This window comes from Mercurialis annua, linkage group LG7, assembly GCF_937616625.2.
Source record: "Mercurialis annua linkage group LG7, ddMerAnnu1.2, whole genome shotgun sequence".
Classification (NCBI taxonomy): domain Eukaryota; kingdom Viridiplantae; phylum Streptophyta; class Magnoliopsida; order Malpighiales; family Euphorbiaceae; genus Mercurialis; species Mercurialis annua.
The window spans coordinates 6,816,966-6,938,861 of record NC_065576.1 but is presented as its reverse complement, the minus strand read 5'-3'; the positions used below and the strand labels follow the sequence as shown (position 1 = coordinate 6,938,861).

At 32.3% G+C, this 121,896-nt stretch overlaps 11 protein-coding genes, 2 long non-coding RNA genes and 1 other non-coding gene across 22 annotated transcripts; 7 read left to right on the top strand and 7 right to left on the bottom strand.

Annotated features, from left to right (window-relative positions):
• Nucleotides 1-1,146: 1,146 nt before the first annotated feature.
• On the top strand, nt 1,147-13,289 carry LOC126655903 (MADS-box transcription factor 23). Of its 4 annotated transcripts, none has more exons than XM_050350269.2 (9): nt 1,147-1,223; nt 1,311-1,535; nt 9,319-9,397; nt 9,690-9,751; nt 10,160-10,259; nt 10,348-10,389; nt 10,475-10,516; nt 10,693-10,850; nt 12,841-13,289. In XM_050350269.2, exons 2-8 carry the CDS (start codon nt 1,351-1,353, stop codon nt 10,846-10,848), a joined length of 666 nt encoding a protein of 221 aa, XP_050206226.1. In that variant the 5' UTR covers nt 1,147-1,223; nt 1,311-1,350; the 3' UTR covers nt 10,849-10,850; nt 12,841-13,289. The 4 variants fall into 4 exon arrangements, with proteins under 4 accessions (XP_050206226.1, XP_050206227.1, XP_050206228.1 ...); XM_050350270.2 differs by lacking the exon at nt 12,841-13,289 and adding an exon at nt 11,532-12,014; XM_050350271.2 differs by lacking the exon at nt 12,841-13,289 and having other exon boundaries at nt 9,349-9,397; nt 10,693-11,026.
• LOC126655905 (uncharacterized) lies at nt 7,649-9,783 on the bottom strand. 2 transcript variants are annotated; one of them, XR_007633117.2, is made up of 2 exons: nt 9,669-9,783; nt 7,649-8,052 (listed from the first exon to the last, which is right to left on the bottom strand). It is a non-coding gene; the product is annotated as an uncharacterized LOC126655905 (long non-coding RNA). The 2 variants fall into 2 exon arrangements; XR_007633116.2 differs by lacking the exon at nt 7,649-8,052 and adding an exon at nt 8,205-8,827 and having other exon boundaries at nt 9,669-9,761.
• A 2,319-nt stretch (nt 13,290-15,608) lies between the features above and the next one.
• Nucleotides 15,609-22,670, bottom strand: LOC126656175 (uncharacterized). Of its 3 annotated transcripts, none has more exons than XM_050350681.2 (10): nt 22,012-22,103; nt 21,034-21,905; nt 20,158-20,895; nt 18,674-19,168; nt 18,302-18,393; nt 18,093-18,180; nt 17,870-17,984; nt 17,659-17,785; nt 17,394-17,568; nt 15,609-16,428 (listed from the first exon to the last, which is right to left on the bottom strand). In XM_050350681.2, the coding sequence occupies exons 2-10, from the start codon at nt 21,760-21,762 to the stop codon at nt 15,784-15,786; spliced, it is 3,204 nt and encodes a 1,067-aa protein (XP_050206638.1). In that variant the 5' UTR covers nt 21,763-21,905; nt 22,012-22,103; the 3' UTR covers nt 15,609-15,783. The 3 variants fall into 3 exon arrangements, with proteins under 3 accessions (XP_050206638.1, XP_050206637.1, XP_050206636.1); XM_050350680.2 differs by having other exon boundaries at nt 22,007-22,097; XM_050350679.2 differs by having other exon boundaries at nt 21,034-22,670.
• Nucleotides 22,671-23,521: 851 nt separating this feature from the next.
• Nucleotides 23,522-24,155, bottom strand: LOC126656228 (uncharacterized). The gene has a single exon (XM_050350743.2). The coding sequence runs from the start codon at nt 24,041-24,043 to the stop codon at nt 23,759-23,761; it is 285 nt and encodes a 94-aa protein (XP_050206700.1). The 5' UTR covers nt 24,044-24,155; the 3' UTR covers nt 23,522-23,758.
• Nucleotides 24,156-28,104: 3,949 nt separating this feature from the next.
• TRNAN-GUU (transfer RNA asparagine (anticodon GUU)) lies at nt 28,105-28,178 on the top strand. The gene has a single exon. It is a non-coding gene; the product is annotated as a tRNA-Asn (tRNA).
• A 2,002-nt stretch (nt 28,179-30,180) lies between these two features.
• On the top strand, nt 30,181-35,056 carry LOC126656315 (serine hydroxymethyltransferase, mitochondrial). The gene is made up of 16 exons (XM_050350853.1): nt 30,181-30,413; nt 30,509-30,556; nt 30,645-30,731; nt 31,209-31,330; nt 31,626-31,702; nt 32,140-32,264; nt 32,359-32,451; nt 32,543-32,635; nt 32,760-32,957; nt 33,082-33,186; nt 33,484-33,549; nt 33,702-33,779; nt 33,974-34,085; nt 34,168-34,278; nt 34,576-34,738; nt 34,823-35,056. The coding sequence occupies exons 1-15, from the start codon at nt 30,324-30,326 to the stop codon at nt 34,713-34,715; spliced, it is 1,545 nt and encodes a 514-aa protein (XP_050206810.1). The 5' UTR covers nt 30,181-30,323; the 3' UTR covers nt 34,716-34,738; nt 34,823-35,056.
• A 934-nt stretch (nt 35,057-35,990) lies between these two features.
• LOC126656314 (probable cytosolic oligopeptidase A) lies at nt 35,991-44,349 on the top strand. The gene is made up of 17 exons (XM_050350852.2): nt 35,991-36,402; nt 36,644-36,811; nt 37,121-37,244; nt 38,319-38,395; nt 38,623-38,766; nt 38,861-39,091; nt 39,163-39,253; nt 39,627-39,748; nt 40,637-40,744; nt 40,846-41,091; nt 41,552-41,697; nt 42,339-42,456; nt 42,781-42,940; nt 43,051-43,082; nt 43,302-43,367; nt 43,853-43,924; nt 44,131-44,349. The coding sequence occupies exons 1-17, from the start codon at nt 36,040-36,042 to the stop codon at nt 44,206-44,208; spliced, it is 2,346 nt and encodes a 781-aa protein (XP_050206809.2). The 5' UTR covers nt 35,991-36,039; the 3' UTR covers nt 44,209-44,349.
• A 1,111-nt stretch (nt 44,350-45,460) lies between these two features.
• Nucleotides 45,461-46,036, top strand: LOC126655554 (protein BRICK 1). The gene is made up of 2 exons (XM_050349782.2): nt 45,461-45,691; nt 45,792-46,036. The coding sequence occupies exons 1-2, from the start codon at nt 45,559-45,561 to the stop codon at nt 45,914-45,916; spliced, it is 258 nt and encodes an 85-aa protein (XP_050205739.1). The 5' UTR covers nt 45,461-45,558; the 3' UTR covers nt 45,917-46,036.
• A 2,264-nt stretch (nt 46,037-48,300) lies between these two features.
• LOC126655552 (nodulation receptor kinase-like) lies at nt 48,301-55,631 on the bottom strand. 2 transcript variants are annotated; one of them, XM_050349779.2, is made up of 15 exons: nt 55,138-55,631; nt 54,446-54,953; nt 53,406-53,884; nt 53,142-53,292; nt 52,934-53,002; nt 52,649-52,720; nt 52,349-52,420; nt 52,161-52,235; nt 51,890-52,077; nt 51,125-51,351; nt 50,650-50,776; nt 50,505-50,573; nt 50,223-50,412; nt 49,118-49,250; nt 48,301-48,975 (listed from the first exon to the last, which is right to left on the bottom strand). In XM_050349779.2, the coding sequence occupies exons 1-15, from the start codon at nt 55,229-55,231 to the stop codon at nt 48,613-48,615; spliced, it is 2,817 nt and encodes a 938-aa protein (XP_050205736.1). In that variant the 5' UTR covers nt 55,232-55,631; the 3' UTR covers nt 48,301-48,612. The 2 variants fall into 2 exon arrangements, with proteins under 2 accessions (XP_050205736.1, XP_050205737.1); XM_050349780.2 differs by having other exon boundaries at nt 51,890-52,062.
• A 6,236-nt stretch (nt 55,632-61,867) lies between these two features.
• LOC126655553 (ABC transporter G family member STR2-like) lies at nt 61,868-64,974 on the bottom strand. The gene is made up of 3 exons (XM_050349781.2): nt 64,479-64,974; nt 63,027-63,754; nt 61,868-62,936 (listed from the first exon to the last, which is right to left on the bottom strand). The coding sequence occupies exons 1-3, from the start codon at nt 64,959-64,961 to the stop codon at nt 61,958-61,960; spliced, it is 2,190 nt and encodes a 729-aa protein (XP_050205738.1). The 5' UTR covers nt 64,962-64,974; the 3' UTR covers nt 61,868-61,957.
• Nucleotides 64,975-69,107: 4,133 nt separating this feature from the next.
• On the top strand, nt 69,108-72,780 carry LOC126657651 (uncharacterized protein At4g37920). Of its 2 annotated transcripts, XM_056103716.1 has the most exons (7): nt 69,108-69,299; nt 69,404-69,687; nt 70,434-70,599; nt 71,148-71,392; nt 71,977-72,164; nt 72,261-72,478; nt 72,673-72,780. In XM_056103716.1, exons 1-6 carry the CDS (start codon nt 69,146-69,148, stop codon nt 72,475-72,477), a joined length of 1,254 nt encoding a protein of 417 aa, XP_055959691.1. In that variant the 5' UTR covers nt 69,108-69,145; the 3' UTR covers nt 72,478; nt 72,673-72,780. The 2 variants fall into 2 exon arrangements, with proteins under 2 accessions (XP_055959691.1, XP_050208321.1); XM_050352364.2 differs by lacking the exon at nt 72,673-72,780 and having other exon boundaries at nt 72,261-72,651.
• Nucleotides 72,781-76,337: 3,557 nt separating this feature from the next.
• LOC126654750 (glycine-rich domain-containing protein 1) lies at nt 76,338-81,897 on the top strand. The gene is made up of 9 exons (XM_050348716.2): nt 76,338-76,444; nt 76,675-76,853; nt 77,071-77,188; nt 77,298-77,552; nt 77,915-78,370; nt 78,601-79,133; nt 79,517-79,712; nt 80,089-80,244; nt 80,351-81,897. The coding sequence occupies exons 2-9, from the start codon at nt 76,696-76,698 to the stop codon at nt 81,497-81,499; spliced, it is 3,021 nt and encodes a 1,006-aa protein (XP_050204673.1). The 5' UTR covers nt 76,338-76,444; nt 76,675-76,695; the 3' UTR covers nt 81,500-81,897.
• A 641-nt stretch (nt 81,898-82,538) lies between these two features.
• On the bottom strand, nt 82,539-83,982 carry LOC126656211 (uncharacterized). The gene is made up of 3 exons (XR_007633176.2): nt 83,712-83,982; nt 83,441-83,531; nt 82,539-82,711 (listed from the first exon to the last, which is right to left on the bottom strand). It is a non-coding gene; the product is annotated as an uncharacterized LOC126656211 (long non-coding RNA).
• A 2,119-nt stretch (nt 83,983-86,101) lies between these two features.
• LOC126655706 (probable beta-D-xylosidase 6) lies at nt 86,102-94,836 on the bottom strand. Its single transcript, XM_050349963.2, has 6 exons — nt 94,149-94,836; nt 88,775-88,941; nt 88,595-88,692; nt 87,961-88,311; nt 87,151-87,567; nt 86,102-86,730 (listed from the first exon to the last, which is right to left on the bottom strand). Exons 1-6 carry the CDS (start codon nt 94,806-94,808, stop codon nt 86,132-86,134), a joined length of 2,292 nt encoding a protein of 763 aa, XP_050205920.1. The 5' UTR covers nt 94,809-94,836; the 3' UTR covers nt 86,102-86,131.
• Between the last annotated feature and the right edge of the window lie 27,060 nt (nt 94,837-121,896).

Sequence of the window (121,896 nt, the reverse complement as noted above, 5' to 3'; positions counted from 1 at the left end):
AGAGTCATCTGACAAACTCAACAAACATTAAATCTAATAATATATCTAGCTAAATATGATTATAAAATTACAGATATAAATGATTACAGCAAAAAATCATAGATCTAGTAATTTAAAAACTTAAAATTAAATATAAACATTTAAATCTGTAAATGTAATCTTTCAAACTCGCCGGAATATACCGGAGATGTCGAGGAAGACGGAGACGCTGGAGGAGACGCCGGAACGACGCTGGAAACGCCGGAGACAGTTACATAAATTCCACATTCGAAGAAGATAAACCTGTAGAGGATAGATAAAACCCATAAAAGAACAGGGAAAAAACTAATAATATATAAAAAAAATCATTTATCAAGAATAAAAAGAGAAAAATTGGAGAAATTTGAAATTAAGGGAGATGATTTTGGCCAAAGCCACATACCTAGATGATGCGGCACAACAACTTTGAAAAAAGAGTGAGTCTGAGTTAGGGTTTTATATGCAGAGATTTGAAACCACCATATTGGTGCAAACAAATTTTCAGAAAATACTAAACTTTTTCTCACTAGCTCTATTTAGTAATTTTAAAGCACAAAAATGTTATCCAGAATTTTATATTAGAATCTGAATTGGCTGAGTACTTTTATATTAAACTGCTTTTTTTTGTTTCTTTTTTAGTCATTTCAAAATAACTTTTATTAAAAAATTCACTATCATTAATAGAAGCAAAACATAAAAAAACAAAAGATAATAAATATTTTTTTAATCATGTAAAAAGAAAGAATTTTTAAAATGAGATGGAAAAAAGTATTGTTTCTTAACCTATATGCAAGCTCAGCTTTACTTATCTTGGTGAGACAGATTTAGTATTAAAAAATTATTATATTATATTTAATGCTTAATACTTGAAGACTAATGTTATGCTCCAATTATACATAAGGACTTAATTTCACTTTCACATCACAAAAGAAAGGATTGGGATTCCCTCAAGTTCATTTTCAACTTGAGGGGGTCATGTTCAGATCTACACCGTTCATTATAAAATAAACGGTATAGATCAAAAAGATACAATTCTAATTAAATTAATCTACGCCGTTCATTTTATAATGAACGGTGTAGATCTGAACATGACCCCCTCAAGTTGAAAATGAACTTGAGGGAATCTCAATCCCAAAAGAAATGCTTTAATACCTTCCCAAACTACTTTCTAATTAGAGCTTAAAGTCTTCCATTGGCCTAATCTAGTAAGATTTTCTTTCTTGAAAGCTTATTTTATCATTTCTTGTTAATTATATTCTCTAATTACTAATTATTTGGCATTTTATTTGCAGAAACCCTAGAATTATTTTAGAGAGAGAAAGAATAAGTTAGATGGGAAGAGGGAAGATTGTGATTAGAAGAATTGATAATTCAACAAGCAGACAAATTACTTTCTCTAAAAGAAGAAATGGTTTGATTAAGAAAGCTAAGGAATTAGCAATTCTTTGTGATGCTCAACTTGGATTGATTATATTTTCTAGCACTGGCAAGCTCTATGAATTTGCAAACACTTGCAGGTTTGTCTTAGCTTTTTTTTTTAATTTATTACAATGTCTAGATATATGTAGTTTGTTTTTATATATTTTTAGAAATTATAAAACTGCTTTTTTTTCTGTTTTTAGGATATTTGACAAAAAATTTGATATTTATGTGTTTGAAGAATATGAGTTTAGCTTATTATAGGGTTTGCATGCATCAGTGAAATCCTGATTATTATTTACAGTAAGTCTAGCATAGTTTTAAGATTAGACAGTCAAATTTTTATTTATTATTCTTAGCTAGTTAAGCAGAAGCTGTACTGATTTATTAGGCTGATAGCTCAATCTTAGGAGCGTTTTCTTAATCCCTCACATTCTCCCAAAAAAATGGACTAAAAAATTAACCTGGTCGCTAGAATTTGTAATTCAAGGTCAAATAACTCACTTTCGGGCATTTTGGTTAATTTAGAAACAATACTCTCTAATTTTAGTTCAATTAAGGATAGAATTGTTGGTTTTTCCATGCGTTCTGTTAAGATTATGGGATGCCATTTGACTGTCTAATCTTCTCATTTCAAGTTTTTATGCATACATATTCTTGAAAATAGAGCTTCAAGCACAACTGCAAAATTTGGAGTTTATGTCTAAGAGAATTGATAGGATTTCTTGAGAATATAAAATATTTAATCTAGTCTGCTAGAATTGGGAAAATATAAGAGATTCCATGAAGAAAAAGAGTTTGGATGTTCTTTGTAGTGATTAGTCTCAAAGATTGGGAGGGATCAAGAAGAAAGTATTAGGTTTTTGTAAGAAATGATGAGATAAATTAGGAGAGAATTGCTTCCATGGATTAGGAGACCAAATTAAATGTATTTATTCAGGCCATTAAAACTAAATTATGTGCAGTTTTAAATAAGAAGAATGATCCGAGGAACCATGAATTTTTTTTCCAGCCCGAATTAAATGACATATGAACTATTTAATTCATTTTTTACTTCTCGGTAGCTAAGATTTAACCTCCTTCTAACCCTGACTTCAAACCCTACTTCCTTTTTCAAATAAATTTTTTTGCCGATAGTTCAGGCTTCTCCTTCCTTTAGCCCGACTACGATACAAACTCTGCCCTTTTTGATAGGAAATTGACGGCGGTTCGGGCCAGAGCCTACCCTAGACGATGGCTGGTTCCGCCACTTAGGATATTGTATCACAGTTTAATCAATTTATCTATGGGTTCAATCTATCATGCAAGTTGAACTTTAAGTGTAAATATATAGAAACTCCATGCAAGTTGAAAAAAAATGGAATAGTTATAGAAGATAATCTTAATCTAGTTTTCTAATTCTCGAAAATTAAATTTCAACATTTAATTTGTAAATATAATTGGATGACATATTTGATGGCTAAAAAAGCTTTCATCGATGATTACTTTATAGTACTCATTATTATCTTATGAAATGATTCACTCAAAGTTATTGAAGAGTCATTCATCTATGTATTCTCGCGTTTCTTTCAATTGAATGTTAGCTTTTGACAAAATAAATGGATGAAAATCAATGTTAATATGTATCACATAGCTAAAAATATTTTTCTGGTACATTATCATGATTCATGTTAAAGAAACAAAGTAACTTTAATAAAAGTAATTTATGTTTCCATTTCATGTCAAAATGATTTTTTTTTGCACGTAATTAAGATTCTTTAGAGCATTCCTGCTTATCAAGACATATAAAGTTTTCTTCCTAATATAATAACTATACTAAATTTTAGGCAAATTTTGTTTTTCCACCAAAAATTATAAACCATTTGTCATATTTACCAATCTGATCTAATATTTATGTAAATGATCATACCAAACCACTAACGGAGTTTAAAATGGGTTTAATATATAAACGTGTCCCTGCACTTTGAACTTTTTACACATAAGGTCCTTGCACTTTATTACCTCTATTATAAAATCTTACACTTTGAATATCTATTAACTCGATGTCCTTCTGTTAACTTCTGTTAACGCGTGTAATTCACGTTTTATTAATGAGAATAACAAAAGTAGGCTTCAGTCCACGTCATTATTTTTTGCCAAATAAAAAAACCACCTCATCTTTTTCTTCTCCACTTATCTTCTTCTGCAACTGCTTCAAATGTGATATTGTATCATGCAACTCAACCCTATTTGTCATTTTCAAAGCTTCCTTCAAAGCTTTCTTTGCTTTCTCAGTTTCAATAGCCCCCAACAATCAGACAGCCTTGAGCTATGCGCGCCAGTGATTTTGCCACACAGCTGACACCCTAGCATACATCTCTGAAGCGCTTGAAAACCTACTCAGGGCCATAGAACCAGAAATCACATACCCATCAATTAATTCCTCTAGCTTTGGTTAAAGCTCTTTGTCCCGCAGTTCCTCGATCATTTTTTATATGGAATCAATTTTGTGAATTATAACTCTAATTTCATTATAAATGCAGAAAATTGACACAGAAGCAAAAAAAAAAAAGATTCAAAACTTTGATTAGTTTTTGATGTTACATAATTCACAGTTTTGTTGTCCTAATCAAACTCTTTTTCACCACTTCTACACTCTTTCCGGTAAGCATGGATTCTACTACCCATACAAAAATAATAACTGGACTACTGTCAACTCTACATGATCCATGTTACCGCTGCTGAATCAGAAAAAGAACAACAAAAAAATTTAAAATGTACAATTGTTTCACAATCTACACAACTTAACTTCAACTGTCTAAAGAGCCGCAGCATCGACATTCAGTCAGAATTTGACAGTTGAGACATTCGACATCAAGCTATGTAAGAGCAAAATGGAACTTTATTTGGATGAAGACGCGTTAATAGAGTTATCATAGTCATAATAAAATATTAGAGGTCTATTGAACTCATGTATGTTCTTCATATGCAAAAAGAGTCTTTAGCCTTTTATGTGGTTTAGTTGAACGACCAACTGTCTGATTGTTTTAATCCTCAAATTTACAATGTTCATGAATACCATAGAAATTCACTTCCATGACGAATCTGAAACTTGACAACGCCCAGGAAAATAAACAGTATCACAACAAACTAAAACCATGTCTACGAAACCAGTTAGGCACGGCCACAACAGTACAGGCAGAAAAGAAATAAACTTGCAGTCTTTTACTTGCCTATAGCATGCAATAGTAAATTTTCACGTCTCCTAGAAGTGCATGATACCATCTGTCTAAAGTTTAGAATACAAAAGATGTTATACTATAGAACCAATTTAGGTGATAGAACATTGAATAAAAAACAACTTGCCATATCCATCAAAGGTTGACCGTTGTCAAATTTTCATTGGCTTCAATAACATAAGGATGTGTATAGACATTGCCTCCTTTCTCATATGGCTCTTACTCCTTCATGACAATATACCCAAAACAATTCATATAGAGTTTAAAAAATAAATTAATTATGATCTTTCTTGTTGTAATGAGCGAAGAAGAGTTGGTCAATTTGATGAGAACAAAAATGTTACAGAAGCAGCAAAGGTTATTGGTGAAGAATGAAAGCACATAATGATAAGAAGAAGAAGAGGTTCAAGTTAAATTCAAAATTCAAATTTACATGATAATTACTTTATTTTGATACCTGCCAAGTCATATGCCACATTGGAGATGTATTGATGTATAAATAGATTGGATGGAATCTCTAACACCGTCAACACTCGCTTGGAATGAGGGACCACGGGCTACTGATTTAAGATGTGTAAGGCTTTATAATAGAGGTAATGAAGTGCAAGGACCTTATGTGCAAAAAGTTCAAAGTGCAAGGACACAACTATGTATTAAGCCTTTAAAATGAGGTAACAAATCGTTTGAAAGTGAATACTAAACACTACAACAAAAATGGGATTATGTGACGACGTGATCAAACGTCACAAAAACGCAAAAAACATCCCAAAATATTAAAAGTGACGAAAAAAAATATGTCCCTACGTGCGTCTCCAAAGCGACGTTGTTGATAGTTATTAAAGACAAATTTCTGAAAACGTCCTTAAAAGTTAAGATTTTGGGACGAAACAAAACGTCTCATATAGGCTTTATCAAATACTACAATTTTATTCGTCTCATAAAATATATTTTTAGGGACATTTTTAATTCGTCTCATGCAACAGTTAGTTTTGAGACGCTTTCAATTCATCACATTCAAATAACATTTTTAGAGACGTTTTAACATTGTCTCTTAAAACTATTTTCAGTTACATAATAAATTTTAATTGTCTCTAATTTAAATCTTTCTATTGTTATTAATCTGTCTCAATAAGATTACAATTGCATTCAATAGTACAATTCTTTGAATTACATATAATAAAAATTAGAACATCTTTGATACATTTGATATATAATTTTTTGCATTAATTCTCTTAATGGCACTTATTGAAAGCATTCGTGGATGAGTTGCTAAAAGACCCGTATTATGCGGGAGGTCCAGGCGGATGGGATGCCGAAATTAACTTTTCCGACGTTTTACCTGGGTAGTCGGACTCCGCCCTTAACTCATCACAAAAAAAATAGACCTTTTAATTGACAAATGAATATATTTGACACAATTTGCATAAATATTGGACCAAATCGATGATCATTTATAAACTTAAGAATGATAAGCTTCCCCATAATAACTTTCTTTAATCTAGCTTTAGCTTTTCCATTATGGCCCTAGTTCATAAACTAGTTTACAATTATTATTTTTGGATAAATGATGGTAAGCTCTACCACAAAAGTGATACAATTAATCTTAATTTTTCTTTCTTTTCATTCACTCAATGCGGCAAGCAGATGGCTAGTTTTTAATCTTATGCTCTTTTTCTTTTTTATGCCTACTTGATGGCATATCTTATTTTCAAATTAGCTGGAATGCTGGCTTTTGCAATTGTAGAAACATATCCTGTTAATCACAGTATTGCCCTTTTTTTGGATAAATTTGTGCACATTGTTCCATATATATTGTTTTAAATTGCTTTCATCTAGATAAGCATTTAGCTGCATATTTTATTAAATTAACTAACAAAATATCATTCATCAAAAAAAAAAAACTAACAAAATATCATATAACCAAATGTTAGGTAATATAGCAAATCAATTTTTTGATCAAGTTGATATTTTGAATAATAATCCAGTTGCTACTCATGATATATCTAAAATGTATGTACTAATACTTGAAATGATATTCCCTACACAGCAATGAGTGAGCTAATTAAATAATACAAATGACCTATTAATTTTTATCTCGCAAATTAGTTTAAATAAAACATACAAGCAAAAAAAATCACTAAAAAAAGTCTGAGCTAGCTTAACCTCCCTCTATCCCTGAATCCGCTACTGGAGATGGAATGAGACTATTAACAGAGAAAATAATTTTATAAGACGTAGGATAATTTAACGGTTACCTAGTTCCGCCCCCGGTCGTCAGCTATGACCTAATATATGGTGTCTAGTACTTAACCAAAAAAAACACTCCTAGTTATAAACCTTTGTAAAGTCTGCAACAAAGAAGTTGAAAAATAAACGATATTCTTGCTAGGATTCTCAATATCCTTGTATATTGAGATCAGTGTTGCCGAGATGAAGGTGTTGAGATTAGTATTGTCTGGATGAGAATGTTAAAATAGACGCGCATAGTATGAAAATGGATAAATTCTGTAATTTATAATGACTTCAATAGAATGAAGGGTTAATGTCAAAAAAATCACAAACTTTACACGTTTTTTCATTTTAATCACGCAGTTTAAATTTTCTCATTTTCATGCACGAACTACCACTTTTTCTCAAATTCATGCACGGTGATGAGTTGGCACTCATACATTGGTGTAAAATGACCTCCACCTCAGCGAATTACACCAATGGAGCCGTGACACCTCAGCGTCGTGCATGAATTTGAGAAAAAGTGGTAGTTCGTGCATGAAAATGAGAAAATTTAAACTGTGATTAAAATGAAAAAACGTGTAAAGTTGGTGAATTTTTATAACATTAACCCTAGAATGAAATCATGGATAAATTCTCAATGCAAGAATATTGAAGGATTTAAGTTTTATTTTAGCTGGTGAGTCTAAAATCCCATTGATGCGTCCATTTAGAAAAGTTGAATATGTTAAGGCAAACACATATATACCAAAAATCATTGCGAGTGAGAGAATCTATACAGCTGATTTCAAATAATGGAGGTTAAAAATACAGTTGGGTTTGCATTGAATTACAAAAACATTTGTACAAACCCTACCAAATTAAACTTGTATTATAAACTTGTGTTTAATTTAAAACACAAACCGTAAAATCATCATGTATTAAACTTAATATAGTTTTCACCGCATTGCTATGTCCGAAGACAATCAAGAGGCCCTTTTGCACCCCATTTGGGACAGGAAGAACACTCTCATCTTTCCGAGCGGAGAGTTTATAAGAGTTGAGTTTGATCGGCTAGTGGCTCCTCTTTTAAAAAGGGTCAAAATCCTTTCTTTTAAACTTTGCTTTTGCATTAGGTCAAAGCTTTCCCATTCCAGCTATCATCTTAGTCGAGTCGGTCCAATTCATTCTTATATAACACAAGAGATAAATTATTGTTTGGCTTAATTATTTAATTTCATGAAAGAAACATATGTCCAATATAGCATAATAAATCACACAAAATTTAGCTAGTCGATATATATCATGAGAGATGAAGAAAATAAGTCGATAACACAGAAATTTTCACTGTAATGATCAACTTAGCGTATGTAAAATATGAAGATAAGAAAGAAATTCAAGAATAGAATAAAGAATAAAATCATACCTAGGGTTTCCATAAGGTTGTATATATAGGAAACCCTATAACTAGTATAATGTAGGGAATTTATGTTTTAAGAATTTGAGTTTTGATGTCCACTCTCTAAATATTCTCACATTATTTTTGACATAAAAAAATCCCATAGTTATTAAAGAAGCAAGACAGTAATGATCAGATGTTATAATTTGCATAAAAAATGCATATAAAATAAATAGAGGGTACAAATATAGCATAGGTTTGAGATTTAAATTGATATATGATAGTATATTCGTAGCTAAAATTAAGTTTAGCGAAACAATGCTCTCCATTCTGTCGGCTGTCGAGTAATCAGAATATGAAAATCATTTGAAGAAAATAACAGAGATGCAGGGCATGTATTTCGATCGAAAGAATGTCAGGCAGAAAAAGGATTTTTAAGACAGATTTTGTAACAGTAATTTTGTTCTCAACTCTGGTTCTTATAGCTTTAAGACACAGTTTTGGAGGTGACTAGTAGAAGTCTCTCTAGTCAGAAAGGCCCTTCAGTCATCCATGCAATACAGCTCTGAATTGTAGAGATATTTTGTAGTAGTTGGTGGTAGGATGTAATCGAGCCGAATGGAAAAAATGTCAATTTCAAGTTCAACTCGTCTCTAGAAATTCGAAGCTCAATTAGGCTCACGAACCGCAAGCCTGCCGAGCCGAGTATTTAATGTGTGAACTCGACTCGGAAATTGACCCGAGGAGTTCGACCTCATGCTCGACTCGATTATCATCGAGCTGATTTCGAATCAATCCCGAGTTAGACTCGAGTCGAATACATCCTTTTTAATTTCATTGGTAGGATTCTAAGACAATGTTAGCTTACACGCACAAGGCAACTCAACTAAACCTGCTAAACAGACTATGCTTAATGCTTAAATGGGCAATAATCATCAGTAATGACAAATGCTAGTATCTAATTTTTGAGATTTATTAGGACACACGGATGACAAAGCAAGGGCAGTAAGTAATGTTTTTCTTTATGATGCCACGATCTTGACTATTTTTGAGCAGCATGAAATCAATTATTGAACGATACAACAGGACAAAAGAGGAGCATCAGCAATTGTTGAATCCAATATCAGAAGTCAAGGTATACTCTATCACTTACTTACTCTTCATTTCTTGCATGATGCACCACTCATTAGGCAAAATGTAAACCTTTAATTTGCAAGGTCCAGACATCAATTATGGCTGCATTTTTATGTTCGACAAATTCCAATCATTTTCTAATTATTCAAGCTTTCTTCAAAAAATCTGGAAGCTTATCTCGCAACCAATATTTTATTCTTTTAGTTGTTAAAAACATTTCATTAGCACGCGCACCTGCAGCCATAAAATATATTCATTTGCTCAATACTTACATTGGATATTTGATGTTGTAGTTTTGGCAAAGGGAGGCAGCAAGCCTGAGGCAACAACTGCACAGCTTGCAAGAAAGCCACCGGTATGATCCTTCTCCTTGATAATTATGTATGACTCTAAAAATTATCAAAATGAATTAATCAATTAGAAACCTTCATATGCTGTCATAATTAAATCAGGTAATAACAAACTCTTGTCATGTTATCTGGTCTCAGACCAGGTTGTTTAATGAGAGACAGCAAAAAGAGTCTGGTAGTAATGGAACTGGAAACGGACAAATATATATCCTAAGAACATTTCCAAACAAGCTTCAAAAAACATTTATCATTTAAGCTGAGCCCTGCTATGGGTAAACAAAAGAATTGCACTCAAACCTTAAAGATGGCTGCATCTATTTAACCAAGATATAATAATAATAGTTATCAGATACTGAAAAACATTTCGCAATGAAAACCTTCTCATTAAAAACATAAAAAATTATATATCACAGGCAATTGATGGGAGAACAACTCGATGGTTTGAGTATCAAAGACCTTCAGAATTTAGAGAATCAATTGGAAATGAGTTTGAGGGGCATACGCATTAGAAAGGTCAGGAAATTTGCTAATTATAAATGTCATTTAATATTCTCTTAGTATCCCCTTTTGATGCACATGCGTAATTTTTCAATTTATGCAGGAACAAATTTTAACTGATGAGATACAAGAACTCAGACGAAAGGTCCTTTGAAAGCCTCCTCTGTACTTCTACCATAAGTAATTGCTATGAACATTGAGCTTACCAATTTTCTTCATTTTAATTACAGGGAAACTTAATTCACCAGGAAAATTTACAACTGTATAAGAAGGTAAAAATCCCACGTCAAGAAAATATAAAGCTTTGCAAGAAGGTACCATGGTTTGATCAACCGGATGCTTCAGAGTTCAGACATCTCTAGGAAGTTAATCAAGCACCATTCAAGAAAAGATGAACGTACCGTGAATTTTTAAAATCTTAAGCTTAACCTTAATTTTATTCTTTCAGGTTCATGGCACAAGGGATGATCATGGAACAACTGGAAGTTCCTTAATGCAGTATGGTGGTTTTGACAGTGAAGAAAACTCCAGCATCCCCACACATCTTCAACTAAGCCAACCAGAACAGACAATTTATGAGGCACCACCTAGCGAAACAAAGTAAAGGTAAGACGAAAAAGAAGTTTATTGTTAGAATATGGATCAGCACTCGGCGCCTTCAATCCATACAAAACGTTCATATAAAATATTTTATGTGAAACTGCATTTAAGTGTCAAAGAAAGTGAGGTAAATAATACAACAATAGAATAACATGTTTTTCAGAGTGAGCTGATTTCTTAGATTTGACCTTGTATGGGGTGTCCGGACGATCTGGACTAAGAATCATAAAGGAAGCCCGTTTTGCATACTAAGAAAACAATGAAATATTTTGTTCCTATTGTTATGACCACCTACACAAAATATTAGTCTTTAGAGCCAACTAATAATATTTGACACTGTAAATGTTCTTGTATGTTTGGGAACCATTAAACACTAGCAAAGACAAATAGAAATTCACTAGCAAATACTAAGAATCAAATTATAATAGTGGCCTCCATAAAAACTGAGATTGCTAAGAAGTAACTGTGACATCTTCATCAAAACAAAGGAACTAATACAAATCAGGACATCTATAGTGAACAATGTACTTTGCAGTAGGGAAAAGAAAAAATAACAGGTGTTGAATCATTTCTTCTGATACATTCATGACATCAAACAATTGAACGGGTGCAATATTTTTTATTGTAAGAGGCAAGCACCTTTTCAGTTATGCTAATAAAAGTATTGGCCTTTTGTCCCATTTTCAGTTATGCCAACAAAAGTACTGGCCATTTTCCACAGAATGGATTTAAGGCATACTATAAGGCATGCAAAAACTTATAGCTAAAAAAGATAGGGCCTTCCTTCATTACGGAGCTCCTATAATGAACCACTCATTGATGATAGGCATATGATCTCCTTAAAAAAATATCAAAGTTCACTGCAGCTGGAAAGACAAATTTTGCAGAAATAGATGACTTGATTCCCTATTGTCGCAGATTGATAATGCTGCAGGAATAATAATATCTATAACCGAAACATTAAAATATTGTATAAGATATAATCTTAGAATAATTCAAACATGATTTTGAGAGACAAATTTTAAGCACTATCTGCAATCATAAGACATGCTTATTTTCCTGATATAATTTTGGTTGTTTTCTCTAATTTTAAATTTCTTCTTTTGTTAGAAACTTGCAAGTCGTGTAAGGAAAATCTGTCAAGAATATCAGTTTCACCGTTCGACACAATTTAAAGACATCCATCAGCTGAAGCCAGCTTTATAATTTCTTAACAGCCACAGTTGACACACCTTTTGTTTTCCTATTATTATACTTCTTGAAGAGAAATAATTCATCCTCTGCAATAGCAACCTTTGTCCGTAAAAGTTGCCCAAAAATCTTCTACCGATTTAACTCATATAAAACAAGATTTTCCTGCAGCCAACTCCTCAAAAATACAAAGAATTGAACATGAATTATTATTATTATCTTGCAGATTGTCTATGTTAGGATCCTCATTCAACCTATGCATGAAGAACAGAATTGTTTTCCCTCACTCAAACAATACAATATTATTTTAACTGGAAACGCCACACTACATACATACCACAGCTTTAAAAATTCTCTACATATAAATCCAGACCAAACATATTAACCAAATGTTTAAATATCAAACACTATATCTGTCATAGTTAAAGAAACTGGATAAAATATCAACGCTTACTTATGTGGCATTCATCCTTCACCCTTAATCCCAACCTGAAGAAAAGAAAAGGATATTGAAATAATAAATGCAGACATAAAAATATCCAGTGAGTGTGTATCTATTGACAAATATTCAAGTCAAAATAAACCATTACCGCGATAAGAACAGGTGCCATATTTTGTCCAAACAAACATGAGTTACCAAAATAATTTTCCAGCCATTAGTGTATGCACGACCAACGAAATAATCAGTGTGATAAAAAAATCTCCCTCTCTTAATGGATCATCTTAAACAACCTATACAATAACTTAGTTTTTAAATGCTTCATAATTATATTATTATACTAATATTTAATACCCTGGTTTGCAGATCAAAGCATAAACACGCTCATCATAACTTTGTGCTTCTCAAACTTATCACAAGGTGGATGACACAGAGCACCACAGAACTAAAGTGGAGAAAATATGTCAGTTCTGATTGTATTCAAGATTCACATGCTACATTATATTGCTCTGACAAAAACCTGAAAGGATGCAAGTTACGGGGATACACAAATGCTACCTAGAGGAATTGCAAAAACGTGAATCATAACTAGCAGCCATTCATGAATATTTTGTTATATAAATGATTATAACAAAATGTTCTTTTCTTTAATTTTGAAAAAGTTTGGGATAGTAAATTTGTTGTACTTCAACAATGGATATCTGAATTAAACTTTTTGGTTCAAGAAATTGTATATATTGTACATGTAAATATCTGGGAAACATTAAACAAAAGTACTTATACATTTTATCCAAGTAAATGTCACATTTTGAGAATAGGAACTAATATATTAGCACTCTTTCCCATGGTTCAGACTGAAAACACATAAATTGAATCACGAGAGAACATTTAAAAGCAACCTATATCAAATTGCTGTAAGAACCTCTCCCACATCCAACTAGAAGCGTAATTCTTTTCAAACCAATAAGAATTTATAAATAACTTAAGGAAACAGGAAGCAAATTCTGTTAAAAACTCACTCTACAATTGTTAAAATAATGCTATTGTTAGAGCCTCGCCCAACAGCTTGAGCTATTGGTTGGATTGCTTATTTGACATGGTATTAGAGCCTCTATAATCTAAAGGTCTAGAGTTCAATCTTTCTCAACCTCCATTTGAGTATTTAAAATATTTGATTACAGGATAAGGTTTGTGTGTTTGTTTGCAAAATCTAAAATTGGAGGAAGGCCAATCCGAGCAAATTGGCAAAGACAGCAATAGTGGAGAATTGGCAAGAAGGGAGAGGTCACTACCAAAACAACTATGATCAAGTTGAAGACAATTCTAATTGCCGTAAAAACAATCAATGTTTTATTTGCGGAAATAGAGGCCACTATTCTAGAGATTGTCGATATAAAAGAGTAGAATAGAATGTTATGATGTCCACTCACTCACAAGCAGAAAGCGAAGAAGAGTGGGAACGGAGATAACCACAAAGGAGCATAATGAAATTGAGTATAAGGATGAGCAAGAACTTGTCAAGATGTGTGATAAATCCATATAACGATGATTGGATTGTTGATTCTAAATGCGCTAACCACATGACTGGAGATAAAGAAAAAATCTCAAGCATGTTGAGTATAAAGGAGCGTCGTTGCAAACAATTCAAAACTGCATCACTCACATTGGCTAGACGGTAGTGCCTTGATACAAATCAAGACAAGTTCCGCAACTCACAACTGTGAAAAACTATAGGGTTTTCGGACCAAAATATGTAAAGGTGTTCACCACCCTATGAGAAGCTAAAAATATAAAGTCTGTTATAAGTAATTTTCGAGTTTCTTTAGCGCGTTTAATATGCATTCTTGCGATCTGATAACTATCATTAGAGCATATGTAAGAGATACCTACATCCAACTACACTACAAGCAAATGCTCTCCCACAACACAAGCTTTTTTCAATCAAATTCATAGGTAAATGTATGTATATAAATTCCAAACAAAAATCTAAATAATAAAAACATCCATTCTCAATCATGCAAACAATATTTGCCGAACAGCCAGAACTGAACTCACAGAAAAACAAATGCAAAAGTCAGCTGAAACTGAAGCAATCAAATTACACATAATCATGCAGAACGCAAACAGAGGAATTAGAGAAGTTTTACAATACAAATTATTAGAGAAAATGGAATGCGTTACCTGAAGGTTGTTCGTCAAACTGCCAAATACCTGACGAGAACAAGATAATTAATTATACATAAATTTGTTGTTCACTCAATTAAATATCTAATTGCTTACTTTTCCTTTCCGGTTTTACCCGACCCGATCTATCATTTTTGTAGTTTCAGGCTAAATGCCTTTGTAGATACCTCAACAGACTGAATTTATGTTTTTGCCCCTTGATCAATTCAATTTATTAAATATCCAAAAATATTTTGACAACGAATTTGCAAGTAGTTTCATTGTGCTATTAAATTTGAAATAAATAGTTGAAGTCCTCAATTTTTTCTTAAAATTTAAGAATTAAAAGTTTACATAGACAATTATATATAATGCAATATATTTATATTTAGCCCAAATGTTGTAAAAAGGCCAAACCTTTTATAAAAGTTTCACAAAAGTCCTGACCTTTCAATTTTATCGATTTTGGCCAAAAACAAATTATTTGGTTTCAATTGTGGCCAACTCTCAATTTGATTTCAATTTGCCTATGTGACGCCTATGTGGCGTCTATGTGGCATGTCAAATATTGAAAGGTCAGGACATTTGTGAAACCAAATAATCCATTTTTGGCCAAAATCGACAAAATTAAAAGGTCGGGACTTTTGTGAAACCAAATAATCAGTTTTTGGCCAAAATCGACAAAATTGAAAGGTCAGGACTTTTATGAAACTTTTGTAAAAGGTTTGGCCTTTTTACAACATTTGGCCTTATATTTATTATAAGTTAATTAAACCTAAAATTCCTTTTATGATTTAAGGACGAATTTATCATATCATAAAAAAAAATCAGCAATTATATATAAAAACAATTACCTTGTGTCCATATCTAATACTACCATTAGTAAAAGTGGATATTATGGAATCGATAAACCACCATTCATTTTAAATCAAATTAAAAAAAATGGTACAACCGTCGTGGAGAGGAAGGTATAAACAGTTAAGAATTTTATTAACAGAATTATATTTACAAAATAAATTACAGTGACGAGGGGTAGGGATGGTTCAGGGCCGGTTCCATTTCTCTTGCAACCCCACAGGTTTAGAATCAGAACCGGAACTGCCACCGTGGCCACCCGACATGTAGGAAAATGAGCTTATATCAACATCAGCTTTCATCGTCAGAATTGAAACACTGTCTCCTTCTCAAAGATTCCAACACATCCATTGGTCGATCAATTCGACTACCACCAGCAACCTGACCCGACTTGAGTTTCGGCGCACTAATGGCACTAAGCGGAGGTGTTGGGTTACCTCGGTTCATATCTTTGAGAACAGACCGCACTTTGGCTGCAGCAGCAGCATCGGCCATTGCTGAAGCAACTCTCGAGTCCTTATGCAATGTACGTGTTCTGTTTCCAGTCTTAGGAGACAGAAAAGTGCTAGCTTCAGCTGCTGCAAATTTGGCTTTGGTTGATTCATATTTTTGCATATCATAAATCAGCTCTTTCTGGAGTTGCTTGTCGGCAACTAAAATGTCGTCGATCTCGTTCTTGTAGTCTTTGAGAAGTATTCTGAGACAGTCCATGAGGGAGCCAATGAGGGGACTGTTTTTACTTTCGAGTAGTCGCTTAAGTTCTATAAAGATGGGAATTGTGTTTTGTATAAGGCTTTTCTTGATTGCTTGTGTTACAGCTTTTCCTTTGGCAGAGGCGCTATCTCCGCCTTCTTCCTCTATGTCTCCAGCATCAGCTTGGGATCCGCGTCCTGTTGGAATCCGGATTTCTTTACAGGCAAGAATTTGAAAAGCATCCTGCTTCCATGGTAATTAGAAAGGTTATTAAACAATAAAAAATTAAGACAAGACAAAAAGATGCACTGAACTGAAGTATCTTCATTACTAAATTAATCCAATGAAAGCTTGATAAGTAGCACATTCAGTGATCACTACTGCACGGAAATGAAAATGCTGAAACAAAAAATGTTTATGCGGTTATATAAAACGTTTTGAATTTTCAGTGGTATTTCCAAAAACAAAATACTAAAATACATGATTCGGCAAGTTTTTATGCAGCCTAGACAATAACCTTAAATAAGATGTGATATTTTTTTACCAGCAAATTACTATGAAGTCCTACATATTTGTCATAATTCAAACTTAAGTCGTCCTTGTTTGAAAATTAAACGATATAGTCCTCACTTTTGTTTCCGTCAAAGTTTAGTCCCTCCGTCCATTTTTGGTGTTAGCCAACGGAATCAAAAGACTCAGGGGTAAATTGATTTTCAAACATGAGGGACGAAATCGTTGACAAAAACAAAAGTGAGGGACATAATCATTGAAAGAAACAAAAGTGGGGGACCATATAGTTTCGTTGACTCAGTTGACTAACACCAAAAATGGACAAAATGACTAAATCGTTGACAAAAATAAAAATTAGGGACCATATCATTTAATTTTCAAACAAGAGGGACTAAAGTGTAATTATGACAAATGTGAGGAATCTCATTGTAATTTGCTCTTTTTTTAATCGATGCAGCCACTTTAATTACTAAGGATTGCAGTTCAACAGTTGCCTAAATATTTCAGACTCAACCGAACCAGTCTGTATGATCAGTTGTTTTCGTTCAAATTGTACCAAAACTGAACTGGAAATTTTAAATTCCAAAACCGAACTGAACAAAAAAATTGAATTTTTCTCATGTCAAATTGGGTTTGTATATGCAATTTGGTTCAGTTTTTGCCATCCCTAGGTCTAGGATAAATGTAAAATTCTATACCTGCAAGACAGCTTGTCCTGTGATATCTTCTATGTTAAGAATGCCATCTGATGCAGCTGCAAGAATCTCAGCACACAGCTTGGCAAATGTTGCCAATAGGTGTTCCGGGGCCATTTGTTTCAATAAAGAAACATAGATGTGCATTCGTTTAGCTCTTGCGCTTTCATCATTACCCCTGGAAATAACAATTATAAAACTAATGATTCTTTGTGACAGTCAAATAAGATTATTCATCCAGTAACAGAATAATTTTAAATGCACCAACCTGATGGAGAAAAGCCGGTTCTCAGCCCGCGAAGTCTTAGATCCATTATGTCCATTATGGGCCACGCAGTCATTCAGAACATAAATGGATTCCACGAAACTATTGTAAGCTAGCAGGGGTGCTTTCACTGCGAACAAGTTCTGAACTTAAAATTCACAAATACTTCACAAACTTATCATGCGAAATAATGAGACGTGAAGAGTCTATTTACCTTTCAGAATATTTCCAAAGAGAAAATCAGAAAGCTGCTTAATCTTTTCTGACTCGTCCACAAGAGATAAAAGGAATCTGAGGAAGAGAACTCCTCTCCACTTCACATAATCCATCTGAAATATGAGAATACAATTCAAAGTGAAAACCATTTTTCACTGAGCATTCCTTGCACTGGAAATGTATAATAGAACAGCAAATTGTAGAACTAAGGAAACTGAAACCTGCAACAGTCTTGACAGCAATATAAACGTCTGCCTTCTCACAAGTTCGCATGGATCTCGAAGACACTTTGTGATTTTTGGTATATAGCTGCACACATAAAATAATGATAATTAAAATAGTAAGTGGCAGCTGTTATAACTCAGCAGTACATAATTATTGAAAAGACTATACATAGTATGTCTTAATCATTTTAATTACAAGCTCTTACCAATCAACTAGAGCTGTATAGCGAACACAGAAATCAGCCATTGTAACGATAAGATTGTTGCGAAGGGATGCGCAGTCACTCTTTTCAAGCTCCTGTACAAAAGCAGGTCCATGGGCCATTAAGAAAAAAAGTCATCAAGAGGAATTGCTAAAGGGTAATATCATTCCGTTGCAAGAAGAGGTTAGAGTATCGGACGACTTGCATTACAGGGAGAAGAAAGAAACAAAGTGATTGTTTAACTGCTCTAACAATTTTGCAATCATGCAAACATTGTAGAAAACTTCCACAACTTTGATCCCTTGTATAAAGCACACATTGGTACTGAGAAAACTAACATATTTGACTGAAAAGAATTTGTTGAAATGAACAAACCTGCACAAACAACGGAATATAACGCTTTGCAAGCTTCCCATCCGCTAAGCAGATCTTCCCCATTGCCAACCATGCCTGGATGTACAAAGATGGCGCTGTCTGTTTCAAAGAGACAGTAGGACCTGGCAATTTACTCAATTTTGGATCAGCATTTCCAGAAGTAATGATGGTATGCAGTACAGGGACAATCGTGCTGATATCAGCTGAAGGACAAACAGTAACTAATGACCCAATGGTGTAAGTAGCCGTTACTACTGCAGCTCCTCTTTTGCGCTCTGATCTTTCACTTTTTTTTCCTGAGCTTTGACTTCTAGGAGGCGTAAAGAAACTGTTTCTATTATTTGCTTTCAGATCCCCTGAAACGTACTTTTCTAACATTTCGGAGGCTTTAGAGAGAACTTGTTTTGCCCATTTCATGACAAGTGCATCAGCCTCCTCGGGATTCTGAGCCTTCCTTTTACATAATGTTCTGAGTGCCTTTACATGAGCATTAACCTACAATCAATACACCAAATGAACAAAATGAATAAAGACACCATTCTAAGTAGAAGCTGCATGTGCCAACAGCCAGTAGGTCGTTTTTGTCAATGGGCACTGTTTAGCATCATGTTTTCAGCCAAGGCCTTTGCAGCCTTGCAGGTAATGGAGCTAAGGCATGTAAATTATGACATACAAAAAAAAAATGGCTAAACCTATTTTGAGGTCCCTAAACTATACATTTTTGGTTCATTAGGTCCCTTAACTTCTATTTGACTTTTTCGGGTCCTTAAACTTTCATTTTCATTTTTTGGTTCATCAGGTCCTTCAACTTTTATTTGTCTTTCTCAAGTCCCTAATTGTTTACTTCTTGGTTCATTGGGTCCTTAAATGGATCTTCGTTTAAGGACCTAATGAACCAAAAAACAAAAATTTAAGGACCTAAGAAAGTCAAATAGAAGTTGAGGAACCTAATGAACCAAAAAATGAAAGTTTAAGGATTTGAGAAATCCAAATAAAAGTTGAAGGACTTGATAAACCAAAAAATGAAAGTTAAAGGACCTTAAAATGGGTTTAGCCAAAAAAAAAAATCAAGTTCACACATCTCAATAAATTAAACAGATCAGGTCACAGAACATATTCAAGTTAGTAAAAATGGACGAAGAGTAGTTTATCACATAAATATATTAACTCGTGAGTAATATGTGCAACTACAGATTTAGTTTCTTCATTTCAAAATTGCACTTGATATTCAGGTCAACAACAAAAGGGCATTGTAATATGATAAAGGACAATATAAAGCAGGTGCAGTTTGGGTCTCTAAAGAATTGAGAACTAAATAAAGTAGACATCAATTGAACTCATCCAAAGCAAGTAGTAAATGACTTTTGCCCTTACATTTACATACATGCTAATTAGTAATTACCGCGCATGTCCATGCAATTTGGAGAAGATAACAAAACATATATTGCTTCGAATTAAGATGTAGGCTAACACATTATCAGTACCTCAGTTGAGTGCATGTTGAATTCTTCAATTCTTTTGAGCAAGTTATGAGCTAAATCTGCTGCAGCTTCAGGCGGCAGCTCTACTGAAACATTAGAGATTGTTTGCAGGAGGAAAACACGATCCCCAGCCCATGCAACAGAGTTTGCTTCTGAGCCCTCTTCATCTTCATGCAAAATTTCTTTTCCAAGCGAACCCCTAGATGCTGCTCCAAACTTGTCAAGGAGCTTCCAATGATGATAAAGAAACTCCCAGTCAATTGCTTTTGCAAGGTAAACTGACACCTCTGATAGAAGAAACCAAGCACCAAAAGGGGCATTCCACTTTTCTATAGGTTTGGAATGACTTAACCAAAGAGACTCAGAAGTCTTTATGACACTCTGCAATGCAGTAGCTAATTTGGGCTTCAGTTTTTTCTTTTTACCCAAGTTTGCACAAATTTTTCTCACCCAAGGAGCCACCTCTCCATTGCAGATCTCCTTCAAAAGAACCAGTACTCCTTTTGGGAATAACAGTTCAATTTCCCTTTCTATATCTTTTTTTTTCATACTTGAATGATTGAAACTGAATTCACTGTCTGTTTTACCAGGAGATCCTGCTTTAGAAATGCGATCCAGAACTAACTCAAGGAACAAGTTCTCACATTCCTCTTGAACGCTGGTTTCATTATCAGCTATTAGTCGTGGAATAGAGTGCAGCCACTCAATTACCACAATTTCATCAGGTAACATTCTTAACGCCTGCAATTAAATATCAAATTCAACACAAGAAAGATAGATACTAAAACATCAAACATTGGAACATCAGTTCAGTTACGCAGCATTTATCATGACAAAAATACACTCACGACATAATAGGTGAAGCACAGTGAAGCTAACCTCTGAAAGAGCTGAAATTGCTGCTTTACGTATACTTACGAGTGGATCAGAGCAAGCCATTCCCATAGTTTTAAGTAGAATTCCATCAAAATTACCGTTCATGAGAGAAATCAACTTGCTAACCAAAGCAAGTGCAGCTCTCCGAACATTAGCCTTCTCATCCATACACCTTTTCCTCAAAATATCATTAATCCTACCTTCAATTACTTCACCACCCTCTTCCAAACCCAATACTTTCTTCAAAACATCACAATTCTTATCATAACTCAACAAAAACCCAACCAACTGAGCCAAATTAGACAACGCCCGAGCTCGAATTCCAGCACCGGAATCCGAGCAACGCTGAATCAACGCCTCTAAGCACTCAAACCCCCAAGAATCCTTAACTTCACACTCTAAATCCTCTCCAAACGGATCCTTTAACGACATCATCAAATTTAAAATCAAATCAACACCCAAAATCCTAAGATTTGCTTTCCCTCGTGTCATATTCACAACATATTTAACAAACCCAATTTGATCTTCCAACTCCATCGATTTCACAATTTCCATTACAGCCTCCACAGCCAATGCTCTCCCCTCCGCCTTCTCCGGCGCCTTCTGTATCAAAAATCTCGGCAAATTAACAACAGCTGCTTTAACTCCGTCGTTCTGTTTACTCAAACGCATCATTGAATCCTTAACAAACCCCAATGCAAAAACCCTCGCCTGAGATTTAACGGCCAGCATTAACGGCGTCAACGACTTCAAAACCTCAGCTGCAGTTTCCTTCTCCTCCCCATGCTCAGATTTAAGAACTTCCCGCAAAATAACCGAACACAAATCTTTCAATCTGTTGAAACCTCCCAGTTCCGTCAGTAAAACCGGAATTTCTGCGACAGTTTGAATCAAAGATTTTAAACTGTCAGGAAACCTATTTAAATGAATTAAATCCAAAACTAACCCTAATTTTTCCAAAACACTAAAAAATAACCTCACATCAAAAGCCCCCTCGTCACTGCTTCCTTCTACTTCCTCACTACAATTCGCCTTCCGTCCCTTCCGCTTCTTGACTCGGGACCGGCTGGAGTCCGCCGGAGCGACGGCGGAGGGTTTGAGAGAGCGGCGAATGGAGCGGAGAAGGGAGAGGAACGATATCGGAGTGAAGAGAGTGAAAACGGGGGAATTAGGTGATAATAAGAGAGATAAGTAACATTTTGAGGAGATTAAAGAGAGGTTGATCGGACCGGAGTCCATTGTTGAGGTCAATGGAGTGAGAAGGGACGAGATTGAGATTGATTTTGAGGAGAGTTCGAGGAAGAATTGTTCGAGTAATTCGTGATTGTTTCTGGAGTCTAGTAAAGATTGGAGATTTTGGAGAGTTGTGAGTGAGAGATATCGGGGGTTTGTGGGGTTTGTTTGGGTTAATTCTTCTAAGTCTGAGATTGTTGTTGATATTATTTCTTCCATTTTAGGGTTTTGATGGTGGCGGTGGCGGTGGCGGTGGCGGTGGCGGTGGCAGGAAGTGGAAATGCAGTTGCTTACAGGCGGAGGATGGAGAGTCGCGTCAGTGTGTTCATGTGTTCTTTCTTTTTGAATTTCGGATTTCCCGCTCTAATTGGACGATGAAATAGTCAAAACTAGAGAGAAAACTAAAGTTAAAATAAAAAAATTAATAGGTAAAAATAACATCCTCAAACTTGTCACTGTGGCTTGTTTTACCTTTTCAGATTCAAATTGTCCAATATGCCATCTCCTAAAAGTGAAAAAAATGAACTAAAATATCAAATTTCAGAAAAAAAAATTCAAAACTGCAAACTTATCTTTATTTGATTTTTATTTAATTTTTCACAGCAAGTTTAAGGGTCAAAGTGAACATTTGTTGCTTTTTTAAAATAACTATTCACGGCGTTTCAATAAAATTATCTATTTTCCTTTTTTTCTCATTTTAATAATTTTTAAAATTAATTTCTTCATACAATCATTAATCTGATACATAAAGAAAATTAAACATAATTTGGATGGCAAAACAACAAATTAGCAGAGGTAATTAAGGTAGCTGCAGAATTTATGAACAAAAGGTATAACAAGTGGATGGCTCCACTGTCTCACTGTAAAACAGAACAATCAATCAACAATGTTTTTGTTGGCTAATGCAAGTTGCACTGTACTGACACCTCCTTTGTACTGCTATTTTCTTTTATTAAATTTTCTGTTAATTAACCATAAGAGAAAAAAAGATCAACTAACAAAAAAAGAGGCTAACTAATCAAGTTTTAGAGCATAATTTAGATCATTTAAAACATTTAGGTCAAGTAAATATTTGCTCATACATTTCGGCTATTCGCCGAGAAGATGAAATAAATATCTCAGTTTTCTGACGGATTTATGGCAAAATATCCGATTAATTTACGGGAATGGCGACCTATGAAATTTATTATCTACTAATGAGTTATAATTCAGATGGTATAGCCTTCTCTATATAGATATAACACCAAAACAAACCATATTAACTAAATAACCGAATAATAATTTTGATTCAGTTCGATTTTACTGTCCGGTTTGATTTTTTCACACCCCTAGTATAGCATTATACACTGCACTTAAGAGGAAATCAAACTCCGAGTATATCGCCAGATCCAGGTTGTTTAAAGAGAGATTTATAGTATACTCAAAAAATCAAAAAAACAATAGATCTCAGTACAAGAAGAATAATAATAATAACACATACAAAAATGTATAGAACTCAATACTCTTCAAAACGGCAGCCTTCATCAAAATTTTGTGAATAACTAATAGCATCGTAATGAAACGACAACGGCTTCGACGACGACGACAATGATCCAATAACTAGCCTTCTTATTAAATGCCTCCATCTTCTACTACTTCTCTTGCTGCTGCTGTGAATTCGCGTGTACTCCATTTCTTCGTGCACCGGAAAACACGACGGAGATGAGACTATGCAGCCGGAGAGACAGGAAGATCGCCGGTGAGGGAGCGGAGGAGGAAGACGAAGATTATCTCTCTCCATTATCTTTCAATCAAATAGTAAAAAAAATGATTGAAGAAAAGATTGATGAATTAGGTTTGTTTTCTTCTGTATAATTGTGTGTGCATGTTAGTTTGCAAGCTGTGCTGTGTCCTTTTATAGGTAACAATTAAATTATCTAATTCAGTCAAATTATATTATTATATTATTATTATTTCATTTTTTTGTGGGTAGATACTGAAGGGCTACTAGGAACTAGAAAACGGTCGGTTAGGATAAAATAGATAATTAATAAAATATGAAAAAGATCAACTAGTTCAGTTAATCGATTAACTAAAATTTTAAAGCATTAAATTGTAATCAAATTTATTTATTTCATTTGCCGAAATGAATTAATTGAAGTAATCAAATTAAGTAAACATTTATTTTAACCAAATTTACTCGGTTAATTAGAATCCTAAAATTCTCATAATCGAATCGAAATATTTGTTTGTTGAACTGAATTAAATTTACTATCAAATTAACTAATAGGATGTTCAACAAAATTTAACTAAAATTGATCAATTCATTCGGTTTAAGCGATCTAATAATCACCCCTACAATGGGCAGGATGCATGATTGCTCCTTGATTAACAATCACCAAATAATTTCACTTTTTAACTTTTTAATGTTTTAATTTTTTAATTTTTTAATTTTTTTTATATCTCCCTCCTTATCTAGTCATTAGTTATTATTCTTTTTCACTTTTTTCTCCTCTTTCTCTCATTTTCTGATTATGCAATGTGTGTTAATTATAACCTATGTTTTCTACCTTATGGTATCATCAATCATGTCATATATTGCGTATGCATATTGTCACAACTCATATCGTTAGTCGTCTAGGCCATAAATTAGATACTGCTAACGAATTAGGCAAAACAAATAATTAATACTAGATTTGTGTTGAGTTCCCTACTAATTAAGTTGATGGGTTGCATTATTTTCTTTAATTAGCTTGATGATCATGAGTATTTTATAGACTTCAAAAGTAAAAAAGTTCAAGTGCAATAACAAGCATTTGCGTTTAAATTAAGATTTAAAATCACAATGTATGTTAATTAAGAATACTAATTATTTTTTCCTTTTTTAAGTTCATTAATTTTCTAAGAGTATTAAAATGAAAAGAACAACCAAAAGATAAAAAGGACATGACTTGACAAAATTTGGTAGTGGTGGGATTTGGTAAATAGAAATTAGTTTTGATGATAATCAAAGTGTTTCTTGTAATGCAATTTATTTTATTCTCTTAGTTAATTACCAAGGCTCTCTGATTTATAGTTGGATGTGTCAATACATCACTGATTATTAGATAATTGTTTTTGTTGAAAAACAAAACCACCACTTCCAATTAATTAAATTCGCATATGAGGACTTGGCCTACTGGCCAGATCCTTATACTTGCATGAGGTAAAGAGTCCGAACTTCCGAGTCTTCTCGGACCGTAATTTACCTGATTTAATTTTAAAAAATATATATTAATTTTCGCTAACCTTCGCTAATAACTAATTTTAAAGTAGGTCTATTTCTGATAAAAAAAATTAATTAAATTCATCGATAAAAAAAATAGTTTTACATAAAATGAATGAAATAAATTTTTTATTATTATTGATAAAAAAGCGTTTATAGAAAAAACTAAATCTACAATCTTAATAGAAGGATATCTAACATATATACAATTTTAACTGTAGCTAACCGGTTATCATAAAACATAATTACTATTATTTTTATAAATTTATGTCCGAAATACTATTTTCTCTATGAGTTTTATAAAAATTCTATTTTCTTTTCACATTTATAATTTGTATAATTGAAACCTCCTTATAAATGGAGGTTTTAGTTTTAAAAAATAAATAAATAGAAGAGAGAAACAATAATTTTTAAAATTTATAGGAGAAATAATGATTTCGATCTAAACTCATGGAGATAATAATTAATTTTGGACATAAAGATATGGAATTATAAAAATGAAACAAAATATATTGGCTTTCTAATGAGAAAATGTCTTATCACAAGTATATATGGATCCTTTCAAAAACAAAGTATATAAATGAGACATAATATAATAGCAAAGTTTGACTAAGATAAAATAAAAATATATGTTGGAAGAGGGGTCTTTCCAGTACAATAATTTATTTCTAGCAAAAAAAATAAGTACATATAAAATATTATATGTATAAAAGAAATTAATTTTGTAGAACAAATGTTTCACTACTTTTAAATTGTGACATTTGTTCATTTATTAGTAGCTATTATAAACTGGCCGATGTATTATTAGTTTGTTACATGAATGATATGTCGCAAGAGTGTATGTAATAATTTTTCAATATTGGTGGAAGCAAAACCCTGCAAAAGCCATGTGTACTAAAACTGAAGGTGGGGACTGAAAATTGTTTATGATAATGTGTGAAGAGATAAGAGCATATGCAGTAGATTTCATAACCCACATTTCCAATTCTCTGCATAAGATTCGGTCCATCCATTTTTTATCATCTTTTCCTTGGATTCCTTCATCAATTTTCCCTCTAATTTTGTTACCTTGTACTATTCTTACAACTATTTATTGTTTTATTATTATATTCCCATCTCAATTTTAAATAGTACAATATTTTTGTATCATTGAATTAAACTTTAATTGGTAGTTTATCGAATCAATAACTGAATCAATAATTTTGCACGCAATTGATAAACAACTAAAGACAATTAAATAAAATGACTTAAAAATCTTTGTGGCGGATAATCATAATTAATACTATCAATAATAATTACTTTATTTATAACGTTTAAGTTTATTTTTTATATATATATAGTTAAGTTGATAAAAAACCATGCGATTTTTACGACTCAATTAATTTAATTGTTTATACTAAGTACTAGTAACATTTTTTGTTGAGAGCAATAGGCAAATATTTTTTGTCCATACAACATACCTCTCACAGTTATAAATATATAAATTATGTTTATCAAATGTTCATGGAATTTATTAATAGAAAAAATATATATTATATATTCACGTGATACACATATTATATGAAATAATTGATCATAAATCTAAACTTGCCAACCTTATATTTGCACTGTCGTGTAAATATTAAAAGTTATTGGTACTTCAATTTAAAAAGAAATATTATGTAACACAGTAACAGTAGTGGAAAAAAGAGCTGCAAATAATAATAATAGTAATAATCAATAAATAGAAGAAGGAATAAAATAATAATAAAAAATAGATTACTGGTGATAATAATTGATTCAGCACTGATTCGTAATTGGACTTTTGAATTCTGTGGGTAGAAACCCATGTGGCTATGAGTATGTCTGGAGTCTGTACAAAACCAAACCAATTAAATTAAATATTTTGGTAAAACAGTGACTCAGTGAGTTCAATTTCATTGGTGCTGATACGAACTTGGCGAGTTCACATGGCCAAAAATAAGCATAAGATAACAACCATTTGTATTGTAGTGTATTGTATCGCTTTGCTTAAATCTGCGGGTATTAGTGTGACGTCAATTTATTTATTTTTTAATTAGAATTGATTCGAATTCGATTTATGTAGCTAATCGTATCATTTTTTTTAATAAAACAACATAAATTATAATCGGATAATATAGTATATTACGATCAATACTTTAAGATAAACATATAACACAACTAACACCTTTGCTATAATGATACGACTAACACGACACTTTTACGTTTTAAAATATAAATATATTTATTTTTAGTATAATTTATAAACGGATTAAATGAAGTTGGAGTTAATCCGCGATACAATAAGTTATTTCGTGCTATAAATGAATTGACATTTTTTCGACACAAATCCGCTAAAATTCTATCTGATTTTACCAATTTTAAGTGTTTTACAAGTCGAATTACTTTATCATAATTCATTTAACAGCACTAAATATGTCAAAATTTAACGATATATATTACTTAGTTATAATTTATACTAATTCATATATTTTCAGGTTGGATTACAAGTATTATGCCTAATATAGAGAGATAAAAATTGGGTACCTTGATGCACTATAAACAAAATTAAATAGTGTTAAATACATGAACAATTAGCTGGAATAGCTCAGTTGGTTAGAGCGTGTGGCTGTTAACCACAAGGTCGGAGGTTCAACCCCTCCTTCTAGCGAATTGATAATTTTTTTTTTAATTCTAGCTAAATACAAATACGTCTTAGTTTTAAGATAATTTTTTCTCCTTCTAGCAATTTGATTTTTTTTATTATTTTCCTTTTTCAATTCTAAGTAAATAGAAACATGTCTTATTCTTAAAATAACTTTTTTCCTTCTCGCAATTTAATATTTTTATCGTATTTTAGGTATAAATTCTTGCTGATAAAAAAACATGTCTTAATTTTAAAATTAAAATTAATAACTGTTTTGTAATGAATTTAAAATAATTTGTAGCAAGATTAGGAAAACGACAAAATTCTAATCATATATAATCATCCATATTAAAGCTCGGGCATCTGAGATTCCAACATTCAAGACATGGCATAATCATCACGAATATAAACGCTTTTCATTTATAAATCATTACTCGGGTCATCTCGAGGTTCCAACCTTGAGATATCATTCATAACAATCGCTCAATCAACTCGAGTTTCCAAAAAATAATCAACATGGCATAACAATCCTTCATAAGTACTAACATCATACAAATAGAGAGCCAATTTTCACTCTTTATTTCATATTTCATCAATTATATTTAATTTTAAATTAAATTAATTATATATTACTTTTAATATATATAATTTTTACTAATTTATTATAGAAATGAAAATAATAAAAATTTATTGAAAAAAGATAAAATAAAGAGTTAAATTAGAGAGTCTATTGAAATAAAATTTAAAAAACTAATCTTTAAACTTAAAATACTATTTATTTAAGAGAAGATGCTTTTTATTATAAAGAACACCATTTGAGATGCTCTTAAAAGACACTTGCAACGATCCATCCATTAAGGGGCATTTTATTCGGAAAAAAAATAATGTATGAGGACCAAGTAAGGCAAAATTGAAAACAAGGGACTTTCAAAACAAAAGTTGTAAAGTGAAGGGATATCGAGATAGATATTGCCTTAATTTTTAAATTTCAAACAACTGATATTAAAGTTACTTTTAAAAATTGATTGTTGATTTAATTTTATTAAATATCTAGTTAAAATTATGCATGTTACAAATTATCATTATTTTATTTTATTTTAATTATTGTTAAACAATCTAATTATTTGTAAGTTATATAAAATTAAAAATTATTGTGTTATAGTAGCGATAATTATTTAATAAACTTTTCACGTTAAGTACCTTTTTAGTCCGACTTTATATATAACATAATTTTTTATTTTAAAACAATAAATTATAAATCATTTTTGTGAAAATTTTGATTTATATTATTCTTCCAGTTAATATAATTCAACTTATTCATATATATAACATAGTTAACATATCAATATGGATAATTAAACAAATCTCGCTAAACTTATTTATATCGGTTATCAATAGACTTATTCATATGCCGAATTCGGCAGACTTCACTAATTTTTATGGAAACTCAAGCCATGCTCGAGCGCGGTCCAAACTTCATATTGTTATCAAAGCCCGATCCTTACACTTTATATATGCAGGATCAGATCGGGTTTACATGAGAAATTGTAAATAAATAAATAAATAAATAAAAGGTCGGATCCGCTCATATGATAGAGAGTTTTTTTAGGATTGGACTTGAAAAAAAAGATAGTTTCAAATCCAGCCTAAAAAGACGGGATAGACTGGATAACCAAGCCCATGAATATGTCTAATTATCAATTACCAACTAATATTACCAACCAAATTAGATTACCACAAACATCAAAATCTCCCTCTTCAAATGATGCAAAATCAACTAAATCAAAAATTATAATAAATTATATAGAGAGTTGTTTTAAATTTATCAATTTTGTAGACATTTGGAAATAATCAATAAATCTAGGTGTATGAGTTGGACAAATATGGACCAACCATAGATCATAGACAAACACCATTTCCTTCCCAATCTAAGCAAGTGCAAACATTATCAGCCACCATTTTCGGACGACATAAACATATATATACTCCACCACATAAAACAAATCTTATTTTTTTTCTTTTTTTAAATTTTCCTAGAAAAAAAATTTTAACCACCAAAAACTCATCTTCCATCACAGTGCACCAAATGAAAATAAAATCCAAAGTATTCAGATATAGCTAACAGATTAACCAAACAAAAAAAAAAGAACAGAAAAACAAGAAAAAAAAATGGCAATGGCCATGGCACTTCGCAGACTCTCTTCTTCCATTGACAAGCCTATCCGTCCTCTTTACAATGCTACCTCTCTCAAATACATGGTTCCTTAATTTTGTCTGAATTTTAAGTCCCTGAATTTTTCTTGTTTTTTCTATTACTGTATTCATAGTGCTTTTCATCTTTTTACTCCTTGCAGACTTCTTTGCCTGATGCTGTATATGAGAAGGAGAAACCTGGTGTCACTGTTAGTTCAATTTCTTTAGTTTATCTTCCTTGATATTTGTTACATAATTGTGTTTGGAAATTTGTAACTGGAGATTATGTTCTTGCAGTGGCCGAAGCAGCTTAATGCTCCGCTGGAGGTTGTCGATCCTGAAATCGCTGACATTATCGACCTCGAAAAATCTCGCCAATGGAAGGTTTATACTTTATACGCACTCTTATCTTTTTCATACTTCTGTAACTTTTCAGCATATGAATTTTTTATTTGTAGTGTTCTGTTCAATTTTTTTAGGATTCTGATATGTTAATGACACCTGAATCTATCTTTAGAATCAGGACGTATGCGGATTTTGCAAATTTGAACTTCATGTTTATATAATTATATGTGGCACAAAAAAGAATACACAGAAAACGGCCAATTGTTTTTTTTTCCCCCACCAGAATAGTAAGTTATATTGAAAGTTTTGGAGTTTCAGAAAAGTTTTCGGAAATATAAACAAAGTTATCGAAACATAGGACTTGATCAATTTTCGGATTATTTTTTTCTTCTTGTCCCCTTATTTGTCTTGCTTGCCAGTTTCTGACCCAACTACAGTATATAGGATGCTGTAGGAATATACTGTTTACTTAGCTCCAAATTTTATTTCTAATTGGAAAGTATTTGGTGAATATAGGGGCTCGAACTCATACCTTCAGAAAACTTCACTTCTGTATCAGTGATGCAAGCTGTTGGATCTGTTATGACCAACAAGTACAGTGAAGGATATCCTGGTGCTAGATACTATGGAGGAAATGAGTACGTCTTCTACTTGCTATATATGCTGACTAATTATTCTACGTAACTGTTGTGCCACATCATCTGTACAACAAATCAGATATGTGAAATTTTGGATCTTTTTGTATTATAATCATACAAGTATTTAAATTTCTGACATTTCACACAGCTTATTGGTTTGTTGTACAAATAATGTAACACAACGATTGCAGGTAACAATTATTCATGTATGCTAAACAAGCATATCCCTGTAATTTCCCTCTGCGTGTGTTTTCTTTGAACTTCCTGATTAATGAAAGGTTCTGAACTTTTTCAGGTATATTGACATGGCAGAATCCTTATGTCAGAAGCGCGCATTGGAAGCATTTCGACTGGATCCTGCAAAATGGGGAGGTACGGAGTACATACACCTTCAGTTTACCTGCCTAATCATAGCTACTTGTTAAAGTTGATATTTTCTTGAACTTTGGATTTTATTGACGCACAAATTGTGCTGTCAGGATATGAACTCCCGACTGCCTGTATTCTGAGGCAGGCACTAAAAGTTGGAAACAGAAATGCTAAACCAGAAAATGTCTGAAACAGGACATGGAAAAACAACAATTTTTACATGAATAAGTTATAAATATAGATTTTCAGAAGCCTTTTCGATCCGAAAAATAGGACTCAAAAAGTTTTCGTGCAATATAACACTCCACCACTAGATGGCAATATCGATGGCGAATTAATTGTTGTTTGATGATTATGAAAGAAGTTTCAAAACTAAGTGATGTACCTTTAGAACGCCTTGCCAGCAAATTGTAAATTCATTCTTCTACTTTGCATTGCAGTGAATGTGCAGTCTCTGTCAGGATCTCCAGCCAATTTTCAGGTTTACACTGCATTGTTAAAACCTCATGAAAGAATCATGGCCCTTGATCTTCCTCATGGTGGACATCTTTCTCACGGATATCAGGTGCTTACGACTTCCCTGATATCTTTTCTTTCTTTGCTCATCTCGTACCTGACATCATAAATTATGATTCACATTCTATCTACCTATTGCGCAGACAGACACAAAAAAGATATCTGCAGTGTCAATATTTTTTGAGACAATGCCTTACAGATTGAATGAGAGCACTGGCTTAATTGACTATGATCAGGTAGGTGGTTCTACCATCCAGACCTTAAACATCACAACTTTGCATTCCTTTCCCTAAGCAAGTAAAATAATTGTATTGATTCTGATTGCAGATGGAGAAAAGTGCAGTCCTTTTCAGACCAAAGTTAATAGTTGCTGGTGCGAGCGCTTATGCACGTCTGTATGATTACGAACGCATTCGCAAGGTAGCCTCCTTCGCGTAAATATATAGCAGTGTAATTTCCAATTTCGAGATACTCACACTTCAAAACTCGCGATTTATCATTTCATTATGTTAGTTAATAGGGTCTAAATTGTATCTCTCAACAGGTTTGCGACAAACACAAAGCTGTCATGTTGGCAGATATGGCACATATTAGTGGATTGGTTGCAGCTGGTGTCATTCCATCACCCTTTGACTATGCAGATGTAGTGACAACCACAACCCACAAGTCCCTTCGCGGGCCTCGCGGAGCCATGATTTTCTTCAGAAAAGGAGTGAAAGAGGTCAACAAACAAGGCAAAGAGGTTAGTGTACCTTATGTGTCATAGTGCCATCTCTTCTGGTTAATTTTCTGCTCCATTCAATTCTGCTGAATTTTGAGAGTCTTGAAGTGAAGTAACATTTGTGTCTTCTGAGTTCACATTGAAGGTTCTGTATGACTATGAAGATAAAATCAATCAATCTGTTTTTCCTGGACTTCAAGGGGGGCCTCACAACCACACGATTGCTGGGTTGGCAGTTGCATTGAAACAGGTCAGTCTGCTTACTAGATAGTTAGCTCCTATGTTGCATGGAAATGGAAACGTTGAAACAGAAAACACTGAAATGAGAAACGGTGTAATGATATTTATAAGAATAGGTTTTAAATATAAAGTTTTGAAGTTTCTGAAGCGTTTCCGGAAATGAAAATGAAATGCCAAAATATAGGATCATAAGTTTCCGTACAATATTGGTTAGCTCTGACTTTGTATTTCGTCGTGGTGAAATACTTACTTTCAGTATGTTGCATGAATAACTTTAAGTTATAGCCCCTACTACTTTACTGTGCAGGCTACAACTCCAGAATACAAAGCTTACCAAGAGCAAGTTCTCAGCAACTGCGCAAAATTTGCAGAGGTAGCACATTATCACATACAGCAGCATTTGTTACTGAAATGAGATTACGTTACCTTAAAATTATCATATACTCTGATAATTTTCAAACCTGAAGTAGCTTTTAGAAAGTTTTTCCATTATCTTGATAGCTTTAACATTTGATGTCTCTGCAGGCTTTAGCTGAGAAGGGATATGAACTTGTTTCTGGAGGAACTGAGAACCACTTAGTTTTGGTGAATATGAAGAACAAGGTTGGATGGTTTTCATTTTTCTTACTTAACCACCCGAACCCGATATAACCTATGTTGCATGAGAACTCCTATGTTTCGGAAATTAGTTTCCATTTTCGAAAATGCTTTAAAAACATGTCATTTTATCGTTTTCCATTTCAATTATGAACTTATGGATGGTTTTCTTTCTCACCTCTAATATTTGAATGGTTCAGGGTATTGATGGCTCCAGAGTTGAAAAGGTGCTGGAAGCTGTTCACATTGCTGCAAATAAAAACACAGTTCCTGGAGATGTATCTGCCATGGTTCCTGGTGGCATAAGAATGGGTAAAGACCTTTCAACAAAAAATATGTTTTGATTCGCTCAATTTAAACTTCTATTATAATAAATAGCCCATCTGTATTTTAGGCACCCCTGCTCTTACATCTAGGGGATTTGTCGAGGAGGACTTCGTTAAGGTAGCAGAATTCTTTGATGCTGCTGTTAAGTTGGCAGTCAAAATCAAGGGTGAAGCCAAAGGTTAGCAACTCTCCCATACATCATTGCGCAATTAGTGTATTTACTTATAATTTATATAGCACAGAAACTTCTCCAAGCCTATATTTCGGCGTTTCTGTAACACCAACATAAACACTTTTGAAACGTTTAAACTTTATATTTTATAACTAGCCTATGTTGTAAGAACTATCATCTTGCTGTTTCGCGTTTCCACGTTTTTGTTTCCCTGCTACACATCTAATAACATGTATTGATATTTAAATCTGAATGTAAATCTGCTTATTTTGACTGCTTTCTTGTTAACTTTCTACAAACCAGGGACAAAATTGAAGGACTTCGTGGCTGCAATTCCCCAGTTCCAATCTGAGTTATCAAAACTCCGGCTCAACGTTGAAGAGTTTGCCAAGCAATTCCCAACTATTGGTTTTGAGAAAGAAACCATGAAGTACAAGAACTGAACACAAAAGCTCAACTGCTTCAGGTTATAACCATCTAGCTAAGCTGCTATAATTTCAATGCTTAATAGTTTCACAGTTTTGCTGATTGTTTTTCAATGTGGAAACAGGATAACGGATTTTCAAAGAGGTTTTCTACGTAGTGGAAGGTGTATGAGGACTGGTTTTTAGATATGGATCTTGTCAAGGATGCGAATTTGGAGCTTTTCATCCATCTAAAACTTGCAAAACCTTGATCTCTATCTCTGGTTTACATGTATATACTTTACATATGAAGTGAAAGCCAAATAACTATATCAGAAAACTTGCTTTCCTCAATCTAAATTTTACCATCTTAATCTTAATGCTATTCTCCTCATCAACCAAATGCTAATTTCTGATCTCCATATGCTCATTAGTTGCCAAATTTGGAAACTGGAACAATAAATGATATCTCCGCTCTAGAGTTGCCATATGTTTTCTGCGACAATATTGCAGAAAACGAGGCTAGTTTTCATGAAACTGCTCACCTATTAGCAAAAGCCGCTCTACCAAGTCATCTTGATTGATTAAATGGCCCGTAAAGGCGAATTCATTAACTACTAAGACGGTAACACCTAGATTGCATTGCAGCATTATCTTTGAATTAAATAGTTTCTCTCGAAGAATCCCGACGTAAAGATATAGATATGGGAGAAACAATCATTTTCCTAAGGATCGAGGCCTTACCTCTACTTGGCATCATTGATAGATACCGTTATTGTGTAAATCATGTAAATTATTAAAGATATGGATAAACCTCATATCGAAAATTAATTAAGGAAAAGTTATGTGATTTATAAACAGAAGTTAATACTATTTAGCACAAGTCAATTCGTTCTGTGCAATATGAATAGAGTTTCTACATCGATAATCGTGCGCCCTAATGATCGTAAACTAATTAACCAAGCTCTCCAGAGAGAAAATGATAACAAATTCTGACAGAAATTCAAACTGTGCATGTGCATTGCATCAACTAAATTGAGTATGTTCAGTGGCCCTGTTTATATTTTATATCTATGCAGAACAAGCAGCAGATTGAAAGTAAAACAAAAGCAAATGATCCTATTATGATGCACAAATTTCTGATTGCAATACACAAAACGAAACTAAAACGACAATACAATGAAAATAAACGTAATACCTTGCCTGAGCTGCGTGGTTCAGCGATGCTCAAGTTCCGAATAATCCATTTTTGATATAGAATTACCTCTCCATGCTTTTAAAACGACAAAAAGTGAAAAAATAAATGAAGATGACGACACTTCACAGAACAAATAGAGTCCAAATAAAACTGATTCTACTAATAATGAACATTGTAATGGCGTCGCGTATTTCTCTGTCCCGCTCAATTCACCCAATCTTAAAACGCTCTTCATTTTCCCGTATTACCCCTAAACATTACCCGAAATCCCATCCTTGCCCTCTCTGGTCCGCTTCTTTCTCCTTTTGCCTTCATAACTCTCCCACTTCTCCTCTTATCTCCTCCTCCTCCTATTCTTCATTCTCCGCTTCTTCTTCTTCAATGGCTGCTGCTGCTAATACAGCTACTGATAATATCAGCCTCGATACCAATAATAATCCTCTGTTACAGGACTTTGAATTTCCCCCGTTTGATGTTGTTCAGGCTGATCATGTTCGACCTGGGATTCGTGCTCTTTTAACCAAACTTGTATGTGGGTTTGCGTTTAATTGCGGTTTTAATTACTGGGGTTGTTTAATTTTGTGTTTTTATTAATTGGGGTTTATGGGTTCTGATTTCTTCTTCTGTTTAGATATGTGGGTTTATATTTGATTGTGTTAATTTGGGTTAAATTTGAATATTTGCTGGCTTTTTTTGATCATTGAAGTTTGTTTAATTAGAGTTGACTTTTTGATGTAGATGAGGCTTTGATATGTGTTGTGATTTACAGGAGAGTGATTTGGAGGAATTGGAGAGAACGGTGGAGCCATCGTGGCCGAAATTGGTGGAGCCGTTGGAAAAGATTGTTGATCGTTTAACAGTTGTTTGGGGGATGATTAACCATCTTAAGGCTGTAAAGGATACAGCTGAACTTCGTGCTGCAATTGAAGAAGTTCAGGTAAATTGTCTCTATTCCACTATGCATGAACTGAAACTAATACATGTACAACTGCAATATCGGTGTATTCTTGTCTGTGTTAAAAACCTATTTTGTTGCATGTGAACAAGAATATCACTCGGAAGTAATCAAAACAGAAACTTTTGGGGGCGTTATTACGTCTCGCTGCATGTTGAGTTGTTGCTGAGCTCTCATTAGCATTTAGATTATTCAGCGTGATCATTTAATATTGAAGTTATATTGGGTGCATTACTTTCTGTAAAATTCTCCCTGTTTCTTGGGCTTATGTCTTTTTGTTTATTTGTGCAGCCAGAAAAGGTCAAATTTGGCCTTAGATTAGGGCAAAGTAAGCCGATATACAATGCATTTAAGGCTATTAAAGAATCTTCTCAATGGCACTCACTAACTGAGGCGCAGAAACGTATAGTGGAATGTAAGAATCATAAACTTCTGTTATAATCTAAAATGGTTATGGTCTTTTTTATACTTGTATATTTTATTTCTTGTGCTTGTAATGTCTCCATTAGTTGACTTGAGCTGGAACTAAGACTTAGTTACTGGTTTCAGAATGAGTTCTATTGTCATGTTCTTTTTTTTCTTCAATAAGAGCAAGTTGGGTGCGTTGATGCCACCACTGGCTTTAGTATTTTATGGGTGGCTATGTTATTGTCTATCATGTTATATGTAGGAATAAAAAAGAAAGTCTTTTGCAGAGATTATATGCATCTTTGGGCTGAGACGCTTCTTGTTTGATTTTCTTACAGATGTAATCATTTGTTTACTGCATATTGATAGATTTACCTTTTGACATGTTGAAAGAAGAAAGATTAAGTTATTTGTTTCTTCTTTAAACTGCATCCATCAAGTCAGGGTTCTTTATTAAGTTTTTAGTGCCCAATTGTATTTTAATGGATGAAGGACATTATTTCTGGTGGTGTATTTCGTATATCAACATAATTTGGTAACATTTTGCTTACTTTTTCTGTCGATTGTCTTGGCTCTTTCTAGCTATGAAAAACTGCAAGGATATAAAAGAATAGAATTCGGCTTTCCCTTTAGGCTGAACATAGTTTCAAGGGAGACACTAAATATGTCTGTATTCTTGGTCAATTAACTATACTTTCTTATAACTGTGGTTGAGCCATCATTTTGCATATATGGTAAGATTACCTTAATCATAGGGTTGGGAAGTGGAAAGGGCAAATATGGTGAAATCTAAGACTTGCGTGGATTGGAAAATGTGTTTAGTAGTTAGTACCTTAATTGCATATCGGTGAACTCGTGCCGAAATGTTGGTCAATATTCATTTGCTCAATTAGTGATATTATGTCTTCATGCATTGAATTTGAATTATAAGTTGCAATCATGCATGTGCTTGCACTCTTAATTTATATGTTGCATCGAGATTTCCTTGTTATATCACCCTTTTTGAATAGCTTGTCATATCACCTTTATTACTCTTATTTTTCTAACATGCTTAAGAACTTTTATACGTGTGCCTGCACAGCCCAAATAAAGGAGGCGGTTCTTAATGGTGTTGCTCTCGAAGATGATAAAAGGGAAGAATTTAATAAAATTGAACAGGTATGTTCCTGATATAGAAGGACTCTTTGTCTGCGATGTGCTAGATGGTTAGGCACAACCTCTCATTTTCATAGCCTTGGGTTATCTTTCATTTTCTGGTTTTATGCTTTCCTGTTTGCATATTTCTGACAGCCAGCATCAACAGTTACTAGCATTTTGTACTAAATATGGTCCGTAATATGTTTTGTTTTCCTATTTTTTGCTCTTAATCGTGGGTAAATTTGCAGGAATTGGAAAAACTGTCTCAAAAATTTGGGGAGAATGTTTTAGATGCCACAAAGAAATTTGAAAAATTCATTACAGACAAGAAAGAAATTGATGGACTGCCTGCTACAGCTCTTGCATTGGCTGCACAGACAGCAGTATCTAAGGTATTGCTAGTGTGTGTCTGTTCATTTCCTTGATCTTTATTTCAGTTCTCATTTTGTTAGCTCTAAGGATTATATCTTTAATTTTTTTTATCAGGGGCATAAAGACGCAACAGCTGAGAGTGGACCATGGATAATTACTTTAGATGCCCCTAGTTATATGGCTGTCATGCAACATGCTCGAAACCGTGATTTGCGTGAGGAAATTTACCGTGCATATTTGGCACGTGCTTCAAGTGGTGACCTTGATAACACAGCAATTATTGATCAAATATTAAAGCTCAGACTGGAGAAGGCTAAACTCCTGAATTACAACAACTATGCTGAGGTATGATTTTATTAAGTTTGCTTTATAACACCCTTAATATTGCTGCTGCTGCTAACCATTATTACACACAGGTAAGCATGGCTACAAAAATGGCAACCGTTGAGAAGGCGGAAGAGCTCTTAGAAAAGCTGCGCAATGCCTCCTGGGATGCTGCTGTTCAAGGTAATAAATTAGCATGTGTAGGGAGGTGTGCTGGTTCCAATGATTTTGAGCTAATGGTGAAACCTCCCCCCCCCCCCCCCCAAGAAAGAATTGTTGTATTAACTACATGCATCTTCAAGCACTCAGAGCCACATATCCCTAGAGATTTGTGAGTGCTGTATGTATGAAATTACTGCTTAGCTTCTGTGCAGTATATACTAAATTAAAATGGAAGGTTGATTTGAACTGACGAAGTATAATATTTTCCTCTTTGGTCTGTAGGTCAATAGACAGTTGATAGTTGCCTTGCTTTCTCTAACATCCCATCATTTGGCAAGTTATCTCCCAGTTGAAATGCAAATTTTATAACCAAATCATTCATTTATTATTGCAGATATGGAAGACCTTCAAGCTTTTTCCAAATCTCAGGGTGCTAGTGAAGCAAATGATTTGACTCACTGGGACACTGGATTTTGGGCTGAGAGGCTTCGTGAGTCGAGATATGATATTAATGAGGTTATATTACTTATTAATTTGTCATTTATCTACCTAACATTGTGTTGTTGTTGGCTCCGTTTTGTATGTCAGTTTGCATCTGTTTCGCATAACTAATAATACTCCCTCAGTCTCAAATTGATAGGCAATTTAGTTTAGGACAAACACGAGTATTAAGAAATTTAGGTTCTCTAGATAAATGAGTTAATTTATAAAAAAAATACCACACTTGCCCTTATTTATTGTTGCAGTAACTTTTGTCTTTTTGTGTTTTTTTTGTTTCTCTCCAAGACACTCCATTAATGGGGGTATATTTGAGTATTACTTAGTAAAATAATAGTTGAGTGCCTATAATTTTAGACATAGAAACTTGATTGCCTGTCAATTTGGGACCAAAGGAGTGTTTGATTTGTATCATTCACCAAGTATGGTACAAATGAGGGAGTTCTAAGTCATTGATTTAGCACGCAAGTATGTGTTGCGAGGGATGTAGAATACAGCTCAGTATTTATCACCCAAATATGTCTAAAAGGAAAATTTTCCTGTCTCTTTCTTGGACTTTTCCCTTATAAGTGAGGTTTTACTTAATAAGTTAATATGCTATTTAGCGAAGTGGAGTATTTTTCTCTGACTGTGGGTATCATTGTTTTTGCTGGCTGGGAATGCATTCTTCTATCTCGTTAACTTCTTGGTAGTAAAGAATGGACATGATGTGCATTGTTTTAATGTACAAGTACAAAAGTACCATTATACATGTTGGCCATGCGCATATAAGTAATCTTTTGCAAATCATTGTTTCATTACTGTCTCGGCTCCTCTCTATGTCTGGCATGGTTTACTTTTTACTTTTTGTTGAACTTCTATTTCTCGTGTAATAAAGTTTACTTATTTCTCATTTTTATTTTACAGGAAGAACTACGGCCATACTTCTCATTACCAAAAGTGATGGATGGCCTTTTCAAGCTTGCCAAGACACTTTTTGGAATTGATATTGAATCAGCTGATGGTTTAGCTCCAGTAATATTTCTCTGTTTGCTTCAGCTTTTTTATCTGGTTTTCTTCATCAGGCATTGGTTATATGTCTTGCATGCTATTAATGCATGCTTCTGGTGTTATAGGTTTGGAACAATGATGTCAGATTTTACTGTGTCAAAGATCTGTCCGGTAGTCCAGTTGCGTACTTCTATTTTGATCCATATTCTCGTCCATCAGAGAAGAGAGGAGGTGCATGGATGGATGAGGTAGTTAGTCGAAGTCATGTTCTGTCACGCAATGGTACTGCTCCAAGGTTGCCTGTTGCCCACATGGTTTGCAATCAAACACCACCTGTTGGGGACAAACCAAGCCTTATGACATTTCGAGAGGTAAGTTTATTTATATTTGTGCTGGCTATTGCTATACTTTCTATTCAAGGAGGTTAGACTTTCCTTAGATGGATGCAATACCGCCTTAAGACATAAGCACAAGAGAAACCCATTTTTATGTGCATTTACTAAGAATATTTTATTTACCTGTTAAATAGATCTAGAACAAAATGGCTGTTAGAAGAGAGTGAGACTGACTTGATTTTTGTGCATAGCATCCTTACGACTCTACTTTGTTGAGTTAATGTGTATACTCATATAGCTATTCTTCTATGGACCACAAGGAGTAAAGTTACAAGACCGTCTCATTCTTAGTTTTTGCAAACTGAAGATCATTGATAGTTCTAAATCATGTAACAAAGACATGATATATGGGTATTCTGAATGTGTTGAATGCGTGCTGTGGTTTGATATTTTGTTGTATTCCTAGATATGATGATGATTGATGGCATTATTGCAGGTTGAGACTGTCTTCCATGAATTTGGTCATGCCCTTCAGCATATGCTAACCAAGCAGGACGAGGGTCTTGTTGCTGGAATTCGGGGAATAGAGTGGGATGCTGTTGAATTACCCTCACAGTTCATGGAAAATTGGTGTTATCACAGGTAATGTAGAACAAATTTCAGTGATTATATTCTTTAAGATGTTTAGCACTACAGTGCTTTTAGAACAAATCTTGTACACAAATAGACTGACAAAGGATGCATGGATGGATGTGCTTAAAAGTACTATAATATCATACATTTGTATTTTTTTATTATTATTTTTTCTTTCGGATGTACAAGGTATTGCGTGTCATTCCTGTAGGGCTGACATGGGTTATGCAACAGTCATCTGTATTATTTATACAAGCTTTAGTTTTTGTGCTTACCTTAATTGTTAGTTCAATTTATTTACTAAAGATAGAGGAGCGTTAAAATTTTGGGATGGTCTTAGCTCTGGGAACTCCAAAAAGGAACATAAAGAGAAAAAAGGACGTAGAGACAGTTGTAACTCTGTCGGGTTTCCCCTTGCTCGATCAAAGCTTAAAACTTTAGGTTATAGCCAAAAGCTATCTGATGTTCCATTGCTTTCATTAATTTTTTTTCTTTTCATTAATACTGGAACCCTGTATATTTTAATGATAAGTGACATGCTGTGGCTTGTATTTTACCGTGCTCAGCTTGGATGTTTGTAAATTCTCAAACATATCTTAAATAAATAGTAACACTTTTTGAACCTGTCAAATGTGCGCTTTATCGTGCAGGGAAACTTTGATGGGTATTGCAAGGCACTATGAAACTGGGGAGACTCTTCCGGAAGATGTGTATTTGAAGCTCCTTGCTGCTAGGACCTTCCGTGCTGGTTCACTTAGTCTTCGACAGGTTCATTCATCAAGAAATTTTTTTCTTTTCTTTTCTTTTATTTTTGCATTTGTATTTTATTTTAGTACAGCTGGCGTTGTTCTGACTACATCTGATCGTGTATTAATCTCATTATATAAGGTTTTCTTTTTCCATGTTACTAGATATTTTCCTTTTTGGTGATATGTATGTTTTTTCATTCTTGCAAATCACATATATTTTAACTGTTCTAATTTGTAATGTAATGAATTCATTTGTATTTTTTGGACAATATTGTTGCTTTCTGAAGACCCAAAGCTCATGACATGTATTCAGATTGTTTATGTGTTCATTTTTTTGTTTCAGTTAAGATTTTCAAGTTTAGATTTGGAATTGCATTCGAAGTATACACCCGGTGGGACAGAGTCCATCTATGATGTTGATCAAAGGGTTTCTAAAAGGACCCAAGTGATCCCTCCGCTACCTGAAGATAGATTCCTTTGTAGTTTCAGCCATATCTTTGCAGGTTTCCTTTCCTGTGCAATTATATCAATCTCTCAGCTTTTAGTTTTTTTTTTCCTTATTTTCAGCCTTTACTTCTAAACTTGCTAATTTAACCGCTTTTATGATTATTAGGTGGATATGCAGCCGGATACTATAGTTATAAGGTACATACAGTCTTTGATTTCCAAGCATTTGTAGTACTTCAGAAATATTTGTACTTTCGTTCTGCTACTGGCTTGGGAAGCACTGACCTTGTCAGTGATCTTCCTTATTCATTTTCTGATATAAAAAAAAAGTTTTGTGCACCATTTCTACCGTAAGTTTATTTTTCTCCTTTATGGCTACCATTTGTTGCATCTGAATGAAAAGTATCTCCATTGCAGTGGGCAGAGGTACTTTCGGCAGATGCTTTTTCAGCATTTGAGGATGCTGGACTGGACAACAAGAAGGTATGCTCATGGAAACACTTTACAGGACCGACTTTAACAGCATTCAGGCTAATGATTTTAAGTTCTTGTCCTCTGATTTTTTTTGTGAATTTTGTCCGATTAATTGGTTGTCTTTGCGCTTGCATGTGATGCCCATTATGGATCTATGGTATCTAAACAGAAATACTCGATCACATTGCTTTTTGATTGCAACTTTTTCCAACTTAAAAGTGAATCACAATCATGATTTTCTATGATGCTGTGAAATCTTCTTGGATGAATAGCATTTATTACTTCTTAGGTTATGCAGTGATGCATATCGGTAGGCGATAACATTACGAATTGGCAGTGCATTTTTCATTCATTTTATCACTTGCCTAACATTCTGTCCATATCTTACTTACTTTTTAGTGCAAAACCTTTTATTTCCATAACTTTAATGGAATAGCTCTTTAGTTTGCATAGCAAAATGAGTATATACTAATCGAATTCTATTGCTACTAAAGGCTGTCGAGGAAACAGGACGTAAGTTCAGGGAGACTATTCTTGCACTTGGAGGGGGAAAAGCGCCACTTGATGTGAGTGATGGAAGTTATAAATTTATCTTTATATTACATATTACTGCTATAGTAAATTTACGATGATGCATGTTTTTCATTTGCCTCTTTGTACATTTTCCTTGAATGTCTTAAAATTTGATTAGACACAATAGCCTATCAATTGCAGATTATTTCCCCTTTTTTATTTTATGTACTTTACATTTTACAATATTCCGTCTGTCCAGGTTTTTGTGCAATTCCGTGGGCGCGAACCTTCCCCGGAGCCATTGCTCCGACATAATGGTTTATTGGCAGCTGCATGAAGTGGCTGATTGATATGCAGGCTATATCTGCTGTATGCAATGGTTGCAGCTTTGATTCTATGATCTGCTGATAAATGTTTTATTTATAGACTCACTGTAAAAGGAACATCTTTGTAGTTTAATGACATACTTTTTTGGTTAGTTTTATTGGCTTTGTTTTTTGATATGTCAGCATCATTATATTCAGTTTTTGGCTTTTTGATCCATAAATTAAAATACATATAAATAAATAATTAAAAATAATTTATAATTATATAAAAAATAAATTAATATAATATGTGTTACGTTAATATGTAATAAATCTCTAAGAGTTAGAAAGATGCAGGTGGTTGGATATTTGTTGATTGTTTAAAAGAGGAGAATGGATGTTGAAGCAATTTATTTTTTGCACGAGATAAATACTCTTATTGAAAAAGATAATTGTAAAACAAATTATAAATTATAAAATACAAATTTTAATTTATATTATAATTTTAATGTTATTTTTATTTTGACACTTTAAAATATAAATTAATAAATTTTGCCATTTGTAATACCGAACAATTTTTCAATAAAAAAATATTGATATAGATACTAGGACAATGATCATTTCAGAATGATCCACATCGGTAAATTTTATAGAAAAATTGGTTGATATTTTAAATTATAAATAATTGATATTCCGTGTTTATAATTATAAAATTAAAAATTTGTGTCAAAATTATTAAATATACTAAGATTAATAATTAATTTTATTAAAATGGACGAGCTCTAACTCAAATACTATGTGCTCTAGGTAACAATTTATTAAGACTGTGAGATTAAATCTTCTAACAAATGTTAAAAAAAACTCCCTCTTTAAATGATCAATTTTTTATAAAAAGATAAAGACTATTTATCAAAAGACCATTAAAATTATTTATTAATAAATTAATTTTTTTGACTAAATTAATAATTTTTTTGGATTATGAGGTGTCATGAATTCAATTATAAGACGGTTGTTTTAAGTCTGTCACATCCAAGTAATTTTCATTCGAATCGCGTAATTTTTTTGCGCGAGGTAAAACTCTAACTATAAATTTTAAACAGTTGCATGCGAGTACAGTTTGAACACACGACCTTATTTAAATAAGGAGAATGCTTTAGTAACTCAATTGTTATTGACAATATCATAAAGTTTAAAAAAATTAATACATATTTTTTTTCCTTAAATTGTAATTTAAATTCTATTAATGAATGTAATATGTAGGAAAAATTATGACAAAAAATGGCTTACCTTCAACGAAAAGGAAGAAATAAGAAAAATATTTGTAGAAGTCAATTTAAGTTCCCACCAACACCAACTGAAAAGTAAGCAGAAGAAGAACAAAAATGGCGAGAGCAGGAGGCATAACGAACGCAGTGAACGTAGGAATTGCAGTTCAAGCCGATTGGGAAAATCGCGAATTCATTTCTCACATTTCTCTCAACGTCCGTCGCCTTTTCGATTTCCTTCTCCAATTCGGTACCTTCCTCTAATTTTCAATTCCATTTCTACTTCAATTGATTAATTTTTGTACTTGAAATTTTCAATTCATACGGATTTGTCCTTGCTGTTAATGTAGAATCAACGACGAAGAGTAAACTGGCGTCGCTAAACGAGAAGCTGGACACGCTGGAGCGACGTTTAGAGCTGCTTGAAGTTCAAGTTGGTACTGCTACTGCTAACCCTAATCTTTTCACTGCCTGATTTCTTCTCATTTATTGCATTCTATTTCTACTGAGTTTGATATATTGTAAGCTTGTGATTGAATTGTTATACTTAATTCAACCATACTTTATCCCATGTATTACTCTTTTTTTTTGCCAACCATGTATTACTCTTTTACTACTTCTTTTGTGTCTCTTCTGTTTTTTTTTTTTTTGTGTATCAGCATTTTTTTGCTAGGTTGAGCGTCGCAAATAAAGAGTAAAAATAATAAAATGCAAGACTTAATTATTAATGCTTTTTTTGTGACTAATTTTCATGCCTTAAATCTATATTAACTGGGTTCACGATTTAATCATTTTTGAGTAATATAACTTAACAACAAAGAATTGATATCATGCTTGTTGAGATATTTATAATTGAATTGAAATGTTAAGCAACCACATTCACTCTAGACCCCTTCAGATTTCTTTTTAATAGAATAGAATTATACAAAAACCCTTTAAATTCAGATTCAATATTCAGCATTGATGATCTTCCTCCAATTCTTGCAACTTGAGTACTCTTCCGGATGGCACAAAGAGGCCAATTTGTCGAATTAGTCTTCTGCGAAATGGAGCATGGCATGCTTGGCTAGAATATTGTATAATAAACCACCTTATTTTCAATAGAGCATGCAAGGCATGCTGTTGGGAACTTGGGATAGTTCTTTATTGGTGGAAATTCTACTTTAAATTGTCAGTGCTTAGAAGTTTGGGATTAAAACAATGCATTTGGCCTTTGTGGTGCAAAAGTTGCAATATCTTCTGTAATAATTGGTCAGGCATTAAGCTTCGACTGCTGGCTGTTTTCATGCATGGCATGTGAGGAAGTGATGCAAAAAATGTTACTATCACTGGAAAATAGTAGTTTGATTATCTAGGGAGAAGTGATATTCGGACATTCATACTTGAACCAGATAAAACTATAGGTCATCATATGAATTGTAACCTTAATTTTTTTTTCTAACTTTAGTCCTCTTTAGTTAAATTCGTCTGTTGGTCCGCATCTCTCACATACCTTAAAGGGTAAGTTTTTTTTAATGTTAAAAGCTTTCTGTGCTTAGGTAGAATTTGGCTAGGTTAAATATGGTAGTATTAGTGACTGATGGGCAATGAAATACTATGTCCTTAAAAAAATGTAGCCAAGGTGAGGGTGCTGTAAAAAACTTGTGACAAATTAATAAAAGAGGGAATGCTTAAGATATGGGTAGTAATTTCATTATGAAGTGTGTATCTGGAGGGTAAAATTAAGCGATGGCTGTCTACTATGGTTTTGGCAAGCCTAATATGCACATTTTGTATGCAACAATAAAAACAGATAAATTTATATAAGTAGTCAGGACTCAGAATTGATCAGAAGGGAGGCGCTATAAACATTGTGTGAACTGAAGCAAAAAAAAGATGTGTTTGATCATTGCTCTTCTAGTAATTTCATTCCCTTAGCTCTCTAACAACCATGGGAACTCTTGATACTCTCCTAGATCCTCCAGTTATCAAAGCTATTCGGGATATCATTGTGTTAAAATTGCATTTTTCTTAGTAGTTGAACTTGGGCTCTTTTTGCTCAATTATGAGAAGACCAAAGTCATCATTGCCAATGCAAACACTCACAGAAGAGTAAACCACAACTATTTAGGGTTCAGTTTAAATACATTTAAACTAAAAGAAAAAGGTTTACTTGGTTTAGACTTCATCAGAAGGGGTTATGGTGTTCAATAATGCACTGATATTGGAGGTCTCATGTGTATGGATCATTTGTGGAAATTGGTTGCTACCTGCTAGATACCTTTAAATTGTAACCTCCCAAGAAAAGGAATTACTAAGGGTCTGTCCACTTCTGGAAAACTTTTTTTCCATTGTCAGTTTTTGTTGGCAACTCCAGGTTCCAGAAGGGTAAGAATAGAAAACTATTTAGCAATTTAAAAACCATGTTCTCAGCCGTCCTAATTTCTTTTTCTGAGTATAGTTGCAGAGAAATACTTTCATTCTAAAATTATTTTGCGTAACTAATTTGAGAAGAAGTGAAAAAAGTGAAAACAAATGTGGCTTTTGTGTCATGACAGTTTTTATAGCTGATTTTGTTACATAAATTTTTTCTATCCGCAATTTACTATAAGTTGAGAGACTATAACAAAAGCCACTATATGTTAAAAGGTGTGGTAGTGAATAAAACTGAGAAGAAACTGCGATGTCATGTAAAAGATGTCTTTATCTAATCTAGGTTTTTCTAGCACATCATTTTTTTCTTCAAGTAAATGATCCTAAACTGAAGAATCAAAAGTAAGACTATTAATTAAGTAAAAGTTATCTGGGTTTTGCCTTGTACAAATTGTTGCTGAAGATTTGATTGGTGGTTTGTGATAATAGAAATCTTGATATACCCAGTAACTCGAATTAGCAGGTCATCCTAATTATCAACTAAGATGCTTAAGCTACAAATAATATTTTTCACTGTCCGGCCTGAAACTTATTCCACTGCCTCAGCATTTTTCTCTAGTCTCTATTGTTGTAATGGAAGTTTAACCAAAGCATGTACATATGTTCATGTCTTGTCACAAAAAGCAGATTCCCTAACTTGAATAGTCAGGAAAAAAATGCCAAGTGTACGAAATAGAGTATTCAGGACTTTTGCTCGTTTAAATCTGGCATGTGATTCAACTATACTGATAGATGGGTAACACCTTATGAACTCATCTTCTACCTTGGCTCTAGAGGAGCCAGCGCTTGTGTATTAATTGGTGATGGTTCCGTTGGGGTTGGTGTGGGCGGTAGTAAAACATTCTTTTTGTCTGTGATTATGGAGAAGCGATTGGACCCTCCCAAGCTGTACCCACCTATGCTGTCAATGGACTTCATGTATTCAGATGCATTGTTTTCTATTATCAAAGCATCCTCCAACTCTCTGACAATGTCAACCATGGACGGTCGATATGCAGAGAAAGGCTCAATGCACGCCAAGGCAGCCTCAACCACTCTCCACATTGCCTCTGCATGATACCCTCCTTTTATGCTAGGATCCACAATTTCATCAATCTTTGATTCCCTTATGTAAAGTTTTGCCTGCATCAGGCAGCAATCATAGGCTTCATAAAAGAGGTAATATGTGATAAAATAAGTATCCTAAGCTTAAAGATAATATCTATAATAGAAATATTACAAACATCATTTATTTAAGAGTAAGCTTGACTTCGGCCATACATACCCATTCAACCAAGCTCCACTCGTTTCTTGGTCTCTTGATGTTAAGAGGTTCCCGGCCACTGACTATTTCAAGTAGAACCACCCCAAAGCTAAAGACGTCGCTTTTTGCTGATAGATGATGCGTTGAGTAATACCTGAATGGTACATATATATCTTACATTAAATTCAGCATATATCTTAAATAAAATCCAGCACTATGGAGTTTTTAAGGTTTTATTTATTTATTATATTTTCGAGCAGCATGCACTGATATTGAGGTCTTCAGTGCCTTAGACTTTCTTAGCTGCTGATGTTAGTCACCTCTGTAAACTGGACATCCAACTGTCATTTGTTTGTGAATAAGGTTACATGAGACAATTGTATGCTAAAGCAGTATATATCTCGCTCATGTTAAATGAGTAATGAAACAAACCTAAAGTTCATGAAAATGCGCATTGCCAACTTGGGAATTATAGAATTATGGTCAGAAGTACATTGTGTAGGATTATTTGTTGACATAATTGAGTATTTACTATAGGTCTTTCTATGAGGCCCTTATTGTAAATCATATGCCTGTCTGGTATTTCATACATTTAGGGTTCATGGGGATTTGGTGTTCTCATTTTTGCTCGTCTATTTGGGGTTGCGAATATTAGGTTTGTTTTGGAGCACCAATCTCTAGTCAGAAATACATCAAGCAACTCCCATAAAGCACCAGGAAATTTCCCTACATGTAGATAAAGAGAGGTTTATATCATTCCTAAAACAAGTTGAAACTTGGACTGGAAAAAGAAACTTAAAAAATGAAGAGCTTAATCCTATACACATGAATTTTACTTGCAGTCCAAGTTTCAACTTGTTTCAGGAATGATATAAACCTTTATTTACATGAAGGGAAATTTCCTGGTGCTTTACGGGAGTTGCTTGATGTATTTCTGACTGGGAACTGGTACTGATAAGTTCTTGAGCATGCCATTAGGAATTTTAGTTTTGCGATTTGGAATCCTCTATTTTCTTTTTCAAATTTCTCAAGCTCTTAAGCTCTCTTCCAAATCGAGCTGGCCTACATCTGTAATCATTTCTTGGAATATCAAAATGCAACTTGAGTCTTGAAAATGTGTACTTACTCTGGATCCATATATCCAGCAGTGCCTCTTACTTCCAGAGACGCACCACTATCCCCCTCCTGAGGAGCATACTTTGAGAAACCGAAATCCGCCACTTTGGCATTCATGCTTTGATCTAGAAGTATGTTACTTGACTTTACATCCCTATGTATAATGCAACGTCCAGCAAATGTATGAAGATGTGTCAAACCTGAACAAGAAAAATATCCTTTAAACATACTTGTATGATTTTTGAATAAAAGTAGAGGGGATGGTGATAAGCTAAACATATTAGTCACTTGCCTCGAGCCGCACCAAGGGCAATGGAAAGTCTGGTTGGCCAATCTAGAGTTTTCCTTTTTGATGCTTCCCCTGTTGCACAATGATCGTTAGAAAGAGATGATGCATTTAAAAACAAAATAGTGAGAGGGCTGTAAATTAGCGGTACCATATAGGCGATCTTGCAGAGAGCCGTTAGACATAAATGGATAAACAAGGATTTGTTGGTCTTTTTCACAACAATAACCAAGAAGGGGCACCAGATTCTCGTGACGGATAGTGGAAAGAAGATTTAGCTGTAACATGCATTGACAACAGTTGTCAGCAATCTCTGAGATAGAAAGTCATTGTCACGAAGTAATATAAAATATAGATGCTCTGCTCTAGTTATCTTTATGTTCTATTGGAAAAATAAACTTTAAATGATTAGTTATGAGTAACAAAGAAACAATAAGAAGGAATGTTATCTTATGGAATCGGGATAGAGGTCAAGATATGGGAACTTTGTATCAGTAATTAGAAAAACAACTAGAATGAACTGCTATGAGATAACATCATTCTTGGCAGGTTATGAATGAGTCAAGGAGAATTGTTCACTGACATTTTTGGGTAATATCTTTTGTAATAGACAGAAAGTAAATTACCTCATTCTCAAATTCCCGAGTTCCTTGAGTGGAAGTGGATGACCGAACCTTAACTGCTACTTCTTGACCATCAAGAAGTGTGCCACGATATACTGGTCCAAAACCTCCTTCACCTATCAAGGTTCTAGACTTGTGCGTGGCATTTTCTATAGATTCTAGAGTAAACACTTGAATATTTATAGACTTGAAAGCAACATCGTTTGAACTGGGAAGAGAGTAAATGGCATCTGCATTTCATAGTATGCTTTTGTTAAGAATGCATAGTTTTCTATAAAAATATATTGGAAGAAGATTAAATTGAGCAGAACACCTCAGTGATAGTTTATATCATACATTTGAGCGAATATTCTATGCACTACAGATGTCGATATATGTGAATATATGCATGCGCTATTATAAATTATGTTTAATATATATTTTTTTCTTAATCATTTCTATGAATTCTAGACCGGATGAGTTATTTTCATTGCGCATTTTGTTTAGTAGATAATGTTTAGATTGCATTTGTGCTATATGTACATCTCTTTTTGAGTTTTCTCTGTTTGATATTTAGTTTCTGTGAAGTGGAAGTATACATTAATGTCTTAAATATGATATCTTTTCAAATGCATAACATTTGTTATAACATACATGAAAACAAGAAAACTCCAATAAGATTAGTAAGCTTGAGATAAATAGATATTGACATAATATCCCTAAGAATGCATTGATCATAATACTTGAGACTCTCAACTAACACATTGTAAGGATGATTCTATCACTTACTCTTTGTCATCTGGTGTTGTTTCCAATCAAACCTTCCTAGAGTGAGAAATTTTCTTCTGTAGATGAAAGCAAAAGCAAGTCCAAGTGCTATGAGGAAGGATCCAACTACTATGGTGCCTATGACAATTCCCTGTATTTCGTTTTTTTGTCTTTGTGTAAGACATGCCCCGTAGCTGAAATTTTTAAAACTAAGCATATGATTTGATTCATTCTTAAATAGTGTATTGTTAATTGCATTTTAGAGGAGAGGCATAGGCTATCAGTTACGTACTCTGTTGTAGCAATTCCCGAGCTGTTAAAACCGGAAGGAACCTTGTTGCTTAAACCAGGATTGCACCCAAAGTATCTAGGAGACAGGAACATAAGTAAAGGAACATAATGAATATCGTAGATGGATATCCATCTTTTATATTTTCTGTTTCAGAATATGAAAGGAAAAAAATATCTATTTTCCCTTACAATGTTGTCAAATGTGGCAGTGAGGTTAATGAAATTGGAAGAGATCCAATTAGATCATTGTGTCTCAGATCCCTGATAATTGTATTTGCATCAGACATTGGAATGAGTAAATGAAATGCAAATCACTAAATTTACTACTAGAAAATTTTCAACCATGAAACCCATATCGTAATATAAGAAGATTAATATTTGTTTTCTCTAGACTAAATGCTTAAAATCTTTGATTCCTCTAATTTGCATGTGATATGATGTAAACAGAAAGTTATTAGACTAATTGAAGACATGAGAAATGGAAATTACACTGATGTTAACGTGGTGGATGATGATTGGAATGATGGTATGCGGCCAGTGAAATGGTTGTTGCTGCCATTTCTACATACAAAAAAAAGATGAGAAATTATGGTGCTATCAAGAAAAGCATCAATATGCTGAAGCTGATAAAAAAAAAGCACATGCATATGATCTTACAACCATTGATGAAAATATTTGCTCTCATCAGATGGTTATGAGCTCGTATGTGTGATGTGCATAAGCTAATAGCATCATTTTCTATATAACAATGCTAGTAAATAACATAAATCATACAGCTCTGTTAGGTAGTTCAGCCCAGTTATAGCAGGAAATGGTCCGTGAAGACTACTCGAGGAAATGTCCCTGGATATCATTATAAAATATTAGAAAATCTTGCTACATAATATTGAGGAATAGAAGCTAGCCTGTTAGTGTGAGTGCACAGAATCTCATGTGTCTTAGAACAATGATTCTTTCTTTAAAGGAAATTGAAAGAACATACAGCCTGGTGATTACTTGGGACCCATTCATTAATTCGCATGTCAGACCTTCCCAAGAAAGAGGAAGACACGGGTCTCCTGACCATCTCTGCAGCACATCGTTTTCTTTGTTATGATGAAGCAGCTCAGCTCTTATCTGCTTTATGCCATCCTCTGAAAAGAGAACGCAGTTATATAAAAATAGGCATAACAGACTACCTGAAGTACTAGTCAAGTGTGAATGAAGTAAAACTTGTGATGTAATAGGTTGCATTTGTTGAACTTACGATCTTGCTGGTTGGTTCCTTGAACCCATGGCTTCACCTGTAGGATCTCATATGCGTTTAATAGGGGTCCAAAGTGAGACTCATTTGTGACCTTTACTAGAGTCAAATTTAGAGACGCGGTTGCTGTGACAGTCAGCACAACTTCATTATAATTTGACCCATCAACTGATATGTGAAAATTCTCATGCTTCATTTCATTGTTGATAAAGATGCTAAACACCCTTTGTCCAGTTGCATTAGAATCGAGCTCTAAAAAGTAGAGGAACAATGTATAATTGTGCTCTTCTGCATCAATATTTTTGTGTAGAAACTCTAATCTGTCTGTATGTGTTAGAGCACTTTGGAGAACTTCAACAGGCACTGTTGTGCTAGCATTGTCAATAGTAGTGTTGGCTTGGACTGGCACTGCATCCGGTGATACGGAAACTAGTCTGGGATCAGGACTTTTCCAAATTCTATCGAGTTTGTCAACTGGGTACCTGAAATTGGAAAGCATATAGGTAATATGTTTTAGTAATTGAAAATTCTCTATACTTACAAATCCTACACTGTTTCTTAAATAGAATACAAAATCATGATGTATTTCATAAAGTAAAATTCTACTACTATCTTATATCGACTGAAGTAAATGCATAAATTTTGTTTTTAAGGAATTTCCGGGATAGAAAATGGTTATTTTTGTTGTTGCTGACTCGACTAAAGTCTAAGAAGAAGGGGTGATGAGGTTAGTGGCCTAGAAGGTTGTGTATGTGGAAAAACTTGCATATTCTCATTCTAAAGTATTGCCGTGTTTTTGTTCATTTTTGTTATTGGCTAATGTTCTTGGAATAACTTTGCTAATGTTCATTTTGTTCTTCCAGGCTCTTAATGACTCAAATGCCTAATGCTGTCTCTTAGCTTTTAATTTTTTTAGATAGTGCAGTCTCAGGAGACTAGCATTGGCCTTTTATACAATTTTTCTACTTTGAATACTTCCGGTATTATCCATTTATGTTCAGTACTTAAATTTCTTTCCATAAGTAGAACTTTGAAAGATATACCTGATAGCAACTCCTACATTTCCTACGTCATTTCTGCCGATCAACTTTAAAACATTTGACGCATTTTCCTGTAAATACTTGGAATCGGCCAGAGGTCTGAGTTCAAGCTCTGAAATATGTGGATCTGCCTTGCTGTGTTGTGAGCAAAAGTCTGTATACTTGCCATTAGCTTTGAAAATGCCCTCGACCTGTGAATCCTCGGACGATTTGGTTGTGCTAACTTTTGAGATATCAATCAAAACATCGAGGGCAGAGCCCACCAGATCTCCATAAAGGAAATTAGCTCGTATCAGATAATCTTGGTTCTTAATGGTTGGTAAGCCGTAACATCTCTTTCCTGAATTACTATAGAAAACCCCAACTTTATCATAACCTGTAAAGTTGGCTTCTGCTCTTGTTATTTTCTCACAAGTTGCATTATCTGGGTACAATCCATAATCTGATATGCAGTTTATGAAACTTTTATCTCTAGAATTTGGTGCGGCACAGCATTTGATGCTTACGATTCCTGCAAACAGATTTTTAGGTCATTAAGACGCTGTCTTTTCGGTGAAAGGTTTTGTATGCAAGTTTATGCTTAAGCTGAATTAACTACAAGTTTTAGCATAAGACTATTAAGAAATTAAATTGTTCCTTCCATTTTTCTGCATTTAACAATTTATGATCTTCAATTTATATGTACGAATACTAACCGTCTTTAGCAAGAGTCGAACTGATGAGAATGAACAGGCAACAAAAGAAACACTCAAGACCTTTGATGATCCAGTTCTGCTGTTCTGCCATCATCTTCTCATCTTAAATCGAGGTTGCTCCATTGGATCATCAACCTCATTATCAGACCAGCTACTTCTGCAACTTGTAAGTTTTCCTGTGCTTCACTAGCTTAACCATGCCTTTTCTTCTGTTTCATGTTTAAATCAGCATCTATAGCTATACTTGTTTATTCTCTGCTACTTAATTTGAAATCGAATCGAGAACCAAAACTTGCCCTTTCAGCTGAAAAATTCAATATTAGAAAAAATTCTAAGAGATCATAATTAACCGAAGAAATTATCTTTAAGACGCAGCGACGAAAAAGTATGTCGGAAGCGAAAAATCTGAGGAAGAAAGGGTTGGTTGATAAGAAAGATTTGACTTCAAACGGGGAAGTTAGATGAGGGGCATAGGAGGGAAGGCGGTGAAAGGAAATTTAAATTAGAATAATCCAAATTGATTATTTATACATTAGTGTTAAATTAGTACTAAAACAACATTATTGGTGGTGTGGGGCTAATTATCTATATCTTAATTAATTTAGGTTCAATATTACATGGGCGGAGGAACCCTTCATTTTTGTCTCTCTTCTTGTCTGTTACTATGGATGCAACTTCATGAAAATGGAGTTTATTGTCTGTACTGTAAAACTCCATTAATTATGGTTAATTAACAAATTTTGTTGTTGAATATTTAGCTAAATTGCAATCATTTTGAAACAAAATGACATTGTTATTCAAAGTTTCAAACTATCATATGCTTCTTCTGTAACATTTTGTGAATAGTATATGACTACTACTGTTTAAGAACTTGGATGATAAATGTTGATTATATGTGTAAAAATATTGCATTCTTTAAATATTTATGAACTGAATTGTTGCTTTAGGTTAACCACTTTTTGGAAGAAAATAGAATAATATAAATATTTATTAATATTATAAAAAGAGAGAAGACTTGAGCCTGAGATGACCATATCTACTATATATATATAAAGCAGGACGTTTTCTCCCTTTGATTGACATGTGGCATTATTACAATGACTCTTATATATTCCATATTCATAATATCTCTTTATACCTTTAATAATTTTGAATTATTAATTCCCTTAATATTGAATCATTTTTAATAATGGTAAGTGTCTTAGTGGAAAAATCATCTAATTACTGTCAATTATATTTCCTACCTATATAATTAATTCTATAATTTTTGAAAGGAAATAACAAATGCATAGGTGATGAAGTTTTATAAAATATAATATAATTTACCATTAAAAATGAAAAAGTGAATGGAAAACTTTAAAATACGAATAAATTTACAACAGTTTTTTTAAATATTGTCGAAATAAATAATTTATTTATTTGAATCAAAAATATTAAGTAATTTGCATGTACATGTAATTTTATAAAATGATTCGGTTATAACTTATACAACTGATATTAGCTAAATTATATATAGCAAAAAAAATATTGTTGTATTTTAAAAGTGTCATGCTTATTCTTTTTTTTAGAATTGGTATAAATAAACATTATAAAATTATTAATATAAACACTATCAAACATAAATTAGTAACCTCTAATTTAGAGCTATGAATGCTAAAAACAATTATTACTATCACAAATGATAACATCACACATAATCACTCCCACAATATTTCTTTTAATTACTATAAACGTTAACAATTAATTGCCAATTCTTACCTTATTTATTGATTTGTTTTCAATGCAATCAAATAAAAATTAATACTATAGAATTGTAGAATATTAAAAATATAAAATGACATATACAATTATATGAAAATAAAAAACTATAAAATATTAAAATTATAGAATGAAACATGGAATTATATGAAAATAAAAAGCTGTAGAATATTAAAAATATAGAATGACATATAGAACTATATGAAAAAAATTATATAAATTTAAAATATTTAAAATTTAAAATTAATATTATATTTTTTATGAATAATTAACATTACATTAATTGATTTGTTAACTACATTTGTAAGTTAATAACCTAATATGGAAACAATTAACTCACATTTATGTTATTTTTTAATCAACCTAGCTATAAATGCTAATTATTAAAAATATACCTTATTAGGATTTTAGCTTTTCATATGCCATAGTAAAATCGTTGAATTTTTTCTTTGAAAACTATTGATTGCTTTTTTTAAAAATCTAGAAGCCTAAACAATTTCATATGTATTAATGATAAAAGATTGATTTACCCTTAAATCACCACTATATATATCCATAGCTTTTATCTTTTTTTTCTTAGGTAAATTTTCTATTTCTTCTCTTATTCACTATAAAAAAATTATTTTAAAATTATTTAATTGTTTTAGTTTTTTGCCTTTTGTTCTATTGTTATAAAATTACATGCTTAGTTTTAACTTTCTTGTTTAATGATTGCAGGTTTGTGTTTAACGATTAAAATTAAGTAGAATTATATAAATTCAAATTGAACAAGAACTACAAAGAAGTAGGATTCAAATAAGTTCTTAGTTTTTTTTTCTGTTAGGTTATGTACATAAAAATATCTCTTAAAAAACATATTTTATGCATGATAAGAGCCTCTTCCTCGGTGCTGGAGAAGATTTTGTAGGTGGAGGCCGAAGTTTTCTTATAGGTATTAGCAATATTGAATTTGTTTATATAAATAATATATCAATAATTTTAATTTATTTGGTAAATAGTTTTCTCTTTGCCAAAAGTTTTTATTAGACAATGAATTTGATTATGATATGATAATAACAATTTGATTATTTTTATCTCATTTATGGTTTTTACTTAAAGCAATTACTTTAAGATAAATTAAATATTAAGAAAAAGAAAATTAAACTTACGTTTCAAATATACATAATGTTTTTTATAATCATCAATATAAGACTTCATGTGACATTATCTTTTAATTACTAACATTTATATATATATTTAATAATTCTAATAATTCAATGTTAATTAGATTATAATTTATATTTTTATCTTAATTAAGTAGCTCATACTAATTTGAAGTAATGATTTTTTAATTAAGTAATATTTTATTTATTGGGTTATCCAAACAAATATATATTTTTCTTTTGAATTGTTATATGTTCCTTTTATTTTGGTATGGTAAGATTGGTTTGTTAATCTAACTTGGTAAAATTATTAATACTATTTTATTTGATTTTAGTAACATAATTAATATTATCTTAATTAAGTGATAAGATTGGAAAGAAAAAAAAAATTTAATCTAAAATATATGTTCAGTAAATTAAATTGATTGACACTTCCTAATCTATATTGGTAATATCTTTTTAATTAGTACATCATTTGTTTTCATTTAGTAAGAAAAAATTGTCAAATTTAATGAATAAATTATTACCTAATTTTATAAAATTACTAAGACAATCTTATTGAATTTTTTATGATTACTTTACAATTGAAAAAAAATTGAAAAGATAATATTAATAAAAAAATTAACATCTTAAATTTTAGTAACAAATAATGAATTAAATCTATTGAATTTCCGTTGTAATTAATATTAATTATAAGAGATTTATTAAATTATCTAATTGTAGTACATACAACCTTCTCTTTTATTTGTATACCAACAAATGAAATAAAATGCAATTATTATGATTTTTTTTTTTTTAAATTTGATAACATTCTTTTTTTTTATTTGCATTGGTAAGATTTGAGAATTTAATATATCAATTGATGATTTGCTAATTTGAACTTTTTTTAAATTACTTATATTTTTTTTTATTTTTTTATAAAAATTTGAAACAATTCTTTTTAATTGGTTTGGTAAATTTGATAATTTAAACCTATTTTTTGGTTTTATAATCTAAAATGGTAATTTTGTTTCTTCTAAAATTTTGTATCATTTATTTTAATTCGGTATAATAAACTTAGCCTTATTTAATGTATTAATATATTTATTAGTCTAATTTAGTAAAATTACTGATATTATTTTATTTTTATTTTTGCTAACATATTAATATTAATTGGATGCTATGATATGATTGAAAAAAAAATTAATATTTAATGTATTTTATATGATACATTAAATCAGTTAAACTATTATATTAATTAATTTACACATTCTAATCTTATGGTGTTTACGAATTGCGTCATCTGAAATATATGCTTCTTGAAGGTTGTTGAAAATATAAAAATATAATATTTAAATTATCAATAAATTTATATTTTTTTGGCTTGAAACAGTAGATAATTATTCTGCAAAAAGATATATTTTATCAATTTGCCTAGTGACAATCTCTTTTATATTTTATACTTGCCTTTAGTTATCACATTTCACTCTCAATTTACCACAATTATTTTGATTTGATTTGATTATCTTCAAAAAAAGTTAAATTACATTCAATAATTTAATAACAGAATATATAAAAATAATATAATCTCAATTTATATAATAAATTGCCACCTGCCTATTCAATAATAAATATTATTCCCTACTAAAAAGTTATTTATTACAAATTTAATAGAAGATATTAGTAAAAGAATCAAATAAATACCATGCAGCGCATGGGCCTAACGCTAGTTAATATATAAACATCTCTGATAGACTCTTTAAAAGAGCTTGACTCTTTAATTTAAAGCGTTTGAGAATTAAATAAAAAGTCCAGTTGACTTTTTAATTTATAAATTTAGATTAAAGAGTGAGTTAACTCCATCGTGTGGAGAGTCAAAATTCACTCTCCATTTCATTATCTCATTTAAAATTTAAAATTGAATTTTTTTAGCTTTTTTTCTTGATAAGAAAAAAAGAAAATAAATTTATACTAATTATTATATATAGAAATAATAAAGTAAACAATTATAAATTAGAGTCTGTTGGATTAAAATTTAAAAATTATTGTTTATATTTGAGATGCTTCCTAATCTATAAAAGATGCCCCTTATCATAAAAAATGCAATTGGAATAGCATTGTCTGATGAAACAATTTTATTAGCTTCTACATGTTATGATTTGGTCCAGAAATATGCTATGACAACTTTCATTTATAATTGGGAAGGCGAGTGCTTGTAGGAGAAATTGAATTCACGACGTATATGACAACTTAATATTATGTATTTAAATAGACTATGGCTCATTCAACAAACATCCAACCATTACGTGTAAAAGAAATTACATCATAATTTATAGTAATATTCAGTCCAATCCAAATACTTTGATGTGCATTTAACATACATAAATATTAGCTAAACTAAAATTATTTGAAGTTAATTTGAATAGTTCAATTATAATCTTATTTATATTATTATTTTTACAGAAATTTGATCATCTTGAGCAGATTGTAGTTAGAATAAAATATTTAATAAAAGAGTGAATTTTAGAAAATCAACAGTTTAAATCTCTATATATTTAACGATAATTCTGATATTTTTATATATTTGGAACGAGGAAACTATCTCCATAAGAATTAAATACGATATTTAATATTTTCAACGGATAAAGAATTACCTCATTTATTTATTTGTTGTTTTTTTTAATATAGAGTCAAATCCTATTAAAAGTTAGTATAAAACAAGTATTTTTATACTCACATATGGCTTTTAGCTTGGAAAAATGAAATTTATTGTAGAAGAGAAGTTAAGGTTGAAGAATTGTTCGGAAGACTAGGAAATCTCGATCATTTAATCAAAATACAAGATTTTTTTTAAAATCTCTTTTAGTTGTATTTTCAGTATTCATTAAAAGTGGATTTATTTCATTCAATTATGTTTATAATTATATTATTATCAACTGTTTAATAAAAAATTAATTAATGAGTATGAAAATAAACTTTATCACTTAGAACTTGAAACAAAATAATTTATTTGAACGGGAGTAAATCACACTATTTTTTGAATATTTAATCACTCTTCACAATTTTATTATTTTATTATAATTTTATGCAATTTGCCCGTCAATTATCAAACATAGAAGCTAGGAAAGATATTTATGCAATAGGACCCTGTAGTAAATTTAGTAATATAAATCAATCAAGTAAAGACAATTTCATTGAGTTGCAACCTCACAGACATTTATCAGAGGAACTCATTTTTTTTTATCAAAGATGAAAATTGACTCTTTCGAGTCTCATTTGTTAGTTGTTAGTTATCAAGACGTGGTTCGAACCCATAACCTCTTGATGCACTTAGAGGTGTCTCAGCCATTCAAATTAGGCCCACATTGGCAGAGGAACTCATTGGAAAGGCTCTGTTTGACAGATTGGAAAAAAACACTTATTATTATAATTCCTATTATTATTATTATTGTTGTTGTTCAACTTGGTCAAGTTTACATTGCAACATCCAGTTATTTGCTGCTGTAGGCTTAAATCACTTTTTTATTTATTTTTGTCTGATTATGAAGCTTCATGAAAAGCTTCTTAATTGTTTTTACAAGGTTGGATGAGGAAGACTGTGTTTCAGCTAAAAAGTTAGTTAACTTCAATATTCTAGTAATTGTCAACTTTTTAAAATTATTTGACTATTACTTGAGATTTAAAATTCTTACTTGAAATTAATGATTACAGACTTATTATTAGTATCTAATTTATCTAAACTAGTTAAATTTCAAATTTATTTAATTATAAAGTTTTATTTTGATTATTTTTAAAAAAAATTATGTACTAACTTAAGGATACATTATTTAAATATGAGAATCTCTAATAGAATCCATTGTCAAACAAGAAATTCAACAAAAAAAAAATCCAACATAGACTAATAATATACCCCGAATTCCCTTCGATGCGATCATTCCCTTCTACGACCTCTGGTTCTTAGAGAAGAATCGAAGAATAATATAAAAAAGTATCCTGTAAAAAACTGCCCATCCCAACAATACAATCACCTTCTCCCATTTCTTGAATTCATCCGTACTAATGTTGAGCGATTTCAAGATCGTGTTGCCACTTATTGGTTGATCGCCATTAAACCCGAAAACATCTGAAGTTTGATACTGATTCATCAAAAGCCCTTCATAAGGATACGACATTGTAGAAATCGTGTTCATCCATTTCCAATATATGGGCATTTCATGAGTGTTCAAAAAATATCCACAAAACAAGAAAAACAATGCCGTAAATGCGATAACTGCTGCATAACCCAAAATGTAATTCGGAACAATCGCGCTAACGAACACGACGAACGAGTTTGTAGAAATAAGTGAAACGTAGAGAACAAGTAGGAAATAATAGAACGGTCCGCGGAGTTCTAGGGCTTTCCAAACAATGGCTGCATAGACGGTAGCTTGTAGTGCAAGAAAAGGAAGATAAGTGATTACACCAGAAATAGTGTAAGAAGAAGCTCGATAAGCGTTATGCGAAGTTTCGCGGATGAAAATTAGGCGTTCTTGAATAAAAGCCGGAACGGCGTCATTGGACGAGAAGAAAAAGAGACAAACTGTGAAAATGAAGAAAGAGATTCGATTAGTGATTCCTTGAGAATTGTCTTTAGGGTTCATGAACATTGTAGCCATCATGAGTCCCATAATTGTGAGGACCATAAGCCTAGAAAGGAAAAGTTCAGGGGTTCTTCGGATATTTTTGAAATTTCTGCGGATTAGAATCAATGTTTCGGAGAAGAATGAATTGGAGAATTTGGGATTAAGATGATAAGACATGTTGTTTGGAGGAAGATTAGGGGTTAAATAGTCATTTTCGTTCACTGTGTAGTCACTGCTGTGAGGTGTTGGCGTGCTTGGTAGAATATCACTTGAATATGTGTAGTAGCCTGGAGAGAAACTGCACAAAATCATCATAAAATACATTAGAAAAGTATAATTTCATAATTGAATTCCTCACTAAATTACAAGTGGAGAAAATTAAGTTTACCTCATTGAATTTTTCATTGGCTGGTCAGGCCTTTGGCTAGAAGGTGTATATCTGAGAGTTTGCACCACACCACCACCACCACTCCAATACGAAGGAGGGCTTCTCAAACTAGGGTTTAACTCATTAGCTTCATGTGTACTTGTTTGCAAAGAAAGTCGGCTCCGACCGTCTCTCCTAATCCCCGAACCTTCCCTCTGTCTCCTGCCCCGACGCGATGGTGGTGGCGTCGGTGCAATTGTCGATATCGCGGACAATTCCTGATCGTCACTTAACTTTGGAGGTTTCATTCCGGTTAGGGCAAATTCGGCCAATGCCTCAACTCCATGTTCAGATTGATCATACCCTTGAATCACATCGATTAGATACTCTATCGAATTTTCGCCTTTCGGAAGTTTCCGCCCCATTCGACTAAGATGGAGAGTCACATCTTTCGGCGAGCCTTGAAACATGAGCTGGCCTCGAGCTAGGATGATGAGATGGTCAAGAAGTAACAAGATTCTTGATGATGGTTGATGAATTGTGAGTATGACTGTACTTCCTGATCTTGCAATGTTGTGCACCTTTTCAATCACACTATGAGCATTAGTTGAGTCGAGACCTGAAGTTGGCTCGTCGAGAAAGAGTAAAGACGGTCCGTGAATTATATCTACACCGATCGAAACTCTACGACGCTCACCGCCTGATACCCCTCGCATACCTTCATCTCCTATGTAGGTATTTCGCGAAGACTATAAAAGAAAATAATTATAGTGATTATTATTGTAATGACTAAAAAAATCAATTATTCTAATTTTATATGTCCGAATGATATATAAATTCTATAGTATTATTTAAAATTAATACTGAAACTTCAATTTATTTCTTTTTATATCATATTTGTACATTTTTCTATCAAATAAACTGGTTGAAGAATATGTTGGCATAATAGTAGTTGCTTGTAGCATGACAACTGATGTGGCAGAATATTTCAACTGGCTTGTTATATCAGATTAATTTGATCGGACAATAATGATATAATTCCGTCTGAAATAAAAATTAAAGATAAATTTAGTATTGAAAAGATACAAATTGAGATTTATGTAGCAATTTGAAATATGTGGTAAAATTTAAGTAGCACTCAAATATTTAATCCTATATTACTTGAGTAAGTTCATTCTATGACTGATTATAATAACACTATTGATCATTACTTAAACCTTCATTCAGTAAATAAATAGCGCAACCGGGGCCTTGTTTGAGTCGAGTCGTCGCGAGCAAAGCCGTTTATTTTCACTGCCATAGTACGACAATACTAAAGGCAAACGGAAGAAATAATTATTGTCATCACCTTGAAATTAGGTCGAAAATGTAATTTTGTTAATTTTAAAATTGTTTTCTCCTTGATATTTTAGTTTTAATCAAGGTAATTTTTAGAAATATTCTAAAATTAATACGTTTTGATCGAGAACTTACCGATAAGCCGAGTTGGTCGATGAGCTTCTCGACTCGCTGTTTTTTATCATCTCTAGAAATAGGACCTAACCGAAAATCAGCAGCAAACATCAAGGTTTCATAAACCGTAAGCATAGGAAAAAGCCGATCATCTTGCATAATATAAGCAGAAGTTCTCTTAATCAAACTCGGACTAATTTCCGTTCCATCAAATGATACTCTACCCTTAAGGCTTCCACTAGCAATACGACCTGCTAACCCATCTAGCATAGTCGATTTTCCCGCACCACTCGGACCCATAACCGCGGTGATGCAACCTTTCGGTGCATACCCCGTAATTTCATGCAACAAATCAACATCTTGGCTCAGCCATTTTCCATCAGTTTTCTTCTTCTTAGTCACCGTATAAGTTAGACCGGAGAATTCGAGTCCTCCTGTAAAGCTTATAGGTTTTCCAATGTCGATAACAGTTTCGTGACGATGATAACCGTTTGTTTTTGACATTTTAGAGAATGAAACTCAAGTTTATTTTTTCTCTTGGAGAAATTTTAAAGCATAGAAATTAATATCAACGTTAGAATTTGTAAATAAATTAATTTGTTGGGGATTTCTAGTTAGATCCTAAGTTAAACAGCTAAGAGGAGGTAAATCCAAAGTTTTTATGAGTCTGTCTTCATTGAAAATAATTAAATTTGATCTCGTTTTCTTCATCGACTTGATTTAACTTTATCATATGCAATAGCGATGTACGTATACTTATTTGGAGTGATTTGTGATTGTTACTAAATAATTAGGTGAAATTAATGGGATTAGTAAACAAATTGTTTTTAGATTTTTTACTTACAATAAGTTGGAGTCTTCTTAAAAATGAAGAAAATTTTAAGTTCATGAAAAAAAAATCAAAATCTGAATTATGTTTTATATATTTTTTTTTGATGAATAAGAATTATGTTTTATATTCCCAAAAAAGAATGGCAGTTCTCATAAATATGATAATTCTAGGAGAAGATCATATTTTATGGGCTATTAAATAGGATAAATTAATATAATCTATTTTAAATTTTAATTTTAACCATTTTATTAAATATATCTTTAAAATAGATTAGACAATTTGGTCTGTGTCTAGTCCGTTGAGACGAATATATCTAGAACGTATTTAGTCCAACGTTGATTATTTACGTGGATTATTTTGATTGATTCAGTTAGGAAGAAGAAATTTCATAAGTTGAATTACGATTTAAATATAATTGTTTCAATTTTTTAAATTGATGGACCAAACTATTTAATTTTTTTAAAAAAATATATTTGATAAATTATCACAGTTATATATAAAAAAATTATTTTACCTATATAAAATTATAATAAACATAATTAATATATGTGTCAGTTTGATCCAATAATTTTTATATTTTTGTTGTTATGTATAGACTTATTTGTCATCAATATAACTTAAGATACTAAATTCCATTGATTAGATAATTCATCTTTTATGTTTATCGTTTAAATATTATAAATGTAAACTATAAAGGACCAAACTAACATAATCTTCTATTCCATATATATTCGATAACTTTACGGTGAATATATTAATGTATTTTACATTTTAATTATTGTCGAATATTTAAAATTTATGTGTTGATTCCTAAGAAGCACGGAAACTTCGATAAAGTTGCGTTTCCCGTTTCGAAAACGTTTCGGAAACTGGAAACTCTTGGACACCCGTACGAAACGTTTCGGGCCGTTTCTGTAAATAATAAAAATTAAAATTTGTAAAAAATTTAAAATTATTACCCACAAATAAAAAAATCTAACTAGTTACCCATAAATTTTACATTCGCATTGCCCACAATACAATAAATATACTTATTTGTGTTGAATTGTATTATATTTTTTATATATTTATAAAATTTTAACTATTTAGTACATTAAATTGAATTATTTTGTTAATTATCATAAATATTTAAATAATATTTTTATAAATATATCCCTAAATTTTTGTTATTTACACGTTTCCCCCACGTTTCGTGTCCTTTATTTTGAAAAACTTTCGTTTCCCCGTGTCCGTTTCGTATCGTTTCCGTTTCCCGTTTCCGTTTCCGTGCTACTTAGGTTGATTCTGCCATGAAAGGAGAGGAAAAATGTCACTCTCAAACTTAGCTTTCTGAGTGTGAGTTTTATGAGCTGGACGCCCACTAACACGCTTTTAACTAAGAGCAAATTACTTTAAAATTTCACACATTCATCATAATTCACAGTTTGATATCTATTGTTTAAAAATCAAACGATTTGATATTACAGCTTTAATTTTATAAACTATAAAACCCTTCTATTAGTTCCATTAATAATTTAATCCAAACAATTTGGTAGCTTAGTTTCAATTATATAAACAATTTAGTATCTCAGTTTCAATTATATAAACGATTTGATACCTCATTTTCAAACGATTTGGTACCTCACATTTTATTCCGTTAACAATTTAGTATCTATATTTAACAGAATTACAACAAACGTGAGGAGTTTTAGAATAATTTAATTTTTAATTAATCATACAAGATTTGGCTGTAACCAAGAATTTTATTAATATATGATAAAAAAAAGATAAAATAATTTAAATAGCTTGATCCGTTAAAGTTGCAAATTGAAACAATTATGTTATGAGTGTGTCTAGTAGTCTGACATGGATTTTTTATATGAATATATTTAATTGGCCCTGTTAAAAAATAAAACATTCATATTTTAGATTGAATTAAAATTCGAATATAGTTATTCCAATTTATAAAACTAATGAATCAGATAGTTCGAGTTATTCCTTAGAAACATATTTAACAAAATGATAAAAACTATAGATAAAAAAATCATTTTCCCATGATAAAATAACTTGATAATAGAAGTGATTTAATTTTCCTTCCCTTTACCTATCTATGACTAGGATTAATTTGTCTTCTTACTCAGCTTCATCTTACAACCTTTGTGTGGAGAATTTGTAGGACTGTTTTGGCTGAATTATAATGAGATGCTTACAATTAGTTGTTAGCAAAAAGCCAAATGAATTGAAAAATTAAGTCAGGAGAATTCAATAAATTAAAAAGACCATACAAAAGACTGCTTCAATTATTATATGTTTTTCTCTAGTGAAATTAAATGGTTGCAAATTGTTCATTTTCCCGTTTGATTTAATATATATTAAGAATTAATAGTTACAAAAATTAGCTTGAACCATAAATAATTTTGTCCTTTGATGTATCATTGTGAATCAAATAGTCAAGACTAACCTTTTATTAATTTTTTTTTTATTACAATGAAAAAAGGCAAACGTCTAAAGCTGGATGGATTGCACAACTGGATTGCTAAACACCGCCCGGTTTTACTTACCACCGCACAGGCAAAAGACATTTCTGCCCTTTTAGCAAAATTTTGAAAAAAAAGTTCTCTCAACTCATTCGAATACATTCGAACAAATACGTAAAAAATCGATTAAAATGACGAACAACGAGTACAATTCATCGGATAACGAGTATCGACGTTCGGAAACAACCCCCGATAAATATTTTTTAAAAAAAAAACTCGAAATAAATAATTTTTTTAAATTTTTTTAAGGAGGGACGTTTACATTTCACGTCCCCTCCAGAGGAGTGGACGCCGGAAAGCGGCGTCCCCTCCTCTGGAGAGGACGTGGATTGCCCACGTCCTCTCCTGAAGAGGGGACGTCATTCGTCCCCTCCTCAGGAGAGGACGTGGGAAATCCACGTCCCCTCCTCTGGAGAGGACGTGGATTTTCCACGTCCTCTCCTGAAGAGAGGACGAACGACGTCCCCTCTTCAGGAGAGGACGTGGGAATCCACGTCCTCTCCAGAGGAGGGGATGCCGGAAAAACAGAAAAAAAAATTAAAAATTATTTTTTATCTCGAAAAAGCCGGAACATATTGTTTCCGACTGTCGGTACTCGTTTTCCGACGAATTATACTCGTTATCCGTCATTTTACTCGACTTTTTACGTAGTTGTTCGAGTGTGTTCGAATGAGTTGAGAGAACTTTTTTTTTTTGAAATTTTGCTAAAGGGGTAAAAATGTCTTTCGCCTGTGCGGTGCTAAGTAAAAAGGGGCGGCGAATAGCAAAACCCTTGCACAACGGTAGACAGACGACTGAATCATGCACCTTTTAACGGCCTTAAAGAGTAGTTTCCACTTGACTACAACCTCGTTAGATATTAATGGTCTTTCTAAATGAAAATATCGAACATGTATAGTTTTATTCATCCGTATCATAATCCAATTGAATTTTTATAATTTCTTATGAGTTATAAACTAAAATGAGTCAGTTTATCAATAAAATTTAAGTTTAATGGATTCGAATAACAGCTCATCAAAACGATATAATTGTGCGGTATTTAATAAATCTACTAGTGTTAAATAGTTTATTACTATGATTTTAAAGCTAACAAAAACTGATTATGATATTTGTATTTTCTGTTGTTAAGGAAATACTATACATGACTATATGCAAAATCTAGAGTTTAATAGTACTAAATACAAATTTAGGGACTAAAATGGCCAAAACATAAAACTGCAAGGCTCAAAAAGTCATAAAAACGAAAACGATGTCGTTTGATTATGAAGCGTTATCCATTTCTGCTTCTTCAGATACCTTCTTCTCCACTCACCTCAATAGCCAATTTTACAGTAAAAACAATGAGTAATTGCAGCATATTGAAATTAGACCTAATAACCTCCATAACCCAATCTTCATTCTGCTCTATAAATGACAAATATACCCCTCCAATCACTATATCTCCACCATTAATCAAACGAAAAACCAGAGCTTTAGCTCACCTATGCAACACCAGTAAGTCCCCGAATTTCCAATCTTGAATTTTCTTTGTTTTTATAGGTACCCTTTTCTTGAAACTTCGATTAAAATGTTTAATTGTAATTGTTTTGCTTGCCCAGGTTGTAAAGCAAGTAGCTTGACAAATGTTGAACTGGAAAAAGAAGAAAAAATGGAGGCAGAAATTGCAAATGGGTATTCTATTACTCAATTTTGTGATAAAATGATTGATGTGTTTTTAAATGAGAAGCCTAGGGTTAAAGAATGGAGAAAGTTCTTGGTGTTTAGAGAAGAGTGGAATAAGTACAGGGAGAGTTTTTACACTAGATGTCAAGTGAGGGCTGATATGGAGAATGATTTGAATTTGAAGCAGAAATTTGTCTCACTTGCCACCAAATTAAAGAGGGTATGTGATTGTTATGTGTTTCTTTAATGTTTATTTGGTGTTAGTTGTTTGATTAATGTGTGGATTTAGTATGTTAGAGCTCGAAATGTGTAAGGATGCAAGAGTTTATTTTGTTGAATTCTGTTTCGTTGGTTCTCGTGTTTCGAGATGTTGTTGTTGCTAGAATTTGATTATTTCAATTTGAAGAAAAAAAAAAGATGTTTTGGAAGAAATGCAATCACACCATAGTTTTGTAAGACTTTGATTGAAATGAGTTCGAGCATAGTATTCATTTCAAACAATGGCTTAATTGCTCCAAAAATCATGATTTTTAGCGTTTTTTGCAATTTTAACACGACTTTTCAATTTTGGCAATTTATACATGAACTACTGCCATTTTTTGCAATTCAGAACACTGATTAATTTTCCGTCAAAAAATGATGACATTCACATCAATATTAATTTGGCGGAGAATTGCTAGGTGTTTGGAATTGTAAAAATTTGAAAGTTGGTGTGTGATATTGCCAAAATTGGAAGTTTGTGTTAAAACTGCAAAACACGCTAAAGTTTGTGAATTTTGAAGCAATAAAGCCGGAGAATTCCTGTAAGAAGGAAATGTGGTGTGTCTTTCTGCTGATCTGGTTTCAATGAAATAAGAAAGTGAGACTACCAACATTACAAAAAATGGAGTCTTGATTCTATATAGATACACTTTTTGGGTTTAGAGCTTTCTTTTGGTTCTGTGTACTCAGGAATGAGCATTGCAGATTGACGAAGAGATGGAAAAACACAGTAAACTTCTTAAGGAAATTCAAGACAGCCCAACGGAGCTCAATGCATTAGTTACAATGCGACGCAAGGACTTCACTGGGGATTTCTTTCGTTACCTAACCCTTATTTCAGATACCTATGATTCTTTGGAGGACCGTGATGGTAAGACCTCGAGTATTTAGATGTCTCATTCATAATAGATGTTTTGATGGATTATTATCTACTTATTTCTAAATTGCTATAATGCTAGTTTTGGCTGGACTATTGGATTATCATTGAATAATCTTTCATTTGATGATGGTTCTATTACTTTTGTATTGAAACATTGGTATGCATGCACTTCTATGAATTTTCTCTTATAGAAAATAGATGAAGGTGACATTCAAACTTGAATGCAGAACATTAGAAACATATGCAGAGAATGCTCTAGTAAATGGGTGTGATCATTTTAAACTATCATTTCAGGATATGAAGATATTTTTGTATGATTGAAATTTAACATCATTTCGTCGTCTTAACACTAGAACAATCAAACTGTAGAGATTTTTTCAAGTAAATATAGGATTTTTGTGCCAAAGTTGATGGATGTGGCACAATTATAAATTATTATAACAGGATAAAACTAATTGTCAAAGTTATTGAAAAAAGTAATCGGCTGCTTAACGTGCTTTGGGCCGCCGTCTGATGTGGATGTTTATTTATTTGAACAGCTATAGCCAGGCTAGGGACTAGATGCTTATCTGCTGTCAGTGCTTTCGACAAGACTCTGGAGTATGTGGATACATTAGATACTGCGCAGGCCAAATTCAATGACATCCTTGACTCCTATTCGGTGGATGCAGCATGTGAAAAGATCAAAAGCCTAGCCAAATCAAAGGAACTGGACTCTTCATTAATCTTATTAATAAACAGCGCTTGGGCAGCAGCAAAAGATTCCAAAACAATGAAAAATGAGGTATGGATGGGAACCTTGTGTTAAGCATTCTTCCTTCGGTAAATCTTGGTTTTGGTTGTTCATATGTTTTCCATCTAATTAACCAGTGAACACTTATGTCATGAGCATGATGATCGCTAGAGTAGAGTAGTTTTGCAGTTTACTTTCTATCTTTTATGTTTGTACTTTGAAGTGGTCGGCATTGTCGGCTGCACAATTGTTGAACCTTGAGAATGACACACACAATGTTGAATCTCATACCTTGCACAAAATAGAAAGAGAGAGATTATGTAGCACGGAAACAGAAATGCAAACGATGATAGCGGAAATGTTGAAATGGAAAACGACAAAATGACATTTATATAAAAATAATATTTATATGTAAAGTTTCAAAGTATCATATCCTTTCCAGAAACGGAAAACGAGAAGACGAGATATAGGATTCGACAATTTTCCATGCAACATATATGCTGAAAAAACTTGAGAATATTACATGAACATTTAATGTTTTAACTTTTCCAACTTGAATGTTTCTGCATCTTACAGGGTCTTTAAGTGGTAGTTTTGCCACTCTTGTATAATTGACATTGGACATCTCATTTCAGGTTAAAGAAATAATGTATCAAATATACAAAGCCACTAAGAGCAGCCTGAAGAGCATTACCCCCAAAGAATTAAAACTACTTAAGTATTTGCTGAACATTGCAGATCCCGATGAACGATTCGCAGCATTAGCAACAGCATTTTGTCCAGGTGATGACCGTGAAGCCAAGGACCCTTACGCTTTATACACGTAAGTGAGCTTCTGAATTGCTTGATAATTTTCAGAATTCAGAATGTTCTTTTTCTCTATACTTATTTTGTTTTGAAATCTCTTTGTTTTCGGAAGTACTCCGAAGGAACTGCACAAGTGGATTAAGATAACGCTTGACGCGTACCAACTCAATAAGGAGGATACTGACATCAGGGAAGCGAAGCGGATGGCTCAACCTGTCGTTATGCAAAGGCTGTTCATCCTAAAAGAGATTATTGAAGATGAATATCTTGAGAAAACTACTTTTCGAACACAAACTGAAGAAGAGAACAGCAAAACAGAGAACTTATGAGGTAATCAGGTATTTTTTGGCAAAACATATATTTAGGTCCTATATTTATCCATCTTTTGGTATTGAATTCCTACATTTTTAATTTTAGACATTGGATTTCTTGTTTACGGAAGTAAATTGTGTATTTCACGCGCCGTTACTACGTGCAATTTATTTAAATTAAGTTCTTGCTCATTTATTTTTATTTTTAAGCAGCTTATGCAAACATGGTAGCAGCAACCGCTTGAATGTTGAGCTGGCAATTCTGTAAAGAAATCCAACTGTTTGAGCTGTATTTATCACACCCATCATCTTACCGTGATATTTTTGTTATAAATAAATTATAAATATAATATTTTAAAATTTTAGAAGCATTTTCAAAAACGGATATGATCGTGCAGTGTAGCTGATAAAGCTTCAACAAATGCAAACCAGAATATGAAATGTCAATTCAGTAACAGAAGTCTTACATAAAATGAAACATTTGATGATATATTCAACAAGATAAGCCACATAACACCACCATCTCTACCGATGAAGCACTGACATTTTTCGGAGGTGCCGTATGCGGTATGCCCCCTGGGAATACATCGGGGGGAACACGTACGAGACACGGAAAAAGACGTGTCCCAACAGTTTTTACTGTTGAAAGGTGTGCATACGCCGCTAACACTCCAAGAAACACGTCGGAAACACTCTTGTGGACAACGGGGAGTTCAAAACTTATTATTAAAATTTGTTTAATGAATAAAACTTCTTTTAAACACCTTAATTTACTTATATTTAGTGGATCATAAATATTATTATATAACATATTTATTTATTGTGTATATATAATTTTTTATATGTATTTATTTAAATATATAGCTGATTTGCGTGTCTTCGCTGTGTCCATATCCCATTTTAGAAAAAAAATATCGTTCGTTGTATCCATACCCATTGCCGTATCCATGTCATAAGTGTTTATCCCATGCATTAGTTGTGCCATGTCATATTTATAACAAGCCAATGAGCATTTGTAATGGGAAATCTTTTAATTATCATTTAATTTTTTTATTATCACTTTTTCCACATGGCTAGCGCATCATTGGCTTGTTGCACAAATGACATGGCACAATGGTAGCTTGTAATAGTTTTTCATGCTTCATAAATCTATACGAACAAATCTTAGGCATTGGCTTATTTAATTTATTACTAATATTTATAAGAAAATTGAGGATGAAACTGCAATAATGGATAAAAATTATATTATATGATTACAAGCAGTACTGCCATTCTTTATGCTGGAACTAGAGCATGGTACTGCCTTTGGTTTTGTACTACCCCATCTCTTTATTTTCATATTTATATCCATTTTTCGTACTGCAAATTGTCACATTGTGGTGCTGGCGGAGTCGCAGCCCCAGTGTACGGATTTAGTTAATTCGATAAAAATATAAAAAAAATCAAAAAAAAATACAGTATTTAATATATTTAGTAATTTGAATTTTCAAAGTTTTTAATCATAACTAAATTGAGTTTTTTTATAATTGAAATGAATTAATCAAACTTAATTGATCTACATGGATCAATTACATAAATTAATTTAATTCTATCGACCGTTTCCTCACACTATGTAGAGTTGTTATGTTCAAATCAAAAATACAAATCATTCAAATTGAAAATTTTCTCTTTTATTTATTTTAAGTTATAATTAAAAACAAAATTCATAACGCCTTATACATAAGACAATATATATAAGAAAAGCATACTTTATGAGTGTGAGAAGGCATTGTTCTGTTTCTAAAGATGTAAAATTCAAATTAGAAAATATAAAAATGATTTCAGCTAATTAAAATTTTATATAAAAATGATATCAGCTAATGAAAATCATATATAAGATATCTACCTAACAGAAAGAGAAAAAGAAACAATATTGTTATATTGTTTTGAGTTAGGACAAGGAAGCTTTTGAGAAGTGTGAGATTACAATTGTGACCATATTATATAATCTGGTATTTTGTTTGTAATAATTGCTATTAAAAAAAATACATTTATATAATATATCATTTGAATTAATCCATCTGGTATGTAGTAATTGTTATTTGTTGGAAAAATTATTCCTTTCTTTTGTGGTCCTCAAAATATTTTGTTTATCTTTGGAAAAAAAAATTTGCAAATATTACCTAATAATTTATCTATTAAGTAATATATATATATATATATATATATATATATATATATATATATATATATATATATATATATATATATATATATATATATATATATATATATATATCTTAATCTTGTACACGTAAATTGATGTTGTTGTTTTAAGTTTTAATTTTCAAGAGATGATATTGTCAAACAAATAAACTATAGAAAATAATATTTGTTTGAATTTGATTCAATTTATATCTAAGAATAACTTAATCTATTTATCTAGACGACATTTGATTTGAGCAACATTTTTACCTAATTTCATTTACTTTTGCATTAACATGGGTACGATAATTGAAGGCTTATCGCTACAACTAAATGCTCTTGCTATATTTATTTTATTGAGTTAGTCACCAAATAAATTCAAATATTTATGGAAACTTTTAATTTTATTCAAACTTTTAGTTTTATTGAGTGTAGTTTATTTTGACTTATTTTGTTTTAATTGCATTTGTAGCCAATTGGGATGTCATAAATTTAAATGTTTGATTTTTTTTTTTAATAATTAAGACAAAATCACCAACATAGATTACAGTTGATAAAACTAAAAAGTTTATATAGAATTGAGATTAAAAACTCTCTCTTTAAAAATAAAAGCGCTCTCTCAAAAAACAAAAGAGTTTTTTTTTTCTTCATCTTCTCAAGGGTGGGAGAAAATGATTTTTCCGGTTAACTGAAATCATTTTCTCTCCGCCCATAGCATTATTATTTATAGATCTATTTTTTTTTTTCAATAAATTTTATTTAAGGTGTTTGTTTGTTTGGATTTTAGTTGGTTAAATAAATTTTGAAGGTCTTTCGCAACTCTTTGATTCGAAGTTTTAGATTGCTCAAGATTCTATCACTTTTTTTAAAGTTTTAAATCTATGTTTTTGTAGATCTAAGATTTGGGAGATGTTTTTTGATATTATGTTTTGTTTTCTATTAGATTTAATTTTTGGTTTCATAATTGAAGATGGAATTTGAAGAGTTTGAACTTTTAAGAATAGACCGGTTTCAACATCGTAAATCAATATTGGAATTATAAATATATTGGGTGACTTATTTGGTGGTTTGAAAAGCCCTTATCGATGACTATATATACAACTGTATTTACAGCACTCGTCATTATCTTAGAACAGTTTTTTTAATTTGTTGAAAAACCGTTTATTTATATAATTTTCGTTATTATTAATTAAAATTTTAGTTTTTGAAAAAAAATTGAGATTCTAGCTGAACACTTGTATTTGTTTGGTCATTGTCATTGTCGATCATTATATTTGTGGCCATCAAATAATGTCAATATTACTTTTATGTTCTTTTAACTTGAATAAATATAAAGAAAAATGAAAATTTATAATTAATTTATGCTTAGGAAAGAATATTTTTAATATGATAGAATAGTTAAAATACTATCATAAAGTATCTAATTTACAATTTCTGCATCTATTTTACTTCTTTTCTTTTCCTTAGGGTAAGCTTTTCTATTTTTATTTTTGGTATAAATGTCATTATCTTTAGGACAATAATTGTTCATTTAATGTCATTACCTTTACTAAAAAAAGGATAATAATTACTCATCAAAGGAAAAAAAGACAATAATAATTAATGAATTTTATATTTTTCTTCCCTCCATCAAAAGGGCAATACGGTCATTCTAATTACTAACTGGTCCTATTATTACAATTGCTAAATTATTCATCAACTCCACCCAACTATAGATAAATACCCGTCTTCAGTTGATCATTCATCATTCCAGTCAGTCTCTCCGGCGACCGGAAAATCAAGAAAATCACTAAACACTCCGGTAATGTAGTTTCCGGTGATGTTTAAATCAACTCACAGTTCATGTTTTTTCCTTTGATTATTATGTTTATTTTTCTTTAAATAGTAAGGTTGACTTTTGACCAGATATATTTTATTTGATTTTGCTATATATGCATGTATTAATGGTGATTGAATTAAACAAAGTTAATTTCCTTTGATCATTATTTTCATGTACAGTGAGATTGATTAGTTTGATTAATTTTAATTAAGGTGTAATTATTGAAAGGCGTGATGGAAAAGCAACAGGAATTAGAGTGGATTGAAGCACAGAAGATCAAGATAAGTGTTGATCTTTTGTGTGCAGCTAAACAACAGCTTGAATTTCTTGCTGCTGTTGATCGGAATCGCTGGCTTTATGATGGTCCAACTCTTGACCATGCTATTTATAGGTAAAAAAATCTGAATTGTGTGTCCTGAATTTCCGAAACTGCTTTTGAAACTCGGAAACTTTATGTTTATAGCTTGTTTACTATAAAAAAAATGTTGTTTCGCTGTTTTTGTTTCCGCTTTTTCAATTTTAAAGTTTCTATTTCCGTTTCCGTGCAACGTAGGTTCATTCTATTATAATTTCTATGATGTTTGAAATTTTGTAAATGTTAATTTCAGGTACAACATGTGTTGGCTTCCCCTGCTTGCCAAACACTCCGAGTCGTCACTTTTTGAAGGGCCGCTAGTCATTCCTCTCGATATTGAATGGATTTGGCATTGCCACAGACTCAATCCAGTTGAGTTTTACACAACCATATTTGTAAATATGGATGTACAAATTATATTAGTATGTTTATGATTTGTAATGAGTTTTAAATTCTTGTTTTTTTTTTCTTTGCATTCAGGTAAGGTATAAAACTGACTGTGAGGAACTATATGGAAGAATATTGGACTACTCTAATGTTGCATCTTCTGTCCAAGAGATATGTAGAAAGCAAACTGAAGAAATTTGGATGAGGCTATATCCAGACGAGCCTTACGACTTCGAATTAACAAAAGAATTTTCTGTAACTGAAAGTGACAAACTTTCGGCTGTCGAAAAATGCACCAAATATGATTTAGTTTCAGCAGTTAAAAGGCAGAGTCCTTTCTATTACCAGGTATCATAAAAAAAATTGACTTCTTAACCCACACCTTTGAATTTGTTGATAAACCATTTACATATTACGTTTTTCTGAGTTCAAAGATATCTGTTTCGGTTATGTTGAGGTCCTAATTTGTTTTGTCTTCGTCAAATTTAGATGAAATTTTTGAATTGATATTCACTAGAATACATAAAACAAAAATTGCTTGATTATAAGTTGTATAGCGTGATCTTTCTGTAACGGTTGTTGGGAAATCTTAGCTCTATGGATGATGATGCACACATATGCACATACATATCACATGGTCTTTTATCTTCTTGATCTTTTTTTTTTCCTTTCTACTTGTTAATGAATCTTTTTCCTTTTGCTTTCCACAGGTATCTAGTCCCCATGTAAATAATGATATTTTCCTGGAAGAAGCTGTAAACAGATATAAGGGGTTTCTGCATCTCATTAAGAGAAACAGTGAACAGTCCGTAAAACGCTTTTGTGTTCCCACCTATGACGTTGATCTTATCTGGCATACACACCAGTTGCATCCTATTTCTTACTGCAAAGATTTAAGTGAAGCACTTGGCAAGATATTGGAGCATGACGACATGGATGCAGATAGGACGAAAGGAAAGAAGTTGGATGTTGGATTTTCTGGAACTACCAAGCAGTGGGAAGATACATTTGGCACAAGGTATTGGAAGGCGGGTGCAATGTACAGAGGCAATGCACCGTCTCCTCTCACAATCACTCCATCAGTGCCGAATATCTCTAGAAAAGATGTGTCACCATCCAAGGAGAGCCAACAGATGATTCAACTTTCGGAGGTGAAGATTGTGGAGGTAATTTCCAATCACCTTGTTCATGTTATTTTTATATATACCAGATGAGTTTTAAACCCTGCATGACTTTGTGCTAAAGTTGGATCAATATTTCACTCATTAAATTGTGTATGAGGAATACGAGTATTTTACCGTGAAAAAATGACTCGCTATTTTTCTACCGTCCACATGCTAGATCAACTAATGAATAGTATTTCTATTTTTTTTTTCCAATCTGTCTACTTGTGCAGGTTTTTCTGGAGATTGTGGGAGTCAAAAACTTGCCGGAGGGTCTTAAAGGAAACCTCTCTGTCACGTTTAGTAAAAAGCACCCTGATGTATTCCTTAATGTTAAAAGAAATTTAACTATTCTATCTGAATCTGGAGTGAAGCAGGTCGCCTCTTTCCAATGTGAACCCAAGGGAGAGCTGCTTTTTGAACTCGTTGTTTGTTCACCTTCCAGCTTACTAGTGGCCAAGGCCTCTAAAACAATGGGTACTGCTTTGTTTTCTATCCACGACTTTCTGAATCCGGTATCCAAACTTGCTGTTGAGAAATGGGTCGAATTGCTGCCCAGTTCTGGCCATGTGAGCTCAAAGCCAATCTGCCTAAGAGTTGCTGTTTCATTTACTGCTCCGGTCCAAGCACCACATGTATTGCACATGGTTCATTCGCGATTAAAAAGTTCTTGTTTGTTCCCGCTTCCTGGAATGGTTCAACATGCTAAGAGCTGGACACACGTTATTGATGAAAATGATAATGAGATCATCAGCCTGCAGATGAGGTAATCTTTATGGCTCTTCATGTAGTGAAATTTTTTGAGTATACTAGTGAAAACTATTCTCAAACCTAAAGTATCGGGCAGATTCTAGTATTTAAATATATTTTTCTTAGCAGCAGAAAGAAAGAAACTCGTAAATTGTTTTACATTTGTTTGCCTACTCAAACTCCACATAGAAATAATATAATCATCATGGTAATAGGCCCGCGCGTTACTTTTGTTGATCCGTCTAGTGTATAATATGTGTGCACTAGATAGAGCATATTTGCCCTATTCTGTTTGCATTGGAGTTTTTGTAAAATAGATTCTAATGAAGCACTAGAATATTTTGGTTTGTTAATATGTATTTTGAATCCCAAGTATTATTAACTTGGATTATATTCCAGGGAAACTAAGGAAAAAGTGAAAGACAAGAGCATTCAGAAGAAGCAAGTAATTGGTTCAATGAAATCCGATGAAACTCACAAGCTCGCAGAGTTTGTTGGGTCATGCTGGTCTTTGCTGGATTCTCAGTGGTACCTTCAGCTTACAGCTAAAACCAGCAAAGACAGTCATGTATTTGAGCTCATGGGCAGTAAGATGGTAATAATCTTTTTCTCAACACTCGTCTCTCCTGAGAGCCATATCTTTGCGTTTAATTGTGTTCGTATTCATAGAATTTCTTTTCAGTCATAGAATATTTTCATCATAATTATGGTGCTTGTGTCTTGGAAATCTCTCTAAATAGGAAGTGGAGTGTTCTAGAAGCCTGAGGTTTCTATATTGTATCACAAAGTTGTCTCCTCTGCATTATAGTCTTCCTAGTGCACAATCTCATCGAAATGCAGTCCGCTTTCAGTTTATGATGTCCTTTACAAAATTAACAAATCATAAGCTTTCTGAAGCTTAGGATAGATGTTCTTATTGTTTCTGTCCATGGGTCAATAAATTATGTATTGCTCTTATCTTCTTGATACAGATAAAGTTTTTCCAAGGCAGAAAGCTAGAATTTGAGCCCAAACAATTTGAGAAGCAGAGAAATGAACAAGATTTTATGACTGCAGTTGAGTTTTCCACAAAGGATCCATATGGAAAAGCAATGGCATTGGTCGACTTAAAGTCCGGGTCTGTCAAGGTATATTTATGCTGTCATATCAAATCTGGTTGAATTTTATAGTTATAGTATCAAACTTTTGCCCCATCTATGGCCAGCTCCTTAGATTTTTTTGAAAAATTAACAGGTAAAAGAAGAATGGATTCTCTTGCCCATGATTATTTCAGCCTTCATACTTACTAATGTTCTGAAGAATGAAGGATATGGTGGCTTCACAGTTAATGAAGGAAGTCTAAAGGAGTTGGATGGTAATGCAAAAAAAGTTGGCGGATTCTATGAAGATGTCAAACAAATCAACCAATCTAGTACTGAAGTTATAGCAGGGATAAATGTGGCTGCAGTAAAAAGTGGAGGATGTGGCAGCGGCTGTGGCAGTGGATGCAAAAGTGTTGCGAGAAGTGGCGGCATGGCACAAAGTGGAGGCCGTGGGAGCATGGTAAATAGTGGTGGTTGTGGTAGCGGTTGCGGTGGTGGCGGTTGTGGAGGAGGTGGAACCATGGTAAATAGTGGTGGTTGCAGTAGCGGTTGCGGTGGTGGCGGTTGTGGAGGAGGTGGAACCATAGTAAATGGTGGCGGCTGTGGTAGCGGCTGCGGTGGCGGCGGTTGTGGAGGAGGTGGAACCATGGAAAATGGTGGTGGCTGTGGTAGCGGCTGCGGTGGTGGTGGTTGTGGAGGAGGTGGAACCATGGAAAATGGTGGTGGCTGTGGGAGCGGTTGTGGTGGCGGATGTGGAGGAGGTGGAACCATGGCAAATAGTGGTGGCTGTGGTAGTGGTTGCGGTGGTGGCGGTTGTGGAGGAGGTGGAACCATGGCAAATAGTGATGGTCGTGGTGGATGTGGTAGCGGTTGTGGTGGCGGATGTGGAGGAGGTGGAACCATGGCAAATAGTGGTGGCTGTGGCGCTGGTGGCTGTGGTGGCGGTTGTGGAGGAGATGGAACCATGGCAAATAGTGGCGGTTGTGGCGCTGGTGGCTGTGGTGGCGGTTGTGGAGGAGATGGAACCATGACAAATAGTGGTGGCTGTGGCGCTGGTGGTTGTGGTGGCGGTTGTGAAGGATATGGAAGCATGATAAATAGTGGTGGTGGTGATGGATGTAAAACCATGGCAAATAGGGAGGGCAATGAGTTTGGAAATGCAGCAGAAAGTAGTGGCTGCGGTGGATGTGGAGGTAATTCTGGCAATACCAAAACATTTGAGAGCAGTGTCAGCCACTCTCATGTTGTTGCTGAACCAAATGAGTCACTTGTCCATGTGATACAGGCAGTAGTTGCTTGACCCCCTAAGGTACTGATAAAATGCCTACAACTTGCAGGCTACTAAATATATTAAAAGAATGCCCCAATAAAGTGTTCATGATCATGAATGTCATGGAGGAATAAGGTTCTTGTTGTTATGCAAGTGTTAGGGTGTCTGCGTGAACATATGGCGTGTTTGACTACCAGTTGAGTAGCGTATCCCGCTCGATAAACTTTCCATTATCGCGTGTTCGTCGGCTAAATAACAGGCATGGTGATTATATGTGTTGGGTGGTCAGATTTATGTAAATATATGTAATGCTATAATGATTTGAGCTTCAGAATTTCCAGTTTTCTTTGTGTCTCAATTTGAATTTGTCAATTATGTTAATTTATCAGATGAAAATGAATGTCAAATTAGCAGAATTTTAATAACTATCATCAGTGTTGGTTCTAATGCAAAACCAGAATTTAGTTCTGGAGTAATCTCTATTATCAGCAATTACTTTCGGTGGCTAAAAGGCATCCTACAAATTTTGAAACAAATAATTAATTTTGTCATCTTGCTACTCAAAATTCAAAAGTTCCAGGGACCCAAATGCCCATATTCATTATCTTGACAAGACTTTTGGGCAGGTCCCATTTTTACGCAGTTCTTTGTCAAATACAGTTCAGATTTCTTGATAAACTTGAATTATTTCAGGTTTTTGGATTGAATTAACATCAAACATAAATAAACAAAGGACAATAACTCAATTTACCCATTAAACTTCTACTCAATATTCAATTTGACATAAAATTAACTTTATGTCCAACTTAATACTTAAATTTTAACATTTATGACTCACTTAACTATAAAAGCATAAATTATATGCTAAATTCTGTATAAATTGGAGATATACTTTACTTTGTGTCAAAGTTGACAATAAGAAAAAAGTTCAATGGGCAAATTGAACCTTTTCCCAACAAACAAAGAACAAAATGCACTCATTTTCAATGCAAAGAGTTCCCAAAATGAATGAATTGAAGACTAAAGTAGATTTATAATTTAAAAAAATGAACATTAAGACGCCAGATAATTTAATTTAAATGTCCTTAAAGAAATTACATTCCATTAATTTGTAACAAGGTACATAAACTATTTTATGGAACAATCTACACCTTTTTAAAAAAAAAAATTCAACTAACAAAAATGATGGATGGATCACAGCAGCATTCATCAACAAGGAAACAGCAACACAAAGCAGCAAGGCTGTAAAATCAACAACAACAAACATTAATAAATTAGTATCTGTAATCTAACCTTAAAAACATGGATTAATCCAAATCAAACTAAACTTTAGTTTGCACATAAAATATGAATTTTAAAATTTACAAAATCAGTCATTAACTTAACTTTCATATTTTAAAAAATCAGAAAATCGAGCTATTTATCATTGGAAAAACATTGATGTAGACACCAGAATATACATTGTTCTATTGTTCTGGCAGCCACATCGGCATTCTTCAATGAAAATAAATCAGTGTCCCGATTTATTAAAAAATGAATGTGATTGATTTTAGGCTTAATTGCTCCAAAAATCACCAACTTTCGCGTGTTTTTGGTCTTTGACACGAACTTTTAATTTTGGTATATAAATACACGAATTATCAATTTTTTGCATATATAACACGGGCAACGTTTTTAATATAAAACGGCAACGTTTTATACCTAAAACGGCACCGTTTTTCACCTAAAACGTAAACTTGGTTATATATGCAAAAAATTGATAGTTCGTGTATTTATTTGCCAAAATTAAAAGTTCGTGTCAAATGCCAAAAACACGCGAAAGTTGGTGATTTTTTGTGCATTCAACCCTTGATTGTATCAAGTTTTAAAGTTCGTGTTGTAATTGCAAAACACGTGGACTTTTTTCCGGTTAACCCGGAAAACATAATAATTTACTATCTAACCCCAAAGAAACAAGAATTGAGACATTACCATCCTTCAAGAAAACCAGGCTCTCTTCTTGGAGGTGGAGCACCATATTGATACTGTGGAGGTGCCATTACTGGAGGTCCTTGATAATAACCTGCCAAAAAAATCAAGAACCATCATCATTTTTTAAGCAAAAGAAATGAAATTTACAAAACAAACAGTCATCAAGAAATATTTCAAGATCCAAAAACCCATAAGAAAATACTACAAATTTTCTTGATTTGAAGAAAGTTAAAGAAAAAGAAATGAACTGAAAATCAAGAAAATGTAATACCTTGAGCAGGATAAGGATAAGCATACTTGGGATCATTCATCTTTTTCTAAAAAACACAAGATCACACTAAAATTTTATTTTTGTTTTTTATGATTTTAAAGACTAAGAAATGAAGCAGAAGCTAGAAAATTGGGTTCTTGAAGAAGGGGGAATTTGTTTGAAAACTATATGTCTCTATTTTATTTGGTTATATATCAAAATAAAGTGGCAGCTTCAAGGGGATTAGCTAGAAACTACTAGTCATTTTTTGCTTTAATTCTTTAGTTAATTAATTCATTTAACAAAACTTTCCTTTTTCTTTCTCATAAAGTTCCTCTCTTTTGCTTTTCTTTGCTTATTCCCTTGGAAAAATGCATCTTTGTGTTCTTTTACTATCATATGTTTTTAATTGAATCCCTAAACTTTTATTTGTTACGATTGAGTTTTTATACTGTAAATTTTGTAGACATTGAGCCCCTTATCACTGAAATGCAGTGTGTGTACTTCATGCGCTGTTTATGGAATTGGAATAAAATTTTATTCATTATTTTATATTAATATTTAGTAACCAAATTTAATATATAATTTATAAAATTTATTTAGTAACATTTCTTAATTAATGTCTTTACTTTAATATATTTTCAATCATTCAAAATGGAAACTGTTTATATATTTGGGGTTATTTCATTTTTCAATTGTATGGGTTCGATTTATCCTTTATCAAAATAAAAAGGAGACAACCAATGGGAGTCGGTCCAAGTGGTAAGCGGCTTGGTATCGCTTAAACAAGGTCTCGGGTTCGAGTCCTTGTGAATGCAGAAAATTCCCACTGGAAGACTCACCCACCATGCCAGGTGCGCGACACAGGTCGGATCCGGATTAGTCAAGGCGAAGCCTTGAAAACCGGATGGGCTTACCAAAAAAATAAAAATAAAAAGGAGACAGATTATGAGCTCGAGAATGGCAGCTTTTTTGTTTTTTTGATGTGGCAAATAGGTTTTACATGTAAAAAGCATCTATAAAAGTTTATGATAAGGGTTGACAACAAAGGATTTGCACGAAAGGTACAAATACATCTTTATTCTTGTGGAAAACAATATTTATAATCCTAAATTATAATTAGGCGCAACTCATTTTTAAATGGGAGAAGGTGTAAATATAACTCTAATGTATAGTCCGACTCTATTATAAGCACTTTATGTACTTTGAATTTCAAAGATAACTCTAACGTCTTGAAAATGCATAAAACATACAAAAAATGAACGGCGTTAAACATATATATTAACGGAGTTGAACTTTTTTTGTGTCTATTTAATGCGTTTTCAAAATATTAAGGCCATTTTTAAGATCCGAAATACATAAGATTTTTACAAGACCTACGGGCTATACATTTGAGTTATTTTTGCATCTTTTCCCTTTTCTAAATTTATAAAATTGATGCAAATCAATTTCTTCCTTAACAATAAAATAAATGAAGTTAGTTTGAAGGATGTATATATACTGATTTGTAATTTTGATGACCGAGTTGTACCGAGATAAAATCCAAAAATTTATATTTTTTTTCATAAAAGTTTAAAAGTGCATTGGTGCGTTTTATTAGTTTTAAATATAAAAAGTTCTAATGGTGCTATAGTGTATAATATGTCAAAATAAGAGGGTTGATTGTTTCTCTTTGAATAAAAAAGGGCAAAAAGAAGAAGAAGGGGGTTCATTTCGTCCTCATTACTCATATAGAATTCTAGTAAAAATTAGTTTATCAAATTAGTTTCGAAATAGGAAAACGAGTATATATAATTTGTCAAATTTCAAGAGATATACAATATATATTTTTTAATTAAGGATCGACTAACGGAATGATGTTTCAACATAATATCACAAAGTTGAAGGATGTTTTAATATAATTTTTAAATATAAGAATCTAACTAGTATAATGTATCAAATTTCAGGAATTGAAAGTAATTATTATCTTATTAAAATATTATATTTGAGGCATAATATTTTAAATACTTCAAAAATCGTCATTATCGTAGAATAGGCCAAAAGAAATAAACTTCACACCGTTTATGTTTGTTGCATCATCTTTTAACAACTCTTTTATAGCTTGCTCTAACCACTCCTCATTTTGTTCATTGATATAAAACCTTTTTTGGGGGATCTTATTTTTACACCAGCTTAAATTTGAATTTTTCCTTTGCTTGTTTGCAACACACGATGCCTATATTAATAATGTATGGAAAAATTTACAACAGGCCCTTGAACTTTTAGTTTTATTTAATTAAATTTCCAAACTTTCAAATTTATCATTCATAAAATCTTTGAGACAAAAGTTAAGAGCATGTATTACAAATATGTTACCGAAGTTGGAGGACCTAACTATTTAAAAAGTGAAAGTTCAAAGACCCCATATGAACTTTACCATAATGAATCATGCATGAATGACATTAAAAAGCTTCAATAGTTACAAAATGTTCTAAATCTCCTAAGAAAAGAACATGATCACCCAATGGCAATATCATTTTTCCTTGCTTATTTGCAGTGGCAAGATGTTTGCAAGGATCTACCGAGACGGTCGTTTCGGTGATTCCGTTAGAAAAAGTATGCACACGATCAAATCCGACAAGCTGTTTTTCCGGAGTTCCATCGACAACTCGTGGCACTCTAGAGAACAGCATCACGACATGGCTACCGTCCATATCTCCAGAATTCATGACAGAGATTCGCACATCGAATCTCAAAGAATCGCAAGAATTCATCTCGTCGGTGAGTATAAATCTCGGGGTGTCTCCACTCTGGTGTAGTACTCTCTTTCTGGAAGTAGCTGTCAAAGATCCTAAAAGACTCAACTTGCTTGGTGCTGACAAGAACTTGTAAGCGTAATTGCTGTAGCTCAATCCTTCACCGAATCCATAAACTCGTTTTCCAGTGTAAAAACGGTAAGTTCTTCCGGGATAACCACGAATAGGATCAGCTCGCATGTTCATATCATTCATCGGTACATTAGTGAACGATTCCGGATACCAAGTCATTGGAAGTCTACCACCTATTTCAATTTACAAACATCATAAGCTTCAACAATTTAACAGAGATAAAACAGTAGAAACTACTTTGATTCTGGCCGGCACGTGGCTGTATTCTAGAGATTAATTTGCACCTTCCAATGCTAGTAGAAGGATAACAATTTTTATGCAGAACCTAAACTAAAGCATTTAACACAGAAGTGCATAAACCGGGAACGCTGAAATATAAAATGGATAAACAATATTTTTACGAAAGTAGATTAGAAATATTAAATTTTTGACTTTCAAAGCATTTTCAAAAATGAAAACCGAAATGAAAGGCCGATATGTAGGACTGGACAAATCACAGTGCAACAATAGAATCTTTCTATCAAATTGAAATTTAGCATATATTTTTTTTTTAAATAAAATTTGCAGAAATTCAAAGTTGTTAAACAACTAACCTGGATTATATTCTCCAAAGATGACTTCTGCAAGTGCTTTCGGACCGGCTTCTCCAGGGTATCCGATCCAAAGAATGCTAGATATTTTCGGGTCTTCTTTGGCAAAAGATACATCAACTGGTCCTCCACCAGTAAGAACTAAAATCACTGGCTTTTTACTAACTGCTGTAACAGAAGATACTAAGGCCATTTGTTTACCAGGTAACAGAAGACTGATTCGGTCACGATCTTCAGTTTCTTGTGACAAATCAATCCCAACAACTACAATCACAAAATCAGCAGTTTTTGCAATCTTTATTGCTTCATCAAACTGAGCATCAGAATTACAAGATACATCAGCGCAACCAACTGCATAAGCTGTCTTCTCGATGTAGGCTTTAACTCCATCGAAAAGGCTCTGTGGATCGCACGAATATCCTGTGATTTAAAAGAAAAAAAACTCAATCAGCTCATTATAGCTTATATGGAGGTCAAACAGCTTATACAATGTGGAAACTTGAAACTGAATCAATTATCATTGCACATATGAAAATTGCAACTTTTTAGGTTTGACTCTACATGCACCGAATTCAGATATCAGATGAAATAAACTCCTTAATTATTGGATATAAATTCCAAAAACTATGATGAAATGAGTAAAAATTTATGAAGTTGATCACTAAAAGAGAATTTTCTTTTATAATTCAATCTCTGGCGTGTAGGCGACAATTTTCCTCAGTTTAATCTAATCTATTTTGTGAGATGAAAAATAAAAGACCACCTAAAAGTTAACCTTAAACAAAAAATGTTATTATTTGAAGCAAGTCATACCTGTGTAATCACCACCCAAACTGTCTGAATTGTTGGCCAATGGACCGATAATAGCCAATGAAGAAACAACTTTCTTATTCAAAGGCAGAAACTTATTATCATTTTTCAGCAGCACAATCCCCTGCCTTGCTGCTTCAAGTGCTAATGTCTTATGCTCTTCAGTACAAACATCTTCAGGTCCCAGCTTTCCAAATTGCCCATTTTTGGGGTCTCCATCGAACAGCCCGAGTCGAAGTTGAACCGAGAAAAGGTTGAGAAGAGCTCTATCTATATCCTCTTCTAGCAACTTACCTTGATTTACTGCAGATTGAGCTGTGCGAGTTACATATGAGCCACAATTTATGTCCGTACCTACAAGTCGGAAATAAAAGTCTATTGTCACAAGCTATGTAGCATCGACATGGATACGGAAAAAGGGACAGTTGGACACAGATACGGGGAAACTATGTTTTTTAAGGTTCCTACGTTAAAAATAAAATTCCATGTCCGAAACGCCAAATTTCCGACACGTTTCCGGAACGCAAAATGTAGATTGAATATATCCGTACTACTTAGATCACAAGTACATTAAATATACATGAATTTATAGTAACAAATATAAATAAATAGAATTAAATAAAGGAACTACACATGCCTGCTTTAAGAGATATAGCCACTGCATCCTCAGGGCTTTTCGTGTAGTTCTGATACTCAAATATTGTCGCCACAGCATCACAATCTGAGACAATGTATCTGATTCACACATAATTTCAGAAAATTCAAATTCAATTTTCAATTCGTCACTTCACAATACATAAGCTTTCAAAATAAGTACCCTTCAAACCCCCAGTCTATTCGAGCTTTTTGCAAGAGATCCTTTCTTGCACAAGCAGGCACCCCATTAACTGCATTGTATGAACACATTAAGCAGCTTGCTTTACCTTGCTGTATGCAACTACGAAATGGAGGTTGATATGTATCCTCTAAATCTTGTTCTGTAACCTAATTGACAATGATAAAACCCCATTAAGTAATCGACTTAACAAAATTACATGAACAAGTTCATCCATCATGCTTTCAGACATATAAATTTTTCATGAAATGACCATATTTTACACTCTATCAACTATGACAAACTCAGTTAAAAATGGTTTGTTGAGAATTGTGCCTTTGAAGCTGCTGACTGTGTCAAAAGTGTCCAGCTGTGAAGACCAAGTCTTTAGAAGATATTGCTATTATTTTGCTCTTATCGTAGGAGAGTTGTTAGTCCAGATATTTTGCTGATTTATGTTTATCTTTTCCTATTTTTTCTCAAGTTTCAGTTATGAACTTCTGTATTTAAGCAAGCTAAGTTTGATGAAATAAAGTACAACTCTCAGTTAATTCTTCTTTCAATTATTATTTCAATTCTTCTTCTTTATTTCCAACAAATTGGTATCAGAGCTCTCTTCTTGAGGGACCTATAACTGAGAGGATCTATTCTGCTGCTATGGATTCAGAATCTCCTTTTACAGCACTTGCACCACCTATCTTTAGTGGTGAAGGCTATCACATCTGGGCTGCTAGAATGGAGGCACATCTTGAGGCAAATGATCTCTGGGAAGCGGTTGAGGAGGACTACGAAGTTCCTCCCTTGCCTGCAAATCCAACCATGGCACAACTTAAGAATCACAAGGAGAAGAAAACAAGAAAATCAAAGGCTAAAGCTGTGTTGTTCACTGCTGTTTCACCCGAAATTTTTGTCAGAATTATGACAATAAAATCGGCTTTTAAGGTCTGGGATTTTCTGAAAAAAGAATATGAAGGAGATGAAAGGATCAAAGGAATGCAGGTTCTCAATTTGATTAGAGAATTTGAGCTTCAAAAGATGAAGGATTCAGACACCATCAAAGAGTATTCTGATAGATTACTCTCCATTGCCAACAAAGTAAGGTTACTTGGATCTGAATTTTCTGATTCTAGATTGGTTCAAAAAATTCTTGTAACTGTTCCTGAAATGTTTGAAGCAACCATTTCCTCTTTGGAAAATGCTAAGGATCTGTCAAAGATTACTTTGGCAGAATTATTGAATGCTTTGCAGGCACAAGAGCAGAGGAGAATCATGAGATCTGAAGGATCTATTGAAGGTGCTTTATTTGCAAAAGCACAAACAAACCAAGGAGGTAAATGGAAAAATGACAAGAAGGAAAATTCAGGTTTTGATTCTCTAAGAACTAACGCGGGAATCAGATCTGATTTTCCTCCTTGTAAGCATTGTGGAAAGAAAGGTCATCCCCCTTTCAAGTGCTGGAGAAGGCCAGATCAGCAGTGTGAGAAATGTCAAAAAATGGGACATCATCAAAGGATCTGCAGAACCAACACTCAGCCTCAAATTGAAGCTCAAGTTGCAAACCAACAAGATGAGGAGGAGGAGGAGCAGTTATTCGTAGCCACATGCTTTGCTAGCAGCAGTCCAAGTGAGAATTGGCTCATTGACAGTGGTTGTACAAATCACATGACTTATGATGAAAATCTTTTCAAAGACCTTGACAAGTCTAAAATGTCAAGTGTCAGAATTGGCAATGGTGATCATATAGCAGTCAAAGGAAGGGGAACGGTGGCAATTGAAACTTGCACAGGTACAAAATTAATTTCAGATGTTTATTTTGTACCTAAAATTGATCAAAATTTGTTAAGTGTTGGGCAGCTACTTGAGAAGGGTTTCAAAGTAATTTTTGAAAATAAGCAATGTTTAATTAAAGATGGAAGTGACCAGGAGATTTTTAAAATCAAGATGAGTGGCAAAAGTTTTTCTCTTGATCCGATGAAGAATGAGCAGACAGCTTATTCCACAATTGCTGGCATTACTGAAACCTGGCACAAAAGATTGGGTCATTTCCACCATGCTGCAGTTTTGAACTTGCAAAGAAAAGAACTTGCCCAAGGACTGCCTCAACTAGAATCAGAATTACAAGGTTGCAAAGCCTGTCAATATGGAAAGCAAGCAAGACTTCCATTTCAGAAATCTTCATGGAGAGCAACTGAAAAGCTGCAACTCATCCACACAGATCTCGCAGGACCTCAGAGAACTCCTTCACTTCAAGGGAGTAAATATTACATAATCTTTGTTGATGACTTCACTCGCATGTGTTGGATTTATTTTCTCAGGTTTAAATCTGAAGTTGCAGGCATCTTTTGGAGATTTAAGCAATGGATTGAAAATCAAAGTGGTTGTACCATTCAAATATTGAGATCTGACAATGGCAAAGAGTATACTTCAAATCAATTCAATCAATTTTGTGAGGAAGCAGGCATTGAGCATCAACTGACAGCCCCATACACTCCACAACAAAATGGAGTGAGCGAAAGGAAGAACAGAACCATCTTTGAAATGGCAAGATGTATGATGCATGAAAAGGAGTTGCCTAAGGAATATTGGGCAGAAGCAACAAACACAGCCGTGTTCTTATTAAACAGACTTCCTACAAAGGCTGTAAATGGGAAGACTCCTTTTGAGACATGGTATGGGTTCAAACCTAATCTGAAAAATTTAAAAATATTTGGTTGTCTGTGTTTTACTCAAGTGCCAAAGATCAAGAGAGACAAACTTGATAAAAAGGCTGAACCTGGCATTTTTATAGGCTATAGCAATTCCTCTAAAGCCTATAGAATTTTTCATGTGCAATCTAATAAAATTCTAATGAGCAGAGATGTAGTGTTCATGGAGGATGATAAGTGGGACTGGAATTTAGAAAATGAAGGAGGAAAAGCTTCAATCAATTTTCTGCCCAACGAAGATGATATTGATGACCCACCTGTCAAAGGAACCAGATCACTTGCAGACATATATGCAAGATGCAATGTAGCAGTATTGGAACCAGCTGGAGTTCAAGAAGCAATGCAAGACAAAAAATGGCTTTTAGCCATGAAAGAGGAGCTGAGCATGATTGAGAAGAATCACACATGGCAACTTGTTCAAAGACCTTCAAATAGAAAGGTCATTGGAGTCAAATGGGTTTTCAGAACAAAACTCAATGCTGATGGGTCGATAAACAAGCACAAGGCTAGGCTTGTTGTGAAGGGCTATGCACAAATCTATGGCGTAGATTTTTCAGAAACTTTTGCGCCTGTGTCCAGACTTGATACTATCAGATTGCTTCTTGCGGTGGCAGCTCAAAAGGGCTGGAAAGTATTTCAGTTAGATGTAAAATCTGCCTTTTTAAATGGTTTTTTGAATGAAGAGATATTTGTAGAGCAACCTGATGGTTTTGTTGTGCAGAGCCAAGAAGACAAAGTTTATCTACTAAAGAAAGCTTTATATGGCCTTAAACAGGCTCCAAGAGCATGGTACAGCCGGATTGATGAGCACTTGGTCAGTTTAGGCTTCATCAAAAGCTTAAGCGAGGCAACCTTGTATGTAAGGAGTGAAGGCACTAATATTATCATTGTTTCTGTTTATGTTGATGATTTGTTAATTACAGGAAATAATGAAGAACTCATTGCCGAATTTAAGTCTGAAATGCTCAAAGAATTTGAGATGACAGATTTGGGATTGATGACCTATTTTCTGGGTCTTGAAGTAAGGCAGCAGAGGAATGAGATTTTTATCAGTCAGAGGAAATATGCCAAGGAAATCTTGAAGAAATTTCATATGGAAAATTGTAAGGCTACAGAAACTCCTATGCAAGCAAGAGTGAAGTTTTGCAAAGATGACGGGTCTGCTAAAGTGGATGAGAATCTTTACAGAAGCCTGATTGGTTGTCTCATGTACCTCGCAGCTTCGAGGCCTGACATAGTGCAAGCTGTAAGTCTTCTCTCTAGATTCATGCATTGTGCAAGTGAAGAACACATGCAAGCTGCTAAAAGAATTCTCAGATATGTGAAAGGGACTATTGATTATGGTATCAAGTATGCCAAAAGCGATCAATTTCAGCTAATTGGCTTTTCGGATAGTGATTGGGCAGGATCCATGGATGATATGAAGAGCACAACTGGTTTCTGTTTTAGTCTTGGTTCAGGTGTAATTAATTGGTGCTCAAAGAAACAAGAAATTGTTGCTCAAAGTACTGCAGAGGCTGAATTCATTGCTGCAACAGTTGCAGCAAATCAGGCCATTTGGTTGAGGAAAATACTTCATGATTTGAGTTTGAAACAACAAGAGCCAACACAAGTCTTTGTTGATAATCAGGCTGCAATCTCAATTTCTTCTAATCCAGTATTCCATGGCAAGACAAAGCATTTTAAGATCAAATTTTACTTTCTCAGAGAGATTCAAAAGGAAGGAGAAGTGTCATTGATTTATTGCAGATCAGAAGATCAAATTGCTGATGTGTTCACCAAAGCTTTACCTACAAGTAAGTTTGAAGAATTGAAGTTGAAGATGGGAGTATGCAGCTTCAATGGCAAGGAGGAGTGTTGAGAATTGTGCCTTTGAAGCTGCTGACTGTGTCAAAAGTGTCCAGCTGTGAAGACCAAGTCTTTAGAAGATATTGCTATTATTTTGCTCTTATCGTAGGAGAGTTGTTAGTCCAGATATTTTGCTGATTTATGTTTATCTTTTCCTATTTTTTCTCAAGTTTCAGTTATGAACTTCTGTATTTAAGCAAGCTAAGTTTGATGAAATAAAGTACAACTCTCAGTTAATTCTTCTTTCAATTATTATTTCAATTCTTCTTCTTTATTTCCAACATGGTTAACCAATACAGTCCAATAAAAGAATGCACCTAAGTATGTCCCTCCATTATCAAATTTTCTCTAAAAACTACTAATAGTTACAAACTAAGCCTAAATAGACAAGACCTGGTTCTTTTTCTATTAAACAAACAGTAAGAGAAGTCATTAAAAAATTAGATTTCCGTAAAATACATTACTCGGAAACTTGTCAAGTCCTAGTTTCGGCATTTCGTTTCCATTTCCGAAAACCTTCTGGATTCCAAACTTAATAGTTATAACCAATCCCTATAGAAAACATAATTTTGCCATTTCTAATCTCCACATTTTTCCATTCAGCGTTTCCATTTCCGAACAACATATTAAATAGGTAACACAGACACTTCTCTCGGTCAACATTTCCTGTTTCAAAAACGTGTCGGACACGAAACTTCAATTTTAATATAGAAACCTTAAAATAACATCGTTTCGTTGTTCCATGTCAAAGTGTCCCGTTTTTCCATGTCCGTGTCCGTGCTACCTATATTTAAACCAACTAAACAATCATAAAGAGAAATTACCAGGGCATTGAATGAGTATCTACTGAAATTCCCCCACTTTTCAAGATCATAAGCAGTAAAATGCTTACAACAAGCAGACAACATAAGCCTCTGAAACCCCTGAACATACTCAACAGCATAAGCAGACACAACCATAGGATCTTCACCCGGAGTTTCTTGACCTCTACCCCATCTTGGATCCCTAAAAATATTCACATTAGGCGCCCAAAAAGTCAACCCAGCTTGACCGACATTATACATTGCCCTAGCCTCAACCCCAATAGCTGACCCAATCAAGAACCAGAGCGTCCTATTAAACGAAGCAGTACTAACAATAACTTGAGGAAATTCCGTAGCGGCGGATATGGGTCCGCCGCTTTTGAAGGAAACACCAGGCCCGTTAATGGCGATGCCGTGAAGCGACTCCGACCACCACTCGTACGACGGAATTCCCAGCCTTGGAATTGCTGATGCATTGTCGGATAACTGTTTGATTTTTTCTTCAAGGGTTAAATGGGTAATTAGTGAGTTTGCTCGTGTGGGTATTGGTAAAGATTGGTCGCAAAAGGTGTAGGAATTGTGTGGCGGTTGACATGGATATTGAGGGTTTAGTGAGTTGGAGAGTTTGAGGATTAGTAATGTGAAGAGGAAGAAGATGAAGGGTCTGTAATAGAGAGACATTTGTCTGAATTCAGTAGGTGGATAATGTTTTTGGTTTGTGTAATTTTATTTAAACAAAGAGTTGATTATGCCCTTCAATTTAAATTTTAATGTCAAGAAAATTTGTTTTGATGTTATTTTAACAATTGAATCCATATTATTTGATCCTATTTTACATCATTTCAATTTTCAAGTCGTAATTGTTGGTTTAAATTGTTGGATTGATGGAAAGAATATGATAGAATGTAAAGGTTAAAGGTAAACTTTTCCTTTCTTGCATTGGAATAAGTTTAATTTAATCCTCAACTTTTTTACTACTAGCTAAATCAGTTTTTTAAACTTAAAAATTTAAAGACATTGTATATATAATACTTAAAAACAAAGCAAATTACTGTCCTCGTAGTTATATTATACTAATTAACAGTTTGATAGCCTTTATTTAAAAATTCTATTTAATAGTCTCTCAATTTCAATTATGTAAACTATTTCTATTAATTTTTTTATGTGCCTACTGTTAAATACGAACTAAAAAATAAAAATACTCCTTACTAAAACGACATCGTTTTATTAAAAAAAAGTCCGGTTATCAGAGGCTGTCTGTGGCGAACTCGGACGTCTAAAAAGAGACCAAATGCGTCTAGATTCGCCTCAAATGCATCTAAGCTCGCCAAAAAGTTTATGGGCGTCTTAGGCATGGCAGTGGCAGTTTTTTCAGAACAGTGGCAGCAGGTGATGGTGGCGGTGGTGGTAGGGGTGGTAGTCGGGACTGAGAAGGTAAAGGAGAAGAAGAACAAAATGGAATAAGTGCTAATTGGGTTTGATATTAATTTAAATTTTAATATATGATTCAAGGGTGATCTTGGGTCTAAACTTTTCATTTAAACTTTGACCAATTTTTTCTTGATTGTGTAATTTAACATAAAGGCTTTACAGAATTGATCATCATTAAAACAAAAAAATTTCACATGCAAATCAAAATGGTTTGAGATATTTTTGTTTGGATCGTAAAAATCTCAATATGCAAATTAATCGAAAAATCTTTAAAAATCAAGATTTTTCAAAAACTTTTAAAAAAGAACCAACAAAAACACAAAAAACTCCATTAATAGAGTAATTATTGAAAATAAAAGTTACCGAAAAATAAATATAATAAAAAAAAGTGGTGGATAAGGTGGTTTTCCGGCCATAAAGCCAAGAAAACCACCCCCTCAAGCCTATGAGTGTTGGGTTGAGATTTTAACTCCCCTCTAATTTATGAATCATGACCTTTTTCTGTTTTCTTCAGTCTTCTTTAGGATATCTCTAACCCAATTTAAAAAAAAAAGAAAAAGATCCCACTTGATTAACTAGCTCTAACTCAACTCTGTAAATCCATTTTTTTAGGGTTAAAATAATAAACTCTACATGTAGAGTTTTATTTTTCATTACTTTATAAGAATTACTTTGTAGTTTTTCAATTTTACAAATTTCTTTTTTAACTCATTAGCTCTAATTTATACATTTATATTTTATGAAAAAAATAGTATATTTAAATATTATAATTTTATATTTTTATTATTATATTTTTTACGACTTCTAATAAAATTAAATAATTAATTAAATAATAAAAAAATTATATATATTTCATAAAATCAAAAAAATATTTTAATAAATAATTCAATATTTTAATTTGATTTGGTTGAATTTGGTTGGTTTGAATATTTTATATACAACCCTATTATCATGTATAATTGTGTATACATTTAGCCATATGATAATTTTTAATTAATTATATAGCTAAATTTAAATTAAGAACAAATATCAAATTTAATTATTTTTGATATGATTGTAAAATGCAAGTCCCAATAGTTAGATTCTTGAAAAGGAGGATATATAATTAAATCAAGAAATGACATTGTTGTGTGGTCAGTCAGTCTCATCTCCATGCAAAAGCCCCGCCTCTTTTTCTCTTATACAACTCAAAACATCTGTCAGTACCTGAATACCATCACCAGCAGTATATAATTAAATCCAAGGACAATCAAGCAAAATTATTTATATAATAATGCTACTTACTCTAGTCCATAATATTTATCGTACTCAAATTTAGTGCGATAAGTGAAATATAAATTATTTATTCAATTTGAATTGTGTTGATATTGAACTTATTTATTTAAAGAAAAATTAATATTAATAGTGCCAGAAATTTTCTAAATATACTGCTTAATTTTTAATATATTCTTTAAAATTAATATTTTGATATTTAAACAATATATCAAACAAGTCTTTTTTTATTCATTTTTCAGTCTACAACGTGTTAAAAAGGACAAAAATAAATACCATACTCAGTATATATAAACAATAAATTTTTAAATAGACTCGGTTTATCATGTCATCCGTAAATTAAATTATCATATTATAATATACAATGACAATATTATAATATTACAACTAAATAATATATTATAATTTAATAGGTTTAATTTTATTGACATATTAGTAAAAATAACAACGAGAATGTAACAACTGATAATATGCTAATTCATGTGTAGTTAAAATCATAAATTATAGCAGTATATGGAATTTGTTCTGATCTTATTAGTACTATAGTGATTGCAAGCAAGACGGATAAAAGTACCAATTTAATATATTTCATAAAGTTGAAATATATATTTAAAATTAATATATAAATTCATACACTAAAATAATAAATTTATAAAAATATAGATATCACTAATTATAATATATAATGCAATCATGATAATAATTCTTTCCGTATCTAAATTTTATAATTTTTGATTTTTTTTTTCAAATGTCTATTAATCTCTAAATGAAATATGGCTCACGTATTAGTTAAAATTTAATAATGGTATATGAAATTTTGTAATAATGGTAAGACTCATGAAAGTCTCCATCCTTTTTACTAAACAATTAAAATTCTATTTAACTAGCATATATTACATAATTTATATTTAATAGTTTTATTTATTTTGGAATAATTTATCTTTTATAATTTATTTATAAAATATAAAACTTCTATAATAAATTACATACTGTGTACGTTCCAAAATGAAGAGCAAAACAAAGAAAGAAATGGATAAGTGGTTTTGTAAGGAAAGAAAGTGGAAAACTGAATATTGTGGGCTGCTGCCTCCGTATCATATAATTCATGCACAGTCTCAACTATCTATATGAATTTCAGGCGCAAAATCGAACATAAATCAAATAAATAACTTCAATTTTATTTATATTCTGTTAAATTTTTTAATCTTAAACCAAAATACACATTTAAATTTATTTTATAAATAATACTACTTCCATCTATAAAAAAAATGGCGTATCCGACTTAAATATAGTTTATTTAGTTAAGAATTTACTAACTTCGTACGTGTATTTACTAAATAATTAATACATACATTCATTTTTGGGTTAAATACTTTGTAGGGTACCGAACTATCAATTTATTTCATAAAAGTTATCAAACTATCAATTTATTACAAAAAAGATACCAAACATTTAAAAAAATCAAAAAATTACAAAAAGATATTTTTTCATCCGAATGACATGAGAAAATTATAAAATAAGTAAATGACACATAAACTATATGTGTAAAAATTCTCAATTTAATTGAAAAAACCTTTCATTGATTAAAATATTAATATTTGATAATTTTTTAAAACTAAATGAAAGTTCATCATTCTTTTTGAAATAAATTGAAAGTTCAGTAACCTTTTTAAAAAAGATCAAAATTGTCACGACCCAAAATATTAAGCCGCAACCGGCGCTAGGGAACGGGAGTGGTAGCTCCGGAACCCGTAGCAAGCCTTAAATCACTAATAATTTTTCGCAAATAATAAACAAATAGCATAAAGCAACAGAAGCAAGTATACATAACATGTATACACAAACATTTACACTAACTGTTCTGTTATCCTCGCGGGCTCTAGTTACCGTACCTCGTACGAACTGGCCTCGCGGTATTATATACATCAGTTAGTGTATCCAACATATCACTGGCACCTAGTGCCATGCACCACATATAAAACACGTAGCCTACAAAACATCTAAACTGGACAGCAAGTAATATGTACACTCAATGTGTACTGCTGTCTAGGCTACGACTCTGTCAACGCGGGACCACTACTGCAGCATTCACAGAAATCAGATACTAAACATATACAACTGACTTCTGGACTTCAAAATTGGCCTCTAGCTAGGTCCACATACTAAGTACCTGAAAACATCAAAGGTGAGGGGTCAGTATTTGGGAAAATACTGAGTGAGGTTGCATTTTACTAACGGTATTAATTTAAAAACATAGCATCGCATCTCAAGAAAACAATAATATAAAACATATAAACATGTATTCGATCCGTGTGAAACTAATATCCTAGCATGCGACACATCTCTCGAATAATCATATATCATTCAACCCAATCGTAAATATCAATTGCGAGTCCAACTCGCTGGTGGCCCAGCCACTCGATACGGGGACTTCCAGGCTACACCGTAGCCGAGTTCACTCTGCGTATCGAAATCATAACCCAATCGTAAATATCATATTCATCAACAGCTCCCAGCTGTGTCAAGTCATTTCTCAATGCGAACATACTAGACTGACTCGATACTGGTGATCACACAGCCTATTGACACCCAATAGGTAGCTAGTTTCTTCGGATCGCATACTAGTTCTCGTATATACTTTTGATAGAAACATATAATATTTAATCAAATCATCTAACATGCGATGCGTAAAAACAGTATACATATCAATATAAAATAACTTTATATGTATAATACACGAAAGTAAAGAGCAACTCACAGTGACCGCAATCCAATCACAAATATGGTCGATGAAATGATATGCCCTTGCTATCCCACGTCTACTGACCTCTCTGCTCTGACACGTCTGATAAATAATTAATGTTTAATGATTAGACGTGAATCTAGTATTCCTATACGTATAATGCTTTTAAGTTTTAAGGTTTAGTTTCATTTCGATGAAGTTTTAAGGAGTTTTCAGGACAGTGCGCAGGTGCTGCCTGCACACTGACACTGTTTAGTAAAACGACGATCTCTCCCAATTGAACCGTCGGATCGAGCTGAAATTTGACAGACGCGTTCCTAAGAGGCAAATCTATAAACTGACCGTTGGGATTTTGAATCTGCCAAGTTTAGGGTAGTGTGCGAACGCACACAGTGAGTGTGCGAACGCACACCCTAAAACTTAGGGAGTGTGCGAACGCACACTCAATGTGTGCGAACGCACACTCATGACAGCCCCCCGGAAATTCGTTTTCCGGGGCTTTTCAGCTATCCCGACGTGCTATACATCCAACTATACGAAACCCGCATCTCGGTTTTTATTAAAACGCTATAATAACTTCAAAAACGTCAAATTCAATCCAAACAAAATCCTAACTCAAAACAGCCCTTAAACTCATCATTATCAAGCTAAAAACCGACCTATTACCTTGATTTGATGCTTAGGGTTGATAGAGGCTTCGATTCTGAAGAAATCGCCGCGAAAATCGCTCGAATCGGACGTCGAACGGCGAAACGGCGGCGAAACGACGGTATCGATCGTTTTCTTCCAATTCTCTCGAACTCTCTCTCTGCTTCTAATTCAATTTCTTTCTTTCTTATATCATTTGGCTAAAGTGCCATTTTAGTCCTTGTCCTTCTTGTTTCTTACCATTTATCGTTTAAACTTTTCAATCGTACGATTTAGTCCATAACTAAATCGATAAACTCTTAAATTATTATTGTTACGTATTATTTATGTCCAATAAATAATACGAAGCTCGATATTAACACTTTGCCGTCAAAATTCAATATTTCTATTTCCGACACAATGTGGCTAAATTACCACTTTGGTCCCTGTACTTTATTTTGGACTTTTCTTGACATTTTTCCTTTCAATTCCAATTCTAAATTTAGAATTGAAATATAACCTTAAATTTTCTCATAGTTAATTTCTCAAAACCGACCTACTTGAAACTTATTTACTTTATCTTTTTTTTTCAGAAATTCTTCTGATATCACCATTCTGGCGAATCAAAACTGGACACGTGGTCCAATAAGCTAATTAAGTATTTTGGGGTATTACATTCTTCCCCCCTTATAAAAATTCGTCCTCGAATTTTCATAAATTTTGTTGGGATCTTAACTTATCCTTACAGTTTCCTTGACGTCCATTAATACGTTTTGATCACAGCTTTTCCTTTTATTTAACTTTAGTTTTCCATGCACAGCTATAACTTCATACTTGTTGCTAATCGATTGTCTATTCAACTCTTGATAGTTGCTTGCTGTTAAATCGTTGAGAATTCTCTTACTGGTACCTTCGTCTCATCTGTTATCTTTTCCGAGATAGAATGGTTCTTGGACGTATTCTTGATGTCATATTCCTTACATCATTGCCACCTAGTTGTCACTAATCATAATCTAATGTTTTCTCGTTTCATCATTTCATTCTTAGTAGCCATAGGGTTGCTACTCGTCTCCTTTATATGTGAATGGTCACGACGTGCCAATTTCATCTTAATGACGTACTTACCTTATTCATACTCCCTATGAGTATTTTCTCTTGTAATCATAATTTGCAATTATGATCTTTACTATCGTCTGTAGTTGTCACTTTCCTTTCCTAGCGGGTCCTCGTCATTTCTTACTCCTTTCTATCATTATCTGGCACTTCATTCCTAATCAACCAATCTCTTTCATCTTGCTCCAAGTCTAACACATTCACTTGTTTCTTCACGTAGTTGAGCCTATTACATCTTTTACTATCTTCAATCTCTTTTTCCCTTGCTCTTTTTAAACTATCGTGAACTTCACGTCGTTCTGTTGGTCGTGATCCTTCGTCCTTTACCATTGTCTTAAACGTTTCCTTTCACATTACTTTCGGTTATATAGCTTATACAGTTGTCCTTGTTTACTAGTACTACTCGTATTCTTATCCTCTTCACTTCCCTCTAGTTGCTTCTTTGAGGTTCGCCTCGAATCTCTTATTGACTTTTCCGCTTACGATGTTCTTCCTTTAAATCACCTTAATCTCTGACTGATTCAACAGACCTTTAATATTTTATATACTTTTGTACTCAAATTTCTTATTGACTTATCAGTCAAAGCTGTTTTTCCTTTACGTCGCAATTCCTTATCCATGATGACCTCATAATAATCTCACACGTTTCTTTAATATTTAAATTTCTTAAGAATCCTTCTTACTGTATAATCAATTTCCTCTTTTATCTTACACTTCAGTTTCTTACTTTCAATTAACTCTACGACTTTACTTTTGCTCGTTAAGATTCTATCTTAATATTGATTATAACCGTTCCTCAGCTTATCTTATTTTGTCCTTCATCTCCTTCTTGAAGTGTTTTCCGACTATTCTTAACATTTTAGATTGCACTTGACTTTGTAACTCCCAAAATTAGGGAATAGTTTCGATTCTTGTTGTCCTACATTCCTTATGCTTCCTTAGCACTTATAACGCGTTTCTAATTGTCTTTTAAACAACTTGATCTCTTTATACTAATACCGACTTTTGTCTTGTCTCTTACTTGTTATACCCTTTCTCGTTCTTATGACATTGTGGCTCCTTAGATACAATTCACTCCTATCTATCCAATAGCGATGAAGTATCATCTCATCCTTTGTTTACTGTATTCGCTACGTCTTTCCTTCGTTTATAATAGCTCAATTAATGCTGTTCCACTCTGATAATCTTTCTGACGTATCTCTAGAACTTTCCACTTCTCTATTCATCTTACTAAATCTTAAGGGTATATGAGTCCCTTCATTATACTTTCTTTCATCTTATCCATTATTCTTATATTTACTGACACGTATACCTATACGTGTGCTTTTGTCCTTATACTAGAGTTTCATAACTTAACTCTTCTCTTTTCTGTTAACACAACTTATAACTCTTAATGCTGATATTAGTGACTTCACCTAATATCAGTCAATTAGCATCACTTATCTTTTGAACTATCTACTTTCAAACTTTCACGTCTTACAAGATTATCTTCTTCGTCGTTTCGTATTCCTTCTCCTTCTACTTTTATATCTTCAACACTGATATTGATAAGGTTATATATCCTTAAAATATCACTTGATGTTCATTATTCATATTATCGTCTTTTATACTTTTAATTTCTCTCCTCCGATATGACTCACGATCGCAGTATTACTTATCTCAATATAATGATATTCATTATATTCTTCATTCTTGCATTTTCGTTGTATTTCTTTCGTTTAATATGACTCTCTGTCATTTCATCCTTTACTTTATCATAAGGATAATTACTATATCCTTAAATATTGCCAGCGCATTGCATCTTGACTGCGTTCGCTCTCCGGCAACAACTCCTCGTTCACATTTCACTGTAGCTCCCTTAACATTATTGCAATTATCATTAACAGGGCTTTATTCTGTTATTGGGATTTGCTTTTAAATTTTATTCTTATTTACTAAGAACATTTTATTATCCGTCGCAGAGTTTCACATCTGAGTTCACTTACTAATAAAAGATTTCAAAACATCTTTTGGCTGGCCAGCTCTTTTAAATCACTTTTCATAAATCGTTTGAAATCATTAGTACAATTGTAGCTCAGAGTGATGACACCTCTCATCACCAAAGAGTTGCTCAAAATCGCATTTTTCTTTATTATTGTAAAGATATGATGCATGATCTACATTTCGAAAATCATTTTCTTATGTATTCCTATCGTGATTATGCAATGTCATATGCGATGTCTGAGCACAATCGTACTTTGAAAAATCTTAAGAATTCTTCATACTTTTCATAAAACATAAGTTTACTCCAGGTTGTACACTCTGCGACTATTAACGGCTTTCTTTATTATTATTGGGTACATTTCAAATTTTTGTATTGCTGTCACCTTCTGTCATTTTCCTGACTATTCTCCTATCACATCAATTCTTTCTCCATATCTCCGATAACTTAATTTAATTCAACATTTTCTACTACTGTAATCACCACAACCACTTCTTTAACACTCTGTACCATGTCATGTCCTGTACAAACGCAGGTACCGATGTTTCATATCGATTCCTTGTTGGTAACCCATCTCTTTCTTCACAACTTCTAGAACGTAATACAGGAATTACGTTTACAACAAATGTATTATATGGTGTTTATTATGTTATTGCTTTTGTAAATTATGTTTATATATTCTTTTATTAGTCGTGTGTTTAACAACAGCGCTTCCTATAGGTCCTTACTTCTCTGAGGTATTATCCTATAGGCACATTCTACTCGTTATGCTCTATCATGCATGCAGTAAACATATACACAACAATGCAACATATAAACACAAATACTCAAAGCATATTAATCATTTATACCTAAGGGTGCCTGATGTAGAACGCTAGGTTTCTTAATAACTATTCCAGTGTGTCGACCCTTAACTCTTCTACTGGAGTTGACTCCGCCTCTATGCACGGAGTGGGGGGTTAGTCCTAATGCCAGAGGATCGACCATTATAGTCTGGATAGAATGCAAGTTCCAAAAAGTAGAGTCGAACAGGATTTCCATCCCACTCGCGGTCAGCCTCGATCTTACGGGCCATCATAGTGAGCGTCTCAAAGTGCTCGAGAACATATTCATATAGCTCATCAAATTCGAGTCCCAAACCCCTAACGTATCTACGGTTAATCGTCCTATTGTCTTCATTAAGGTCTGGAACTCTTTTGTCCACGCGCAGAAAGTCAGAGGAATACAGTCCCACTGGTAGTATTCCTCTAGAAAAGGAGCGCATTTGCCTCCTAACCTGATTCAAAACCACTTGTGCCTGGCCATTTACTAGCCCTCCATTTTCTCTCAAATTGCGGTACCTCCGCACATTGGACCGGAAATGTTTACTTCGGTACTCCTCGACGTCTGACTTACCTGATAACTCTTCTTCTTCAAAGTCCTCTTCTTGATGAACTTATTCTGATTCTTCCTCACTTTCTTCATTGTACTCCATTTCAAGCAAGTGAGTTCTACCTCTAACCCTAAAAGAACTATCAATTTCTGATACTGACATGAAACCATTCTGATATATCTCAGGTGATCTCCTAGCATCTGAGTGTAATCCATTCTGGTGGACTTCAGATGGTCCGCCTATTTCGTTGTGAAATCCATTTTGACAGATAGGAGGTGCTTCCTCCCATTCCTCTGCAGCATGTGACTGAGCTCCGTTCTGCCCAGACATGCTAAAAAGAAACAACTCCAATGCCAGCGACCATCTGAGCCCTCTTTTTCCTTGCTTAACTTCAATATCATCTCGTAAGGCATCACAAACATTAAATTCAAATCAATCTATACGTAATTCGCAAATACGTAATCACTGAATATCCCTTACACAAGTAATAAACACTTAATTGCCTTATCCGCTCATATACACAAATATTCATCACTTCTCCATTTAACCATCTCGGTTCGCACGCTTTATGGAACTTACTAATAATGCACACATCAATCAAATGCAAACAACTAAGGTTTGACTCTCTTGCTGCAGTAGTTCCTAGGTTTACTTACTGACAGAGTTTCACAATTCAGACAGACATCCAAAACAAACTAGCAGTGGTAACTGGACCAACTGCTCTCAAACAATCATCAAAACAAACTTGCAGTGGTAACTGGACCAACTGCTCTGATACCACAATTGTCACGACCCAAAATATTAAGCCGCAACCGGCGCTAGGGAACGGGAGTGGTAGCTCCGGAACCCGTAGCAAGCCTTAAATCACTAATAATTTTTCGCAAATAATAAACAAATAGCATAAAGCAACAGAAGCAAGTATACATAACATGTATACACAAACATTTACACTAACTGTTCTGTTATCCTCGCGGGCTCTAGTTACCGTACCTCGTACGAACTGGCCTCGCGGTATTATATACATCAGTTAGTGTATCCAACATATCACTGGCACCTAGTGCCATGCACCACATATAAAACACGTAGCCTACAAAACATCTAAACTGGACAGCAAGTAATATGTACACTCAATGTGTACTGCTGTCTAGGCTACGACTCTGTCAACGCGGGACCACTACTGCAGCATTCACAGAAATCAGATACTAAACATATACAACTGACTTCTGGACTTCAAAATTGGCCTCTAGCTAGGTCCACATACTAAGTACCTGAAAACATCAAAGGTGAGGGGTCAGTATTTGGGAAAATACTGAGTGAGGTTGCATTTTACTAACGGTATTAATTTAAAAACATAGCATCGCATCTCAAGAAAACAATAATATAAAACATATAAACATGTATTCGATCCGTGTGAAACTAATATCCTAGCATGCGACACATCTCTCGAATAATCATATATCATTCAACCCAATCGTAAATATCAATTGCGAGTCCAACTCGCTGGTGGCCCAGCCACTCGATACGGGGACTTCCAGGCTACACCGTAGCCGAGTTCACTCTGCGTATCGAAATCATAACCCAATCGTAAATATCATATTCATCAACAGCTCCCAGCTGTGTCAAGTCATTTCTCAATGCGAACATACTAGACTGACTCGATACTGGTGATCACACAGCCTATTGACACCCAATAGGTAGCTAGTTTCTTCGGATCGCATACTAGTTCTCGTATATACTTTTGATAGAAACATATAATATTTAATCAAATCATCTAACATGCGATGCGTAAAAACAGTATACATATCAATATAAAATAACTTTATATGTATAATACACGAAAGTAAAGAGCAACTCACAGTGACCGCAATCCAATCACAAATATGGTCGATGAAATGATATGCCCTTGCTATCCCACGTCTACTGACCTCTCTGCTCTGACACGTTTGATAAATAATTAATGTTTAATGATTAGACGTGAATCTAGTATTCCTATACGTATAATGCTTTTAAGTTTTAAGGTTTAGTTTCATTTCGATGAAGTTTTAAGGAGTTTTCAGGACAGTGCGCAGGTGCTGCCTGCACACTGACACTGTTTAGTAAAACGACGATCTCTCCCAATTGAACCGTCGGATCGAGCTGAAATTTGACAGACGCGTTCCTAAGAGGCAAATCTATAAACTGACCGTTGGGATTTTGAATCTGCCAAGTTTAGGGTAGTGTGCGAACGCACACAGTGAGTGTGCGAACGCACACCCTAAAACTTAGGGAGTGTGCGAACGCACACTCAATGTGTGCGAACGCACACTCATGACAGCCCCCCGGAAAGTCGTTTTCCGGGGCTTTTCAGCTATCCCGACGTGCTATACATCCAACTATACGAAACCCGCATCTCGGTTTTTATTAAAACGCTATAATAACTTCAAAAACGTCAAATTCAATCCAAACAAAATCCTAACTCAAAACAGCCCTTAAACTCATCATTATCAAGCTAAAAACCGACCTATTACCTTGATTTGATGCTTAGGGTTGATAGAGGCTTCGATTCTGAAGAAATCGCCGCGAAAATCGCTCGAATCGGACGTCGAACGGCGAAACGACGGTATCGATCGTTTTCTTCCAATTCTCTCGAACTCTCTCTCTGCTTCTAATTCAATTTCTTTCTTTCTTATATCATTTGGCTAAAGTGCCATTTTAGTCCTTGTCCTTCTTGTTTCTTACCATTTATCGTTTAAACTTTTCAATCGTACGATTTAGTCCATAACTAAATCGATAAACTCTTAAATTATTATTGTTACGTATTATTTATGTCCAATAAATAATACGAAGCTCGATATTAACACTTTGCCGTCAAAATTCAATATTTCTATTTCCGACACAATGTGGCTAAATTACCACTTTGGTCCCTGTACTTTATTTTGGACTTTTCTTGACATTTTTCCTTTCAATTCCAATTCTAAATTTAGAATTGAAATATAACCTTAAATTTTCTCATAGTTAATTTCTCAAAACCGACCTACTTGAAACTTATTTACTTTATCTTTTTTTTTCAGAAATTCTTCTGATATCACCATTCTGGCGAATCAAAACTGGACACGTGGTCCAATAAGCTAATTAAGTATTTTGGGGTATTACAAAAATTAAGTATCGTTTTTGAAATATATTGAAAGTTCAGCAACCTTTTTAAAATAAATTGATGTTTGGTAACCTATAAAGTATTTAACTCTTCATTTTTCCAATACATTGTTATTAAATGGTAATTCAAATAGAGTGTTTATTTCACACAATATTTGTACCATATTATTTTAACAACAAATTAATAAATATTTATAGTATTAGAATATTTAATTATTTTTTACTTTTTATAATTAAATCCTAAAAATTACAAATATCACATCGGTTTACTGCATGAATGTTCGATAAAAAGAATTGCATGAATGAATTGGCACAACCGTTCACTGTATAGTTATCTTTTAAGATAACCCATAAAGTACATATAATTATCTTTAATATGAAAATTGTCAAAAATCATAAAAATAGTTATCAAAACCATACACAATTTAATTTAGTTGACTAAATTAATTCAATTAACGATGTAAAATTGGGAATGTCCAACATATAAACAATCATATTCTTTTTGGAAGAAAGGGGTATCAAATTGATCAAATCCATGACTTTTTTGAAAATTTTTTAGGAGAGAAAAAGAGAATTCATAGTAAATTAAGGTTGAAGTAAGGTGAGTCTGAACTGTTTAGAATACACAAGTGAACTAGATAACAAACTGAAAAAAAACTATAATTCCGCCACTAATCAAAGAAATATACCTAATTTAAATTATTATTTAGTTTAATTTATATCTCCATACAATTTAAATTTTAAAATTTCCTATTCATGATAATAAAAATCCTAGCCGTCTCTCTCTTTGAGAAACCTCTCAAACCCTTTTTTGGCCATTTTTGGCCTAAAATCACCTCCCTAATCTCTCATATTCACTCTTTTTAGCTTTCTCCATAGTTTTATCTTTAATTTTGAATAAAAAAATTTTTTTTGGCGATTTATGGTCTAGATTTAGAAATTATTTTCTATTCTAGTATCTTAATTTCATTAGATCTGATCTAATCGAAATTAAGAGTAGTTTATTTTCATCGTTAGAGATGAAATTGTTTTTTGCGATGCAAGCGATTTGGATCTCTAAAACAATTAGAGCCACCATCTTACGACGGATTTCACCAAATATCGGTATGTTTTGCGTCAATATCGATGATGTCTTTAATGTTCAAGAGAAAAGATATCTCACAGAAGATGTGATCAGAGACTTTAACGATGAAGTTATAGCTGCTAGCTGTAGCAGTCGTGCGATTAAAGTTAGTATTTTCATAGCAAGCGAAGCTAATCTAATTCTCTTTATTTTAAAGGTTGTAATAGATGCCTTCAACAACAACTCTTTGCTTTGTAATATTATCAGTTTGATAGCAAATGACTACTTTAACTTAATTGAGATGCATAAATGTTGTTTTAATAGAAAATCTCATGTGGTAGCATATGGCTATTTTAGTTTATCTAATTGGTTGGGGTATGTCCCTCCAATTATCAAATTCTATGTACTGGCTGATCAATCAGCTTTTGATTAATAGAACTTTTTATCTCAAAAAAAAAAATATATCTCCATACAACCCATCCATCTAAATGCCACACCCTACATGCTACAACTAGAGCTAGCAAATAATGAATAATTATACAAGGCAACGGTTGCGCCATGTTATTCGTGCAACAAACGAATGAGGCGTTAGACATGTGCAAATGTTCAATGATAAAAAAAAATAAAAAAAAATTCTCTATCGCAAATAATTATTGATTTGTTGTAAAAATGACGTTACACATCCGTTATGTGGGATAAACACTCACAAATAATTGATTGGATTAAGAAGCTAATTATTCAAATAAAAATGAATTAATAAAGTTATATTATTAATTTATCGATTTATTCGAACTGACTGAATTTTAATTTTAACTGAAATTTATTTAATTAAAAGATTTATAAAATTAAACTAATTGAATCAGTTAGTTAATTTTTTGATTAATTAAAATTTTAAAACCCTGAACCATTAATGAATCAAAATAACCAAACTAGTTGAAAAAAAGTTAAAAAGAATTCCAGTTGAGTCCAAGAAAAAAGACAAACATTCTTTAGAATCTGTGGTTTTTTCTAAATAGGAAGAAAGGGGCTGCGGATTTCATGTTATTACAGAATCTGTTCGTCGTCTTTTCACATCTCACAAGCGTCTTTAATATTTTGGCCTAATGTCTTAAAAAAATCCGACCTTTCATTTTCTTTTCAATCCTACCCTGACGTTGTAAATTTTATCCTATTTTGCATTTTTTTCATTTCAATTGTACCCTATAGCATAAAATTGACTTTTTTTTTTATTTAGAAAAAATTCTCTAAATTGATTCTTTTTATATTAGATTAATTTTTTACATTAAAATGACCATTTTTGAAGAACTTTGTTGAATTTTTGTCAAACAAATCAATTTTATCCCATTTTGCATTTTTTTCATTTCAATTGTACCCTGAAGCATAAAAATGAGCTTTATTTATTTGACAAAAATTCAACAAAGTTCTTCAAAAATGGTCATTTTAATGTAAAAAATTAATCTAATATAAAAAGAATCAATTTAGAGAATTTTTTCTAAATAAAAAAAAGTCAATTTTATGCTATAGGGTACAATTGAAATGAAAAAAATGCAAAATGGGGTAAAATTGATAAATTTTCAACTTCAGGATAGGATTGAAAAAGGGATGAAAGATCGGGGTTTTTTAAGACATTAAGCCTAATATTTTTACACCGCTCATTTCTTTTTATTTTTTTTGTTTATTTACTTTTACATGCCATGTCACTCATATTCTTTATTGTATCAAAAAGAGCATCTCAATTATTGGATAGTAAAACTAATTAAGAATAATAATAATAATCAATAATCTTCTAAAAAAACTAATTAATGATCATTTTAGTAATTCTAAATTTTAATTTTGATAGAATGATTCTAAATTATTCTTATGTATATAAAATTTTATATATTGAGATTACTAGTCCAAATTATTGGATGTATATCATATACTTTAAGGATATTAAATTCCCGATACTGAGTTACTTTAAAATTACATAAAAGATATTAAGATTCAAATAGTTAAAAGATAGTCATTTATTTATTAAATTATTTCTCAGAGAGGTCACCGTCTTAAAAGAAGATCATTAAATTTATCGCAAATTACAAACGGGTACTAAATTATACTCTTTTGTTAAAAAATGATACTGAATTATAACATTTTTATAATTATGGCATGCCACGTAAGACAAAACGCAAAAAAATAGTGCGTTTTGTCTCGAGTGACATCCCGTAAAATAATTTAATTATTTGGTGACTGTTTTTTAATGATTTAAATTTTAGTACATTTTCTGCAATATTAAAATAACTTAGTGAATCTGAGAATTTAATATCCTATATTTTGACTACTAATACTTTTTTTTTTTGATAATTAGAGAGAGGAGAACGCTTGTAGGAGAAAATAAACTCACAATTTTGATAGTTTATTGTCATGTATTTATACCATTTGAGTTACAGCTCGTTGGTATTATTTACACTTCGAAAACAAGACAATGACAATTGACATGTTTATTTTTATGTAAATACCATAGATGTGTCTCATTAGTGTTGTCGGATACAATAAATTAGAATTAGGCAATTTTTATATATATTAATTCTCATTTTTAAGTAGAAGCATATACAATTAAAATATAGTATCTCTTAAGGGTGATAATAATTCGAGTATAAATAAGTTAACGGCTTAATACAATCTCCTTAAGCTTATATTCATTAATTTATCTGACATTTTATTTTTTTAGTTTAATCTATCTGACTTTTTAACTTATTAATTTTATTTATTTAATCCTTAAAATTATCATTTTTATAATTGTTTGACTTCTTATCCAACTGGATCAAGCGTTTGATTACAAGCCGTAAGAATATGTTTGTAGTTGACGTATATATGATTAAAATATATTTTTTGACCTAAATTATACTCTTTCATCCAATCCTGAACTTACATCTCTTTCACCCATCTGATCCTTTTATCTTCCAATTTAACTCATTTTGCTCATTTTTGGTGATGTGTCGAGTTAGGTGGGGTCCAACCTGCATTTTCTGCCACATCATTGCATTTGTACCTCACTTTTTTTTTTCAAAAGTTACCCCCTCCGTTCTTTTTTAGTTGTCTATTTAGCCAATTTTATTTGTCTACAAATAGTTGTCCATTTAGAAATCCCATGCAATATTAACTACTTATGTTCCAAGTTTATCCATCCCTAATAAATGACTCTATGTTTTAATTTAAAAGGCATTTATTAACTAATAGGGCTATATTAGTATTTTTCTTTATAAATTAAGACAAAATAAGCACTATCTTGGTATGTGCAATATTGGCTAAATGGACAACTAAAAAAGAACGGAGTTAGTAAACAAGTAAAAATTACAAGTTGCAAAATTGGATAGATTAAACTAAAAATAAGAAGACAAATGGGCCAATGCCAGGAGTAGAAAATTGACTTTGATACCGTAATAACATTAATGGAAAATTACAAATAATATTGATTAGAAAGAGAAGTATAACTAATCAAAATTATAACACGCCATCCGTAAATTAAACTGATCGTATTATAACACCTCATCAAAATGATGGCAAAATTATAATATTATTATTAAAATATGAACACATTTATTATATATATATATATATATATATATATATATATATATATATATATATATATTATCACCTTGTCATTATTTGAATAAGATGCTACAATATAATTGGTTTAGTATATAAGAATTTCTCTTATTTTAAACACGCTAATGAGCTAGTATTTAATCCTACCTATAAATGAAAATAAGTGATGATACTAAGTAAGGGTATAATAGAAAAGGTAAAAAAAATATAAAAATTTATAAAATTAATTATGTTTTTAAAATTGTGAAATAATATATTTTTAAATTGTGTGATAACATAAAAGTATACAACTCTAGTGCCACAATAGAGGGAGTATTAAATAAGATTGGATTAATTAAGGCTAAATCCCACTATCTCTTTGAAGTTAAAATTTAGCTGTTAAATGTTCCTTTACAGCATAAATATCACAAATATATTCTTCCATTTAAGAATTTAGATCGGTCGCTGATCTTGACCACTTTCATGATTAGTTGCAATCACTCTGTCCTGATGAAAAGAAATGACATTTAATTATTAATAAAAAAATTAATTAATAGAATAAGCTAAACATGCAAATATTATTGATGATTTGGTTGATTGTAATTGCTAAGCTTGGATTATATGCATGCATAAAAATAGTAAAATAAATTGCCAGCCAGCCTAGTCTATTTAAACGACAAATGAAAGAATTTAAAGTGTAGGATTATATATCAATTATGTATTTTATAAATGACTAATGGGCTGAAAAAACCCCGACCTTTGTTTTAGTTTTCAATTGCACTCCGACGTAGCAATTTTTTCGATTATACCCTATTTCGGATTTTTGGTTTTCAATTGCACCCTGATGCATCAAATTAAACTCTTTTCATTTGAATAATATTTAAAATAAGTCCTTCATATTTATTAAAAAATCTAAAATTCTCTAATGTTATAAATTATACAAATAGCCATCTTGTTTATAAAATAAAAAAAAATTAATTAATAAATTTTTTTTAATTGCCGGAGGAGGAGCAGCTGCCGTCCGTTGAGCATCTGCTCCTCGTTGAGGACCAGAAGCTCCTCCACGAGGAGCAACAGCTCCTCGCTCAGCTCCTTAGGCAAGGAGCATCTGCTCCAACAAAGGAGCAGATATGCTCCTCGCAGGAGGAGCAGATACTCCTCCGGCAAGGAGGAACTGCTCCCCCTCTTCCGAGGAGCTATTGCTCCTCGGTAGAGGAAGAGTCCCAGTAGAAATTAAAAAAAAAATAAAAAAAAAATATTTATTTGGGGGTTTCCAGTGGAATGTGGCGACGGATAGTTCGGACGATGGTGGTTGACGAGCGAAGTTTAGTTGACGGGTCCGACAATGGCGGAGTGGGACGTATTAAAATACAATGATTAATTATAATTATATTTTATTTAGTATTTATCTGAAATTATTCTAAATTTAAGAACTTGTTTAAATTTATTCAAATAGAAAAAAGAAAAGGTCAGGATTTTTTCAGCTCATTAGCCTTTATAAATATATTAGTGATAGGATTAGGGTGTTTGGTCACAAATTTAAAGTTGGCATATTCGGAGTATATGTATGCATAATTTAAGGCTAGGGACATATATTTACATTTACAAACATTTAGTTTTACTTTTTTCTATTAAACGAATAAGGAAATGGTACTTGTTTACCATACAAAGATTTTAATTTTGCATAAAGGCACCCCCACCTTTAACTCCTTTCACAATTTTATCCTAACATAAGAAAACTCTCAATTTTATCTTTGTCTTTTTGTATTTCAACTGTACCTCAAAACATTAAATTGACCTATTTTTACTTGGAAAAAGATTTAAAATAATTTTTCATTTTTAGCATATATTTTAAATTGACGCTAATATTATTAATAATATAAAAACGCCTTCTTCCTCACTAAAATCAACAAATAGTAATTACTTTTATATTAATTGTTAATAATTTTTTAAAATCAATTTTAAAAAAAAAATATACCATCTACACAAAATAAAACAAAATCGATTTATAAAAAAAAATTAAAAATATTTTACAAAAAAAAGACGACGGTCTTCAACCTCGACCCGTTGGAGCTCCTTCTCAAATCTGAGAAGGAGTAAGAGCGGGAGAAGGAGCCGTTTGCTCCTTCTCAGATCTGCTCCTTTTCCTTCTCCTGCTCTTGCTTCTTTTCAGATTTGAGAAGGAGGAGCAACAACTCCTTCTCCAGATCTGAAAAGGAGCCATACCTTTCAGATCTGGAGAAGGAATCGTTGCTCCTTCTCAAATATGAGAAAAAGGAGTAGCAGCTAGGGGTGAGCATCGGTCGGTTCGGTTCGGTTCGGTGGGAAAATTTTCGGTTTTTTCGGTTTTCGGTTTGGAAATTTCTCAAACCGAACCGAACCGAACTTTTAGTTTGGAAGTAAAAAAACCGAACCGAATTAAACCGAAATATTTCGGTTCGGTTCGGTTCGGTTCGGTTAAAACCGAATTTAATTATTTTTTTGATTTTTTTAATTTTTTTATTAAAATTAATTCAAATATTAAATAATTAGAGTCTAATATACTTTCATATATGTTTAAATAACAATTATTAATTCATATATCAATAATAATAAAGATATAAATACAAAAAACATATAAATATAAGTATATATGTATATTATTTTTAAAAAAGTTATATATTTTATATTAAAATTCGGTTCATTCGGTTTTTTCGGTTTTTCGGTTTTCAAAACACACAAACCGAACCGAACACCGAACTCCGAACTTTACCTAAAGTAGAAACCGAACCAAACCGTTTTCACCGAAAAACCGAACCAAACAACAAAGTTCGGTTCGGTTCGGTTCGGTTTTTCGGTCTGGTTCGGTTCTTGCTCAGCCCTAGTAGCAGCTTCTTCTCTATCGGAGAAGAAATTTAGGCGGATTGTGGTGGAATCGGAACGGTGCCGATAGTGGAGACGGAAGCAGTTTTAATAATTTTTTTTGTTTTTAATTTAATTAATTTTTGAAATAATCAAAAAGTTAATTATTTATTTATTTAAAACTTATTTGAAAGTTTTTAACAGATTATGAAAGTTGTTTGTAGTTTTTCAAATAGAGAATAATATGACATTACCTTTCCATTACTTGTTTTGAATTTTTTCATCTTTAAAATAATTAAATTGTCAAAAGTTTTCGATATACAATTGAAACACAAAAGAGCAAGTAAAATTTAGGATTTTTCTACGTGGGGATAAAATTGTAAAAGGGGTTAAATGTGGGTGGGACGGGGAGGTATTTGAGTGATTAGACCTTGCATAAATATATTTGAATTATTAGTTTTTATAAAATTTAAACCGGACAAATAAATTTAATCAGTATAACTAGAACTGATGAGTAATTCGTTCTAAAAAAAGAGTTAGAAATCTTGACCACATTGAGATTCTGATCAATATGACTCAAATTTAAATCAATCAAAATGATAAAAGTAAATTAACCATCTTTCTTTTATTATATTCAAGCTTATCCAATGCTCTCTCTTTGAGTGAGAAATAAAAAGACCTAGGAAAACAAGCTTTTTAACCATCACCGGTTCTTTATATGGAAGAGGACGATGTACCGATTTAGGCCGGAAAATCGCATCATTTCTATACTAATATTTGATATGGAAGTTGGTGTATTTTGTTCGTGTGTTTTGTTGATATTTTATAGTACTTCTATGAATAGATTTTAGAATTATTCGAAATTTTTTTAATGATTATTTAAAATTTAAAATCTTGAAGATTAAAGATTTTAGCAATTGAATTAAAAGTATATTAAAAAATGAAACTATCTACGGAAATTGAACGTGTATAAACAGTTGATAGAATTTTTTCGATTGTTTGGCGTCGTTTAAGAGTTCATTCGACAATATCCTTTATGTTTGTTTTGTTTAATTTTAATATATAAAATGTTAATTATTTTTAATTATTTTTAATTGTTTTTTAGCATTTGATAATGTTGTATGTTTTGATTTTTTTTTTAGTGTAATATAAACTACTCCTTCCATCTTGTTTAAGAAGTCTCATATTCTATTTTGAGATGTCTCATTTAAAAAGTCCCGTTACTATTTTTGGAATGTTTTTTCATTGAACATCCTATTTTACCATCTTTTTTAGTTACAGTATCTTAAAAGAACTTTTTGAATAATAAGGACAACATATGAAAAATATGAAAAAATAAAATTATTAAATATTTGCTTAATCTATGTGTAAAAGGAAATGATGTTTTTTAAGTGAAACGGAGGGAATATATAATTCCGACTTTGAAAAAAATTACTACCCATATGAATAATAAGCTACGAGAAAAACGTTCACGTTCGTCTTGATTTGTGTGAATTTCCTTCATTTGGCCCTATCAAATAATAAACTCCTTTTCTTGATGAAAAAAATAGTTGAACCTTTTTAGTTAAAAAAAGAATGATTAACCTTTTCAAATTCCATCTTGCTTTAATCTTTTTGTAATGGAACTCTCTTTTGATGCAAACATTTTTATGAATATTAATCATGATAGAAAAAAATTATAAAATACAACCAATATTATTTTCGGGTTAATATAAATAATTAAGTATGATAACTTTTATACTATTAAATTTAATAGCATAAGTGATAACTGATAAATCCCTTGCTATCGACTATAGCAGAACCTTTTATTGTTCATTATTGAAGGAGATTATAGGTGAACGGCTTAGGTTAATACAGAATTTTTTAGGCAGACTCAATCCATCACGTTATCTATGGACTAAACCTATCACATTATGACACATAAAATAATGACATAAAGTATAAATAAATAATAAATAAAATTACGATACTGCCACTATTTTAATGATGTGTCATAATGTAATAAGCTAGTATACAGATGACGTGGTAAACTGAGTCTACTTAAAAATCTCTCTAAATTAATAATCGGTGTAATTTCAATAATATGAGAGTTCTTTTCCGATAATCACAAAATTTTCAAATTAGCAAAAAAAGAATAGAAACAAATTTAAATAAAATTTTAGAGAAAACAAAGTGATTATATTTTATTCAGAGAAAAATGATTTACTTTTTCAATAAGCATAACTAGTAGATCATAAGAAATCACATCAAATGGTAAAATGAAAAAAAAGTGCAAATAAATTCTCCATTATGATCGTATATAATATATCATCTAAAATCTAATTGACCGAATTAATAAAAGTAATTGAATTAATTAAAATTATTTGGTTAATTCAATTTAATCGAATTTTTACTCAACCTACTCTGTTTTTAAATTTTACAACTTTTGCAGATATAGAAGGTCACACATGTTCGAAATGAAAACATTCCATATTAATTGTATGTGAATTGATACGTATTTACGTATCGACTGGACTCATTTAGAGTCAACTGGTCTTAACTCACACTTTAATAAATATTAGAGACTTGTCATTCACACTATTTGAAATTTAAATTGTCTGAATTTGGTTTGGCTTACGCGATTTACAAGACGAGCATGATTGTTCATCCCGGCTATGCTACACGTGGGGGAAGTGGAAATAAAATTAGTCCGCATTTTAATGGTGTGTGTAAATGAATATGTGTTTATATTTATGTTGGACCTCTTTATTAAAATTAATCGATTTTAAGATGAAATCTAACAATTGTTTTTTATATTATGTAATTTTTTAAAAATATAATTTAAATGATAAAATACAAAATTAAAATTAATTATTTAAAAGTAAAATAATTTTATGTATTCATAATTTTGTCTTTTTAAACATAATTTTAGAAAAATAATCGGATAGTCTAGTTTGTCAATATTAAGAGTTCGAATATGAAAAAAAAATTAATAGTATGATTATATAAAATTATTATTTTTTATTTAATATAAATATTTAAAATTTGCACAAAACATCCAACACTTTTTATGTATACTTTTACAGGAGATCATTGACTATGCAGATGAAAGATTTTGTATGGCACAGAAGTTTAAGGATGTCACATGCATGGAAATTGGAAATAAAACCAAATCTGTCCCATTAAATAAGTGAAGTGATATAATAATGCTCTTATTCACTTCTGTTTATCCTTTTCCTATAAACAGAGTTTACAGCCAAAAATGTAGAAGAGAATTATAATGTAGCGTTACTGGCAAATTATTATACACCTTAATAACTTCATAATGAGATCATTAATAGTTAATTAATTAAATTACACCTATCACATCAAGTCTTTCAATTAAGTGTAAGTTTTTCTCTTAATTATTAATGTAACATTTGTTTATATATCTCATGTTCATCCTTATTTAATATGGATGGGATCTTTTGTCCTTAATTTTGTTTGAAAACAATAAAAATTTCATTAATAAAATAAAAATAAAAATAAACTTAATTAAATATTTTGTAATTAATACATTTAAAAGGTATAATAATAGAATATCAGTAAAATAACAAAAAATTATATTTAATTTTTTTTAATCGTGTTGACAGAGCTCTTTAAATGTGCAACTCGGCGATCACTCCGCTCTATTCGATGGTTATTTTAAATCACAAATCAACTCTTTGGTCTTTAAATGAGTCCGATTGAGAATATAAAACATAAAATTTCCATTGATAATACTTAAGATCTACTTTTTATAGATACTTTCATCGAGAAAATAGCAAAACTTATAAAGATTAAAAACCAAACTACACTAAAAAAGACAAAACATTCATAAAGAAAGGAAAAAATAGATTTCAGATTTATTATTATTAATACAAAATAAATTAAATAAGATATTCGAAAAAAATTAGAGATTGGTGAGGTAATTTGAACTAAAAAAGTTATCAAAATTTTGAACTAAAAAATTATCAAAATCACCTTTCTTTTATTACGGTTAAACTTTTGAAAAAGAAAGAGAGATTTTTAATATTGTTTGTATATCTTTTTGAGACCTAAAATAATTAAGAGATCTTAATTCAACTTCACATTTATTGATAGATATTGAATTGGAACATATCTTATATAAAAATAATAATTGATTTACACTTAAATATAACCAATCTCTACTTACTACTAGAAAACTGCATTTTAGCGACGGAAAAAAGCTGAAATCCATCAGTAAATTAAATTTTCCGTTGGTAAAAGGCTAAAATCCGTCGTTAAATCAAAACATTTTCATCGGTAATTTTCTGTTTTCTAGTAGTAGTTGATTTTCTTTTAACTTTTAGTTTACACAAGTCAGGTAAAATTTTAAACAATTTTAGAAGTTCTCAAATTATAAATCACAGTATCTAATAAATATTTACTACTCCCTCCGTCCAAATAGAATTTTTTATTTTTTTATTATCACATAATTTTATAAATTTTTACTAAAAAAATTATTTTTTGTACTATAGTCTTATTTAATATAATTATTATTTCTTATTTCATTATATATTCCAATAAATAACAAAAATACTGGCTCATCAGTAGATTTTAAACAAAAATAATATAAAAAATAATTTTAATAATTGATATTTATAGATAAAAGTTTTGAAAACAAAATAATAATAAAATTGACAACTTTAATAGAATGGAATAGTAAATATTTGTTGAAAATAAGAGAATATATTTTGTTACTTAGCAAGCTTAATCAAGTCAATCACTCTCTAGCGATGCATATGAAATAAAGCTTACTATTATCCATGTGAGTTTACATTTCTCCTTCAAATTTGAAAAATCATTATTTTCTCTTTGATTTGTATGTTTTATATAACTTATCTCTCTTTATATAAGGGAGTATTAGTTAAAAAAAAAATCAAACCTGAGAAGAAAAAAAATATTTTAAAAGAATAACATATGTTTGTGCGCCTAAGTGTGTCTAGCTAACTAGGGGTGGGCAAAAAAACCGGTCAAACCGATTAACCGAACCGAAACCGGAAACCCGAACCGGAAAATATGGTTAACCGGTCCAACGGTTTAGGTTTAGGTTTTGATTTTTAGTTTTCATGGTTAATGGTTTAGGTTTAGGTTTTGGATTTCTAAAAACCGTGGTTAATCGGTTAACCGGTTTATATATATATATTCATATATTTTTAATAATTAATAAGATATATTTTATGATCTGTAAAATAATATGAATTTTATAATATACACAATAAAATCTAATTATAAAAATATATTGACATATATTTTATTTAGGAATATTTATAATTTTAGGAGAATTTATATATGAAAATATTTTAAAAGAAATTTGTTTTCCTTATTAAAATATTTACTTAACAGAAATAGGAATATTTAAGTATATAAATAGTAGAAAGTGGACGTGAACAACACCACAAACAATTCAAAAAATACAAACCTAGCTTTAATATTACTCATAAATTATTTATAAATAATAATAGTTTTAAATATTTGCATTGATTTAACTATTCATAAGAAAGTTTAGATTTATATTTTTAATATAATTTGAATTTCTATAGTTTTTTTTTGTTTGCTAAAAAAACAAATAGAATTAAAATTTTATCTTTTTGTCTTTAATTTTTCTAATGGTTATATGGTTAAAAACCGTAAAACCGAAAAACCGAACCGTTTTTTATGGTTAACCGATTTATCGGTTAACCGTTTAAAATTTTAGGTTTAGGTTTTTAATTTTAAAAACCGTATTACAATGGACCGGTTTATAAATTGCCCTCATGGACCGGTTAACCGGTCCATGCCCACCCCTATAGCTAACATAGTAACATTCTTACATTGAGGTCCCGAAATTAATCATATATATGTCTTTACTAAAAGAATAATTTCTATGAATATGTTTGTGAATGTTCACATAAATTGCATTTTCAGAAAGAAAATTACTATTAACGGAATTATGGAATTCTTGAGCACGTTAAAGCAAGAGCATGTTTAATATGGTTGTCAAATTCGGGCCGGACTGATCAATTAGCCCGGAAATCTCTCGAATCGGTCAGATCAACAGTTTGGGTTGCACCAAAAACTCTTATAATCACAAATCCGTGGATTTTTCATCAAACTAGCCGGGTAACCGCTAAATTAAAACCATTAACCGGCTAACTAATCAATAAATCTAGCCCGGTTTGAGTAATAATAGCATTGTCTTTACATAAAAATAAAAAAATTAAATGGCAATCATGGAATTTGGATCTTGGTGGTAGAAATTGAATGGATGTTCATTATACCACAAAACTATTTGGAATCTTATGTCTATATCTTTTATTATATAATATATATAATATCGAATAGTTGTGACTTCTATCATATATTTATATTTTCATAATCGGGGTTTAACCCCAGTTGAACGCCGGTCAAATTTTTAACCTTTGACCCTCTAATGCTACCGGTTTTGTAATCGGACCGTATTTGACAACATTGATATTTAGATAGCATTTGATGGTGACACATAAATAAATTAACCATATATATTATATTACCCAATTATTAATTTCATATAATGCAGAGACAATTAGGTATATTTTCCCATCCTGCCTATAGAGAGGTGAACCAACAATTTCCTCAATGGACCCC

Coding starts and splice junctions, on each gene's coding strand:
- LOC126655903 (XM_050350269.2), top strand. CDS start 1,351: ATGGGAAGAGGGAAGATTGTGATTAGAAGAATTGATAATTCAACAAGC. Junction 9,752..10,159: donor AGCTTGCAAGAAAGCCACCG/GTATGATCCTTC, acceptor TATATATCACAG/GCAATTGATGGGAGAACAAC. Junction 10,390..10,474: donor TACAAGAACTCAGACGAAAG/GTCCTTTGAAAG, acceptor TTTTAATTACAG/GGAAACTTAATTCACCAGGA.
- LOC126656175 (XM_050350679.2), bottom strand. CDS start 22,482: ATGGAAGAAATAATATCAACAACAATCTCAGACTTAGAAGAATTAACC. Junction 19,169..20,157: donor TCAACATGCACTCAACTGAG/GTACTGATAATG, acceptor TATTGATTGTAG/GTTAATGCTCATGTAAAGGC. Junction 18,181..18,301: donor TATACAGCTCTAGTTGATTG/GTAAGAGCTTGT, acceptor TTATGTGTGCAG/CTATATACCAAAAATCACAA.
- LOC126656228 (XM_050350743.2), bottom strand. CDS start 24,043: ATGGAGAGAGATAATCTTCGTCTTCCTCCTCCGCTCCCTCACCGGCGA.
- LOC126656315 (XM_050350853.1), top strand. CDS start 30,324: ATGGCAATGGCCATGGCACTTCGCAGACTCTCTTCTTCCATTGACAAG. Junction 31,331..31,625: donor AGATACTATGGAGGAAATGA/GTACGTCTTCTA, acceptor GAACTTTTTCAG/GTATATTGACATGGCAGAAT. Junction 34,086..34,167: donor TCCTGGTGGCATAAGAATGG/GTAAAGACCTTT, acceptor TCTGTATTTTAG/GCACCCCTGCTCTTACATCT.
- LOC126656314 (XM_050350852.2), top strand. CDS start 36,040: ATGAACATTGTAATGGCGTCGCGTATTTCTCTGTCCCGCTCAATTCAC. Junction 36,403..36,643: donor GTGCTCTTTTAACCAAACTT/GTATGTGGGTTT, acceptor TGTGATTTACAG/GAGAGTGATTTGGAGGAATT. Junction 42,457..42,780: donor GTTCACTTAGTCTTCGACAG/GTTCATTCATCA, acceptor TTTTTGTTTCAG/TTAAGATTTTCAAGTTTAGA.
- LOC126655554 (XM_050349782.2), top strand. CDS start 45,559: ATGGCGAGAGCAGGAGGCATAACGAACGCAGTGAACGTAGGAATTGCA. Junction 45,692..45,791: donor CGATTTCCTTCTCCAATTCG/GTACCTTCCTCT, acceptor CTGTTAATGTAG/AATCAACGACGAAGAGTAAA.
- LOC126655552 (XM_050349779.2), bottom strand. CDS start 55,231: ATGATGGCAGAACAGCAGAACTGGATCATCAAAGGTCTTGAGTGTTTC. Junction 50,413..50,504: donor TGCCCTTGGTGCGGCTCGAG/GCAAGTGACTAA, acceptor TTTCTTGTTCAG/GTTTGACACATCTTCATACA. Junction 49,251..50,222: donor GCTGGATATATGGATCCAGA/GTAAGTACACAT, acceptor TGTACCATTCAG/GTATTACTCAACGCATCATC.
- LOC126655553 (XM_050349781.2), bottom strand. CDS start 64,961: ATGTCAAAAACAAACGGTTATCATCGTCACGAAACTGTTATCGACATT. Junction 63,755..64,478: donor TCGACCAACTCGGCTTATCG/GTAAGTTCTCGA, acceptor TTTCTTTTATAG/TCTTCGCGAAATACCTACAT. Junction 62,937..63,026: donor CCAATGAAAAATTCAATGAG/GTAAACTTAATT, acceptor GATTTTGTGCAG/TTTCTCTCCAGGCTACTACA.
- LOC126657651 (XM_056103716.1), top strand. CDS start 69,146: ATGAGTAATTGCAGCATATTGAAATTAGACCTAATAACCTCCATAACC. Junction 70,600..71,147: donor TTCTTTGGAGGACCGTGATG/GTAAGACCTCGA, acceptor TTATTTGAACAG/CTATAGCCAGGCTAGGGACT. Junction 72,165..72,260: donor GACCCTTACGCTTTATACAC/GTAAGTGAGCTT, acceptor TGTTTTCGGAAG/TACTCCGAAGGAACTGCACA.
- LOC126654750 (XM_050348716.2), top strand. CDS start 76,696: ATGGAAAAGCAACAGGAATTAGAGTGGATTGAAGCACAGAAGATCAAG. Junction 77,553..77,914: donor AGAGTCCTTTCTATTACCAG/GTATCATAAAAA, acceptor TGCTTTCCACAG/GTATCTAGTCCCCATGTAAA. Junction 80,245..80,350: donor TAAAGTCCGGGTCTGTCAAG/GTATATTTATGC, acceptor AAAAATTAACAG/GTAAAAGAAGAATGGATTCT.
- LOC126655706 (XM_050349963.2), bottom strand. CDS start 94,808: ATGTCTCTCTATTACAGACCCTTCATCTTCTTCCTCTTCACATTACTA. Junction 88,312..88,594: donor GGCTATATCTCTTAAAGCAG/GCATGTGTAGTT, acceptor TCCGACTTGTAG/GTACGGACATAAATTGTGGC. Junction 86,731..87,150: donor CTTTGGAGAATATAATCCAG/GTTAGTTGTTTA, acceptor AAATTGAAATAG/GTGGTAGACTTCCAATGACT.